Below are 134646 nucleotides of genomic sequence, written 5' to 3'. Positions count from 1 at the left end.
TGCCCATACTGTGGCGGCCAAGCCAGTGATTCATCCGCTGTCCAAAAAAAGGGAGCAGTGTCTGAGCACTAGACAGGCCAGTACCATCACTTGTAAGGAGCACAAAGCAAAAGGATGAAGCGCACGCGGAGCAGCCACACGTCCCCCACAGACCAGGCTGAGGAAGATACCAGGGCAGTGATGTCACCTGCAGGGACCTCCAAGCCAGCCCTGAAGTATAAAAAACAGACCATCAGGAGAGAAGGGCACTCAAAGCATCTTTTGACTGACTGACTGAATCAATCAATCAATCAATAAATACATCCAATACCTTCCAAGTTCAACTTCAGTTATATATTCAATTTTTGATTGGTGTTGTTCAGCAGCCCCTTTAGAACACCAGGACTTAGCATCCCTAAATAATAGAGGTCAGACCTGCCAGGACAGACAGAGATTCGGCTCATTATTCACAGGATCGCGGGTGATATGTGAGCAGGACTTAAGTGTTTCCAGACCAGACGCTTACTCCAGATTCATTGTACAATGTGGTTACCTAGGGAAGCAGGGCCGTCATTTTAAAATGACATTGGAATTAATGACACTTCAAAGCATTTCATTCAAGGTACTGCTATGAACCAAGTACGTCCTCTATCTTCAACTAAAATAAATACCTCTTGACTCATCCTTGCTGGAATAAAGAAGGAAGCTGCCAATTATCAAGTTGTGAGACTTGATTTTTGTGCTAAGCACTGACAGTGACCCCACGGCTCAAAGCACCAGTAGCAGACGGGAAAGGACTGCCACAGCCTGACAGAAAGTGGCCGTGTATTACCCATTTTCTTGCATGAGAAAGTGTTGCATGAAATCAATTATTTAGCAGTCGTGGCTTTCATAAGGATTTGGCAAAGGGCCAATCACTCCATTACTTATAGTATTACTCAGAGACTCAGATATCAGTGACGGAAAGATCAAATCAATTAAAGCGAGGATAAAAACAAAACACGAAAAGATAGACATATGTTTAAAGCCTCTCATAATAACCTGGAGATGGGGCTATATGACATAATAAGACAAAGCAATGAAACACAAATTAAGCTGCTGCCTGGGATGGCTCAATTTCCTGGTATACTGTCAACTTCACAACTTAATTCCATAGGATTTCCTGAATTTAATACAAGGAATTGTTTTTAGTACCAAGACCAGGGTGACACGAGCTCCTTTTTGATGGCATTGTCTCAGTAATGTGAGGGTCAAGATGTGTAGTGCACATTATACAATGGCCAATAAAATCCTGACTTCTTTGGATTTGAGAAACTCATACACTTAAAATAACACGTATGTTCCCCACTAGGGGGGGATGTAATGTAGTTTCTGCAAAAATTGAGCTACATTTAAAACCTGACCACTTCGTGATCTAGTCTAGGAATTGAAGAGAACATTATTTTTTTTCAAATATGAAAGATTAACCATGCACCATGAATATTTGAACAACAAAAACTCTTCACAAGACTTCAATCATATGGCAGCTGCGGTGATTGAAAGTCAGATATGAATCTAATGATGATGATAATAACAGTAATATCATGTATTGTACTTATTTTAGCTGTTAGACGGTGCATTTGGCCAGAATATAAAACGTATTTTATATTTGTAAAACATATAAAGTACATTTTTGATCACTGCAGTGTGTGATTTGCATTAAAGAGATTATGCCTTATGTTTGCGCAGTCAGAGGCAAAGTGTTAAAATGTTTTAAAAAGAAAATAACCCGTTTTATGGGGCCACTGAGATCAAACGCATGGCGTAATCCAACCCAAATAGAAACTCTGTAATATATTAATGGCAAATGCTGCTCAAAGGGTCAAGAGGTCACTAGCAACTGGCAAAGAAATGGAGGGTGTTTTTTTTCTAGTCTATTGTGAGCGGAGTAATCCAGATGTAATTATTTGTTAGTAAATTCATTTTCTACAGTACCTTTACGTCTAGACATTGTGCTTGCAGCAGTAACTGTGCTTCGGTATCGGCCCCTTTGACGTTTTATATGTCTTTTTTTGCCGTCAAGTTTTCTCAAACTGTAGCACGACTGCCAGTCTATTTGCATGAATCACGCAAAGCACGCACAGTTGACAGGATTACACGCTGGAGTCACATAAGGACACGCACGACCGAGACAGCGAGAGGAATCCAGCTCCGGTGTCATGCGCACAAGACTCGCTAGGGGGCAGCCTTGCTCACCAGTTCTGCCCGGGGAAGCTCATGCTCCACTTCGTGCAGCCCTCCGTGCTTTTGCCAGAGCTTTTCTTTTTTCCTTTCTCAGGCAAGAACAGCCCGTCCGCAGACAGTCATCATTTATTTAGTTGCGTTATTTATGTGTACGATGGAGCTCAGAAGGCTAAACTTGAGTCACTTTTACTCAGACTTTGTTAAAGTGAAAGGGTAAGCTATAAATTACACATAGCAGTATGATCTTGGATTTGGAAGATACACATTTTGTCCATATTTAAAACAGGCAAGCCTTTCCATTCTTTAGCAATACAGAGAACATATTTTTGGATTCGCCTAACACTCACTAGCCACCATGTTTGCAGTTTTGTTGTTACAGTAAAGTTCACTGGTTTCCAAACAAGTGGCATTTTGTGTGATACATAATTATCCTATTGTGTTTGGTTGCGTAAAGTATGCACTCTGCAATGCATTGTAGTATGCAAACACATCTTAATTTGTTACAAGTGTTCCTGGATTAGTGTAAGAGTGCTACCTCTTGTAGTAATAAATGCTCTACTGTGTTTCAGAATGATTGTTGCCAGGCTTTATAAGCTGCAAACCCCACCATCATGAGCACTGCACGCCTCATTAACATCGAAAGAAAGTTTAACTGTGTCACCCTACTGGAGAAATGAATAAATAAAAACCTCCCCATCCCTAACTCCTGTACACACGTCATATTTAGAAAATTACAACACAGACTTTTCCACAATCAGTGAAACAGAACAAAGGCGTAATTGTGATCTATTTTTTCAGCTGCTGCTCTCTGGTATCAATCCAGCAATTCACAGGTGGTTCTATCACAAGGCCACATGAAAAGATGGAATGACATACATCTGGTGCAAATTATTAACACATTTCACAGCAACGGTGAGATCCCTGGTGACTACATGCATTTGAGTACCATCCCATCAGCATCCCAGAATTACCCCTAAAAATAGGCAATTGAAAGAAACGCGCAGGATTCCCAGGGACTCTGATGACTCCAAGGGTCCGGTGCTGGCAGAGCCGCAGTGCAGGGGGGGATCAGATCACTCTCCGGGCCGCTAAACACATGCTTCGGCATCTGTCTTCATCTCAACTGCCCACCTGGCCAGTCCGGCTCTGTATCTGTTGTTTACAGCCTGAAAAGCATGCCATCCTTAGAGGAGCGCCCAGGAATGGAATCCAAATAACATGAAACAAACCCAGTGCAATTCCTGTCCTCAGACTTTGTCCTGCCCTATATATTTACAAACACACATAAGATATAGCTACACTTGCCCTAACAGTTGGCGCTGTGTGATTTTGTTAGTCTATCTTCATTATAATTCTATAGTTTGGGACCCTAAGTCCAGGTTTAGGGATGCTAAGTCCTGGTGTTTTTTCAATACCGTGTAATATAGCATAACGACAGTGAAGACATCCTGAGTTCCAAGTGAATGAGCGTTCCCATCCACTCCATCCCAGGTTCTGGCCCAGTCTGGCATCTTGTTTAACCGATTATGAATACCCATCCATAACCAGGGTGCTGGGAGTGTCAGAGATCTGTTTTGGATGCCTGCGGTGAGGAATCTCAGCTCTGCAGACATGGCAGAATGTGATTTCTTACACGCGCTTCTGGATTTGTTTTTGTGTTCTGTTTTGTTGCTGCTAAACTGGCAAATCCTGTTTTGCAGGGCCAATACAGCAGCTCTGTGATAGAGAAGTGGTTGAAACCTTTGGGTACATTCCCAGGAAATACTAATACATGTCCAGACTGCTCAAGCAGCAGGAGTTCGTTATGTACCTCTCAGTTAAGCCAAATAAACACTCCGTCGTGCCAGGCAGGGAGGAGCCACCTGCAGCCGGTAAATCCACTCTACGCTGATAGTAGTTCAGCTCTCCTCAGCCAGAGAGAGAGAGAGAGAGAGAAAGTCCTGCCGCTGCCATTTGAAGATGTCTCCCACTGATCCCCAGACACACTGCCGTCATCATTCTTTTTTGAAAGCCAAGTGGAATCCGTCAGTGTTCCAGGAGAACCAGTCCCAGAGTATACTGTGACACAACATCATCTGTAACAATTCCCCATGTTGGGTCACACTGCTCCCTCTTCCTCCATGCCTCCATAGTAACAGGCTTGTGTGTCACTTTACTGGAAGGTCTTAACACAAAGAAGTCTTGCTCGTGCACTGTGTTGCACTCATACAGTGACAATATTTCGTCCAAGGGAACCACACCCTTTTGGAGTGCCTTTAAAAAACAACTAAAAATTCAACTAAAAAGTATCCCCAGAAAATAAATGGACAGGACATGTAAAGATGCCCCTACTTCATCCTTCATTTCACACATTGACATTTTATAGATCACTTTATTTATTTATTATCATTTGTATTTTTTTGGCTTCCATTCTTAACTTGCAAATGCTGCTGCAGTTAAACAGCTGTGGTCAGTGGGAAGGTGCATTTCCTCCCATTCAGAATACCCATTGACAGAGACATAACTGATCTGCGGTTCTAAGAAAGTCAATAGACCTTTGCAGATGAATCTACTAAATGCCCCATTGAGCATAGATTAAACAATTAAGTGTCTTCAGGCTGTCAAAGGCACTGACATGCATTAGGTTCTGGTTGGCTCGTACACCTAGACTGGTGTGGTGGGGATTGGAGGTGGTGGCAGGATCGGCTTGAAAAAACACATGTACAGTATTAAAGGTATGTGGCATGATTGTGCTCGAAACAAATGTCATTCAATTACCCCTTCTGCCCACTTCCTTGGCAAGAACATAATTGGTTTCATTAATATTTGAACTGAACAAGTATATGAGATTGCCATTAGCATTCATCAAGTGTGGTCACTGGAACTGTTCAGGAAAGAAGGTCAAGTGTGTCACATAAAGGAGACAGACTTGATCTTGCAAGCAAACCTCAATTTAATTATAGCTCCCCTAAGCACCGTTTCCTTAAGCACTCAAATCTCCTTGTGTGAATTGTTTTTGCAAAAGTAGCCTAAACAATCTTGCCTATGTTGTGGCCAGAGAAAACGTACAGAGCTTTAACTGTCATAGTCGTCAGGGGGAAAAAACTATTATGCTTTTACCAAATTGGGCTTAGCTTCACATTTCGTTCTTGGTTATATGGTTGGGGTTCTAGCTATCATTAGGACTTATATTTGGGTGGGTATCTCAAGCCTCATCTAATTCAAGCCTCAGACCACAGAAAAATTGTATAAAATATTTACACTTCACCAACTTTCTAATGTTATAATTAAGCCTATATCGAATCCTTTTCATACTGTAGCACTAGCAGATTGTTAGGCCTAAGAAAGCACAAATAGTCTAAACCCCAGCCCAAAGCATCGTTTGACACTGAGCCCAAGCTGCAATGAAAGCTGTGTTAAATAAGACCATCATGTAAATATGCTTTGTAATTGTCATGTTCTCCTCACATGACTGTAGTCTCCTTCATAAACTCACTGCCTGAGGTCTGTCTGCTCATCAGTGACACACTGATTTTCCCATTCCTACAGCAAGGTTTATTTAAGTGAGTGTATGCGAGTCCTTGCTTGTGTTGTAAACTGGCCCCAGCACTATGTTTTAAATTCATATAGCCTGCAGGAGCTTTTTCTGAGGGCATTGCTTTCTAGTGTGCAGAATAAATCATGATCAAAACATTCGGTCAACAAGGAAACACAAACAGGTGTCTGGTATGCACTGTATACTTCGCAAAGGAGGGAAGAATGAAATCAGTGTGAGAAGAATGCCTCACGGCCTTCAGTCACAGAGACAGAGAAGGAGCAAGAACAGTTTAAACATTATCAGGTAACATGTTTATTCCAAGGTTAAAAGCAAGACTTTGGGGACAGTGCTTGATAGCGATAGTGCTATATAGTCTATCTTATAGATCCCCTAACAGCAGAACTTGTTTCTCTGCAGCAGAAAAATAATAAACACTTTGTTCTCTTTGTTTTACAAATAAATACACAACTTTCCCTTTTTCTTTTGGTCTTTCCAGAAACTTTTCCTCCACATTTCTCAATTTTTTCAGTTTGAGCATTTGAAATCATAGATGCATTGTACGGTATGGTCTAAATATTTAAAATATTTGAATTTGAATCCATTTAATATTTTATCATGTCATATTTATCATGCTGTATAGTTATTCCCTGTTTGATCATTTCCCCCTAGTTACCTACAACTTCTAACAACAGATTAGTAACAGCTTCAGAGAAGGACTTTAAAAAAAAAAAAAAAAAAAAAAAAAAACTGCTGTTCTTCAGAGGAGAGAGCAGGAGCAGCCACCAGGGGTTGTGCATCTGTTATTTGTTCCCACAAGAAATACATTTTTTATACATATCTGCACTGAAAAATCTTCGGCATAAATCCTGTGTTCTGGAGAATTTTTAGAAGTTTGTTTCTGTAGCTGACAAGTGATGTTTCATGCTTGGGAAAGTAAGTCACCGGAAGTAACCATCAAAGCCCAATAATAAAGATGCATCTTACTGTGTCAGACTGTTAATCAGAAAGGAAACTAAAATGCTGGTTATAAATACTTTCCTCATTTGAAATATGCTTTGAAATACATGAATGGATTTATTACCAGTTTCATACCAACTTACAGCAATGAAGTTCTCTCTTTAATAAACATTTTATTATTTAGTTATTTTCAAACTTTGGTCCTTCAGAAAGTTTGGCTTTGGCTGCTCACTGCTGTGAAAGGAAGCTTTTGATGCGTTCTTAAAAGTCTGCCAATCATAAGGTTAAAACACTAATATATGACACAGATATTCTGACTGCACTTAGCACTGTTAAATTATACATTTTCACAAACACAAGAAAATAATACCACCATGGATATAACATCTATGATGTGAAAACAGTGCTCACGCCCTTCCATTTTGAATCCATTAACTCTCATCAATTGTGACCTGGGTCTCTATGATCTCTAAAATTTCACAAGAAATGTGGAGGAAAATAACTTTATCTGCATCCAGTGTTATTCCAGAAATTGCTAACTTTTTCTGTAATGAGAGTTTCTATTCTCTAACTTTCTCGTCCTGTTCGGTGCTGTAACACCGCTGGGATTTTTCCATTTATTTGAAGGTAACACTGAAAATGCTCAGTGTGGCAGAAAACCCTTCAGGGCTTTTTGTATAAATGACCCTATAAACGCTTTCCTAATGCATTGTCGAACAGAACTGCTTCACAGACCTATTGCAATACAGATATCAGAGCATTTTAACAGAACAGATAGAGACAGAAAACCTTTCCTGCAACTTAAGATCAAACCTCATGTAGTGAGTGTGTTTATACAAACAAACAGAACCTGTTTTTCTTACTTTCTTTCTCCTTTCTTTTAAAACTTACACCATTTCCAGTCTTAACTATCGGACTCCACTGTGTTAGGAGATTGGGAGATTTGTCATAAAAGACTTGGCGTTATGACTTAAGCTTTAGGGGCATACAGAGAGATAATTCATCTTACCTGCTACTAGAACCGTTGAGTGTGCTGTCATCTATAGAGGAAAAGACAGTTGGATTGTGGGTATTTATCCTGAAGAGGTTGCTTGCCAAGTTCTCCCCACAACAATAAGGATTTAAACCTCTGTAATAAAGAGTAGTCATTACTTTTAATACATATACAAACTTATACAATTCAATCTGATGTTAAAAAAAAAAAAAAATTAATAACCTGAGGTAATGTTTCAGATTAAAGTTGAATAATATGCCATGAGCGCAATCTGACCTATTATCTCTCTGGAGCTGAATAGCTATTGAGAGGGGTGTGAAAATGCATATTGTTTGCAGTTTATGAAGCCTTAATGTATAAAAATAAAGCAGCAGAAGTCCTAGGAATGGCCAAGATTGTTTACAACAACATTTTTTTATGAACCTGTTGAAAGCAGTTCATTTCCAGCCCCAGTCCTGCTCCTCCTCTCTGCGTTAGACCACCTGCTGCCCTGTTCCCGAGTTCCCCCATAACAGCAGCAAAACCGACAATAATATGACTGCAGGACCTACCTGAGGGCCAGAGACTTGGCCTCCTGGAAATCGGGCATTTTTACTGCCTGCACTAACTCAAATTTTCAGCTCTCCCACCTGACCGTCACAAATAAACTCAGTCTTTGGCTTCCACCATCTATGCAATGGCAGCTGTACAGGGTTTGAACTTTGCCAATGGTCCGATTCTTTTTCTGTTTAATGAATGCAGATCATAATGAAAAAACATGCTCAAATACAGAGATACATCTTAAGTTTGTGTTTTAGCGGACATTCATAGTTTCTAACAACCTTATTATTTAGTCCACAGAGGGGTCTTGCATTTGGGCCTATTCGTATAGTGGCTCTCAAAAGTATTCACCCCCTTTGGACTTTTCCACACTTCATTGTGTTACAACATCAAATCAGAATGGATTTAATCAGGAGTTTTTGCCACTGATCAACACAGTACATGTCCATAATGTCAAAGTAAACAATATAATCTGCAAATTGTTCTAAATTAATTACAAATACAAAACAGAAAATAATTGAATGCATAAGTAATCACCCCCTTTGCTAGGACACCTGATTAAGCTGTGGTGAAACCAATTGTGTTTTGAAGTCACACAATTAATTGAATGGAGTCCACCTCTGTGCAATTTAGGTGTGTCACATGATTTCAGGTTAAATACACCCGTCTCTGGGAGGTCCCACAGTTGGTTAGTAAAATTACATAATGAAGATGAAGGAACATTTAATGCAAATCTGGAATAAGGTTCTTCAAAAGTACAAATCAGGGGTAGGATATAAGAACATTTCCAAGGCATTGAAGATCTCTTGGAGCACAGTAAAGTCCATTATTAAGAAATGGAGAGAATATGGCACAATTGTGAATCTGCCTAGATCAGGCTGTCCTCAAACTTAGTATCCAGGCGAGAAGGGCACTAGTCAGGGAGGCCCGGGTGCTTCACTACAGTGGCAAAATGAAAGCCATTGTTGGAAAAACAACAAAAAAAACACAACAACAACAACTCACTTCAAATCTCGGCTAGAGTTTGCCAGAAGGCATGCAGAAAAACACCCCCAAAGCATAATGTTTCCACCTCCATGTTTGATGGTGGGGATGGTGTTCTTGGGGTCATTCCTCCTCCTCCAAACACGGCGAGTTGAGTTGATGCCAAAGAGCTCGATTGTGGTCTCATCTGACCACAACACTTTCACCCAGTTCTCCTCTGAATCATTCAGATGTTCATTGGCAAACTTCAGACGGGTCTGTACATGTGCTTTCTTGAGCAGGGGGACCTTGCGGGCGCTGCAGGATTTCAGTCCTTCACGGCGTAGTGCGTTACCAATTGTTTTCTTGGTGACTATGGTCCCAGCTGCCTTGAGATCATTAACAAGATCCTCCTGTGTAGTTCTGGGCTGATTCCTCACCGTTCTCATGATCATTGAAACTCCACGAGGTGAGATCTTGCATGGAGCCCCAGACCGAAGGAGACTGACTGTTATTTTGGGTTTCTTCCATTTGCAAATAATTGCACCAACTGTTGTCACCTTCTCACCAAACTGCTTGGCGATGGTCTTGTAGCCCATTCCAGCCTTGTGTAGGTCTACAGTCTTGTCCCTGACATCCTTGGACAGCTCTTTGGTCTTGGCCATGGTGGAGAGTTTGGAATCTGATTGATTGATTGCTTCTGTGGACAGGTGTCTTTTATACAGGTAACGAGCTGAGATTAGGAGCACTCCCTTTAAGAGATGCTCCTAATCTCAGCTCGTTACCTGTATAAAAGACACCTGGGAGCCAGAAATCTTTCTGATTGATAGGGGATCAAATACTTATTTCCCTCATTAACATGCAAATCATTTTATAACTTTTTTGAAATGCATTTTTCTGGATTTGTTTGTTGTTATTCTATCTCTCACTGTTAAAATACACCTACCATTAAAATTATAGACTGATCATTTCTTTGTCAGTGGGCAAACGTACAAAATCAGCAGGGGATCAAATACTTTTTTCCCTCACTGTATGTTTAAGCAGCTTCAGTGTTATTGTGATGTCAAGCACAGTGCTGAAAAATGTGTTTACTGATTCTTTATAAACCACGGGAGCCTAGGTACAACACAAGTTCTGGAAACTTGAAACCCTACCCAAACTCAGCAACTGGCAGGCTTTAGCAGCAAAGCACACAAACACTAGAGACTGTCAGAATTAGTCTTTATCTATCCAATGAACACATACAGTACCTAGAATCTAAGAAGATTACGTGGTTGACATCACGGGTAAATTCTTAGAGTAAACAGAGAACAAGGAGGAAATACATCAATGTGATGCCCTCATCAAATGACTTAAAGTTAAAGCTATTAGTATCTACAAGCACATAAATAATAAAGGAAATACCAGTCAGACCAAACCATGCTTATGATCTTTTCCAGAAAGTGTATTGATAACACGTATCGCTCGATAAAACAGTACCAATTGTGGATCTTGCATAATTTCATTTAAAGTAGACAGACCAGTTTGGCTGGGTTGATAGATGATATTGACAGAAAAACAGCTCCTTTGGGATCTGTTTCCTTTCCCGTCCTTCTCCACTGCCAATAAGCTGCTTAAAGAGTAGGATTGTGAGAGGCTCTATTCCTGCCTATAGACGCTTCAAACTTGTATTTATTCATACCAGATTATTGTAATTGTTATGCTATTTAGCCGAACACACAATCTACTCTTTGAATGATTATAAACCCCGAAGCCCTGGCTTTTGGGTATAGAATAGGCCAGTGACAAACAGCCTCACAGGTTTTTATAAAACTTTTAGTTGCTGAGCTCCAGCTGATTAGAAGGAAGACGCCAAGCCAAGTACACAATTACAGAAAGAGGAAAATAGGACAGCTTGGTTGGCTGTTCCAGGCTTTAAAGCAGACACATCACTTTCAAAGAAACAGGCGTGGCAGCATTGAGAGCATAACTCCAGAGCTGTGGGCTGTGAATCTGTAGGTGTGTAGATTATCCTGAAACATCTACACCGTACAAGCCCTGGACATGGACTGCTCTTAGAAATGTAAAGAATAATGCATGGAATGAAATGCTATAGTTGTGCACTTACGTGTGATTAATGAGCCCAAGAATATGAGTATTATGTACTGATTCGGCCTTGCATTGGTTTTAACAAAGGGGGGGACAAGAGTGATTACTCAACATCCTGTTTATAAAGAAAAGAGAAAATGAAAGACATTGCATTCCAACAGGCAGGCATTTTCAACAATAAATAAATACAGACATAAATAAATAAAAGCGTGCAGACGGTATCAGGAGCTATGAAAGAAAAGATTCTACATTTAAACCTTCAAAGCAACACTGTGCAATAATGCTGCACTAGTTTGGAACTTAAGTGACTAAAAATGAAGTCATCACTAGCTCTTCAATCCACAACAAAACATCATAAACTTTCCCAGGAAATTTAATAAGTTCTGCCATATGAAAACAGCATGTAATAATCTTCCGTGAACTTTTGAGGATGAGCAAAATTCGACAAGACTCTGATCCCAGACAGTATTGCCTATTTACATGTGTACATCTCAGATCCACAGCGAACATCTAATTTGATTGGAATACTACAAGATTACAATGTGGAGCTTTGTACATTTTGCAAGTACACGACTCCTTTACAAACAAATAAAGTGAAGTATTATTTGTATAACTTGTAGGGATGTAGAATGAGAACAAGGTTATGACAGCAGGGTGCAGCGGAGTCAAGTGTTTATACTGTGCTGTTGGCCAACAAAGATGTGACACAAAAGAAGAAAAATCAAGCTAAGGGCATGTGATCCAGCTGCTTGATTTCTGACAGGTGGCAACATGTTCCTATTCTGCACAGGCAGTCCTTGGAGGGAAGCGTCACGACACTAAATTCTGCTTCTCCGGCAACTTTTCGAAACTTCCCTTCAGTTCTCGTCATAAAATATGTAGTAAGTGAACACAGTTGGTCAAGAATACATTGACGCTCTTGTTTTTCAGCGCTTTAAACTGCTTACAGGTCTGCCCGCAGTGTTGTGCACTGTTGCAATGTGATATTCTTGCTGAGTACAGCAGCTCTGAGCCTCCCTCCCTGTCTATCGTCATCCCGCTAGGTCTTCCACTAGCTCCAGTCCCTGCTTTGTGTTGGGTTGAACACCCCACGGCCTGGCAGCTGGTCGGCTCCCACAGTTGGTGCTGTGTGTCCTGAGGGCTGCTCCCCTGTGCAGCTCTGCTCTCACTCTTCGTACAAAAGGTCACATCGATTTTAAAATGCTAGTATCGACCTCAAAATGTCTATGACCTAACTTACAGTACGTGCTTGGAAAAAGATCCGAGACCTCCAGGTATTTTTGTAGCCTGTACTTTGTTTTTCTTTTATATGTTTTGATTATGGACTATGAGTTTCAATTTTAATATGAATTACACTAATGGTGATTGGTAAATGATACCCTTCCTGTGACAGGATCATGTGTATTAGAAGCAGTCGTATCTGGAAGAACTCCCCTGGAGACTGCAAGGGCTCTGACCGTCACCATGGGAACAGGAGAGTGATGGCAGGAGCCTGTTGGTATCAGCAGGCCAGAGTAGCACGGTCTGGATGAACTACAACATTGATGTTGTTTGACATTCAACAGACATTCCAAGTTTCTACACAGGGATACCTGCTGACCACCAGGAAACGATCTCAAACATCCCAGGAGCATCCCATGGAGATAAAAAATCAGACCATGACTTGCAAGTACGTTTACAGAAATGACAGACTTGTTTTGGGTACATAATGTGATCTGTATAAATCATATTTCAATAACAGTATTTGTAATAGTATCTCCACCCCCTCAACCCATCCCACTGTATACATGTTGCTACTCTTTACATTTGCTGTGGAGATTTTGTGATTTGCCCGATGAAACGAGATTAAACTGGCTTTAGCTCTGATGCTAAGCACAGAGTTCAATCCTCTAAATTACAGTAATGATTCCTGAGAGTCAGAGAATGTAAAAATTGCGACAGCCTGCTAGCTCTGGGGAGAAAAATTAAAATAAATAAATGAATGAATAAGCAGATGGGACCTTCTGACCGGGGTCTCTCTGTACAAATTACCCAGTTCTGAGAGCTAGAGAACTGAAACAGAAACATAACTCTGAATCTCTGAAGTGCTTGACAGAAGCACAAGTTGCTGAATGGCACACAACCGATTCAGAAGTTACTATTTGAGAACATGAATTTTGCCCTCACTGTGGAAACATTCAGGGAGTCAACAGTTATGCCAAATAACATAAGTGAAGTGGCTCTTCACAATGCCTCTTGTGTTACTCTTTACTGTACTTGTCCTGGACCACTACAGAGCATCCCACCCCCCCAAGTGATATATATAGGATACAATAGACACAACCCCGGATGTTAAATTGGATCTCTAAAAACAGTGCATCTGTAAAACACGAGCCCTGTGACACAGCATGTTTCTTCAGTGCATCCAGTTGCATGATCTTCTGTATGGTGGTAAACTTTCCCTCAGAGCTCAGGTGGTCAGCCGTGCTCTCTGCAGAGTTTGATACATACTCTCTCAGCACAACAACTTAAGATCGCAATTCAGCCCTTCTTTGCATGCTTGGCTACAAGGAACCCACTGGTGCATAAAGAAACAAAAGTTTCAGGACCATTCTTGGTGGATTGTGTTGAATCAGCATACAGTAGCAGCTGGCAGTTCATTCTTTATGCCTAAGATTCTTTGGTTGTTTTTGTTTGAAACTGAGCCTCATATTGTCAATCTTGAGCCATTGTTTTTTCATTCCTATTTGCATTCTCTGGTCCTGGCTTAACTTTCCCCATTCAAACAATGTGGGGAAGCAATAAAAAAAAGGCAAACAGAGTGTTAGGGTATATTGTCAAAAGTGTAGAATTTAAAACAAGGGCAGTGATGTTCAGACTGTACAATGCGCTAGTTAGAGCTCATCTGGATACTGTGGACAGTTCTGGGCACCACACTTCAAGAAAGATATCGCTGCTCTAGAGGCAGTTCAGAGGAGAGCATCCAGACTTATTCCAGGTCTGAAGGGAATGTCCTACTGAGAGACTGAGGGACCTGAACCTTTTCATCCTGGAACAGAGGAGACTACGTGGGGACTTGATTCAAGTCTTCAAAATCATGAAGGGCATCGACCACATCAAACCAGAGGAGCTTTTCCAGATCAGCAGGGACACACGCACCCGGGGACACAAATGGAAATTGGGCTTCAAGACATTCAAGACAGAAAACAGGAGACAATTCTTCTCACAGAGAGGCATCACAATCTGGAACAAACTCCCCAGTGATGTGGCTGAAGAGACAATTTGGGAACATTTAAAAATACACTGGATGGGATCCTCGGATCACTTAGATATTAATGGACACCAAACCAGCACGATGGGTCGAATGGCCTCTTCTCGTTTGTAAACTTTCTTATGTTTTTAAGTCTGGTAATTCTCATCGTCTGCAACCAACAACAGTTTTTGGGAGTTTTTCTTAGCAAACACCCTTATTCAGAGTGACTTACAATTGTTACAATATATCACATTATTTGTACATACAAATTACCAATTTATACAGCTGGGTTTGCAATCTAGGGAGACATGGCTTACCTGTGTTAGTGACACTGGGGTCAAGGGACCCGTTGTCTGAAGGAACCCTTCAACACTCTCAGAAAAGTTTGTCACTTCTCTCTGTTTTTTAAATGTCTTCAGAGGCCCCTATACAATTATGTATTCAGTTTCATGACTTGTAAACATGTTTTATATTCATCAAGCCAATTATCCAAAGGACACTGCAGCACAGCACAAGGTGTGATTAATCACACAAGAAGGAACAGATCGAGCGGGCTTGTTATGTGTAACTCAATAACACAAATACATAAATTACACACAAACATAGGATCTTTACACTTTTGGAAAAGCAGACTGTGCATAATGAAATGTTACATATCATTGATTAAGTCAAAAAGAAATGAGATGGTTGTTTTTAAAAGTGTTGCTTTCATCAATTAAACACAAGACCTCTTTCTTCAACGAAGTCTAAACAAAGCCTCTCAGGAAAACGAATGAATTTGGAAAATCATTAACTATTCTTTTTTCCCCAGTCTTTAATTCGATTGTGGCATTTAATTTATTTCTTCAATTAAAATCAAATATAAGCTTATGATTTTTTAAGCAACCAAGAGAAGAGAATATTTAAAAATGTACTTTTGAGACAGATCTTCTCTCCTATTATTTAGGACTGTAACATCAAATAACTAAACAGGCAACCAAATGTATTTCAAGTTCTGTTCTTATTAAAGCCTGACCCTGTATTTACATAACTATTGGCTCTGTGTCATCCAGCTGTCATGGTATAGAAACATCTCCTTCACCCAGATTCCATCTAAAACTTCCCCTACTCCTTTAAACACTCAGCCATTAAAGTGAATAAAACATGAGCAACTAAACTCAAACCAATATTTCCACTTGAAGTTTTTCAGTCTCAGAATTTGTAGAGGAGGAATAAAGAAAAAAGAAAAGCAACAAAAAATAAGTCTGATCAGGTTCAGAAAAACAACATTGCAATGTGGAATCTGGATTTCCTAAGGCATGTTAATCAGACAATTTTATTCAGAATTGTTGTCTGAATGCATTGTGTTTTGTATGGAGTTACACAGAACATTTAGGATTAACTTGAAAGAACGGTTGGAAAAATGGGAGTTCATACATACTCTGGCTGGCCAGCATCACAGACATAAGGAGCCGTACAATAAATGCATACAGAGGAGAGAAACATTTACTGCACAACAAATCTTAAAATACACTAGAATTGGAAAAACGTTCTTATTTTGAGATTGCACCACCCGCAAGAATTCCAGTGCATACAGAAGAGGTCTAATTAAATATGGTAGTTGCATTTATCCCAAGGTACAGGTTTTTGACAACCACTGTTCAAAGTCAAACCAATCAAAAATCACCTTACAAGACAAGTACAAGAATGCATTTTATTAAGAAATATAGAAGCAATATTTGGCAGAGGGGACCCAAAAACCCAGACAACAGATATTAGACAGTTGCTTTTTAACAAAGAAAATAATAACAAAGACTAACAAATTCTAGTCAGTCTTTTACAACATGCAACGGATCACATTTTTAAAATGATTTTGTTCACAAACTTTAAACAGTAACTGATTAAAGACATTATCAACAAAGCAGAAACAGACTTTCAGAAGATTCTAAGATCTCACCAGATAAACACCTTTCAAAAACAAACACGATTTTGAGGCAGGCATTAAACTGGATACTTAAAGATAAATACATACATTCACACACACATATATATGTTTATATTATTTTTGGACCATGACTTAAAAACTAAAGAAGGTATATAAAAATACATATTCAACGCTGATTATTTCCATGTTCAGTACATTCGTTAGAGTTTGTTAGTTGTGACAAAGCAAATGATGAGATTTTCAAATGACCATAATCATCCTTGGACAATGGGCATCAAGTGCCGAGTTAGTGTCAGATTATAATACTAAATACTGTAAAACAGCTGTACACTTTGTCAAGTGCCAAGTCTCCATCACAATATTGAACTATAAAAAAATGAATCCTAATTCAATATTTAGCTTTGGTATTCAGCCTGGGTAACATGATATAGGTGTCTAGATAGTTCCTAAGATGTGCAGGATGCAAAGTTATACAATCTCTGTTCTTTGAAGGCACACTGGCACCATAGCATCTGTATTTCCAATTTATATAAATGAGGCAACGGGTATTCAATGCAGACCTTGGAGACCAATATTCCAGCTTAGTTTTTTAAAATATATACATTATGTAGTTTTACAGCAGTCAAATTCTGCGTAATCAGGGGTATGAGATGCAAACATTATCCAATGCTTCAGCTCATTCCCCTTTCTAAACAAGTGGAGTCGAGTTAGCTTGCACAATTCCTCCTTGACATTCCTCGTCTTTTTAAAATAACCACTAATGATTTAATAGGAAAAATACATTTTAATTAGTCTTCAAAGCAGCATTAAAAAATAACTATAGTGTACTCCCATAGATCGTTAATTAACTGACACAGCAGAGGCAGGAAGAATTATAAAAATAAATAAAAAGGTGGGGCAGGAATTCCTGTAAGAGACATTCATCGGGTCTAATGTCACAAATTGAGTCCGTTCTATTCTTCAGTACTCTGTTTTGGTATGATGATGAAAAAAAGAAAGAAAAGGTTGAATAGTCCTTTTTTAATGCTTTCTTATGCTTCATCTTCTTCTAGGACTCAAGTTGAGTGTAGTAAAACATTACTCCTACGACCACAAAAAACTGCAGAGGAAGAAAAAACAAATTATTTTTGGGGTATGGGGTGCTTGCAGGCTACATTCAGAGTTTCAAAGCTGTCTTCAGTATCTCTCCTTTTACCACATGAAGAACTTCTAAGAATTGTGGACCAGTTTCCCATTTCTCCAAGAATACAGCAGTGAAAACATACAGTTTGCACATTGCTTAGATCCACCGTTAAATAAGTGAACAGAACATCACTTATTTGGTTAATTGAGAACAGGTCAAAAAACCTAAAAAGTTGAGTAGGAATAAACAATTCCGCCTCACCCTACAAACTATACTACACATTACTTACCTAAATGCCGCAACAGTTTTAATAACATACCTGTACCTTTTCAGCATATCATTGTGAATGTTTTAAAAAATGACAAAAAAAACGAATAAATCAGCTTTTTAATGTCAGTTGAAAACTTACTGTCCAACACAAGATGGCAAATCCAAACCAGGAGACGGCCAAACCTTGTCTTATCAGTGGACCAGCAATGTAATCATAGCAACCCTAAGACAAAGAAAAAGTGTGTTGAAAAAATTATGAAATCATAAAGAATGCAACTGAAGTGGATTCTCAGAGTATGAAGATCTATTCCCATCTCTTGCTTTTAGGCCACAAACACACTGAAATCTGAGCTACAATTCATAGGACTGAGCTTTCCGAGAACTGCTCAAGGTGCATTCATCTATTCAACCAATCAAAAGACTGTTATTTGCATAATTGAGAGCATATAAAGCGTTGAAGAGCTCATAGTATAGGCATAATGGAATGGAACAGAAATAAAAATGATACACTTCCAGTAAATAAGATGTGACATAATTTCTCACTTATAGGTTAAAACACAAAAATCCCCAACTAAAAAACAAAACAATACATTAAGAAACAGCATGGCAGGTTCCTTCGTAATCATTGCAAATGAGAACCATTTCCGCCAGCAGGGGTTCCCCAGGTCGAGCAGACAGATGATGAGCACTTACACGAGTGAACACGTAGGGCTCGACGCCAATCTTGCAGGCATTGATGTGCACAATGTCCCCCACTTCATCTTGCTGGCAGCACTGCCTGGGCCAGGGATACTCAGAATCGGAGTTCTGCTGCCTGAATTGTGAGTTGTACTTCACCCAGTCTTGGGGCCCGTAGACTCCACAGCACTGTTTCTAAAAGGGACCCGGTGAAACAAATGTTAACAAAGACGTGGATTTGATATGCATAGGCTGAACATCTTCTTACCCATTTAGGTTTCATACTGGAGGCAGGAGGAAGTGACCGGTGTTTAGCTGTAGCTACAATATTAGTGAACATATCCAACTTGGGCTCAATTTAAACACAATGCATCCATCTGTTACAGACACACCATTCAACCAGTATCTTTGGAAACTACAAAGAGTAACCCGACTGTGCAATTAACCAGCCACACCCACATTCCTACATCAATACAACCTGCCTAGGGCGTCTACCTGGGTCATGACGCGGTTCCATGCATCTGTAACGCCCGTAGTCCTGTAGATCTCATCCTGAGTACTTGGCAGGTCTTCAGGCAGTGGCTTGTTGTAGTTCTCCAACATTTGCTTCAGGAAGAGGTTGGGGACAAACTAGTGAAAGAAGTGGAGAGGGTTTACTATGTATCTGTCCCACAGTGATACTGCTCAATCATTTGTATGTTCTACTGTGCAGCACTCTCTTCATAATGCCAGTTCTGACTTTATATCCTCTCTAAACCTCCAAAGGTGTCCCGCAAAACTTTATTTCCAAAAGACATGTATATACATACCCAGTCTTTGTGTGTTGCAGCTGTGATGGCAGATGCCACTTCGAAGGCAAAGATGATGATCATCAAAATAATATACTAAGAGAGATAAAATGTAATAAATGTAATAAATACATAATTGTAATAGCTCCAGTTATAGAACTGCCATTAATTATTTCCAAAACAGTTTAAATACTGTCAAAACACTCAGGTACTCACAGTTCCCTTAGTAGGAGAAGAGATTACCGAGTTAAGCATTTATAATGTCCCTTATTAGCCTTTGGGGATATGCCATTAGTAAGTAAGAGCAAATCAGCAAATATAGATACAGTCTGATGGACAGAAATGTTGGTTCAGTACCATCAATAGGACAGGCTGCTGGTAAGAAGCTATAATATCCCCATTTTAAAGCTATTCAACTCTCTTTTAAACTTATGCTGCAAACTTACTGCAAGAATAAGTTTCCTTTTTGCCTTCAGAATAGCGTACATCCCCATCACAGAGGTACAGAAGAGAGCGAATCCCGTGAACAGCCCGATCCAGGCTGCTCTCCAGATGCTGTCGTTGCCGGTGGCGTAGACCAGGACGTACAAGCGATCCCGATCCACGATGAAGAAGATGCACATTGCCATCAGGGCTAGGCCACAACACTGGGGGGGAGGGGATAACAAGAGTACATCATTGGTGGGGTACAGAGGTCAGCCCATGCCCTGGGTCTCTGTCAGCAAACAGGTGTTGCCAGCATTCAAACCACCTGGCCTGGCATCACATGACTCAGAACATCAACTGAAACCAGGAGGACAGCACTGGAAGAAGTGTGGTGTCTGGATCACTGCAGAGGACCTTCCCTCACTTTACAAACTACACTCCCTACAAGGCTTAATGCTTCCAGGAGTGTATAGTTCAACACCCAGTGAAGAACAAACCATAGGAACAAGCTCTAACCACACTTTTGTCTTCTGGATCACAGAGCAGGTTTTTTTGTGTTTATTTTCTGAGGCGGTTGGTTAATCAGATGGGAGCGACGCTGGTTACACCCATCTTTGAGGCAAGCTCTCTGTGTCCTCGGCTGGGGAAAGAAACACATTAATAATATAGCTCCAACCTCACTGCGTGTCCAGTTTGATCCATCACTCACGCTAGACATTTTTATCAGGCAATAGAGGAAAGAAACTGCTCTGGAGAAACAGTGCCAGTCCCTGCTCCATTTATATAACCAACACGGGCCTTAAATAATGCAGGTAGCAAAGTTTTGCTCTACATCTAATTTTATACTCAGGAAAATGTACTGTGAGAATTTCTGGCAGGAATTAATTATGTTCCTTCAGTGAGATTACAGCAGCTAATTTCCCTTATAATTTATGCCGTTTCACTTATTTGATCTCCTTGACACTGTATATCAAAACAGTGGGATTTTGAAAGAAACATGTGCTTGAATTAAAAAATATACATATATATATATTTCTTTTTTTTCTCTCACCCAATTCTCCCCTACCCAACCACAATCTGTGAAGTCTAATTTTGGAACGAAAAGCCAGATATGGACATCTGAAGTGAATTTCCAGGGAGTCCTTTTTTTGCTTCTGTGTAAATAGTAAAAGTAAATGAACAATAACAGTATCAGGACTAAGCCGTCACTTATCTATTGTCCAACAAGCTCCTTTTTCAAAAGATTGCATTTTTCTTATCTCCTCATAAGAGCAGGGAACGTGATAAGAGCGGACCTCTCCTCAGCCCGTCACTCATACAGTACTAGACGGAGCAACCTACACCTATACTGCTCACAGCGCCGCCCTGGCTGCAAGTGCTGGCATATCAGGCTGTGCTGTTAACTGGAAATATTTCCTTGATTCCTATCTGAAATAATCCTGCATTACCGGGGACACAGTGTTCAACCCTCTGGGTTCAAGCTTGCCCTTCACTGTCCTTGTAACAGTGCCCAGTACCCCTCATTCCTCCTGCCTCTCCACCATTTGCTTCTCAGGTTTTACAAGTCTAAAGAAAGCAATTTAAATGTATAGACACACTGTTTTCATATTTTATTAATTGAATTAGTCTATAGTTGTGCATGAGCTATTTTGTACTGTGTCACACACTCCCTGTCTTCTGCAAATAAAATATCCGATTGTAGAAGGCTTTTAGCCAGTCCTGTACTATTTATCCTTGGGCACGGTCATTTTCCAGTCACAGTTCATGGTCTGTTGTGAATAGCAGGTGTATCCCGCTATATTTAGCACACATATGTGCCACTGTCAGAGTTTGTGGTACATGACCACTTAGACATTTAATAAGCCTATTGTGCAAATTAACTTAATATTGTAATTAACACTCATCTGTACTGTAAAACCACCAGATCAGAGAAATCTAGCTTTTTAAATGCATAAAGCAAGTTTTTAAATCACACATACTGTTGCATTAAGCAGATGGAAGTTTATTTTGTATTTCATTAACACTTTTTTCCTACCAAACTTTGCACCTAACACAGAATATCCACCATGGAGTAGGAGTTTGATGGTACGATTCCCAGCAACAAGAGGGTTTTCAAATCTGCTCGATGTGACACAGAGTCGGACAGCTCAGCCACATGAGCAAAATTCTTCAACACTTCATAAAGTTTCAGCACATAGATAGAACAAACATTTCCGTTTGCTACACAGCACTCGTGTTGTGAGGGCTCACATGAATTTGAACATGCATTTGTGAGATGTAAAAAAGCCTGCAGATCACTCCATCAGCATAACAAGAAAATGCTCAGAAAGGCCCATTAATAATGGGTAAAAAGAAGACTCAGTAGGAGGAGATTCAGATGTGATGGGCATTGGCTGGGGATTAGGCTGCTTTTGAAGAAACTTTCTTTGAAGAACTGTTGGCTTAGAAATAGACAGAGGAAGACAGATGGGGGTGGAGGTATTTCCCAAACACTTATTTAGTTAAGATAACAAAGTGAGATACATCATCATCTCATCACCTATGAACAGCCACAGGACTATTTCCTGAAGTTACTTGCTTTGGCACAGTTTCTGGAAATCACAGAACTGGACGGCCTTTGGCAACATTGGTGTACAATGAAAACGTGAAATAGCTGAGAGGATCGTCGAAGAGGTTTCAGAATTCACAGGTTGTTTTGGGTCACCAGATCATCGTCTCAAGTGAAGTTTTCCAAAAACTCTTTCCATAGTCAGTGAAACTAGAACGTCCCTGCCCCAAGAAGCAGTCAGACAGATTAAAAGGAACTGATTAACTTTATTCACAGTAAGATGGTGAAGGAAGAAACTATTTCTGGCAGCCAGAATGAACACAAGCGTGCTCCAACCCATTAAGGAAATTCTACAACTTTGCACATCACTGTACATCACTAACAACTGTGTCACATATTCAGACAGCTTAGAACAGGTTCAAAGCCAGCACCTCACAAATTTAAATAATGGGCAGAGCAGCTGATTGTGCAATGCACATAGCAAAATCTTAACCATGCAATCCATTACATATCATACATTATATTTTCTTCATCCTAACTTCCATGTCAACTTACCGCAATAACAAAATTGCCCCAGGTCAAAAATGCCTGAAAACAGCGAAATCCTTTGTCAGATTTGAAAGCCATTCTTCGACCTCAGACCACCTGGGGGAAAAGAGAAAAGAGAAATAATGTGGGCTCAAAATAGTTTACAAATCCTGGCACTTTTTGACTGAGATATATTCTTCATGACATTTGTGGCTGCACTGCTATAGTTTTAAACACTTTCCATGTTAAACACCATGAATGAGATTAATAGATTACATAGTAGGGCTGAGAGGAACAGACATTATTAATTTCAGCTAGAACAAAACAGATACTTAAGTCTTCCATACTTTAAAGAAAGGCTCTCCATGTATTAATGCGAACGCCCTGGATTACAGCCGCAGGTGGATTGGTGGGGGGGGGGGGGATGCACATTCAAATTGTGACCACATATGTTGTGAATGTTAACTGCACACATCTCCTGGCTGTGTTTAGATCTTGTTCTTTGCTAACAATGGTACTGAGAAATGAGGGTTGCAGATCTTAAAATGACATCTCCAACAGCGCTGTAACAAGGACCACAAAGGGAAGGCTTTCTTGTAGTTCTAAAGTCCGGATATGTAGTGCCTCGTCAGTTTCGTCCCACCTCAGCCATCAGTTACTTAATTGAATCATTACATTGTTTTGTAGGTTGTTAGTAGGTGGGAAGATCCTTGCCCTCATTTTCTTAGATTTTAGGCGTTTAAGTTCAACCTGTGCACACCCGGATGACAAACCTGACATTTCCGGTGTCCTGAACAACACTGCGTTCCCAGGGAGCTCCCAGAAACCGGCCCAGCAACTTCTGTCTGTTCACTTACATCAGCAAACTGGACAATACGCGCAAAACTAGACTAACAAACAAACTGGAAAACTGTTACATCCAAATGGCATGCACTACAGGATTATCCCCCACCATTGCCATGCATTGTTCATTATGTACCTCTTATGAAAGCAACGCCGCACCTGTGCGTAATTACGCACTGCTAAAATAATATCACAGGGCTGATCTGTGCGCACAGTAAGTAGACCCACTGATATAATTTACCATGATGACACACACAGTTCACGTTACAAATACCTTACAGCGTCATTTACAGCATAAATCAAGCTCAATTGATACACAAATGCACAACTTTTATTTTTAACATTCAGCAGCTACCCTCCGAATAACCAAGTCTTTATATGACCAAATAATATCCTTATTTTAGCTACCTTTATACAAACTGCAATAAAGTACAGAGGACATCCAGACTCACCTTCGTTTCTCAAAAGTAATAATAACAAACAAATGTATAGTTGTTTTTATCCCTAAATTGAAGTCCAGCGGTCGTTTAGCGATCCTCTGCCCTCAGAGCGGAGAGTAGTTACTCAAGGTGCGAGTGAAGCGCGCAGTCCTGGCTCAGGTGCGGACGCGCGGGGTTGGCTGGCGCGGACCACGTGGTGCCTGTGAAACCAGTGTGGGAGGCAGCAGGTGAGTCGCGCTTCACCTGCGCACATCGCAGTCATACATGGCCACAGAAAGTGCACTTTAGAGGAGCAGCCAGCCTCTTAGATCTTCCTTTCCACAGTCTTTTGTTGTCATCCAGTTTCTACAGTTCAAGCCCTAATTGTTTTAATTGAAAACCACATACAGTTTATTGTATTTATGTAATCTGCTTATTTTTATACATTAGCACAACACTAACATACATACATACATACATACATATACATACATATACATACATACATACATCCCTGCCATTGGGTGTGGTAAAGTGCTGGCTGTCCTCCATACAACTCCCTGATACAGTAGGTGCTGTTTAATTTTACATATATGTCTCCCCGGTGTTCCATACCGGGGGCAGGCTGGCCCTGGTCCTGGAGTGGCACAATCCTGCAGGCCTTTTAGGTGTCTCATAATCATCAATTGCTAAATACTTGCAACAAATGGTAATGCCGAGCAAGTAAGCCAATCACTCAATTAGTTAACTTATTAAGGAGCTCTACGAAAACAAGTGTCTGCGGCTCTTCAGTACCAGGGTCTCCCGGGTTGTCCATTGTCCTGGCAGGGTGATTAAAGTTGTATGGTGTTTAGAAAAAAAAATCCATGAATCCGACAACAAACAGAAGTATGTGACATCGTTGAAAGAGTGAAAATGTTATAATGGCAGTGGGCTGGACACATTGTGAGAAGAACAGACCCAAGATGGACAAAAGAAGCTCTAGAATGGATCCCAAGAGATGTACACTCACCTAAAGGATTATTAGGAACACCTGTTCAATTTCTCATTAATGCAATTATCTAACCAACCAATCACATGGCAGTTGCTTCAATGCATTTAGGGGTGTGGTCCTGGTCAAGACAATCTCCTGAACTCCAAACTGAATGTCTGAATGGGAAAGAAAGGTGATTTAAGCAATTTTGAGCGTGGCATGGTTGTTGGTGCCAGACGGGCCGGTCTGAGTATTTCACAATCTGCTCAGTTACTGGGATTTTCACGCAGAACCATTTCTAGGGTTTACAAAGAATGGTGTGAAAAGGGAAAAACATCCAGTATGCGGCAGTCCTGTGGGCGAAAATGCCTTGTTGATGCTAGAGGTCAGAGGAGAATGGGCCGACTGATTCAAGCCGATAGAAGAGCAACTTTGACTGAAATAACCACTCGTTACAACCGAGGTATGCAGCAAAGCATTTGTGAAGCCACAACACGTACAACCTTGAGGCGGATGGGCTACAACAGCAGAAGACCCCACCGGGTACCACTCATCTCCACTACAAATAGGAAAAAGAGGCTACAATTTGCACAAGCTCACCAAAATTGGACAGTTGAAGACTGGAAAAATGTTGCCTGGTCTGATGAGTCTCGATTTCTGTTGAGACATTCAGATGGTAGAGTCAGAATTTGGCGTAAACAGAATGAGAACATGGATCCATCAAGCCTTGTTACCACTGTGCAGGCTGGTGGTGGTGGTGTAATGGTGTGGGGGATGTTTTCTTGGCACACTTAAGGCCCCTTAGTGCCAATTGGGCATCGTTTAAATGCCACGGCCTACCTGAGCATTGTTTCTGACCATGTCCATCCCTTTATGACCACCATGTACCCATCCTCTGATGGCTACTTCCAGCAGGATAATGCACCATGTCACAAAGGTCGAATCATTTCAAATTGATTTCTTGAATATGACAATGAGTTCACTGTACTAAACTGGCCCCCACAGTCACCAGATCTCAACCCAATAGAACATCTTTGGGATGTGGTGGAACGGGAGCTTCGTGCCCTGGATGTGCATCCCACAAATCTCCATCAACTGCAAGATGCTATCCTATCAATATGGGCCAACATTTCTAAAGAATGCTTTCAGCACCTTGTTGAATCAATGCCATGTAGAATTAAGGCAGTTCTGAAGGCGAAAGGGGGTCAAACACAGTATTAGTATGGTGTTCCTAATAATCCTTTAGGTGAGTGTATGAGGACCACATAAAAGATGGGAAGATGAAAAAAGTAGACATGCTGGTGTGACATGGAAAAGAGACGCTGCCCATTGAAACAAGTGGAACATGCATCAGTGTATTGATAAAGGCTAAGGCTGATATGCATATATATATATATATATATATATATATATATATATATACACACACACACTATACAACTGGAATATTCATTGATAAAAAATAAAATAAAACACAGGACACAAACATTTTTCCCACACATACTCTGGTGCAACTTTAGTAGAACAGACACACTCCAAAACATTTAGAGTAAATACATTTAGAATGTAATTTGTTTTGAGTGCTCTATACATATTCTGTCCATATAGGTTAGAGTCATGTGACAAACAAATTGGAACTGCAAGCATTACTGTGACACAGAAAATTAAGATTTACAGCTTAGTTTTTTGCCTCCTTGTTTTCTTTCTTTCAAATATAAATACTTTGCTGTGAGCCAAAGGTTGAAAATGTGCAAACACCAAGAAAGTGCTGTCACTTTATACTCGGTGAATTGTTATTCCCTCTTTCAGCACTAAGCACCCGTTTTGAGCTCAAACTGTTGTATCAGCGTTCTTCCTGTCACTACTTGTGAAGATGTATGATGCGGAAAATTATAATCACAGCAAAATGTTATACCTTATAAAGTAAACGAGATCTGTATAGACATTCCATGAGTATGTGTCCAGCCCTGGAAATGTAATTGTCAGGTGTAATAAATAAGACACTACTAAAAAGCATATTTTATTTACAGAGTAGGTGATACATGAGCAGCAAGCGTAATGGAGGGGGAGCTGCACTAATCTGTCCGAAGATTCAATAACTTAGTAATTAAAACACAGAAATGTAAAGTGAAATGCTTTCTTCACCTTTCATCGGCAAGGAAAACAAATGTTGAACAAGGCTGGCAGGGAAGGGGCTGTGTGCGTGTGAGACTGAATACCCTGGCAGGCTTGAAAAGTGTGAAACTTTCTCCTTATAATTTAGATTGAAATAACCCCGTGGCATCTACAGTGCCTTGTGAAAGTATTCACCCCCCTTGGCATTTTTCCTATTTTGTTGCATTAAACTTGTAATTTAAATGGATTTTTATTTGGATTTCATGTAATGGGCATACACAAAATAGTCCAAATTGGTGAAGTGAAATGAAAAAAATAACTTGTTTTAAAAAATTCTAAAAAATAAAAAACGGAAAAGTGGTGCGTGCATATGTATTCACCCCCTTTGCTATGAAGCCCCTAAATAAGATCTGGTGCAACCAATTATCTTCAGAAGTCACATAATTAGTTGAATAAAGTCCACCTGTGTGCACAAGTGTCACATGATCTGTCACATGATCTCAGTATATATACACCTGTTCTGAAAGGCCCCAGAGTCTGCAACACCAAGCAAGCGGCACCATGAAGACCAAGGAGCTCTCCAAACAGGTCAGGGACAAAGTTGTGCAGAAGTACAGATCAGGATAGGGTTATAAAAAAATATCCAAAAGTCTGAACATCCCACGGAGCACCATTACATTCTATATTAAAACATGGAAAGAATATGGCACCACAACAAACCTGCCAAGTGAGGGCCGCCCATCAAAACTCACGGAGCAGGCAAGGAGGGCATTAATCAGAGAGGCAACAAAGAGACCAAACATAACTCTGAAGGAGCTGCAAAGATCCACAGTGGAGATTGGAGTATCTGTCCGTAGGACCACTTTAAGCCATACACTCCACAGAGCTGGGCTTTACGGAAGAGTGGCCAGAAAAAAATAAGCAAACACGTTTGCTGTTCACCAAAAGGCATGTAGGAGACTTCCCAAACATATGGATGAAGGTACTCTGGTCAGATGAGACTAAAATTGACCTTTTTGGCCATCAAGGAAAGCGCTATGTCTGGCGCTAACCCAACACCTCTCATCACCCTGAGAACACCATCCCCTCAGTGAAGCATGGTGGTGGCAGCATCGTGCTGTGGGGATGTTTTTCATCGGCAGGGACTGGGAAACTGGTCAAAATTGAAGGAATGATGGATGGTGCCAAATACAGGGAAATGCTTGAGGGAAACCTGTTTCAGTCTTCCAGAGATTTGAGACTGAGATGGAGGTTCACCTTCCAGCAGGACAATAACCCTAAGCATACTGCTAAAGAAACACTCGAGTGGTTTAAGGGGAAACATTTAAATGTCTTGGAATGGCCTAGTCAAAGCCCACACCTCAATCCAATTGAAAATCTGTGGTATGACTTTGCTGTACACCAGCAGAACCCATCCAACTTGAAGGAGCTGGAGCAGTTTTGCCTTGAAGAATGGGCAAAAATCCCAGTGGTTAGATGTGCCAAGCTTATAGAGACATACCCCAAGAGACCTGCAGCTGTAATTGCTGCAAAAGGTGACTCTACAAAGTATTGACTTTGGGGGGGTGAATAGTTATGCACGCTCAAGTTTCCTGCTTTTTGTCTTATTTGTTGTTTGTTTCACAATAAAAAATATTTTGCATCTTCAAAGTGGTAGGCATGTTTTTTAAATCAAATGATACAAACCCCCAAAAAAATCAATTTTAATTCCAGGTTGTAAGGCAACAAAATAGGACAAATGCCAAGGGGGGTGAATACTTTCACAAGGCACTGTAATCGCCCGCCACTCCTCGCCTCCCAAACTTAACTTCCCCAAGCCTGAATGTTGCGATACAGTACTTTGAATGGAAGAACTTCATATACCATATACAGTGAGGGAAAAAAGTATTTGATCCCCTGCTGATTTTGTACGTTTGCCCACTGACAAAGAAATGATCAGTCTATAATTTTAATGGTAGTTGTATTTTAACAGTGAGAGACAGAATAACAACAAAAAAATCCAGAAAAACGCATTTCAAAAAAGTTAAAAATTGATTTGCATGTTAATGAGGGAAATAAGTATTTGACCCCTTCGACTTAGTACTTGGTGGCAAAACCCTTGCTGGCAATCACAGAGGTCAGACGTTTCTTGTAGTTGGCCACCAGGTTTGCACACATCTCAGGAGGGATTTTGTCCCACTCCTCTTTGCAGATCCTCTCCAAGTCATTAAGGTTTCCAGGCTGACGTTTGGCAACTCGAACCTTCAGCTCCCTCCACAGATTTTCTATGGGATTAAGGTCTGGAGACTGGCTAGGCCACTCCAGGACCTTAATATGCTTCTTCTTGAGCCACTCCTTTGTTGCCTTGGCTGTGTGTTTTGGCTCATTGTCATGCTGGAATAGCCATCCACGACCCATTTTCAATGCCCTGGCTGAGGGAAGGAGGTTCTCACCCAAGATTTGACGGTACATGGCCCCGTCCATCGTCCCTTTGATGCGGTGCAGTTGTCCTGTCCCCTTAGCAGAAAAACACCCCAAAAGCATAATGTTTCCACCTCCATGTTTGACGGTGGGGATGGTGTTCTTGGGGTCATTCCTCCTCCTCCAAACACGGCGAGTTGAGTTGATGCCAAAGAGCTCGATTTTGGTCTCATCTGACCACAACACTTTCACCCAGTTCTCCTCTGAATCATTCAGATGTTCATTGGCAAACTTCAGACGGGCCTGTACATGTGCTTTCTTGAGCAGGGGGACCTTGCGGGCGCTGCAGGTATTCAGTCCTTCACAGCGTAGTGTGTTACCAATTGTTTTCTTGGTGACTATGGTCCCAGCTGCCTTGAGATCATTAACAAGATCCTCCCGTGTAGTTCTGGGCTGATTCCTCACCGTTCTCATGATCATTGAAACTCCACGAGGTGAGATCTTGCATGGAGCCCCAGACCAAGGGAGACTGACAGTTATTTCGTGTTTCTTCCATTTGCGAATAATCGCACCAACTGTTGTCACCTTCTCACCAAGCTGCTAGGTGATGGTCTTGTAGCTCATTCCAACCTTGTGTAGGTCTACAATCTTGTCCCTGACATCCTTGGACAGCTCTTTGGTCTTGGCCATGGTGGAGAGTTTGGAATCTGATTGATTGATTGCTTCTGTGGACAGGTGTCTTTTATACAGGTAACGAGCTGAGATTAGGAGCACTCCCTTTAAGAGAGTGCTCCTAATCTCAGCTCGTTACCTGTATAAAAGACACCTGGGAGCCAGAAATCTTGCTGATTGATAGGGGATCAAATACTTATTTCCCTCATTAACATGCAAATCAATTTATAACTTTTTTGAAATGCGTTCTTCTGGATTTTGTTGTTGTTATTCTGTCTCTCACTGTTAAAATACACCTACCATTAAAATTATAGACTGATCATTTCTTTGTCAGTGGGCAAATGTACAAAAAAAGCAGGGGATCAAATACTTTTTTCCCACACTGTAAATAAATTAAATACATGTCGAATTGCCCACAACTAGGGATTCTAATGTACAGGAAAGTTATTCTACATGCTTTTAATGTCCCATGTATTAAGTATCAAACCAAAATCAGGCCAACACATCTTATAGTGCAGTGCTTTAGCTTTCTAAAGTGAAACCATGGTCGTAATGAGGGACGTGTGACCTTTTCTAAACAAGTCTGATTCGGGCACTGCTTTATCACTGTCAGATCACATAGGGCCCCATATAGGCTTCTCAGACAACTGCCAGGCGATGTTGTGACCTACATATTTCAGAAAAAAAGATATCGACTGATAAAATTTTAATTATAAGGCTGCTGTTTTGTATCTATGTATAAAACAATACTTATTTTTAAAGGCACAGAAGTGGTGTTTTCAGCAGCTCTGTCACATGCTGTATATTTCCATCAGCGCTCTGTCGTTTAAGGGTCTAGAAGTGGGAGGATCGAGATTTAATACATCTCTCAACAACAATACAATCATTCTTCATGACCAGTCAACTGATGTAGCATTATCTTTGGGCTGGTAGGAACTAAGAGAACGTAATGGTGATTTAAAAATCAAATCATATAAACTACAATAAAAAGTGAAGGACATATGAAACTTAAAATAGGACTTTTTTTTAGCGTGTCTCTCTCTATCTTCATTTAGAGTACAGTACAGACTGGGTTCACACTGCTCCTTATGTTATCTTGTCATCCTACCCTGAAAAGTACCACCTTAGGAACCACTACATCTGCCTTCATATTTTTATTACAGACGTATGCAGAAACACCAGGATAGCTCCAACTGGCACATTAAGCTTACTTCTGAAGTAATTGGACTGTATCAGGTGTCTCAGGTGGGAGTCACCTGTTATATTCTCCTGTGACAATAATGTTTCAGTGGGGATCTGCGAAACGTATTAACACAAAAATCTGTTTCTTCTGTTGTCCACAACCTATTTTGCTCCGCATTAATTTGCAGTGGATTTGTTTATGGCTTTTCGCAAGCAGCTATACTGCTGGAAATAATTAATATGTGATAGTAAGGATGCTACAATCTAATTAAGCAATTTCACTGTCATAGACAATAAAGCACTCAAATCCTAGGACTTAAATCATTTCCTACTTTGCTATAATGTTTTTTTGTATACTGCATCAGAAAAATAATGTTGATAAATATATAGAGAAAAAATGAGAGTTTTTCTAAATAGACAACCATTTACTCCTGGATAATAATACTTTAGTACATGTTTAAGGACTACTTTTTCTTATCTTTTTAACATTTACTACCTTGCGTTAAATTGAAGATACAGCCAATGATCCTCGGCACACCATGCAACACTGTTTGTCTTTCGGCTGTGCATTATGTAGCATGTATCTCAAATAACTCATTGTGGACCTACAGAAGTGGGTCCTTACTTTATTAAAAAAATTGTTGTATCACGATAGATACGGTATTAAATGTGTCTCATGCTGCTCCGGACATGAAATAATAAAGAAAATCACAAGTGAAACACAAAATCAGGTTCAGGATACTGGGTTTAATACATGGCCATGATCACACATTATTTTCTGCATTTTGTTCGGATTCCTGCTTCTTCTTTATCTTCATTTGCACCTAAAATGAAGAACAAAGATGACAGTTGGTAATTACCACATACAGTATGTGGCACATTCATCTTTTCTCTTTCTCTTTATTTTCTAATTATAAAAATGTAAAGAAAGTCCCTGGATTTAATATGACAGAATTTTGGAAAAAGTGGAGGATTCACAAAAAAGAGAGGGAGTATTAAAGGAAAAGCATAGTTATACAACAAATAAACACAAAAACGCCTCTCCTTTCAAGGTGACACCTTATTCAGCCATGGAAGCATTCATTATTTATTTGCATCTGGGCTTGGAGACCATCCAAACTAGTTTACAAAGAACTAACACTCATGTTAGCAGACAAAAGCTGATACCGACTACTGCTCTATTTCTCTCACAACTGGATTGTAGACTTAATGGCACAGCAGTGTTTCACATTCACAACATGTCCATATATATATTTGCGCTGTATATACACTCAGAAAGACAGAAACACATTTTTGAACAAAGCTGGTCTCACATGAAACCTCTGTCTGGTAAAGGATAATTTACTTGAATTAAAAGACCTGAGGAAACAGACATCACAATCTGGGGCATCGATATCTAAGCCGTGGCATTGTTCTGGCCTTTGGAAAGCTACTTAATGTTATCTTTCAAGTCAACAATACCACCCAACGGGGGATGGGACATTGCTCATGAGCGATTTTTCTAACAAAGCTGTCTATAGGCCACTGTGCTCTGTCACTCAGCAGACCTGCCCTCTGCCTGCTCTACCTAGTGCAGCACACAGCAGCTTAGCCTCTTTGTGCCGTTCACCCGACTTCATATTATTATTGATATTAATTCAGTACAATAAGATCACCTGCAATTAGCTGGCAAATCACTGTACTATTGATTAAATACCTCGTGCACTATTAATTAAGTTCCTCAAAGACTCCGTCACTCCAGGGTTCCCTGTTGTGCAGCTCGATTTTCTATTATTATGATTATTTTATAATTAATGGTGAGTAATGTTATAAATGTATACACACATACTGCAGTAGAACAAGAAGATTCAATAACTTCACTTCTCTTATGTTTTCATTTTTATCTCCTTAAACCCACAATATATTCCAACTGAAAAACTGTGACTTAAAATATGGAGATATAATATAAACCAAAACTAGATGTACTTCATGAGAAACAAAAATCAAGAATAATAGTAACAGAAATAACAACCATTATCATCTGAAATGGCCCTTGAGGTGAGGCAGTTGAAATCTGCGTCATAATAACTACAACTGACAAAGAATTACATGAAAGGAGGTAGAGGGAAGCCTCGAAAAACAATACCCTCACACCACACCTACATCTTTAGCTGTCAAGTAATGGACAGTAAGTAGGTTAGCTTTTGAGGAGGCAACACCACTTCCTGATGACAAAAACAATACAAAAATTCATATTAGATGATAACTATGAAATAAAACAATAAAAAAATGTTATGACAATAAGCCACATACAATTCAAAGTAGACAGAGGACCAGTTCTCCTAAACATAATGATGCCCTGACCTTAACAAATTATTACGAGCAACCAGCCAATCACAGAGCAGCATTTGCAAACATTCCTATATCTCTTATCTTCTGTATAAATGTCACCCTGTCCATATAGTTATCAGTATTTAAAAAAACCAACATGTCCGTTACCGACAACCCTATACTAAACCAATTTTAGGTGCGAAGAAAAAAGTTTCAAAATGATAAATAAAATGAAGTTGTTTTATCAGTGCTCCTAAGCACATTTGAGTCGCTTCATTTTCCTCTTACACAGTCAATTACACAGAATTTGTTTCTCAAGACAGAATGCAATGTAGACATCCACATAATCCAGATACCTTATAATTTCACAGCTGCGTTCACTGAGAAAAAAGTTCAGTGTGAAAGCTTGCCATTCAGGCTGAAAGAGGCTGTATTTTCAGTTTAATCTTTTGAAGCTGCCTTAAAAGTAATTCTTAGGCACAGCTTGTTAAAAAAGCTCTTTTACTCTTCGCTGATTTGCTAACCTAGTGCTGTTTGAGCATTAGCCTGTTAAGGAAGCAGTCTCCTTGAATTGCCAATGTAAAAGCCTCCGCCAGCTCCCAGTGAAAGATCAATCCAACAGTTGTCATATCAGGAAGGGGCTGTTTCTTGTGGAAGGGTGCAATACAGTGCCAATGGCTGCTTTGTCTGTATATCCTTCTTTTACTATTTTGCAGTCTCCATTGGGAGGGATGCAACCAGACCTGATGACACATTTGTCACAGGCAGCAGAATGCATCAAAAAGAACCTGGTTGTAAAAGACAGAATTAAATGTCATACTCTTAAGTAATGCACAATGGTTGCTTCCTCGCCTGTCAAATGCTACTGTACAGCAATTCATAACATTTGACCAACTCAGAGAAATGTCTCTGACACAATGTTGTCTTCAGGGGACCCTAGCATCCCTCTGCTGCACATGTGAATGCAATTGCTCCCAGTCAGATAGTGCATTACTGGTGCTGTTTTCACTTCTTGAAGTAGCCTATATTTAAAATTTTATTGAACAAATACATTCAGCATTTGCTTTTAACCTCCCAGAAAAAGCTAATGAAATATGTCATCATTGCATTAAGGCTGTCTTCAGTATACCACTGCCACTTGCTATTTAAAGAAAACCAGCCTTTGTCTCCCAGTTAATTAAATAAACAGAGGTGGCTGTGTTATACTGTTTTTGAATGAACAAATATTCAGCTTGCAAGCAGAATACTTACCTCAGATCCAACAACATTGAAACTAAACAATGGCCACAAAGATGTCTTACAAATCAAGGAGGCTTCAAGTTGTCTCCTGATTTCCCTAAATTCAAGGGGTTTGAACAGTTGTTTACGATGTAAAATCAAATATGGACTGTTCAGCGTTGCTAATAGTTATTAGAGAGCAGGTCCTCCAAGGATTGATTCACAGAAACAATGAAGAGAAAGTGAATACAGGCAGGATGAGTAAGCTGGTGAAAGGCAGTGAGTGGAGTGTGAAAGATGTCACCCAGCCTGCAGACAGAAGTACGGCACACTGCAAGTGACGGATAGTGACGATACATAAAGGACAATCAGCAGAACTCCTTGATGATATAATTAAGAACACTCCCACATTCAATAACAGACAGACTTCCGTGGAATTTCAATTTCACAGTGTAAAAAAAAAAATCAATCGGCGTAATCAAGCAAATAAAACACATTTCCATTTTATTTTTATTTTTTTAAGCTAAATCCTAAATATCTTCACAGACCCTTTGCAGATGCCACTTTGCAATTCCAGCTAAATCTCACATTGTATGGCCCATCCTATCCGCTGCACAAGTGTACGGAAGATTGAAAGTGTAAATTAATACCACATGGCTTCAAAGCGTGTGAGAGTGTGAGCCGATAAATAAACTGAAAATTGCTAATGTGTCAAAAGAAAGCCTGAAAAAAATGAAAGTAAAATAAATAAATAAATAAATAAATAAATAAATAAATCAAGCTCACCATAATGAGAAGCACGAACAACAGAGCTTTCAATCACAACAAACTTTACAGGAGCAAGTTTTTTAAAGATTTGTTCTATATTTTTTCCTTCATAGAACTTTCCCAGGTTGTTTTCCTGTTTAGTAATTAGTCATTTTCAAGTCAAAAGCCTTGTGGGCAATGAATTTTACTCTGTACTCATACTCATTACAGAGATGTCCTTGAACGTCAAACAGTTTGATTATGATGAGGTGCTTGGTATAATTATATGCTCTTAATAGGGTTTAATGTAATTAGGAACCAACATATAGTAGCCTTATATCAGAGGTAAGGTTAGAACAGGAAGGCTTTTAATGAGTTCGAAGTGTGTCTCCAATTGATGTGATGAAAAGAAAGTCTGTTTGAAGTACAGGTTCTTTTTTAATTTTAGATGGTAATTAGTAATTAGTAACGGTCGCACTTCAAAATAAGCTTTACAGCATGGAGAAAAGTAAACTCGGCATCCTGATTTTTTTTTTTTCCCTCTCCAATGTAAATTGAGGTACAGTAATTCAGTCATGATGCTGGACATGAGCGCTTAACAAGCTGTTGTTGCATCTAAGCAACCATATATGCTCATTAAGCCCCACGGAGAGAGAGCAGAACCCATTGAGTGGAAAAGAAAAGTAAATGAATAATCAAACTCAACCTGTTCTAACAGAAACTGAAGAGGATCCCCAGGCCTCTCATAAACCAAGTTTTCCGTCAGCTCCTGTTGAAAGCAAAAACAAAAAAATATAGAAATAAAAGACCACTACTATACAAATACACTCTACTGTGACTCGGTAATGGCCTTTACTTAAATAACGTTTGAATGCTGATGAACTAATCTCTTCATATTTGCCAGATACAGAATCCACTTCATGCTAATGCCACGGGTACACAAGGACCTATTGATGCATATGGGTTAATTAACGAACATAGATGAATATACAATGCCATATCTTTTTGTAAATGGAGGAATAATAGGATGGTCTTCAGCAGGGTTTCATGTGATACCTGGAGAAGTGGGAGTTTCAGTGCAAGCGCTGTGCTTTCTTGACCAGCGCTAATCTGTGTCTGCAAACAAGAGAAGCCACAAAAAATCTGAGGTGGGTGTCTGTGATGTCATGTTTCACCCTGTAATGTGCTCCAGCAGCAGGATCAAAGCACAGGGCGTGCCTGCCTTCACCACTTACACAGAGAATAATGCCTCACTGTGGGTGTATAGTGAAAAGATGGGCCCAGCATTCCTGAGTGCCTTCGACAACCCGAGAAAGTGTTACTGTAGGGTAATAAGCACACCCTGGAAAGAACTGCATCCTGTATTATAAACCATAAGCTGTTTCTCCCCAGCGGGAAGTCATTTAAAACAAAACTTTGTGTTCAACTTGATACATAACATGTTGTGTGTGCTTTTAAAAATCATTTTAACTTTTGACCATATATGATAAATGATTATTGATATGGCATTTATTTATTGGGCTTCAGGATTTAAAATTAATGTAATTACTGTAGAAAGAGTACTCTGTATCAGCTCAGTTTTGCAGTATTGTAGTTATGTGCATTCTGTTGTATTGTCACTGCTTCTCACATACTTATACTTAATACTAACTACTAACAAGCTGCTTACCTTCTTATTGTTACATACTATCACTTATGCACAATACTCCTAACCTAAATTAGAATTAGACTAATCTACAAACTATACTGATACTAACCTGCATACTGCCATACATAATAATACATATTCAGTGATAATTTATGCAAAAAGTATCTTCAAATTATTTCAATTCATATTATTAATGCCTTTATCCAAGGCAACCTAACATGGTTTAATAAACATTAACAGAGAATGTCCTACATCTACACAACATTACCACTAAATGAATACAGATAAGGAGATGTACCAACTGAGGATTTGAAGTGAAACCCAGAAGAAGATCTAATGCTGAATGATGCTGTCAGGATGCATTGTCCCTGTGTGTCCGGGACAGAGACGCTGTGCGTGACCAGTGCCTAACGCATCCCCAGCCCACATCTCTGGTGTGCAGACAGATGCGTCTGGACAGCCCAACCGATGTGCACTTCACTGGGACGTGTTCTTATGAAACTGGGTGTATGTGCTGTCCTCACCCGGAAGATGTGCAGGATGTTGTGCTGCTCCATGTACTGCACAGAGCGCTGGTAGGGGTCTATGCAGGTGGGGCTGGATTGCGCGCCAGGCTCGGGGGCTTCTGTGATGAGGACTTTAGTGGTGGGCTCTGCTCCTGCCATCCTAGATACCCAACCGGGGGGAGCAATGGGAGGAGAGAAAGATCAATAACAATACCATCATCTGCTGGTTTATAGGTTTATTATAACATCTAATGCTGTTATGTATTCAGCAGGAACACAACAGGCACATTACAACATACTTTCAGATGAGCCATCCATTTCAAGATATGAAGCAACGAATCAAAACACGAGGACTGCGTTATTATTACTATGATGAGTGCAGGCCCGTGTCAGTATGTAGCTATAACTAGATAAGTAACATAATGGAACAATCCAACTCAATCCTCTGAAATAAGTCAACTAAACATAACTGGCAAAACGGCATGCAACGCAAAAGCAAAGACGATAGATATTTGCACTTCAGTCTCAATACGTTACAACCATATTGGAGTGATTTATTGCAACCAAAAACGCACCTTCAGTTCCACTACTACCGCCGGCGGCGACTTTCTGTTTGTATTATGTATCAAAATCCAGGGTTTAAATAGAAATGCGGCGTGCAGGTGCGTTACTGTGTCTGCTGCACGAGCCCGTCCCGAGAGAGGCGCACCCGGCGCGGGTCGCCCTGGCAACTGTACACATCCGCCTTTGAACATAGCGCCCGTCACGTGACTGTGCGGTTTAAACGCGACAGCAATGTGTGCAGTTTCCATTGTGCTAAAAGCCACCAGTGATATATGCTAGTATATAATCATTCTTTAACATTATTATTATTATTATTATTATTATTATTATTATTCAAATTATTATAGGCCTAATCATAATTTTAATAATACTATAAAGTTTGCTTTGTAAAAAGTGAGCATAAAGTAATTAAAATGTATTTATGTATGAACTGCTCCGCCAAACGTTTTTCCTGGGGGGATGTACGTCCTTACATAGTCAGTTCCAGTCCACTGTAAATCCATATTGCATATGTTTAAATGATGAATATGCTGCTCTCTAAATGACGTGACCCAATTATCTATTCAGGAATGTCATAAAAAGCCAGAAAGAAAAAAAAGAAGAAAAAAAGCACCCCTGGAGTCAGATTCTCTCTGTGTAAACGCACTGCTAGGTATACTAGTATAGAGGAAACACATCCAGGGTATTGTGTTTAACATACACATTTCTACACAGAATGATAGAATTTGTGTAATGTTTTGTGAAATTAAACTGATGTTATTGACAAGGTTTGAAATGTTCTTAATTATAATAACAAAAGAAAGGAACACCTAATGATCTTATCTATCTATCTATCTATCTATCTATCTATCTATCTATCTATCTATCTATCTATCTATCTATCTACCACTGTCTCTCTATATGCACAGGTGTTTGTCTGTGTGTTTATCTGCCACTGAATCTATTTATTCAGTGAAATGAATTGTAAATTATATTATGTATGGTTTGACACAATGAAAGTATAACAGGGTAATCAAGATAGCTTAATGCAGGAAATGGTAGTGACATCTTTACATTTATTTTGTCTAGTTAATTGCACTGGGAAAACCACAGTCAAAAGCAGCTGGTGATTTGATTAGAGAGTCTGTAGACTTCAAACACTTTCGCGTCAGCTGGACCATATGTCTGCAATCCATTCACCAACATTACTTTGTATCTCACTTTTTTTTTTTTTAATCCTGTTTTCAACATGTCCAAAAAACAAAATCAACCAAAAACAACAACAAAAAAACACAATTCCGTAGTGGTTTCATATTGGAACAGAATAGTCAATTATGCACATGGCAAGGGGAGAAAAGCAGTTGCCATGTGTACTGATGCGTGAAAAAAGTCACGGTTTATTTATTTTTAGAATGACTTAAAAGACTGTGTCTGCCCTCCTTCCATTCCCAAAGGTCTGCCCACATGGAGCGGCCCATGTGTCAGAGCAGGATCCTAATATATAGTAAAATGTATGTTGTCACATTCAGAGTAAGCTGTGAAGGCACACTGAGCTGTTTTTATCCTCCTGTGCTCAGATGAAATTAAACGATGCTGGTACAGGTCTTCTGATTGTTCCATAAAGAAAGTTATACCAGAAAGTAACAAAATCTGAAATTCCTGTTTTTATGCCCCAAACTCAGAGAAGAGTGCAGATGGGGTCCCAGTTTCCTGTACATTTCCTGCAATGCCACGTAATTCAAGTCTCTGCTTAATCTCTCAATCTTGATTAGAGAACCACATCTCTCCTCCAAGGTCCCCGGGACAGCTTTGTTTGAAACATTATGAAGTCCATACCTGCTAGGTACAGCGTATGCCTCCTTCCAAAATCTTTTCTGATGCTTTTCAATTGCCATGTACTGCCTTTGTTCTCTCCCTCTGCGCTGAACATTTATTTAATTAGTCAAATATTCCATCCCTCACTGCCTCCAGTGCTCAATTATTGGGATAAATCAAAAATCAGAATCTCTCAACACTTTAATGATGTGGCTGCAGGAGAGTAATTGGCAATAATTGGGTAATGTGCTATTCAATCAGTCATTGTGAATACTTTAACACTACTATTGCATTTTACTATTTTATTTCTTTTAAGAATCCTACAAAGTCATCTAGCACACTGTAAGTGGCCTACTTTTACCAGCAGGAGAGGTGGTTGAGTTTCTGTGGATTGGTTCATGCGAAGAGGGGGAAAAGTAAGAATATTCGATCATACACAAATCTTTACTGTGTATGTGGCTTAGAGATACATATAATTTGGATTTGTTTTATTTTATTTTAGCATCAAACTGTGCATTTAAAAAAATGGATGATTTGAATGAGACTATTTGAAGTTGTCAAGTAAATTATACTGATACACTTTGCTTGGAAAAAGACAAAAACACACATAAACATACAAACTTCAAAGCCCCATCACAGGGACTCATAGTATTTCTGACATGTTATCTATTTGCATTTTTATTTAATCAGACAAATGTCCTGAATTCCATTATTTAGGCAGTATGGAATATCAACAAACAAAATGTATGGAGGTGTCATGGAAGAAAAATATGTAAAGAGCGTTGGAATATAAAGCAACTAATGGCAATTCACACATACGGTTCCTAGTCTGCCGTGTACAGTGCATTTTGCTAATGTTTTGAATTGAGTGTAAGTCATACGCAGGGTTACAGATCTTGATGTTGCTGTGGGGGCAGCATTTTATGTGAAAGAGCAGTTAATGTGGGACGATGTGTTAATTCAATTCACCCAGGTCATATGTGTCTTTAAATCCACGCCAACATTTTATGAGGGAAAAGCTTTGCTTGAAACAAATCTTGGCAGATCTCCTTTCTTCCTTCTGGTAGCACTTTTGAACTTCCTGTTATTGCTTTGAATTAGAATTCTGTACTCTGAGACAGCCTTCATTCACAGACGAAATCAGAGCACACTAATTAAGCCAACAAAGAAAAAAGAAAGGATTTTCCATGTATCGTAACTGATACATTTGATCAGACAAGTTGATATTTGTATCAGTATTATTGTGTTTCTATGTTACTTATTAAAATAACACAATTACTATGATCTCACCGGACTTGAAATGAAATACGCAATCCTGAAACAGAAACAGAGAGGACTAGTGTTAACTAGTATGTGACATCTGCTAAAAAGTAAATCTGTTTCAGACTTTAAAGAAACGTCTTTAAATGAATACAGTTCACTTTGAATCTGATCATTGCTGGTAAAACAAGGTATAAGACAGACAGATAGGTATAGATAGATAATGATATAATACATTGAAAAAATTAAGAAACCTCTTTCATTTTAAGGTGACCTTCTCGGCCGTGCTGTTCAGGCTCCAGCATGCGAGCCCCAGTCCCTTCCTCACTGACACATTCTCTCTTGCTCAGTGGATGCATTTTTACGCTTGAACACTTGGTACATTCAGACACTGTAAAAAGGTAAACCCTCATAAAATATTTTGCACTTGGCTGCCCTTATGCAACCACCATGTTAGTTAAAGTTAATATCATACAACAGCAATCTCTACTTAGCAGCCACCCACTCAGACAACATCGAACCCCCACATCAATCACCCGGTAATGTTCCACTGATCTGACACCACAGGGATCCAATTGACTGCTGCAGACAAAAAAGAGAAACAAAAAATATATATTTTGTTATGAATCAATCCGTGCCCCCTCAGAATAACCTGTGGTCCCCAGAGCCCTCTCACAGTGTTATTCTTTACAATGGTCAGATCAGAGGCACATTCTCGTCTCGTCTGCTTATGAATCCTGGCTCATTCATTTATGTATTCATAATTTAATACCTGGTGTTTTCAAAGGCCTTGGATGCTCTTTGCTAATTTTGCAAACTTTCACAGTTTGAATGCTTAACCATACTGGATCTGACCAAAGAGGAACAGAGGGTTGGACTTTTTGATGGACAATGGGATTGGTGTAAACCTTGGTGCTCATGGATGAGTCTTTGCTTTGAAAAGCACCACCCAGGAGAGGGAACCTACAGGAACTGCTGGATTACCCTGAAATCGTGTGAATAACTACAGTTATGCACAGTTGAAGCCACTTAACTTGGTGTGAGATATTGAAGGCAATTGTTTACACCTGAGCTAATTTAGGATTGCTATTACAAAGGGGGTGGACATTCATCCAGCCAAGCTATTACAGTTTTTATGTTTAATTAGTTTTACATATGTCAGTACTATTTTTGGTCCATATGGATGCTATTTTGTTACTTCAGTTTTCCTCTAGTGGCTGAATCTAAATCCTGTAAGCAACCTGGAGATAAATCAACATTTTAAGTCTATTCATGGATATTATTAGGAGTGCTGCTTGGTTTTTCTTATTTTCTGTGGATCAGCTGTATTTGTTCAGTCTTAGCATCACATAAACATTGATGGAAAATGTAAAAAGAAAGGTAAGCGTTTCTTACACTACTTGTCCTTGACAAGCATCAGGTGCTTCAACTTTGCAAACTCTTAGCCACTTTTGACATGTTAGAGCAGAGGTTCCCAAACTGGGGTCCGCGGCAAAATACACCCCCACAAAAATGTTTTTTTTTTTTTTAAATGCGGTCTGGCACTGCGGCAAAAATACCGTCCGTCTCCCCCCATAACAACGCCCCCCACTCTCTCACGTTTTTACCGTCAGCCCCCCCCCACTCTCGGAAGTTTTTGCCGTCAACACCCTGCCCCTGCTCTCGTATGTTTGGTAGGTGGGGGTCCTCAGTCAAAATCTGGGTGGCAAAGGGGTCTCTAGGTTAAAAAAAGTCTGGGAACCCCTGTGTTACGTCATGGGTATCGAGAAAGGGGAGAACACATTTCCAAAACTGACCTAAATAGCAGAGAATACACTTCAGATTAATAAAAGCATGTTCGTTATAGATAGGAAAGATTTTAATTACGCATTTGTATTTTGATCTTAGGGCCGGATTAAATAAAAAAACGTTGACCCACCCGCTAATAGGAAACTACAAACCTGTACAACATAGCAGTTACATTTATGATTAGAAGAAAGTGGCATCTCTCTAAAAATGAAGCCGCAACTGAGTACAGTTCTGTAGTTTCCTATTAGCGGGTGGGTCAGAGTTTTGATTTAATCCCAGCCTTAGTATAGCCAGTGTATCAGGAAAACATTTACATTTAAAACATTTTTACATTCTTGCTTTAACAGATATTTTACATTTCAAAACAGTTACAGTGTGATATAAAAGAAGTCAGGAAAGTAAAGATCGATCACTGAAGAAAGGATGCTTTATATTTAGTTAGTTTGGTGTTATTGCTGGGAATGCTACTGTAGTTGCAATAATAAAGAAAACAAATTGCTAACGATAACATACAAATTAAGGGGGAAAATATAGTTTGTTTCCATAATGTTGCCCTTGAGAGAGAGACAAACTCTTCCTGTCAAATGAATATTTTAATGTAAGCCATTCCTAGAAAATGACAAAGCAGACAAAAACAGAGAAAATCAATCTTCAACGAGGCATTGATGTTCTTTCTACTCTCCACAATAAATAAATACTATAACAAAAATTAATGAACAAATTAATTGAAAACTGTACCCTGGCGGAGCTGTGTAGATTTGGGACAACTATATTACTGAATTTTGTTAGCACTTCATTTAATAGATTTTAGAAAAAGGGAAAATCAGGATAAAATATTTCTATGGAGCAAAATGCCTTAATCCCAACGCTGTGCTCTAAACACACTTGCCCTTACTCTAGTGGTGTGCAGGTGGCAAGCAGTCACTGTCCACTCTCTTTTCTACTGTTGTCTGTAAGGGGATTTATCTAGGAAAAAGGATCAGACGGTAAATTGCATTTCGATTTTATTTGATACACACAAACCCTTATTCCAAATTCTTTCTTCTCCTGGCAGTAAGGTTTTCCACAAGACGTTGTGCGTTTGTTTCGGGTACAAGATTATACAAGGCATAAGTTACACACACACATTATATATATATATATATGTGTGTGTGTGTGTGTGTGTGTGTGTGTGTGTGTATTTGGGGAGTGGGATAGGAGAGGAAAGTTTATATTATGGCTAACAATATACCAATGAAACCCGAAGCCCATAAGACCTAAATATAGGAAATCCTTTGCAAATACTGTGAATAATTAATAACACTGGCAAGCACCACAATGATTTCACAACGTATCAGTTTAGGATCCAAAGCTACAGTAAAATCAACCTAACCTCTTCTTCTAGGTTTCCACTGCCAGGAATACTAATGAAAAATGAATATCTTTTATGAAGTAAGACTGATACTGAGAGGGGAGACCACTCGGGTTTCATGGTTGTTTAACTTCAGCTCAGCCAATCATCTTTCCTTGCTCCGATGGGACTGCATGTAACTCAGAGCGAAGTCTTCAGTGACATCACTCATTTAATTCAATTTTATTTATGAAAGTCCCCCTCTCTAACTGCACTGCACCTCTTAGCTTGTGCTCTTACCTTGACAGACAGGTCAGGCAGGCTCTCAAGGCTTTCTTAAATCCTCTAATAAAAATACACTGAGGTCAATCTTATTAAGGCTATACAAATGAAAGCTAAGGTATGGGAGTATAGTGCAAATATTATCTAAAAAATAAGAACCTCACAATATAACAGTTTTACAAAGACCATGTGAAACAGAAGGAAATGAAAAACAATCTAGATATACACCGATCAGCCATAACATTATGACCACTGACAGGTGAAGTGATTAACACTGATAATCTCGTTATCATGGCACCTGTCAGTGGGTGGGATATATTAGGCAGCAAGTGAACATTTTGTCCTCAAAGTTGATGTGTTAGAAGCAGGAAAAATGGGCAAGTGTAAGGATCTGAGCGACTTTGACAAGGGCCAAATTGTGATGCCTAGACGACTGGGTCAGAGCATCTCCAAAACTGCAGCTCTTGTGCGGTGTTTCCGCTCTGCAGTGGTCAGTACCTATCAAAAGTGGTCCAAGGAAGGAAAAGTGGTGAACTGGCGACAGGGTCATGGGCAGCCAAGGCTCATTGATGCACGTGGGGAGTGAAGGCTGGCCCGTGTGGTCCGATCCAACAGACGAGCTACTGTAGCTCAAATTGCTGAAAAAGTTCATGCTGGTTCTGATAGAAAGGTGTCAGAACACACAGTGCATCGCAGTTTGTTGCGTATGGGGCTGCGTAGCCGACGACCAGTCAGGGTGCCCATGCTGACCCCTGTCCACTGCCGAAAGCACCTACAATGGGCACGTGAGCATCAGAACTGGACCACGGAGCAATGGAAGAAGGTGGCCTGGTCTGATGAATCACAAGTTCAAGGTGTTGACTTTGCCTCCAAATTCCCCAGATCTCAATCCAATCGAGCATCTGTGGGATGTGCTGGACAAACAAGTCCGATCCATGGAGGCCCCACCTCGCAACTTACAGGACTTAAAGGATCTGCTGCTAAGGTCTTGGTGCCAAATACCACAGCACACCTTCAGAGGTCTAGTGGAGTCCATGCCTCGATGGGTCAGGGCTGTTTTGATGGCAAAAGGGGGACCTACACAATATTAGGCAGGTGGTCATAATGGTATGGCTGATGGGTGTACATTACTTTTCTATGTAATACCTACTGGGTGTTGGCAAGAACATTAACTGGAAAAATGTAACTTTTAAATCTTTTTTTAACCAATTTGACATTTTTTTTTTTATACAAAAGGAAACCAAAACCCTCTGGATTCTCCTTCATTAACCAGAAGATGATTAAATGATGAGTGTAGGTCAGTTTGGGAGCAGTAGTCTAATATTTGTAAAAGACTCACCTGTCAAAAAGAAATTCTCCTGTCAGGAAAGTTATTTCATTTTCAATCTGCAAATCATTTTCTGCATTTCCTGTTGCACAACCAGTCAAGTGAACGGCAACTGGAATTCTCTTGTGTGGGAGTTAAACTCAAGTGTCAGTCGCATCAGAGCGCCCAAATCTGCCAGCAAACCTGATAGAGAAGATAATGGATCAAACTAGAGCAGTGCAGTTACTTACCTGCCCCAGACCAGCCTAACTCTGTCCCCGGCAGAAACATGCACCTGTGAAACCGCAGAGAGTTAGGAAATATAAGATTTGAAAGAGTTACGTTCACCCCTGTTGTGGGGTTTCAGTCAGTCAGTTCAGGAGATGTAGACACTCTTTATTCGATGTGCATAAAGGGAGCCTCACCTCAGCTCAGTAGTTGCCAGGCAAAACTCAGAGGTGCATTTTGAATTTGATACTTCTACACATGAAGATCGCAGGTGTTGCAGCTCCATTCGCACACCTACAGGATTAACTCCTTGATTTATTTCCTTTCATAGCAGTAAATGCTTACATTCGGCACATATATCATTACATTTTCCTGCTTTCCAAAACCTGATCAGTAACAGACAAGTTAACTCTGCAACTTCTTTCCTGTTCTGTCCAAAAGATAAAAACAAGGTCCTTTTCAGTATACCACATCCTGGCACTATATAGCAATACACTTTATTAAAGAAATATGCACAGAAAGAACTTTCCCCTCATCACCCCCTGCACACTTTGCTGTTGCGGTTCAGAGCGCGTCAGTTAAACATTTTTCTTATGCTCCCTCTCAGGAGAACTAACTGCAACTTTCCGCTTCTGACTTAAACTTGTAACAAGATTATACATTTTTTATGCAATAAAAAATCCCCATAAATAAGTCAGATTCTTATTCATAATTTATGTCATAAGTCAAGGAGCCTGCAATTTTTTTTTATATATTTTTTTACTGATGTGGCGAAAACATAAATGCAACGTAGTAAACAGAAAACAAAAACAACTGTCCAGTTATGAATAAGACAGATGTTTCTAGAGCAGCTCTGGGGAAAAAAATGCATGAATATAGACTAAACAGATGTTGCATGTGCTCAGCAGTGCCTCCTTTCGGGACTTTAAATCTCTCTTGACCCAGGGGTAGTCTGAATACTATACCATGAAATGCTACTGTATGAGAAGTTACAATTTACTAAACTTCCCTACATTTAAAATTCAAAAGAATATGAACAAATAAATAACATACAGGACCTGCCCCCCAGTCCAATACAGAATTCGAATGTCTAAGCGTCTTCTTGATTGACATTCAGTGTAAGTGAAAGTTACGAGTCTGTTGTTCTCTCTGATGTTCCTCCGAGAGCGGGGGCTGAATCTGCAGCTTTTAGGAGGATTTCCTTTTAATAAGATGTGGGTGTTGAGCTTGTACGCTCGTGAAACAAACTTATGAAGCAAGGTGGAAGCAACTGGCCGGCCGAATTGGACCTGGGCTGTACTGTACCCTTAGAAGATACACTGGTGTCTGATATTGCTGCATTTCTTGTATATTATTTCTCTACTTTACAGCTGTCAGCACTGTAGCTAATTCCATAACTTCACCACATCATGCTAGAAATTGATCTAGGATCAAAGGAAGTGTTAACAGGCCTTCTCAAGGGGATTAATTATATTAATGATCACACAATCAATATTAAGTTATTACTGATTAGAAGCAGAAGTTGCCCTTTTAAAAGATGGGGATATGATCAAATGTAAAAATTGTACACTGTACACAATGTACACTGTAAAGTATTTTGCAACTGAAATACTTTTATGTTTACTATGCATTGCTGTGTATGATCTACTTGACTTGTTTTTATGCTTTTACTAGAGTTTACCTCAAGATTTCCTGGGCCCAATTATGAAACTGATTGTTTCTAAGGGCCGGGTCCTGGGCTGACTCAAAACTTTGTCCCAAAATCACAAATCTCAATTCCAATACCTTTTGTTTGATGGAGGATTCTTCCTTAGAAACAATGTGTTCAAATACAGAAATTAAATGAAAACACAAAACCATCGCAATTCAGTAAAGTACAGGAAAGTACTAGAGTTTTTATTCCTTCATATTCAAACTTCACAAACAGCGTGAACTTGTACAATACCTCAGAAAGTGAAACTTACAAAAAAAAGTGCTGGTAACATTTACAAAAGAATCTTCATCCTTACTTAGCAACAATCAGTTTATTCTTCCACACAAAGTTTTTTTTTTATTTTTATTTTTTTTTAGTCTTTTGTATTAAGGCTTAATACTTCTGTATAAAGTATATGCAAGATAAGTCTTCACAGTATTTCGAAAAAAGTCACAATAATATGTAACATAATGAAGCATTTTACGGCTATTTTCTTTATAATAACAAATACACATCACAGGTAAATATATGTGAAAATACAGGGCTAACTTTAAATGGCAAGTTAGGATACTGTCGACTAAAATAAAACTGGTATTTTTTATTTTTATTTTTTTTCATTTTTAAAGCACTTGAAAGAAAGGTGTACATTATATATCATAGAAATGACATACCATTGTTATAACTAAAAGCAGAGGGAAAATGAAACAAAACTGAAACAAAAAAAACAACGTGGAGATCGCCTCAAAAACTTTGGCACATCCCTTTAAATATTTTTATAAAATAGATAAAGGTTTCTTCTTAAATTATATGCAAGGCAGTTTAGCAACACAGGCATAATGCTGGACAGGAACTGAAACACAGTAGACTTAAAACATACTGTATAGTAAGGTGCTAAATGAGAGATTAGAGTGCCAATCCTCCATTCAGATCAGCACGGATAAGGTGCATTTAAAGTCTCATGTAGCTTTTATGCTTTTTTCTAGTTTATTTCTTTTTTTTTTCTCTGAAGAAAAATTAACAAACAAAGAAACAAACTAACAAAAAAACAGAAAAAGTGGCCAATAGTCTCAAGGCGACCTCTTACATCTTCCATAGATAGTTTGTGTTGGAAACAAAAAGAAAATGAAACATGCTCATTCTTTTTCCGTGTCTTTTACCACAACCGCTCCATCATGGCAAGTGGAATCATTAAATATATAAGATTTCCTTTTGTCTTCATTCTAATAATTTTATGTTGTCGTTGTTTTTATTTTGGATTTTTGGAGAAAGGAAAAAAAAAAAATCACTGCAAACCTGTGGATTGTGAGGGAGATAGGAAGATCTCGTACCCAAAAGCAGCACGGAATACAGGGGAGATATTTCAGAGGATTTCATGAGGGATCAACAGATCGGTTTCCAGAGATTCCCTGATCTCGATCTTCCCGATTGACCTCAAATAGTTCCACATCTCTAGAATGTTATCCGTAAAAAGCTTGGCTTCTTCGATAACAAATACTGCTAAAACATTTACTGGAAACACCATTGCCTGGAATGGCTTAAGCTTTTCAACTGTTTGTGTTTGTGTTTGTTTAACAAGCTTAGCAAGAAATTATCAGAAGGCACATACCTATGCTTCCTCTATTGTGTGATACGTTTAGACACACAGCACCATATTTTTTTCAATGAATACCCCAAAGCGGTTAAATAATAATAATAATTTTCTATATTATTACTATTTCCTCATTGCTCTTCTCTCTCTCTACATATATAGCTTTATATATATCATGTTTGTGTCTGGTGCTATACACGATTTGTTTGGATGCTTCGACGTTTATGTCTGTGTGTGTGTATCTGTGTGTGGGTGTGGAATCATGCAATTCACATTCCTTTTCGTTCAAATTTGTCAGTGTTCATCGCTCTTTATATACGTAGTGTGCAATGAGGCTTTGATTTCCCATCCATGTGCTAAAAATATCACCAGAGGAAACACAGAAAAAAGGAGATCAAAAAAAAATTTGAGCACATGTGCCCAGGCGGGATGATTTCATCTTCCGACTCAGACACATTTGTTGGTTTACTTGAAAGTTACCAAGAAATCAGGACTGTGACAGCTTAGTACACATCGACTAAGAAGATGAAATCCATCTAAAATATCCCCTTTTACACTTCATTACCTGCGTACACAGACAGTTTTCTTTCTTTCTTGTTTTGTCTTTTATTTTGTTTTGAGAATGTCTACTTTCTGATGTTGTGTATTGCTATTGATCCATGAAACCAAGTTGACTTTAGTGCAAATCTCTTTTCTGTTTTGAGAAGTGAAAACCAGCTCTGCACTGATCACAACCTTATTTTACAAATACAAATGGAGGTTACGTCAGAGCTTGATTATAATGTTCTCCTGAAAAAACAATGGATATTGACATAGTGGTAATGCAAAATTTCAAGTCTTTTATAAATATATATATTTCTTACATTTTATGTTCCTCAATTGTTTGATTGTAATTGAGTGGTTTCCCTTTTTAGTACAGAACACCAAGATAGAAATAGAAAAATTTGTTTTCTTTGGGACAGTGATCATTTTTTTTTTTTTTTTTTTTTTACATAAACCTTCAGAACAGGGGCTCAGTATCCAAATGATAATTCCTGCAACCCTCTGGACATACTAAATTTCTTCTCGTAAATCAGCTCAGCATCTGTTTGCTAAAAAGGGTGAGCCTGGTCTTCATATGTATTTTTGAAAAGACAAGAAAAGACAATTACATTTCAGCTAATTTTTTTCAGAGGGTGGAAATCGGGTGACAGCCATTCAGAGGATCTTATGAATCACATTCACTTTACCTCTCAGGAAACCATAACTGTCCCGTTGTGAGTAAATAAGTGTAAGAGACTGAATTTCGTGCTGCTTGTTTTCTCCTATAATTGTCCTTAAACTCTACATATCAGTAACACACTCACAGTCCAGTGTCTTTGACAATGAGAGTATAAAACGCCCTTGTATAAAAAATCCCCTTATTACCTATCTCAAAACAGCAGTCATTACATTACAAACTTTGTTTTTCATTTGTAACAATAATAATAAAAAAAGACAATAAAACCAATTTAGAACACACATGAAGAATTAGAGTTGAAAAAACATTACTGCAGCATATCCATAAGGGCAAACTTGTTTTTTTTTAATCTTAAATTCCTTTCACCTAAACAGCTCAAATTCCATCGTTTTTTTTTCCTGTTTTTTTGTTGTTAACATTTTACATTAACTTATAAAATAGTATGCCAATTAAAATCAGACAACAAACCAACTCGGAAATAAAATGTTCAAAACAGTATAAAACGTTGAATCATTTTGATAAAAAGGGCATCGTTTGCATAAAATATGGAAGATGTGGAAATAAATATTAAAATGTTCCTTTCTTGAAGAAAAGATGAAAAAAAAAAAGCAATGACAAAACAACTTTCAATACTACTGGATTGTATTCAGGGTACCCTGGAATATGTGGTTTGTCACTGTAGGAATTGATTCTGCAATGTGTTAAAGAAGCAGACACTGATCATCGAACCTCTCTCAGTTCCATGTGCGGTACATGTATACAAATTGAATGTCAGGAAGCAGTTTTGGAACAACTAAACAAATTGTCAGAAAAGTATATTGATGCTTAAATATTCGAAATAAATTACCACCTTACCACTAAAAGCCATTTCTTTTCAAACAAATTGACGACAATATGTTCACTGATATATTCTGTGAAGCATACCCCTCAAGAACAGACGCCAACACTAACTGGAAATGAGACCGTGCTTCACCATAAAGCTAAATATTCTTTATTGTACATCGAGATTCTTAAATACTGTTACATTCTGCCTTTGATATGAGGAAAATATCTGGTTTGTCTCTAATAAAAGCCCCTAGACTTAAAAAAATACACTACCTACAGAAAACACTTGTGCTATCTAGAAATAGGGATTTTGGTCCTTAGAGGTACAATGCTGACACAAAACGATGCCACCAAAATATATACATATATTATTTTTGATGTCAAGCTGTCATTAGCGTGAAACACTGTAACAATGCTAGATTACATTTTACGCGGGCCTCAGAAACAAAATGTACATTTATAACAAGGGCATGGTTTTAAAAGAATATAAATTCACGTTCAGCAGTAATAGGTTAATATATAATGGCTATAGTGCGGCCGGAATCTTGGCTCAATTTATGTCTCCGTTGTGGATCTGAACTTGGATTAATAATGTCTTGGGTCATTATAACATTATTTGTTTTCTTTTCCTAGCTACTAGAACTAAACGAAACAGTAACACATTGCCTTAACCAATTAGTATGTCTGTGCAAACAACAAAGTTCAATCCTTTTCAAAGTTCAAGTTCAAAGTGTGAATCCTTTTAATTGAACTGCCCAGGGAACACTTTTGTATGGAGAGAATTTAGTCATGGGAGTATCGGTAGCTAGAGGAAACAGGACAACATTCAGCACAGAAGAAAAACAATTGCACATCGCGGGTTTGCTTGGGAGATGTTTCACCAATCCAGTGTGTTCCATTGATACAAAACTAGAAACACCTCGAGAAAACTACCACAACCTTCAAATGAAACAGAGCGCGACAATAAAATAAAATAAAAAGGCAGACCAAACAAAAATATTGGTCTATTACAAAACAACAGCAACTGCAAGGGGAAAGAGTGCAAAGCATGTTTAGAAACATACGAAGAAGAACAAAAAGCTATTCAAATAGTCACTAATCTGAAATAAACTGTAGGCAAAGTAACCAATAATTATGCTACATTTACAATCATCTAAAAGTCATAACATGCTATTGTCTTCATATTACTGGTAATACATATGCTTAAAAAAAAAAAAAAAAAGATTTGTTTGTTTAAAAAAAAAATTGTAATTTGGTCTACAGTAGTTAAATAAACACAAGTATTAAACTACAGTGTTCTAATAGTGTTTATGTTTAGCGTTGAACAATATGAATACATTTCTGGAGAACTTGAATCTGGCTTCTCTGTAAAGTGAACGGACACAGTCCACTTTTGTTTCCTTCCCGAAAGATCGAACTGCAACTACGGACACTAGCTACACAACCAACAAAAGAAAGAAATATTAACCATAAAATGCATTGTGGTCAAGTGTCTCCCGATGAACACAGTTTCAATAAGATTTAATTATTAGATTCATAGGTTTTCAAAGGGGGAACTGCAAGCTTTCACACTCTGTCAACAATTCAATTTACAGTGTGGTTCAAAGCTGTGTGGCCACAGAGTGCTGATACAATAGAAACCTATTCCCAACAGACAACAGAATCCCACAGATGGCTGGGAGAGCTGAGCAGAAGGATCTCTTCATCTGTGGGTCACAAAAATAGCTTTCAAGCAGTGTTGTTATTGTAATCGAAAATAATTATGACCTTACGTAGCCTGAGGGGGAAAAAATATATAAAAAGGGCAGTGTTTCATCCAAGACACCCATCCATTCACCTCTGAATGGAAGGCTTTTGCGAATTCCCATAGTTGCAGCACAAAGATCCCACATTGCAAATTTCTATCCCTCTCACTTCAGTGCTATTCCTACTCAATACAAAAGGGTTTTGGAAAACAGGAAGCTGACTTTTGGAAAGACAGGAAGTTGTCCCCAACCACCCCCACCCCCCAACTCCACACACATTGACCCCCACCCTAAACAGACTATCTGTGCAGTAAAGAAGTGTATGCAAGTGGGTTAAATGTCTTGTTATTGCTAGGAATCCTCCCTTCGCGATTCAACACAAGAAGAAAACAAAAAAGAACAAAGATTAGCATAAAAGCTCAGACTCATCAAAAGAACAGATTGTTTCTTTTTTTTCTGGCAGCTTGAATAACCTTTGCACCATTTCATACTAAAATAAAACACACTGATTCTCCTCATTTGTCTATTTAGTTAGATATTATATTGTTTCTTTCAAATGCTTACCCTCTATCTTTTGAAATACAAATGTGATCCTGCAGCATTTAGTGGAAGTTTCAAGGAACACAGCTCTGGAAAAGGGGGGATATTAATAGTTCCAGTTCTGAACAAGGCATGTCTCCATATTATTCACGTCTTTGCAAGTGGCAGTTTATGAATATTCAGAGTACAGTAGTTTATACATATTTGCAAATTCACCATCTTATTCAGAAGATCTGTGATCTGAAGAGCAGTTGATTAGGCCCCTTGCTAAAAGCTGATGGATATGACCCGGTATGCATTTCAGCTGAACTTGCTGAGCTTAAAGATATTTAACAGCTAACAGGTCCCTCCAGCTCTCTCTCTCTCCCTCTCTCTCTTTTGGCATTAAACACATTGTGATCGCACCATCATGCTGCTATGGAAAGAGAATAAATAAATGTAAAAAAGGGAAAAGTGACCTGATATTCAACAATAAGTCACTGACTCGATCAGGAAACAAAAATGACCGTTAATCATATGTTACAGACTAGTATCTTGACTGTGCTTGATTTGTTTGTCCTACTATATATATATAAGAAATAGGAAAGAAAAAACTGCTGAATGTAGGGGAAAAGCAAACAAAACATTCTGGCTCATTCCATGGCTCGGGTGCATTAAATATACTTTGACAATCTGAAATCCACAGATTCTAGGAGGGGAACAGGACTTTGATGTGCCAAAGAGACATTACTTTAAATAGGCTGCTTTCCGTTTGGACTCCTCTAGAACAATGGCAGGGTTCCAGGTCCGAGGGAGTCCGGCTCAGGCACCAGTCAAGGTTCCCCGACTTCCTGTTATATTTTTAAATCTCTCTGAAACCACTGAGCAAAGAGATGAACAGTTTTACCTTTCATAAGACAAATGAATAACACTTTTTTCATTTTTGTTATGTACTGGACTGGACTTTAAAGGGAAAGTGGCAGTTTAAATGTCTTAAAACGAAATATATTATAGCCTGCATTTTAATGTATCTGTAAGTACTATATTGTTGAATTTTATATATATTTTATATATATATATATATCCTCTGTGTGTAAGATAGTTGGCTTTTGAAAATGTATTTTGAAGTAAATTCCTTTGTAATTAATATCCTGATTGTCCCCAAATTAAGATCAGTGCTCACAGCACTTACCTGTTGGGTAAGTAAAAAGAAGTCTAAACTAAACCAAAAAACACAATATTGGAGCGGCAATGAACAAGTCATACAAGTCGTATTAATTTCCTTCTGTTGGCTTCCCATCCCTCACACGTTTATTTTGGCCAATATCAATCTCCCAAAATCCAGGTTACAATAATTAAATTTATAGTGCAGTTGAAAGAGAGGCTGAATAGTTTAACAGAACAGCAAATGCCATCTTTCAAGAAAAGCTCAGATGTCCCTTTTATGTGCTTTTAGCTGGACGTTTTATTAGTTTTCATTTTGGGGGGCTCATTTAAGGACTGTCTGATGGAAGGTTAATACTATAAAAATGAACTGCAATGCAAAGGAGACACACAATTGACTGCACTGGACAGTAGGTGGAACAGCGAGATCAGGCATCGGTTTGGAAGATCTTCGCAGTGGAATCTTACATGCAGGAGGGAAAAAAAGTCTAAAACAAAGAGACATCTATGTGATTTTGTCTTGATGTGTGTGTACTTCATATTTTAAAAGCTCTGTGTTTATTAAATAAAAGCACAAAGTTTGTCCAGGGAAATCATTCTATGGTTATTTTTGGTTGATAAAAAAAAAAAAAAAAAGGTTGTTAGTCACTAAGTTATTTGAGTTGCGATGATTTACACTCAGAGTTATATGCGGGCAAATGGAGTGGAAGTTTTACAGATACTGTGCATCACAGTAAGATGGATATTTCACTAATTAAAGCTTAATTAAGTTGTATGACTATGAAGGGGAACAGCTGTGATGATTACTGTGTAACTGCAGATTCGCAAAAAGTGATAAACCTATGCAAATGAAATCATAGTGAAGAGACTGGGCTGACCAATTTTTTTTTTTTTTTTTTTTTTTAAGCCTATAAAATAATCAATTTCAGAATTTCCAAGAAAGTTTACAAATATTTCAGATGGCACCTTTGGCACAAATATAAAAAGAAAATAAAGGGATAAGCGATGCTCCTGGGTCCATGCAAGACAGGTACGAGTGATCTGCAGAATTATTATGATTTTGTCTGCACATGTATTTATGACCATCTCATCCTCTAGTTTACACTTTTCACGCAGACTCTGCTGGGTGTCCCCAAACTCAAATTCCCTCTTAATTGTCGGGTGAAATGGGGAGAGCTCAGCACTGGGCTGGAGAAACGCCCCGTTCAAGGGATAAGGGAACCTTTTTAACTGGTGGTGGGAATCTAACGCTAGGGAGACAGTTGGGTTTTGACAAGCGCATATTCACCACTAATGAATTCCCGGACCACGTTCACCCTTTCAAATGTCTTACTGTAATGTGAAGAGCACAGTTACTCCGGCCTGGCCAGAACACGGGGCCATTACAGGACAGCACGTCTTGGTCTGTAACAGCAGTTATTGCTCAATTCTCTCTTGGGGTTTCCACAGTTTGAATAAAATAGTGTCTGAAGGTACCTGCTTATTAACTTACCTACAGAAATAGATTATAAGGAGACATACGGAAAGTGTACAGCCTATTAAAGGTAATTTGGAAAACTTTCAATAAATAGATTTAACTTTCTTTGGATTATTTTGTTTATCACAGCTAGGACCCGCAAATAAGAAAACTGCTCCTGGTAAAAGGATAACGATCATGTTCTGGAAGCTTCTGACTGGCTAATACAAGTTGGCATTAAACACTGACAATCTCTCTCATGCCTTGGCTCAAAGCTTATTCGAATATCAATTAAAAACTATTTCCAAGTCCCAATCCTCATAGCTTTAGATATTACAATTTAAAAGAATATCCATCAGCTTATTATATCTATAATTACTCTCAATGCTTATTCTTGCTGTCCCTACCTTGCTTTAAAGTTGCAATTAATATTGGTATTCTATGTCCGTTTCTCAATTAAATCATGGAGATCTGATGACAAATCACACATTTCATAACACGTTTCAAAGACCTGTTGAGAGGAAATCTTGCCGTGTTGTATTAAAAAAAATGGGGGGGGGGGGGGGGCATCTAAACTGAAGAGACTTGCTCTGAAAAGGTCTTTTTTTTTTTTTTTCTCGAAGATTACACAATGTCCACAATGACCAACTAGTTAATTACTCTAATTGAGAAAAGGACATCAATTAACAATGCTAATTACAGCTTTAAAAGAAGGTAGGGAAAGCAAGAAAATAAATACATGCTGAAGGCAAGCAAGTTTGTGCATTGTACAAACACAGCAATAAAGGTGAAGAAATTACTCTGAGCCAATAAAGTCTTATCACATGTTCCACCAGAACTTCAGCTGAAACTATTGCACATTCCTGGGGAATGACATTTCAAATAGCGATTAGCCTTTATTTGCGTACATATTCATATAAAACCCCTATCTGATTAAGAATAGTTCATGTGGTCATAAAAAAAACATTTTAAAGTTAATTATATGAATAAGAATCTTTGGGAAGAACATCAAAAACATCTGTATTATTTGATTTTTAAATTATAAGGGACATGTATGGCATTTCTGCTTCAAGGAATAAACAATGGTACATTTATTCTTCTGAAAAGTCCAACTGAAGATAATCTAGGGCCTAGATTATAACTATTATATTATAACTGTATGCAATTTAAAGAAACAACAACAACAACAACAACCAATACACCCAGTAATATGTCACTATACCCCTTACGTTAATAATACAGGACAAGCAGACTAAACTCCTAGTTAATAGTTTTAATATTTAAAAATATTATATATTTTTGGTGCTACTTCCTTGTTGTGCATGAAATTCTTCCAGGCCGCACAACTAACAGCAGTCCCAGATCGCAGAGAAACTCAACATAAGTCCGTGATTTATTGCCCACTTTTGCAGGGACATTCCGTTAAGCTCTCTTAATAGGCACACACTTAATAGTCACATTGGGGACAACTTCAATACTTAACAATTTAGATCAAATTAAAGCCTCAGATTAAAGCATGGCATATGAAAGGTTTAGTCTCTTGGTTTATACCTTTCTTATGGACTCAACAACCATGGTTTCTTCGCATGTTTGTGTGTGCAGAGAACCACGCCTAATTTAGTCAGTTTATCAGCAGCAATACGTATATGTCTAAGGGGTGCCTGTGCTTTATTAGGATTATTAAGGTTATAAATATATGAGCAAGCAGTGCCGCAGGAGTCCACAGATTAAATATTTAATGTTATTATGTAAATACATTAGGTAGAGAGGAGAGGGAAGAAAATGTACTTTTAAAAGGCAGATTGAAGATCTCATATTTTAAACATGTAGAGATCTGTCCTCCAGCGGTGTATTTAAATCTGGCCTAATGACATGAGGGGCAGAGATCCATAAATTATTCGTTCAAATTCTGTATTTCAGTTATACTGTAATCCCAGTCAATGAAAAAACACTCCTATTGTCTTTTCTGTTAATCCCTATGATCCATTAGGAGCTTTAGAGCTGAACTCATGGAGGGGGAGACCTTAAACTCCTACAGGTGACCATTGCATCAAATATGCCCATCTCCTGACACAGTGAGGACTTAAATCCTGTATTTGTGTCTTTCTTGTGAATATACTGTCTTTTTACTTTTTAAAATTAATTACGGTGTCTAAGCGAAAGATGACTGCTTGGTAATGATGTATACCATTTCTTGGTTTTGAAACAGATATAAAATGTTGATCTAATACTTTTTCATTGTACGGAAAGCTTGGCTAGATTTCCAAGGAACCAAATATAAAACAAATAAAAAAATTATATATATTAATTGAGTGCCACTGAAATAGTTAATTGGGAAATAGAAGACACAGGCCTCACACACAGGTGAATAAAGTCAGAGTTGTATAATGCTATTAATGCACAATGTCTGCAAAAACCAGACCAGACCCAAGAGTAGAACTCTCCATGCTGGGTAGTACAAAATGTCCAAAAATGTTTGTCTCTATAAAACAAAAACAAAAAACTACTGTGGAAATATTGGATTTAAGAATGTCTATTTTGGGGAAAACGACAATGACACAAATAAACAAAAATGTAAAACTAAAAAAAACTGTTTGCTCGCAAGAAAATGTACCTAATTTGAACATGCAAAACAGACCTATACATCAGGATCACAAACGAACACCGCAGAAGAAGGGCAGGTATTGAAATATACAGGGAATGCTGCTTCTCATGTCTGAAAACGATTTGATTACTGAATAAAACAACTGGGAAGAGCTTAAAACCAACCATGTCTCAAACAAATTCTAGCTGCTGACAGTAAAAGATTTGAAGAAAGAGTTGCTGTATTTGTTTCCTGTTTAATGGTTTTAATGAGTGAGTTTATAACTGCTGTTCTTATTTTACCTGTGAATGTGTACTGAAAATACTATTATGACTGTACTAGTTTTGTATTTGTGTGATAGATCTTAAGCAACCTAATTCTACCAAAGCAAAAAGAGAAAACAATGAAAAGTTGCCAACACTTTTTAAAGTTATACTGTACATAATATCACACCTTTCATTTGCATGTTAAATGATGTCTTTAAAATATATGTTCACTGTGGCAAACTATCAAATATTTATGTGAAGCTGCTGTTCTATACAAATAGGCACTTGATAGGCATGTTGCCTATATCCTCTAACACTGCTTTAACAATGCTTTAAAGATGTATTTGAAGACCTTTCAACCACCGTTTCTTTACAACAGAGACAACAGAAACATATTTTCAGTTTGAAATACAAATCCATATATTTTGCATGTTTGTTGACTCCACAGATGTTTGTTTAAGAATTACAAAATGAAGATTGTCTTGAGGTTTTTTTCCACATCTGTTCTCTGTATAAAAGGTGGCTGAAAGAGCTCTAGTACCATTGCCTGTAAAAACTACTCGCGTCAAAACCTCCTCTATAAGTATATATATATTTATATATATAAACGGTTTATTAGATAATTGTGAGTGTTACTTTGATAATGAAGCAAAGAAGAGTGAAACGCAGCAGTGGAAAAACAAAGAGAAACTAAAACAACCTTTGCTGAATTGTATACTGAAGATGCAATATTCATCAGTCTGATTAACTGCACAAGAACAACACAACATTTAAAATCAAAAACAAAAAGAATGGAATATGGCCCCAAGACCGGACAATATAATTACATGACACAAATGGTTTAAATATGAAAACGTCACAAAATATGTCTCAAAAGGAACAGAATGCAAGGCAGAAAGGCCGGCCGATGTAGGATTTGTCTCTCACCGATGCCTTGAAAAACGAACAGCAGAATGATCGAATGCGATTCAGCCTGCGATTCCAAAAGGTCTGTGCTACAGAAAGGGTTCAGGGCAATGGTGTTGTTCTTTCTCGTGTGGTGTTTATTTCTTTAACATAATAATTTGTTAAAAACCTAGCGATTTTTGGAGTGCAAGAATTTTACGAGATATTGCAAAGTAACATATCCATAAAATCTTCCTCCTGTAGGTTTATGAACGCTGCTCATTTTTTACTTCTGTACAGTCTGGGTTTATTTCGAGAACTTACGTTAACAAAATTTGGCAGCATGCAAACACGGCTTCTCACAGTATGTCCCTGACCTTCTCTTGGCTGGACTGCACTGCCGGACCAGTGGGCCGTGTGTTTAGAAATCTAGCTGTACTGTATTAGCACTCTAAGATGGATCAGCAATGCATTGCATATTGCGCAAAGTGTTTCAGGAGCATTCATTTCCAGTTCTTATACAAAACTATTGTAATGGTGCACTGACAATTCATGTACACTCAAACTTCTCTTGACACTGAAGTTTAGACCAGAAGTTTATCATATCAAGAAGCTGTAGAGACACAGAAAATGGCTATTTCCCTCAGACACTGCATTCTGTAAAATTAAAAAGAGTTGCTGAGATCGCCTATGAGAAAAACAATTACAAATAGTTTAAATGCACAGCAGAAAACGCGTATAAATGAATGAATGAAATCCTGTAATCTGTACATCATCTGTATTGCGTATGTGAATAAAAACATGCATGAAAAGTTAATCATTTTAGTTAAAATGCCAGAAACAGGCTGACAGGTTTTGCAAGCAAACTCTACAAAATGTTACTGTAAAAAGATGAAAAGTAAAAAATAAATCTCAATGAGAATCCTTTATAAAACGGAGTAAACTGCAGAATCTGTATTTCTACCTATTGTACGCTCGTGTCAGTTCCAAATGTTTTTGGAAACGGATGGAGATTGCCAAGGCCCTGAATAGATCTCCCTGTCCTGCCCCAGAGGACTCTATCCCCTGAGACAGGCAGGGCGTCGATCTGGTCACATTCTTCACTTGTTACAGTTGACACACAGAGCAATATGTTTTATGATCCAATATGTATGATGAAAGGAAGATTTGCATTTCTTGTGGTAGAATTACTGTAAGGATCATACCTCCCAACAAAGTTCTAGTTTGGGGAAGTCTGATCTTTTTGTCCAGCCTGTAGTCTGATCTGGTATATACTCCCCTCTAAAGAAAGAAACATGCCTTAAATGCAAGGTACTTGAATCCTGGAAGCGAGTTTAGCGTGAGTTATGCATCGCTTGAGCATTTTTTTTTATTTAGTTTTTTGCAATTCCCACACATTTTTAAGGCAGCTGTTTTTGTCATGAGTAATTATGCACAAAACATATCCGATAAAAACCTCATAAACACTGATGTAAAATTAGTTTTGTTTAGCTGAAGAAAAAAAAAAGAATGCTAAGTAGTTTTAGAGAAAAAAATTATCACGTCATATTGAAAAAGAGCACTTACAAATTTTAAGAACTCTACTACAAACAATCGCTGTTGACCAATGCATCTTCCTTTGAAATTAATATGAAAAACATCAAACTGAACTAAACACACAAGACAGGGTTGGATTTTACTCAATTTCACAACTTGCTTGTGCCTACTCTCAGTAAGCCAAGATTCATATAACACATATAAGGGACATTCATGGATATTACATGAGTTCTGTCAATATGTTGTTAAACTATATTGCTGCAGTCAGAGAATAAACTTGCTTATATAATCACCTTCCACAGAACAATGTTTTAGAGATTGTCTTCGTCAAACGAGAAAGCGAAGACAGATCTGACAAGAGTACCACACACACACACACACACACGCGCGCGCACAACGCACAAAAACTCCATAACAACAGCATCACGAGTTGGTGAAATTCATGTCTCGTATCTCCTCGAGGTCAACTGACACCACCATAAATACATGCATGGATGACTAATAAAATTAATAATAATAATTACATGTTATGAAAAGACTTTTTGTGTTTTTGCTTTGGACATGTAAGAGTTTCAAAATCCGCCAAAATAAAATCATGTTAACTTATTCAGGAGCTCCTCAACACCTCTGTTGCCCAGCTGTACAACATGCCTGCCGAGCCCCTGTATCCAGTTACTGCTCAACCCCTTCACATGTCACATAATTAAATCAATACATCCATGTCTCTATTTTGGATGTTATCAGTTCTACCCTGATTAGGAGTTGAGCAGTTCTCATGTGTAGTAATTCCATTCGTGTTATTTATTTACTTAATTGATTTTCTGATTTAATGATCATATTGCATGTCATATCATGTATTGATTTTTCAGTGGTGTATTAATTCATCGTACATTGCCTGCTTCTCTCCTTATCAACCACCACATGCACCTTCTGCTCGCCTCACAGCTGGGTACTGAATCGATTGTGGCTGCTCCACTTTGGATCTGGATTTTAAGATTGAGGATAAGAATTACTGAGAAGCACACAGTGTCGGTGAAGAAAAAAAAAAGAAGAAAAAAAAAAGAAGAAGCTATTATGGAGCCCAGAGTGATTTGGGGTAATTAAAAATAAAGCATTAATTGTGCTCTATGGGATTTAGGACTAATTGGTTTTTCAGAAGGCAGCTACACAAGCACAGTGATGCCCTATGAAAATCAGAGTGTATGAAAAAGACAGGAAAAATCTGCCAGGCTTAAAGAGATAGGTATAGCTTACTTCAGCTGCCAGTGTGAGCTCTAAATGGCTTTCACATTAAGTGTGAAAACTCCCCCATCAATTGTTTCTAAAACCAGGCAGAGCTGCACCTAATGGACAACGCTGTGGAAAAAAGGGCTGATCTTACAATAAATCTTAATGTAGTTTCACTCGCGTCCAATTCCCTTCACACGTCACCAGCACAGGATGTCGTCAATGAGAAAAGGTTTCACACAGCTTCTCATTTTAAACAATCAGAATATGGGAGAATTATACAAGGGGGAAATCAGTTAGAAGAACCTATATTTTGTGTCACTTTTTCCCTGCCTTGCGTTTAATTGTCTTCCAGCCATGGCTAAAAGATGTCTCATGGGGAGGCTGACACCCAGTTGGAATTTGGCCTTTGTCATTTAATCATCACTGATTAATTTACAGGATTAATTATTTTTCTTAAAAAGGGACTAGATGACTTTAACTCCATCTTTTGCCAGTTATAGTTTTTCGACAGTTTTTCCTTTCAGAATGGGGAAAAAAAACAAAAACAATGCCCATTAATTCTGAAATAATTGGCAACACTTCGAACTGACATTTTGGCTGTTGCTGAGGGAGACGGTGATAATGTTGCAACAATAGTCACACAGACATGAATCTCCTCATTGCTCCAACCAAGAAGCCTCGAGATGCAATTGTATTTAATTTAATTGGTTCGAGGGAAAAAAAAAAAAGTGAAAAGGAAAACAATGTGCTGCTAACACTACCAGCATTTTTTTCCTTCAAGGATTTGTTTTGCCTGTTGAAATAACTTGTTATTGTTTGTTTGTTTCTTTTCATAAAGGTATACTGGCTTTATATAAACTGTTCTTTTTCTTTATCACGTCATAAGGATGATATTGCATTTAATGAACACAGGACGATACTGCATTTGATTTTAAGACTATAAGGAAATGGGATATATTAATTTCTCCCACCTTCTGTCATTGACCTCGATTCTAATAGATGACATTGAATTCACTTTCTACTCACTCGTCTGTGCCAATTCATAGAAATCTGCATGACGTAATCTTTGAGGTTTAAACCATTTCCAAACTTTTACTAATGTGTGCTACGGTTTTCTGTTGCTTTTGCTGTCAGTCATTATTCCTTGTCACTTTACATATTGGTTTCATCTTATTCTGCCAAGTAATACTATACCACAGTAGACTAGCGATTAGGGTACACCAGAATCTGACAATGTGGGTTATCACCATGGAGAGATGAAAGACGATACTGATTTTAGAAAAACACCCAACACATCCTCACATCCTGCCTCGTGTTGGTTTGAGACACTCGCGCAAAATCAATATCTTTCTAATAGGGTAAATCACTCTTCCAGACACCGAAAAGCTGCAGTGTTGCACGTCATTCAAATCAGCTTGATCTTTTACCTCCAGTAGCAGAGAACAGCAGCCAAAAACCTAACAGACAAAAAAGGATGGAATTTAAGATCTCTCCTCCTTACTGTCCTGTCCCTATCTTTCATTCTTAGCACCCTATTGTTAATTAATATTGTATGAGAACTGCTTTCAGCTCTTCACTGAACCTGAAATGGAAGGCTGGAGCAACGCAGGCACCGTTTATTAAATGCTAAGAGGTAAAAGGTAAATACATTACAGTCAGGGTTGCATAAAAGATTACTTTCTTTCAGGTCTCCACATAACCTACAGCACAAAGGGTCTTTGTTTCAACAGGAGCACTAACTGGTACTGCAGCAGCAGTCTTCTTGCTGACATGAAGGTCCAGTGTTGTGAGACGAGTCACCTGGATATCCATGTGACACAGCCTGGCTCCAGAGCCCAGGACTGTTATTACAGAAGGCAGTCGCTGTGCACAGAGACCACCAGGGCTTTCCCTACGAAATTGAGGATCTGTTTGAAGCGGGACAGGTCTTCAAAAAAACTTGTATTCTTCCTAATCCGTGTCCCACCCGGCTCAGAGAAGGAGGTCACAGTGGAACTCGTGTTACACTTGTTCTGCATTTGATTTTATCTGCTTTGATTGTTACTCGTGTACAAATGTAAAGTCTGGGAGAGGAAAAGCTCTGAAACTGTAAAGTGATGCTACTCATACAAAAAAGCAAACACACACACACTCACAGACACACACATTGGTTAAAGCCACAAAGCCTCAAAATAGTAATTCACTCTGAAGTGTAATGCAATGGTCAATTTTTCCTTTTTCCAAACTTAGATTTCCACTCTAAGCAGCCGGTTTTCTCAAGACTTCAGTGTTGTCTACGTTCAACACAGGTGAATGTACCACTCTGTAAGTCTCTGAATCTGTAAGCAGTCTGAACCACAGAAAGTTAAAATGCAGCTCAAGTTCAACTGCACGTCAGTAAGCAAGACGAGAATTCAAAAATGGAAACACCCATGATACGACTGAATTTGGGGCAAATACAGTTATAAAATATAGCATAATTATCTTGTACGGTGGGCCTCAACATGGCAGAAGACAGTGGGGTGTGAAATATCTGCTTTTGGTAGTGCATACCTGTGCTGCATTTTACAAAGGAAGCCTAACAGTACAGGCGAGTTGTCCTAAACTTCAAATGGGGGATCGCTTGATCTAATGGATTACATGATTCACACATTTTCCAGAAACAACTGTAAGCCCAAAGCAACTTGTACTAAAATACACAACCACTTAAAAACACACTTATTAACAGCAGTTAGAACCGCACGTGTATTTTTGGTGCAACTCTTCACAAGATTCTTCTGAGACTAGAGTAGGGTACATACTTTAACATGTACATGAAAATAGTTCTGATTTGTGTGTGGTAATAACTGCTGTAAAGGGGAATTAACTGCCAAAAAGAATAAATGAAAAGATCATTACACAAAAAACCTAACAAAAAAGACGCACACGCACGCACAATGGTACGGATTTAAATTAAAAAGTTGCATGAACAATGCTCATGTAAATACACAGCAATAGAGCTAAGAAAAGCTAAGAAACATGTAACTGCTGGATAAAAAATGAAACAAACAGCTTCTCTAAGAGACCCCTAAACCTCATACAATATTAAAAAATGTTTTTTTTTTTTTTTTTTTTTTTTTCTCTAAAACTACAATAACTCTGGTATCAGTAGTGCACTTATTGGTTGAAGCAGTGCAACATATATGCAAGGAAATAATGCAGTCCACTTCTCAGGCTTTGAGAAAGATATTTAAAGATTCTTTAAAAATAAAATAAAAAATAAAATAAAAAATAAAATTCCATAGAATTTCAGGTTTAAGTAAAACAATTTCAACATTAAGCACAGGCATTTGAAGTAAATGTGCAAATCATCACCTTTAATCTACAATATCACTGTATATAAAATGAGACCAAGTCCGGGAAGGAAAAGGCTCACTGTTTGCCATCTGTATATTTGCTGTACACTACAACAGCTGAACTTACTCAAGGGAAAGAGCAAACTCTTCAGATTGCAGGTGCAGGCAGCTGTGCGTGACGAGGCCTGACACAGACAACACCAGCCACCAATATCAGAGCAAAACTACTAGTGACACTGAAATATGACCATTTAACCTGCTCCCTATCCAATTCTCTCACCCTAATTGTGGATACTGTGGGCTGGGAATGTACTGTTTATTTTTAAATCCATCTGTGGGTGTGGTATATTACTGAGCTGACCTGGAAGATGATATATATATTTTTTGTGGCGTTTATTTTACCTTCTGTCTTGTGTAACATCTATATTTCCTGTCAGAAAAATATGAAGACTTCCTGTTTGAGCCACCAGGTGGTGCTAATATATCAGAAGTAGTGCATTTTAGCTTAAACCACCTGTTGCAGCCAACAGAAGTGTCATCATTTTACTGACTGGAAACACAAGAGGTTTTCAAGGTACATGGCCATGGTGGGTTATTTGGGAAAATGTACTACTTATCCCTAGTCTAATCCAATCTACAGCTGTGATCTTAATCCTTGGTAAATCATTCAAAAATCATGAGAAAAAAACAACAATGTGGATTGGAAACAGCAGCTGATAACAGTCTGAAGCAAAGTTAGTTAAAGTAAAAATGGAGCAGCAATCAAAACTGACAGCTTGCTAGGCAGCTTACACAAGTCTAATGCTGTCACAACCACAAACTTACAAATTGCGAAATTAAAAAATGAAAATAAATGAAAAAGAAAAACTTCCTCTCTTTTTAAACTCACATTGTCTAACAGGAAGAGGTCAAACAGCCTTAACAGTCGTCTACGGTATTAGTGGCAGTGTATGCAAATTAAACAACACATCCTTAACAATCTTCCATGTTTGCTCAAATACTGTTGTATAAAACAAACCTCTAGTTCGTAAACTTTACCTGAACCATCAAAATGCATGGAGAAAAAAAAAAAAAAAAAAAAAAACCCTATCGCTCCTTTACCAACTCTTAAGAAGTAACATTTTAGCACAATTAAGAAATAATTGTCTTGTACCTAATGACAGCTGCATTTGAATCCCTCCATACCATTACAATAAATAATAACCCAGTGTCATAATAACTCCTTTTCATATCCTATATATAAAAGGCAAACTTGTGACCATCATTACATTAGAATGATTACAAAGTACAAACCAGGTACTTTTCAAAAGAGGCCTGTATACCACAGTTAGCATGGACTATTATAGTGTCCAAAACGGTCTGAATGGGAACATATCTACTTTTGTTAATTTTCACTGTATATATGTGTTTGCTTTTTAGAGATAGTAGGCCTTGTTGTAGTGTTCAACACATAAACCAGTATTAGAAGAAAGCATACATTTAGAGGCCTGTAGTAAGGATCCAGCCAGTGGATCGTTAGCAAACTACATAGCCTTAAGGCCACCATCTTATTTTTTTTTCTTTTTTTTTTTTTCTTTAAGAATACCAAAAAAAAGGATCTTGTCTCTGGGAAACGTAATGTGCCAGTGTCTATACTCATAACTCTTCATGCCCCAAAATAAGAAAAAAAAAATCTAGTGCCATTTTCTTTTTTTTTTTTTTCTAAAGAAGTTTTAAGTTTCTTTTTTTTTTTTCTTTTTTTTTTTTTTTTACTTATCCATCCGAGACATGCATGCGCATGTGATCGTTGAAATGCTCGATTTGGTCAAACTTGGCAGGGCAGACCGAGCACACGTAGGTGGTCCCCTCTTGACAGCCGGCTTCAGCCGTGACTCCAACTCCGACACCGGCCCCCGCTCCGGCCCCCGCTCCGGCCCCTCCAGACACAGGCATGGCCCCGGCCACGGCTCCGGCCCCGGGTTCGGGAACGGGGATAGGCACGGGGATCGACACGGGGCCCCCACCGGCACCTCCGCCCACCCCACTCACCCCCGTCACCCCGGTCACCCCCGTCACCCCAGGAACCCCGGTTACCCTGGCTCCCCCGCCTCCCGCGCTGTGCAGGGCCATGTGCCGCTCCAGCAGGGTCTTGTGAGAAAACTTCTTCTTGCAGACGTAACACTCATAGGACTTCTCCCCCCGGTGCAGCCGCATGTGGACGTTCAGGGAGCTCTTCTGGGTGAAGCGCTTGTTGCAGATGCTGCACTGGTAGGCCCGGACCCCCGTGTGCGTCACCATGTGTTTTATTAGGTAATCCTTCAAGGAAAAAGAACGCCAGCAGATGCTGCACTGGTGTGGTTTCTCACCTAGACGTACACAGAATTCACATTTATTACAATTAATCACACAAATAACAACAACAATAGCATGTCCTCCCCTTACTCCTGGAAGTCCTAGAAGATGCTACCAGAATGCAGAGATTTTCCTAAACAGAAAATGTTGCTCTCTAACTCGCTGGGACCTGAACCAGGTTTTAAAGCACAGCGAGTAGCCAGTCCTCTTGTGATGAGGCAATTGTGAATCTCAAGTTGTTCCACTCTGTGCTGTGGAAGTGCAATGCTTTAGGAAGCCTGTTCCACAGATTTGTAGTGACCTGAAGGCACACACTGAGCTTGTCTTGACCTTTGGTAAACCCCAGACTAGCGTTATCAATATAGTCAAATGCACTGGATATTGCCTGAAAAAGAACATTGTATCCCAGGGAAAATCCCAGGCACACAGTGTGGCTTCCATGCTTTATTAAAAGCTAAATAATGAAATACAAATATGCAGTCCTTCTTTTTGGGGAGGGGTACACCCTTCATGTATATCAATGGAGCATTTCATATCTGCAGTTTTTGTTGTTAATGTTTTCTTACAATTTGCATATCCTATTATATGTGTTCCGTGTTAGTTTCTGTTGATGTTTTGGCTTAGATTGATATCTTCCATCTTGAATAAATATTTAATCAAAAACAGCATCTGATAGGATTTCTCTCAGCTGATTGCGAGGAAGTGTACAGGGAGAGCTGATTAGATTGGTGGCACAGTGAAAGCTCGGCGCAGTACAGGGACTGGTGCAATGCTCCCTGCCAGCCCAGTGAAGGTCTTTCGAGCTGCAGGGTCTCACACACTCAAAGAGCAGGTGCTTGATATTTCATGCTTGTTACCTTATTTTGCGTAAATTTGCATTGACAGACGTGGCATTTAACCAGTATTAAAATGTAAACCTGTAGTTGCTTTTCTGCATGTTTGTCACAGTCTGTATAAGAGTGCGTCAGAGCTGAAGTAGATCAAACCCGTGTGTTTATTGTCCACCCTAGCAGTTGGGGTAGCGCATTGTCATCCGGATTTTCCACCCAAGCCAGGCTTTTCCCCATCGTCTTTGTATTACAAATAAAATAATAGCTGTGACTGGATGACAATAGTCACTGGGACACTAGGAGACGAGACAAGATTTTAGAAATTTCTATAAAAGGAAAGACTTTAACGCGCAAATGAAGCATTAGACCTTGCTGAGATGAATACTGGTGCTTAATGACTACTCTGTGGGACCTCACTCCCCAGAAATATTCACTCTTGAGAGATTGAAATATAATAATATTATTATTATTATTGTTATTATTATTATTATTAATAATAATAATAATAATAGTTGTTGTTTAAATGTATGTACCATCAAACAGCACATTTTTCTCTTCATTTGCACTTCATTGTTGTGGTGGTATTGTTATCTTTCAAGTCGGAAGCACTGCCCAAGGGGGAGGGGTTTCTGCACACTTCCGCGGGAACCCGATCGAAACGTCACTCCATCAAAGCTGCCATTGGTCCCTGCGCTCGTCACTCAGAACAGGTCCCTTCCACTTCCTGTTCTATAAAACATGACGTCTGCGCAGGTTCATCCTCTTTTGCCTCTTCGCTGGACTCAGGAACATAAGCTCTCTGTGTCTGTGTTTGTAATAAACATTCAAACTGTGTATGCTGGCTGGCTCACTTCATAGTGTTGTTCACCACCGTTTTCGCTACACATCGTCTCTGTCTTGTGTGTGTTTAGTTATTATTGATAGCTAATCCCGAATCTGTCCCGTGCGCGCACCGGAGGTCTGGCTGCGCTTTCGGTTTCAGTTTCGTTCACAAGAAGAGCCTTTTAAAAATAATAGTCGTGTTTATATAGTGCTATATATATTCCGACTGCTTGCTGTGTTGGTTTTTGTCCACAGGGCTTTTTCCTCCACAGCAGGAGTGCTAGCAGCGGCAGTAAAATCCGGTGTGTCGTAAGAGATCTTGCCCGCGTGAGGTGCTCCTCCGCTGGCTTGCGCCCGCACTACAGCCCGCGGCTGCGGCTGTAGGAGATCTCGCTCTCTTGGTTCGCCGAGAACGAGCACTGCTAGCCCTCCCGGTCCGTGCGTGCGTGCCTCGGTTTTAGATCCCGCTACGGCTGGTGGTCTACTACCCTCAGCCCCCGGACTCCGCGTCACCCGGTGTATATAAACGTTGCCGGGTGGAGACACACTTACAGCGGCGGGGCCACTAGGCGCTCCACTTGTTGCAGAGGCGTTCCAGTTGTTGTGTGCCCCCAGTGCAAACACTGATCGGCGCCTCTGCTGCACGTTTCCCTGTGCATGTGCGTGTGCGCTCGGCGATGAGCTCCTCTCGCCCCCGCCACTGTGCCGCTTGCGGCCACCGCACCTTGCCCGCCTGGAGTTGGGAAGCCCCGTCTGTCTGGGCACGGACAGCGGGCGCGATTTGGCCACGACTTCTGGGTCCGCTGCGGCGCACCTGGAGGTCTGCCATCTTACCAGGCGCCGCCGCACTTGCTGCCGCGCCTGGTGATTCCCCACTCCGGCGAGTGACGGGGGGGCCTGGGGGGCGCTGGATCTCCGCCTCTCCCCGAGCCCCTCCGTCCCGCATCTGCCATGGCAGCTGCCCCCCCCGCGACAGCCGCACCGCCCCTGCCTGACGTGCCCGCAGTGCGCGCCGCATCGGCCGGCCTCTGATCCTGCCTCCAAATTCGAGAGGGGTCAGCACGCGCAGCGGCCCACACAGGCCCTCCCGCTGCTGCCTGACCTCCTCGAAGAGCTGACAGCTACCTGGGACCATCCGGCAACAGCCCCTGCCCTAGCCAGGAGAGGGGAGGCTTATGCCAGGACCCGGGGCGCGGCAGAAGCGGGCTTGGTGGATTTTCCCCGCAAAAATTCCACCATAGCCGCGCTCGTCTCCATACCTCCGCTGTCCGCGGAGCCACGCGACCTGGCCTGCCCCAACAGGCAGTGTCGCGTCACGGAGACGCTGCTCCGGAGGGCGTATGAGGCTGGAGCCCAAGCGGCTCGCCTCTGAGATACGGAAAGCCTGCTGGCCTTGTACTTGGCTCAGCTGTTGGAGCCCTCGGAGCAACATGGCACATCACCCACCCCGGCCCCTATCTCGGAGATAGCGGCGGTGGCGGATCAGCTGGTCACGGTGATGCGCCAGGGGGCAAGGGCGTCAGGGCAATCCTTGGCAGCCATTGTGGCGGCGAGCCGCCAGCTTTGGCTGTCCCAGGCACGGTGGGTCCCTGAGACGGACAGGACTCGCCTCATGGACGCCCCTATCTCGCCGGGCTTTACTTTTGGCCCCTCTGTGGAGGAGATGCTCTTGCGCACCCTCCAGGAGAGGGAGCAGTCCCTGCAGCTGGCCCGAGTGTACCCGGTGAGGCCCCCCGACCGCGGCTCCCAGGCCACAGCCCAGGCCACAGCCCAGGCCACAGGCCGGACCACAGCAGCACGAGGGATTTTATTCCCCATACTTTCTTGTGCCCAAGAAAGATGGCGGTTTCCGCCCCATCTTGGATCTGAGGCGCCTGAACTGCCACCTCAAGGTGCTACGCTTCAAGATGCTCACCCTGCGCACCATGTCCCAGGCCATCAAGCCCGGCGACTGGTTCACCACGAGGCAGGTGGACGGAGCCCGCACGGGCCCTCCATATCAACATCCTGGAGTTACAAGCAGTACTCCTTGGACTGTCTCACTTCCTGCCAGTCCTGCGGGACAGACATGTGCTGGTCCGGACGGACAACACAGCGGTGGTTGCCTATATCAACAGGCAAGGAGGTCTCTGGTTGCGCAGACTGTACTGTCTAGCGCACTGTCTGCTTCTGTGGGCGCAGCCACGGTTCCGCTCCATCAAAGCAGTTCACCTCCCAGGCCTGTCCAACACGGCGGCGGACCTCCTCTCTCGGGGAGGCCCCCCGGTCTCGGAATGGCTCCTCCACCCGCTTGTGGTACAACAACTGTGGAGCCGGTTCGGCAGGGCGGACGTGGATCTCTTTGCCTCGGCAGAGTCCACACACTGCCCACTATGGTTCTCCGTCCAAGACCCCTCAGGAACCCTAGGGATCGACGTGAAGGTGAAGGTCTCCTTTACGTGTTCCCACCGTTCCCCCTTCTCCCGGTGGTCCTGGAGAAGGTCAGGAGAGAACGAGCAACAGTTCTGCTGATAGCCCCACTGTGGCCTCGCAGATTCTGGTTCGCGGAGCTGATCGCCCTCCTCCACGGAGAGCCTTGGCAGCTCCCAGTGAGAGCGGACTTGTTGTCCCAGGTGCAGGGCACGCTTTGGCACCCCAATCCGGGCCTCCTCCAGCTCTGGGCCTGGCTCCTGAGTGGGAGCGATTGATTGCCTGGGGTCTGTCGAACGTGGTACTTGCCACTATTCAGTCGGCGAGAGCTCCCTCTATGAGGTCGCAGTATTCCTACCGCTGGCGGACGTTTAGCACCTGGTGCCAAGACGGCAGTCAAGACCCAATTAATTGCCCCATTGGGGTCATATTGCAATTTCTACAAGAGCTGTTGGACCAGGGCAAGGCCCTGTCCACGCTCAAAGTGTATCTGGCGGCCATCTCCACATCATGTTTGGATTGATGGCGAGCCTCCTGGGTCTCATTTTCTGGCTGTGCAGTTTCTAAAGGGAGCTTGACGGCTAAGGCCTCCTCACACCCCTTCACTGCCCGCATGGCGCCTTGATGTAGTGCTGGACGCACTTTCCCAAGCTCCATTCATGGTGCCCCCTTGGCAGACATTTGTGTGGCTGCAGCTTGGGCCTCACCGCTTACATTTGCCCGGTTCTACAGGTTTGATGTGACGGCACTGGTCCCTTCCATTGGGAACCCAGTGTTGGCTGCAGTCGAGCCCCAGTAGCCTGCAGTCCTCTCCCAGTCTGCCCCTGTAAGTGCATCCTGAGGGAGCTGGTGAACCGTGTCTTTCCCTTCCACCGGACTATGCCTTCCAGTTGAGCACCCACGCGAGCTGCTCCTGGATGTACAGACAGCCCTGTCGATGTGTTCCCGGGGCTTGTCTTGCGGCCTACAGGCATGTTGCCTTACGAGGTTGCCCTGTATATAGTTCCTTCATTGTAATTGTGTTGCGGTGGTGCATGCGTTGGCCTGTACCCCGCTCTGTGTATTGGTCAGCAGATCTGTGGCTCGCTCTGGCTGTATTACGCCATAGAGAAGGGGACCGCTGCTGTTGTCCTCCAGTGGAGGGCACTTGAGTTCTCCAGTGCCCCGCTGTGTACATAGTTCATTTATTCGCACGCTAGAGCTGTAGTTGTCCTGTGTTAGCTGTGCTATTCGACAGTTGTCAACTGCTCCTGTGTTCCACGTGTGGTGCATGAGCCAGCTCCTGCACCCCGTGATATATATATGTGTATATATGTATTATGTGTTAAACAGCAGGACTGTGGCTCCATTCTAAAATTGTAGAATGAAGTTCACTGCCGCTGTTCCCAGCTGACGGCGCTTGAGTTTCGCTGCCTTGCTGTGTATATAGTTCCTTTCTTAACAGTAGAGCTAATGTTGCCCTGCGTTAGCCGGTCTAACCAGCAGGCGTCAACTGCTCCTGTGTTCCATGGGCGGCGCACGACTTCGTTCCTGCGCCCCGTGGTGTTCGTTTGTACAAAATCTAAATTGTCAGCACAATGGAGCTCTTCCACTCTGTACTGTTTAGTCGAGTTGGAAGGTCTTGCTGTCACGCGATATGTATGTATTGTATATTGTTCAGCTCGGCTACTCTGTTGACTAGCCAGCTATGTATTATACTGTATTTTTCTCATTGGGTCTGTGGCCCCGCTCCTATTGGATCAGGGGTGCACTGCCCTGATATTGCACGGAGGCCGCACAAGTTGCTTGATTGCCTGCGCCAGATATTGTGCAAGTAGATTACGGCCTTGCTCCTAGCTGCACTAGTAGAGCAGCCGGCCTTGCTCTTGTAAGCGGAGGGCGTGAGAGTTAACCTCTGTAGCCCCGCTTTGTATATGCTGATTGCAGACAGTTCCCGGTAGAGCGTGACTACGGTCCTCGCTCCTGGACGGATCAGGTGTGGCCCTATGGGGCCACTGAGGTTACTGTCTGGAGTTGTGTTGCCGAGGCCCCTAGCGGTGCACCTCGGGGCAGGCTCCCTTATCAGCTTGCTGCCTCCTCCCTTGCGACAGTTTTGTTATACAGTAACCCCTCCCCCTTGGGCAGTGCTTCCGACTTGAAAGATAACGATAGGTTGCGTATGCAACCCCGGTTATCTGAAAAAGGAAGCACTGCCCAAGGGTTGCAAGGTCGCGCGGGAGTCCAGGCTCCCGGCAAAAGAGGACGAACCTGCGCTGAAGTCACGTTTTATAGAACAGGAAGTGGGAAGGGACCTGTTTTGAGTGACGAGCGCAGGGGCCAATAGCAGCTTTGATAGAGTGACGTTTCGATCGGGTTCCCACAGAAGTGCGCAGAAACCCCTCCCCCTTGGGCAGTGCTTCCTTTTTCAGATAACCGGGGTTGCATACGCAACCTATCGTTATCTTACATTATGTTAAAATAATTTCCAGCTAGAAACAACTTTAAAGTGACTTTACCAACTTTGGGGCTTTTAGTTAGGATGGGGGAAAATCTGATCATAGCAGGAACACCAGAAATCTCAGACAGCACTTTTAAAAGCATATGAATAAGTAAGAAAATAATACACTAGCCTTTTGAGGTCATATTTGTGGAAAATAAACACATGGTCCTCCATCAGCAAAACCTGAGCAAATACTATTGCTTTGTGTGCCTGTATTCTGAGTTTCTGAGAATAAATAAAATAAAACACTTGAATAACAATCTTGAAAGAATGAGGAGAAAAAAAAAGACTTGATACTGAAAACTAGGCTTTTTGAGGTCTCATCTGTAGATCTAAATAAAAGCTTTCCTTTTCAATCTATTTCTTTTCTCTCTCTCTCTTTTTGTCTCGAGAAAATCTGTGCTTGGCACTTGCTCTTCCCGATGTCTCATGACTGTCCCAGAGTAAAAGACTCTTATTAATAATGTGTAGAAGTGACGGGTCTGAATCAAACATGAAGGGTGCATTTGCACACATATTATTAATGAATGGAAAGGGACTGTGAATGTATAAAGTTCCTTTCATCATTGAAAAATAATAATACCTTATTTACTGTGAATCTGAGCCTGCCTGAAAACAGTGCAGTTTAGCCTCCTCTAGGGGAAATGGCCTTGGAATCTCCATTTTAATGTAACTATTGATCCTTAAAAAACAAAGCAGAATAGCCTGTTCACTTTGTAATTCATTCAGCAGTGATATGGCTGTTGAAATGCATTTGTTTGATCAATATTACAATATATACATGCATTCATCCATGCACTGAATATATATGCATGCATCTATACACACACACGTATGGCATTTTCAGAAACCAAATCTAAAATATGTGGTGAAACCATTACAGTCTTCTGAGGCCATTTTGGTAATGTTAAAGATTTCTTCCATTTTGATATACACATAGTGCGTGGGGTGAATTTGTGAACGTGTCAATGTAATGCAGTAATGCAAATCAAAGGATCACCGCTTCTAATTAATAATCAGTGTAATTAGAATGATGTATGGTATCACACCAAAGGATGCATCTCCTCTCTGTTCACACGCACCTCGTGCTGTGCTCAGTATTACACGCTGAACTGTAATCTTCTGAGGCACCCATAGATTCCTATCCAATTACTATTCCATTGTTTGAAATTTACATCTCCCTGAGCTAAAACAACAGCAAATAAATTGCTGGTTCAGGGATAAGGCATATTAATGTAGCCTGGGGCATGTCTGTGGACAAATGGATGATGGGGTATGCATATTCTGATGAATAAATATTTATCAGTTACAGAAAAATAAAAAAATGAAAAAACGAACAACAAGATAAAAATTATCTTAAAAATTATCAAAAGATGAAGAAAGTAAGCAGATTACAATCAGGTAATATAATTGATTTGAACAGCAAATCTTGTAACAGATGTATGTCCCAAACAAACTGCTAGGAGCAAGAAACATTTTTGTTTTCTTCAGCAATGCCAGTAACAGAAAGAGAATAAATAGATTAAAACAGTCCTAGTTTATTTGTTTTGGTATAAGCCGTGATAGTTGTGGTCAGTACTGCATTGTTTTACCCTCAGGAATAAATTGAGTTCTTTTCAAAGCTGTGTAAATGTATATGTTACCTGGGTGGTTTCCTGTTTATATTGCTGAATTTAATTGACAACTGCTCAAAACCTTTGCTTTGACAAGAAAAAGCGAGGAAATGTGTGTGATTAGCAGAAAAAATGAAAATAAAAGTGGTTAAGTAAAGCAGATGTGCCCTTTTCCTAGTTATAAAGAAGTTTGTTTTTTTTTATCTTTTTTTATCTCTGGGAGACAGATTGTAGAATTCTAATTGTAAGCTATTATATAACAATTTGAAAACGGTAATAGTATAAACATCCAACAAAACAACGGCAAGCAGTCGTGTTGAATGTTTCAATGAGATGGCCTGTGAAAAAGTTCTCAGTGGGCTTCTCTATGGTGTGTGCATCTTTTCAAGACAAATCATTAGCCGGAGGAGGAGGAGGGCCCGGGAGCCGACTCACCTGTGTGCACGAACATGTGTTTGACGTAGTTCTGTTTGGCAGTAAAGGTCTTGCTGCAGAGCGTACACTCGTAGGGCTTCTTCTCGCCCTGCCCGCCTCCCGTCGCACTCTGCCCCCCCTGCTGCTGAACCGAGGGCTGCTGGGCCGACAGTGGGGTGGAGAAGGGAGTCAGGCTGGGTGGCGGCACGGCCACGAACTGAGGCTGCTGGCCGCCCAGTGTCTGTGGCAGGCTGAACAGGAAGGGCTTGGCGCTACCCGCTGACTGCGTGGCAAACAGTGTTGGCAGGTACGTGTTCCCGGCCGTGCCGATGACCTGGGTGTTGCTGGTCAGGGTGAGGGGCATCCTCAGGTTGCTGGTGAGGGTGTCGGGCTGCCGCAGATAGAGCTGTGTGCTGGAAATGGGCTGCGATATAATGGGGTTCAACGAAGGCTGCAGCACCATCTTCTCGCTCAGCATGGTGATGTCCCCCCCAGTCTGGGAGCCCCCCATGTCACCGTCCATATCATTCATCTGCTCTGGGGAGGAGTCGTTGACCTCGATCTGCTGCGACTGCTCTCCCATGAGCTCGGTCTGCTCGGTCTGCATACCATCTGGGTTGCCCTCGCGCCCGAAGCCGGCCAGGTACTGCTGTTCCACGGAGTCGGGCTCGGTGCCGATCGAGGAGCTCACCCCGGAGTCGAAGCTCTCCCCTTTGGGCTCGCTTTCTGCGCCCTCGGCCTGATCCGTGTCCTCGGTGCACTCCTCAGACTCATTGCGCTCCAGGCCCTGCATCCGGTCCTGGCCGTAGCAGCCGTAGTCGTCCTCCGCCTCCTGCTTAATGTGAACACTGCCGGTCTGGATGCGCACGGGACGGGGCTGCTTGCGGCAGTGAGTGGTCTCGGGGGTGGACAGGAACCTCTCCATCTGCTGCGTTTTGTCGTGGATGCGGGCGATCCAGGCGGGGTCTTGCACGCGCTGGTCTTTCTGGAGTGACAGAGCAGTGTCGTAATTGCCCACGATGGCTCCTCCGTAGTAGGCACGCTCCCCTGTGCCGTTCTGCATGGAGATCCCAGAGCAGGTGTACAGGGAGGCGTAGATGCGCTCCAGGCTTTGCTGGGAGTGTGGCTGCGTGTAGCCTGACTCCGCATCACTGCTGGGCCCCGAGGTGCCGGATTCCGGGGTTCCCCTGGGCGTCTCCTGGCCAGAGTCGCCAGGCACGAGAGGGAAGCCCCTGGCCCCGCCGGAGCCCACGTTGTGAGAGACGATGCGGGTGCACTCGTCTATGACAGTCTTGATCTGCAGGATGCTGGCGGCCGTGAGGATCTGCAGGGCCTCTGACTGAGACACGCGCAGCACCCCGCTGTACATGAAGTCGATCAGCTTCTGGATGGACTGCACGGAGACCACAGAGGGGATCTCGATGTCGCTGTAGCCCAGGAGGAGCTTGTCCTGGAAGAAGGGGCTCCCTGCAGCCAGCACACAGCGGTGGGCACGCAGCATGCTTCCATGGATCCGAACTGTCACGTCACAGAAGTGGCCGCGGTTGCGCTGCTCATTGAGTGTCTCGAGTACAGAGTTGCTGAAGTTGTGGAGGTTGATGCTGTGAATGCGCTCGGTCATCCCCTTGCAACTGATGTCACCTGTGGAGATGCACAAACCCAAAAACAGAAAAATGAAAAACAAAATACAAAGCCAAAACAAAACTCTCAGCCTTTTTCAAGTAGAACTCAAGTAAAATAAAGGATTTTTTAATACTATTATAGTTTTTTTCCCCTGAATCCCAGGACAGGATATACAGAGCAACAAGGAACATACATATGCTAAAATAAATACATGCGCACATACATTAAAATAAAGAAAAACTGTAATCCCTATGGTACGCGTTTCCTTTATTTCAGGAGTTTTTACAGCAGCGTTAATAGATGTTTTTAACAGGCGTGCTTCGAACATCACAGCCTTAATCCCATGAACATCCCATTATGCTCTTCTAGCTCTGCTATGTTAAATTAGATTGATCTGGATTCAGTCTCTGAGTAATTGTAGTGACTTGAGTTGATTACTTGTGAAGTGCAAATAGACGCAGGACTAAACAACATGGTATGAAAAAGAGAAGAAGAAAAAAAAATGACCTAGGATAATAAGGAGAACACATCAAAGCAGAATACTAACAAACTGGGACAGCAAAGGTTTACATTGATGTTTTAAAAAAAGGACTACTAAGATTTCCTTTACTTTTTACTTTGGAAGCTGGAAAGTAGGCTGACAAACTCTTTTCACATCAATCTACTCATGTAGGGGTCTGACTCATTTTACAAATTAAGTTGGACTTTTTTAAACAAAAGTGTAATCAATGCTCAATTTAAATTCAGTTTTCAGTATTTCTTTCAAACTTGAAAAAGAGAGAAGTTTGTATGTGCTTACAATTCAGCTCTGTGGATATGTGTATAACTTACTTATCATCAATCGACTTCATTTTAATCCCAGGAATCGCAAGCACTCACACTGCTGTATAAAACCCCTTCCGTGAGCTTCATACAATTATAACACATGCAAAATTAGTGCTGGGAAAAAAATACAATAATAACGATGATGTGTGTAATTAGTCGTCAATTTATGCCTTTGTTGCTTTATGCCTTAATGAGAAAGGCAATCATATGCCAAGTTATAAGAAAGGGAATACAAAAATTGTGATCATAGAATATAATCCCTATATGGAATCTGAAATAGCTCAAATATTCAACAAAAAATGAATAAAAAAAGGACAATAACAGCAATTACACATACGTCTTTTAAAATACAAATGTATATTTAAAGAGCATTCCACTCCGTTATTAAGATCTGATATCTCTATTACAGTCAACTTGAAATAACAGTGCTTCAGCACTTCTGGAGTGTCAGGGTTTCCCTGTCTTTGTGTCATGGCAGCTTTGCTCATTAAAATTTAAGTTTTTGAAAGAAGAGAGTTCTGTCCAGCAGACTCGGCTGCTGCCCGATTCCACTTACTCTTTTATCTGCATAAAAAAACTGGAATCTGACTTGCACTGTGCTGCAAACAGTCAATAGGATCAATGCTGCTAAACCTAATAATAAGAAGATGACGACGAAGAAGAAAAAAACCTTAAAAACAGTGAGAACATTTTAGGTTAGAAACCCACTAATCATCTCTCTAAGATGTATCCTTTCTTTGTCTTAGCCTGTATAAAAACTTGATGCTACTTGTCCTGAAGTACACGAACCTGCCTCTTATAATCCATTTAATCTGAGCACATCAATCACTGGCCGACTTCACAGGCTTCAGAATAAAGTAATAAAAAGTGATAATGAAGTGAGGAAGGCCTATTATTTCCTTCAAGATATGTGCTTAAGCACCATTGGTTGGCTGTTTAATTAGAGATTCATTTTAATAACTACAGTGCCTTGCATGTAAAAGACTAGCATCTGGCCTTGCTGGGAGAACATTTTAAAAATAAATGCCTTGGGGGTTCATATCATTTGCCCTGTGATCAATAACACCCGGGCTTACTGCGGCAGCACAACCTGCTGCCTAAATGCTATAAGTGCGGTTTCAGAAGGCAAAGCCATTTAAAAACTTTCAGTGTGTCCTTCGAAATCCCCAAACAGAAAACATTTGTGGTATTGATTCCAAGAACTCTCTGTGCACAACAAAGACCGCCCATCTATCAGATGCTTTTGTAGGATTCACTTTGCTTCTCCTTCTGTTTGGATGGAAAAAGGACTTCATACAGATAAACAATACAATAAGAATATTTTATTTTAGGAGGCACAGTTTAGCTTGTTATGGTATCTTCCTTTTTTACCCATGTAATTGGGAGGTTTTGTTTCTGTTTAGAAATTTGAAGTTCAAGATCCACAGCAGAACAAACGCGTTGAGCCTTTTATCAAAAGCATTTTAAAATCAAGGGGCCAAAGGTGACTCATTTGTATTGTAGATTGTGCCACATATGAAGACTTAATTTAATTTAATTGAACGACAATCTGAACACACTTATACACTTCAGGTATGAGCAATCATTCAGTACTTAGCAATGCACACAAGGGAAAAAGGGAGTTTGCAAGAGGATTAAAAATAAATTAATAGTACAGAACTGGCAAGTAGCAAATTACTAAGAAGTTGGAGTTGTGAATGTATTATTCTTTAATAAAGTTACTGCGTCACTTATTTTATTAAGGCTGTTCAGTGCGTAGATTATGTGTAACTGAGCTAAGACTGGGGATGTGTAAATGCTGGACTGGCACTCCACAGAAATTAATGGGTTCAAAGTTCACACCTTAGCTGAAATCTTCAGTTTTCTGTAGGCAGAGACTAAGTACATATAGTATAATTAACAATATTTATTAAATTAAACGAATCCCTGAATAATGTTTCAAATGAGGGAGAGACTACTTTCAACCAAGAGTGTTTGTATGTGAAGTCTGTGTGCCTGTGGAGTTACAATAGTGTTCTGACACCTCAAGGAAACTGCAGCACACCCTAACGCGATTCTACTGTTCACTTAATTGGACAGAAATAGACCTCTCTGATTAAGGCGAAAAAAGGGGAAATTTATCCCACACTGCAGAGGAGCGGAGTGCACTTGAAACATGCCTGGGCATTCATCAACCATTTGTGAGGATCAAAGAGTAATCTGGAACTGATACCATAACATCCCAACAACATAACTAATCTTCCTCTGAACAAATAAACACACTGGTCACATGCTCAGATAGAAACTCGTCCCAATATGGAGTTAAAGAGCAATCCCAATGGCGCTGTTAATTAGAATGAGAGAATTACACAACCATGCCCTTACACTCCAATTCCACCGAGGAGACAGTCATCTTCATGACACTTTACCTCACCGTGCCCCGGGGTGCCGGGCAAGAAGAGCACTATACTTATACAAGAGGGACATGAATGGAAAAATACCCCATAAATGACTGGTTAGAAATCTGTATAAATGCCTGTGTTGAAGAGTTTTGGACGAGAAAGTGTGAGAGGTACTTTAAGCTAATACATGAATATGCTTGTTAGTTTTTTAAATTGTTCCCCCCTCACCATGAATGCACTCTATAAAGAAGGATTCACTGATGGGGTGATAGATTGACAGACTGGTTTCATGGACAGGGAAATGTTTGACCTAGTTCCCTGTTCCCTGTTCCTGATTAGGAAAAGTCTTGCTATAGCTGGCGATTGGAGACACTGATTGCTAGATTGGTCCTGTACTGTGTGGTTGTCCAGTGACGAGCCAGGGCTGACCTGTCTTTTTAAACGGTCACGTCACCTCCGCCCTGTGCTCTGTGGTACCTGCTAGGGCCCCACTGTGACTTAGTGTCATTCCAGCGTGGAATAAGCAGGGAGTATTCAAGAGCCACGACATCAAATGTAAAATCTCTCACAGTGAGTGCTAGCAAACGGGAAACCAGTCCCTTTGTTCAGCCATAACCTACATGACATTTCCCAAACTTTCATCAAAATCGCTTTCCATACATTCATTTAGTCAAGATCAGCCCTAAAAGCTGTTTGACATGTGAAATGGCTGGTAATGCATTTTCAAGCTGAAAGGGGTGCACCACTCTAATCTCACCAATTAGTACCATTATATCCTTTCTGGTTTACTTAGGAGGCTGACATATTCGACAAAAAGGCATTTCATTTTTTTTTTTGGGAAAGATTTAAAAAAAAACCCAAAAAACAGCTCAAATGGTACATCACCTTCTCTCCTTCTTTTTTATTTCTTCAAAAAGTGGGATTAGTCCATTTCCTTCTTCAAGTGATGCCGTTTAAGAAATATATTTACTATGCCATATGCTTCGTATAAACTTTTGAAAGCCATGTGCTCTGGGTGCTAAGCAGCTCGGCAGGGGAAGGAAAGTACAGCGTGTACAGCATGCATAGCTGAGCTGACTCTGAGCATGGAAAAAATGACAAGGGGTTCAGGACATTTACAACAGCACGCTTATATATGGGTAAACATGGCGATTCACTGCACGTAGGACGCCGTCTTCTCAAACGGCGGAGCACAGCACTTAGGGATTCAAACAACCTAAACACAGCCCTTCAGGTGGCAGTTGTCCCTTTTTATCTGGTGAGGAATATACTTACAGTCAGATGACGAGGTGTTGGGTATGTGATTGTGAAGCTGGTGAGGACGCACTGGACGAGCTACAGGTTCCTGCCAGAGGAGGGCCAGCGCGGTACAGATTCTGCCCAAGTGAGTAATCTCATTCTTCTCCGCAGATACCAAATGTCTTTCAGCTGCTGCGTGGTTTCTCCTGGAACACAGAAAAGTGGGACTCATTAAAACAGAGCTTTTATTCTCTATTTCATGGGTCTTTCCAGAAAAAAGAAAAGAGAACGCAAGAAAAGAAAGCAGCCACCCCTCCGACAGACTACAGCTGCTTCGACCAAAAGCAGGCTGAATCCCATACCTAACCTGAATGCGCTTCGTTCCCAGAGAAACTCTGCCCATACTGCCACCTGATTACCATTAGCAACATCCGCAGCTCACAGCATATAGAACTGGCTTTGCCTTATTTAATTTTTTGGGGGGAAACGGAAGAGAAATGGAAATCATTAACAACCTAATAAGACTGGAATGCATACTAAATGTGCATTAGGGTATATGGATCATTTAAGGACAAGCTGTCTGGCTTCCAAATCAGAATTGTGTTTAATAATTTACAGCATTTTAGTGGATTGCTACAACTCCAAAAAAACAAAAACATAAGAATACTACTACAAAATAAATAAAAAGGGTACATGTTGTGTACCTTGATACAGGCAAAACATTTGCAGACTTGACCAGGGGAACTCGGTGAGAACTCATAAAGCATGTTCCACTTTGCTAACTTCGCTGAACAACTTTGAGAGGGGAAATAAACATAGTTGTAAATGTTACAGATCCAGAAATGTTTAAACTGCCTTTTCTGGGCTATTTAACTAACACTGTAGAAGATTTATGTGCTTACATTCTTCGTCTTTTTATCTCCTTTTTTATTAGGGAAAACAAGAAAAAGAAAATCATCAACAAAAAAACCCAGGTGTTTGAATCATGACCTGTGACCAGCTCCTATTTTCATTCAGTTTGGGGTTGTATGACCGCTAGTTAGGAGCTGTTTGGCTGAAGAACTCACAACCGAGTCCAGGCAAAGCTCTGCTACTTATAATTAAAAATCAACAAACATACAACAGGAAAACAGCCTGTCCCGACGGAAGTCTTCCAAACCACTGGCCTGAGGACCACACCCAATTTGGTAACATCTGTCTCAACTTCCTGTCTGCTTTATAGTGACACAAAGCCACGTGTTAGGAAAGGATCATCGCGAGAGCATTTCAGAAACCGAGCACAGAACATACCTCGGTATATGAGCAGGCTACATGACTATTTTTATTTGCCCTGGCCCACCACTAGAGAGATTCATTAGCCCTGACTCAACCGTTTGTTCTCGGTTTTGAAGGAGACACTGGATGCATGGTGAGACACCAGGACTAACAGAAAATGTTTAAAATCACACCATGCTGTTTATTTTTAAATTGGAATGATATCCATGTGTCTGTCTATCCATACAATGCAGATGTGTGATGAGAAAGTGCTAGCAAGCTGCGCACAGTAGTATTTTAAACAGCAGATGAGTGTAGGTGATAGCAGTTCTCCTTCACTCAAGGAGAAAGTGATGAGGGACACTGAGAAAGGAGACAGAATTCATCTTCATTAATTTAAGTGAAACTTTTAGCTGTAATACTTTAATTTGAAAAAGCCCAGTGACTACATTTACATTTACATTTGATGGAAGAATCTCCCTAAGATACCAGACAAACGAAAGCAGACAGCTCCTTGATTAATTAGAAATAAATCTATAAATATTAATGATACACATTTTCAAATAGGTACAAGCAGAGAATGCAAGACACAAAAAAAAAAGCTCAAAAACAAATGACAGGAGCAAAGTGCTTTCTATAATTGATGTAAAGAGTCTCTACTAATACAATTCTTCGATGTATTACACCTTTTTGCTTTTTTCTTCCTTTTAAGAGTTTTGTGTGATTCCACATCTAGATGAGGTTCAAAATTATTTACTGCACAACAGGATTTTAAATTATCTTCTCTTCCCCCCACATCTTCACAGTAAACCACTGTTCATAATTTATGTTCGACAAAGTGAATGTCATTCGTTAAATATTCATTCACCTTAATTAGTGTATTTCTTTTCAGTTGCATAGATTATGATTGCCGGAAGATTTTTTTTTATTTTTTGTACCCCCCCCCCACCCCCCACCTGCACATGCATTTAGAATCCAGTTGGGCAACTTTTTTTGATTATACATTTACCAATCTTTTTTAAGTAAAGGAAGAATTCTATAGACATGTTTCGCTTCATTCTCTAGTGCCGTACTGATAAGCCGGGAGGCAGGGGATCAGGGGTACATCATAGCTCTCAATTTTCCCTCTCCTGCTGCTGCTAATGGGTTAATTAGCAGAGACTCATGCCATGCTGACAAGAAAGGCCCTTACACGGTGTGTCAGTGTTTGCTGGCGGTCTGTAGCTCACTCTTCAGGCAAGTCAGTCCATGTGTGGGGTCTGCAGCAGATCTTCATTGGGGCAGGGTATTCACAAGTAAGACACCAAACCTGAGAATTAAAAATGCATTGACATCAACAGACAAGTAAAAGAAACATCATCCTTATAGTTGCCTTGCTTCTCGGTCTACGGTGTCGCGCAGGGAACTAGCAAACACACAGGAAATGGTGGCCAATACAAATATGACTCTACTTAAAATTACTAATAAGCCAAGTTTTCAAAGGATTTGTGGCTTATTTTATTTTACTGTTACCCATAAAAAAAGGACATTACTATTATGTGTAACCCATGCGGCTCAGATGGATTGGTTATGAGTGAACAGACAATATTCCTGGTACAGTGATTTAGCTTCAAATAGAAAAATCTGAAGATCATTGAAATTACATTAACAAGAAAACAAAACCCGATCCTTCCTTCATGCCATTTTTATTTCATTAAACATGATGAATGATTTATAACTCTTTCTTCAGTGAAAACATCCTGCTGAGCTATAGCTTCCATTGGACGTGTCATTTTTGGGATACAAAAACAATATACAGCATGGTAAGTGGCAACATGTTGTTTTTAATTAATGTTACATATATATTAAGCACAGCATGTCTCTGCATTTTTGCTGTCATCTCAACATAGAGGGTACCAGCAATGCCAGTTCCCTAGTCTGTCTCTAATACATCTTGGAGGCTGATTCGGTTCGACTAAAATATAATGCGTTCTCTTATACAGCAGGAATAAACTGAAGTCAGTTATGGGGGTGCCAGTTCTATCTGGCACCGCCATACGCCTGTATACTGAATATCAAATTTTCCTTGAGTGTGCCGTAAATTATTGATTTAGAATCATATTTATAATATACAGTATGTGGTTTTCTGAAGTGCAGCAGTGGCAGCTTATTAAATAATACATACAGACACCTCCTGCGGGGATATTTAAATATCTGCCACAGACAGAAGGCCTGGTTGCACCTTCCACCCAAAGTCACGCATTTCAGCACTGCCAACAGATTCTGTGACTTATAGCTGCTTCATAATTACTGTTGAATCAGTGCCATGATTTATGGAACCCTGTTTTCTAGCTAGGAACATTTGCTGGTACACATATATACCCTTAAGAAACAGACCAGTTTCATCAGCACTAGGAACAGAATTGCACACTTTATGTACAGCAGAAATAAATCTTGCGTACAGTACACAACACTGTGTATTGTCATATTTTATTTAATATATACAGTGTGAGCAAATCATGCCTGATGAATAGAACTAGACAGTTCATATACATTTCTTTATACGAACTGAAGATAGATTGTGCATGCCTGATCAGTAAGTGTACACCTGTCATACTCCATCAATATCTCCAACAGGGCTAGGCAGAGACATACAAGCAGCTCTGTACGGTTTCTGTTTATTTCACTCAGGAGAACCCTGGAAGGAATGGAGACAGAGTTATATCGCCGACTGCCTGGATTACCTAGTTAGCGTGGTGGAATTTTCCTGTTATTGTTAAAAGGTAAAATCTACCATGCTTAACCCGGGCCTTTCTGCAGCCTGACAGAAACTATATTCACACAGCAGACCTAATCCTGTTCAGAGAAGAGGTAAATACAGCAGAGGGTGATTTACCCCGGCTGACCTCTTTCACATAAACAGAATTGGGCTTGATTTTAATGAGGTCACCAACCCTCACTTTTAAAATGATGGAGGGAGTGTATCACAACATCTGGTGAATATGTTGGGAGCAGGACTTGTTAATTCTGTAATTTCCCAACTTGACGTCTGCAGGGTTTTCACTGTTTAACAGAATGTATTTCTGGCCCAGGCATCAAGGAGAGACAATATTCTCTCTACTGGTTCACAGACAGCTCATGAGAGCACATTGACTCCGACACTAGAGATCACCTGTAGCCAGTGGACACCAGTGATACTGATGTCTTTAACTTTCTGCGACCATCCTTTTTCAATGTGTATTTTTTAATGAGCCCCTAAAACCAAGGCTTTCCAACACTGCTGCCACAAGTTTTCCTTCCAACTATCAACTGCTTAAGTGAACATTTTAGCTTATTTATTATTCATTATTATATTTCTTAGTGGACAACTTACAAGTGTTACAATATATCACATTATATTTTTACATACAATTATCCATTTATACAGCAGTTTTTTCTTTCTGCAGAAATCTAGCTACTGCACCTTGCTCAAGGGCACAACAGCACTGTTCCCCACCTGGAAGTCAGGAGTCCAGAGACCAGGCTGCTACTCCACACTGCTGCCTTGGTGCTTATTTAGTCAAGAATGACATGATCTTGTATCCCTGACTGAAGACACTTATAAAACTAGGTCTCTCCAGAAGCAAGGCTGGAGACCTAATCACTAAACTAATGAGCCTTTCCCGGTTTACCAGCATAGCAATTGCCCGGCCACACACCGCTTTGGATTGCTGAGGAGCAATCTTCCCAACAAAGCAGTAAACACACGCCTCTCTCATGGACTGCAGTGCGAGTGAGTCACTTCCATACTCTCCTGCTATGGCAGTGAAATTTAAAGCCCATCTACTGTACTCCTGGGACCCGATTGTACACATTCTAGTTCAAACTACTTTCTCACCATGACACTGTAACAGAAAGAGTGGAGCAAACATGCTAATCATACCATTCACTTTTCACTAACCGAAACCATTCCTGGTTGTATAAACGATGCCACATGATCCCACTGTGTGGACAAGGAAGCCTGATGTCTTGTTATAACCCTTGACTGTGAAAGATGATTAATGATGAACAAACAAACATTGTAGTTTGCAGAATGGGGACAACCAAAAACTTTGGTTGAATGTTGTAATAATCAATAATCCCTCCTTGAACACCCATTAGTATGTATGTAAATCTGTACATGTGAACTGAAATGTCTGCACATTTCCTAGTGACACTTTATAATAGCTGTGAAGTGTGAGGATAAGTTGAATGCTGACTACAATATAGACTCTGTGATGCAGAAAGCCAGAAAGGGTCAACTGTGAGGACCCAGAGCACCCGAGGGAGGGACAGTGGACTATTTTCTAACTGAAGCGAAATCGAGGCCGCTTTGTATCCTTACATGAACCGTGAGACATATGCCTGATGCACTGGCTGAGCATACAGAGCCATTTAGTAACTGAACTTGTGACGTCCTGTTCTACCATTGATGCAAAGAGATGTTTGGGGATTTTGTTTCTGGATTTAATAACTGCAGTTTGACTAGCAAAATGTACCACCCCCACCCCTCCCCGCCCCACACACTTTAAAAAAAAAACATAAACTTCATATTGTTTTCATGATATTATGGTTAGTTAGTTTTATTGTTTATAAAATGTGCTGATCTAGTAGTGTCACCAATTCACAAGATGTTCTCAATAAATGCCAGTAGCTCACTGACAGCAATGACAGCCTAGTTGATATACTTTTAATCCCAGTTCTACCTTTTTCGGCACAAGTACATTTAGTTAGCAATTGTATTGATTCAAAATTTTTATAGGACATTCCCGAAACTATCTGATCACATTGTCCTGTTTCTGAGGACCAAAAACTCATGCTAGTGCTGATAGGCCTATTCATTGTTTTCTGTTTCCCTGTGGTGCACCTGTGAGAGCCAAAAAAACAAAGTGAATATGTATCGGTGGTGGTGTCACCCAGAAGACTGCATGTTACAATCAGACATCATCTGCCTGAAACCCTGATTTGCCTGTAAAGAGCAAAAAAATAAAAAATGAGGAGCTTAAAATCAGGCGCAGGGTGTAATTCCCAGCTGCAGAGGTGTAACAGAGAGAACACGGTGTAAGCAAGGACTCCGGTTCTGAATGGGGCCTTTTCAACTGTTTTGGATGTGACACTGAAACGCTCTGAATAATACAGTGCAGTCATTGTATTATATAATGTATGTTTACTGTAATCCCAATGCTTTTTTGGCTAATAATAGCTTCCTATTTCCAGGTAGAAGAGATCTGGCACAACACCAGCCCGTCCTGATTAAAGGCCTGTATTCATTGCTGCTGGTAACATTCTGATGAATCATTTCCCTGAAAGTCACAGCGAGTTCTAAGACTCCAGCGCTTTGACACAGACAGGAGAAAAATCCCTCCCTTTCCTATAGCAAGTGCAAAGATAAAACGCACAAAGGGAACAAGAATGCACGTAAATCCCTATCTGATAAAACTTTCAGTTTGCATTCAAGCATCAATGTTTTTTTTAAATATGTTCGTATGGACCTGGTGGAAGGTCTCCTCATTAAAAATGGAAGGAATGCTTTCCTTTCTTGTCCTTTTCCATTGACGTTTTGTTAATTTAATCATATTTAAAATGCTGCCTGTCTGACCTCTTTATTCCTCACTGAAAAGTTACACTTTTATGAGGTTACTTTTTTCCTAAGTTCTTTTTCCTTTTCTGTGTTTCAATGCAGCACGGCGTTGGGAAGACTACTGCCAAGCACAGAATTGACAGATGACAAAAAGAGTCTTCAGACATGAAACAGCCTGAAATACCTTGAAGAAAAGCACAACGCTGCAATTTAAGCCAGCATTTTTAAATCTGCACTTCTTTAGAAGCTGGGGTATAAATATAGAGGCAGGAATTTGAAATTGGAGATAAAAAGCTGCTGTTTCAGAACCTTTAAGGGAATAGGTTCAATAAATCCCAATCATTTTCTTGATTTTCAAATCTGTAGAAGAATGGAAAGGGAAGTTGGATGAAAAGAAAAACAAAAAAAAACAAAAAAAACTTTAGGCCCTAAAACTTTTTTGCATTTGTGTTCAGCAGCCTCGGTACATTCTGCGATTAAAAAAATATTAAGATGTGTTTTAAAAAGCAATCTCACCGAGACTATGATCATGTGCTCTTAATTTGTGAGTCACTGGACTTTACACCAGCAGCAGTACAGTACGCATGCTGTAATGTCGCAAAGAGACGTCACTCGCAGCACTTTTTTCAGAACCACTGCCAGAGAACAGCATTGTGATCAAACTTCAAAAGGCACGGTGGGAAAAAAACTGAAAAACACAAAGAGAAACTCTCCCCTCTCTCCACTCCACGTACACACACACTCCTCTGTAATATGCAACCATTAGCAACCTTCAGTAGTATACGGCTGTATGGTTTTTAATAAGAACATAAATTTAAACATTTTAATCATCTTTTAAGGAGATAGAAATTAGCAGTACTCAGACAGCCAGTGTCAAGATTAAGAACTACCCCCACTTTAGATATTTTGTTCTGGTGCCAAGAATTGGAGTAAAAAGCAAACAACCAAAAAGCCCTTACTGAAGCTATTCTGAAATGATCACACTTATCATCACAGTGTTAATATGGTAGAAGTCTCATTTGTGCTGGCACTGTGCTCATTAACTAGTTACCTCCTGGAGCATTTCCAAAGCTATGGCATACACTTGTAGCTGTAGTTTAAAGTATCGACACCTTCCATTTGAAACAATGGTATTAGGTTATTTGTTTAGTTTAATTAATAAATAAAAGGTTTTTAACACTTATGGTAATAAACTATAGACAGATCCCAAGAACGCCCCCACAACTTCCAGTGCATAGTAGTAGTAGTAGTAGTAGTAGTATTTTCAGTGTCACATTTCCCAACAGAAAAGGTTTCTACAGACATGAGCTATTTAAACCTTAGTGTATGTTAATTAGTAAAACAAAATGGATCTGGCTCTTGGTTGGTCTCTAAGTAACAGCTGATGTTTAAGCAAAACAAACAAAAAATAACAATGAGCAATTCACTGGAAGGATGAATTAACTTTTCTCTGCAATTGTATATATTTTCTGTAAGTGTATTTTAAATATTCTAGAGTAGACTGACGTCTTTCATTTATTTCTGATAGTGGAATTAGAGAATGACATGGTCTGTCCTGTTTGAAATGTAATCATGACAGAAAGCTCTGGCATACCTTCGCAGATGTTTACTCCAGTGTTGTGGAACTGAACAAACTGGCTCAGGGAATCATGTCAGCTGCAAGTCCTAGGAAACAAAAAGAGACTAAATTAGTAAAGCAGCAAACTAAACAGGCAAACTGGGAAATAAAACATTCAGACAATACTATATGTACTATACTAAGTTCCACTCACGATCTACATTAGCTAATAAAACATATAGGCCCACAATATTCCACGTTTGACCTTGATGTACTCTAAACACACACGCTGAAATGTCTGATTAGGAGTGTTAACTTTGGCAAGAACACAGACAGGGATTAAACCATTTACAATACATGCCCTTGCAGGTGAATCCACACCGCAAATAAATAAACACCTTATCGTTTATGGGCATTAATGTATGGAAATTCATGTTTTTTTTTGAAGAATTGATTGGTGATATCAGTGGGAAAATATTTTGATAATTTTTACAGCAATACAGTGAAGAGCATATTTTTGTCACCCCGTTATGACTCTGGGCTCCAGAAAAATCTGGTTATAAATCTATATACAGCTATGAAACACATAGCTGCAAGTCTATAAGTACATCTTGAGCTATAAAAATACAGTTATAATTCAATGCTTTGACGTCAAAATGTCATAATCCTCTAGAGATTATACTTGACCTTTGAACTTATGTAAACAAACAAACCAACTACTCTCCCTCTCACACACCACTCCAACTCAGAGACAACCTGTTGTTTACCACTACCAGACAACACCAACACTAGAGAAATGTTAATTTACGAACAAAACACGAATACATTGGAAAGAGCGCTGTATAAATAAGACTGGAGAGTGTTTAAACTAACGAGAACTCCAGTATCTGTTGGGTGTTGTTAAAATAAGCTCTCAGTCTGTGAGTGTTTACAGCTGCTGTCATTTTGTTTCATAATAATAATAATATATTTTTTAAATGAAACGCAGGATGACAGCAAATATGAACCTGGCTCAATCCGTGACATTTTTAGGGTCAGCAATATCTGTTACAAAAAATAAAATGCATACAAAATGACAAACACAATTGCATCTCAAGGGCCTGTGACAGTGCATACATCACTCAAGATTTGTTACAGTTGTGGTTTATGATGATGTCACAGAAACCCCAAATAGACAATTATTGCGAAAGTCACAGAAACCCATACTGATATGTATTAATATTCAATATACAGTCTTATATAATTTTAATTTATATTTTATATACAAGAAAGATGAAAGGAGAGCACAAAAACAGGAGGGGAGATATCAGTAAAACTAATAACTAAAAATAAAATAAAACATTTGAACCTCAGTTTTGCATAATGGAAATGCTGTTCTCTTAAAGGTCATTTTCATTATGTAATATATTTTTTTCGACAGCAGTCTTTAACTCTTTTCAAATTACTATGTTTAATAAACTGAAATGTAAACTGAAAAGGATGCTTTTGGAGGAAAACAAAAAGCAACGGTAATGAATCTGTGCTTTCTGAGGTCTTGAACTTGTAAAATAGCTTATTTAAAAAACCTATTCCAGAAGTCAGAACCTTATCCTATGTATTAAAATGGAAAAGAACACAATGTAACCTTTGCTCATTAATTTCTTGCTTAACTTATTTTTTTCCCTGCTTTCCTTTGCCAGCACATCTGGCTTTCTGCACTACATTCGAAAGATGCCACAGAAACTTGTATTCCAACTGGCCATTCACTTCCCGTTCAGATTAATTTAAACGCATTCGTTTGGTGCAAGTGAAGCAATTTTTAATTTTCTCTAACATTTTCAAGAGTTTAGGTTATTTATGGAAGTTGAATATATTTTATTCACGGAAATAAGACCTGAGGAACAATTTGGAACATCTGGGAAATGTTCTTATCTCTTTAAAAAAAAGTATAGTATGTGTTTTGTTTTTGGAAAACAAGCTGCATGACTTAATTGAAGTGAAGATCCCATTTTGTTTCTGTTATCATATCCAAACCCTTACTTAATAGCTAGAAGTGGATGTTAACCAACAAAAAAACAATACAAAAAAAGTATTTCACGATTAGAACATTAGAAAAATAAATACATCCAAAGCTTTTAAGCCTGAAGCCCTTGAATGGCTTTAAATTCTACATTTAATTTCGAAGGACACAATCAGCATATTTTTACGTCACTATTTCCACGTGATTATTGATGAAAAGCAGGAATACAGGCTCTGGTGTAATCCATATGGTTGGAGACCTGACCTGTGACAGATGCAGGCAATCTCCCACTTCCCTTGGCCGCAGGTTATGATCTCCTCCCTGGTTAAAATCTTTCTGGGCTTTGGTCTTTGATTTCCCCCCCCCTCACATTTTATTAGTGCTCCAACAATCCACACCTCTTGTTGCGAACTCTGGGATGATCCCTGGGGATACCCATTTATCAAAAACCATGGCACTGACAACCCTCCTGGCTGGCTGCCCGATCCTTCTAAACTGGAAGCAATCTGCCCCGCCCACCTTTACACATTGGATAAGGGATGTAACACTTCTTTCACTTAAAACAAATCTCTATTGGGAACCACAGGCAAATTCTACTCAGCCTGGAAGCCTCTCAAATTATTTTGACCAACTTAAGCTACCATCTATCTCTTAAAATACTCTTTGTCTCCCCTAAGGGATTCACCAATGACAGTGGCTTCCATACAGTTTCTTGTTTTACATGTAAAGAGTTCTGTGTGAGGGTGACTGTATCTCAGTCCTGCTGAAACTAACCAAAAGAAAAATACATAATTAAATTAACTAATAATATACATTCTTTCTTTTTAGTTTCTTCAATTGTATAAACCTTGAAGCACTGCACTATTGATAGTGCAGGCAAAATCACTGGATGGGTTTTATCTAAGATAAAGATTAAAATTCTATAACTGATAGTAGTAGTAGTAGAAATTATAATAATAATATATATTTAGTATTAGAGAGAGCGAGAGAGAGAGCAAATTTAAAAGGTAAGAGATATAAAGATATATATGTTAAAAGCCCAGTCTACCTATCTGGCCATCAATTTGGGAAGGTGAGAGGACAATAAATCAGAAAGTGCTTTGACAGACACCTCCTTCAATGTTTCTTGACAATGTAACCCCACTGTCATTTCCTTAGTCAGAACTATCACACACATTGCGGCAGACACGTACAGTATCATCAAAATAATTTATGTATCTTCAACATGTGCCCTTTTTCCTTATGCGCCTTTTTTTTTCCGTCTTCTGCAACACGCTGTGGAAGATAATTCTAGCTATGAAATTCAGCACCGTTACGTTCCAGTTCATAATATTTCAAATGCAGCTCTTGGGTGTAAATAAGTAGATTTATTAACACTGGAGAAAATGAATATCCTTTTATCACAAAGAGCTTGACATCAAAACTTAAAAAAAATAATTTTCAGCACAACTCCAGGATAAATTGCATCTTTGTCTTTGTCGAAAAATCTTCCCAGCTGTCACCGATGCATTTTTTAACCTCTTCAATAGAAAGCACATCACGGACTGCTGTTATACAAAAACATAAACCAAAAAACTGTCATGTGCCTGGAATTAATAAATAAAATACACGCAAAAACAAAACAAAAAAAATAAAATATATTTGCTTAATTTGTAAGGCAAAGCTAATATGCTATCAGCAGAAGAGGTTGTTATTTTGTGAGAACAGCGGCACATTTACCACTACAAACTTTTGTCTTTTTTTTTTTGTATATATATATTTTATACTGAACAACCTTGACAGCCTGACCAGATACAGCTCATGAAGAGCTAATTTGAATGAGCACCACAGCATTCTGATAAAACCATTGTAATAACACAATACACTTGTTTTTTAGGCTAATGAGATCATATATACATGATGTATTCATGGATAAATATACCTTTGCTTTCCATTCTCATTGTACATATTCCTTGTACTGAAATACACGACAGTCGGAAAATGTTGGTTAAGCGTCATACATTTCTTAAATACAAGACTATACAGTGAATAGGTGAATATAGCCATCAATCTACTTATAACAGCATGGATATTTTTTCTCCTTTGAAATTAGCTCCTACTGAGCACTAGAATATACAAGCATTAACTAAAATGGATTTTACTTTGTGTTTTCCAGCTGTCTGACTACTAACAAACCATTTTTTAAGACACACTAAAAATCCTTGGTTATGGTAATAATAATAATAATAATAATAATAATAATAATAATAATAATAATAATAAATAATAATTCTGAAACAGAATACATGAAAAAACTAACAGTGCAGGGTGGTTATAAGAACTATTTTATCACACTCATTGAAAGCTTTACTGAAGAGTAATCATACTCTTAAGTTGACATACAACTTCAATATAATTTATTTTCTTCTCCACTCAAAATACAATAAAAGAGATGCCGCACCTCAGATCCACACACATAGGGCAGAAACAGAACCACCCAGAAGCTGCTATTATTATCTTATAGTGAACTATAACTGAACAAGAATCTGGGGTGTCTTAACGAAGAGGCCACAAGACTGTGTTGGACAAACACACAAGAAGAGGACAAAGTAAACTACTTCAGCATATTATGAAACATTCGGTAAACACCGTGTTTCATAATAAAAGTGGCACAGGGATGAAAGACATGCCTTCAGGGCACTGACGGCTATATCTATTGCCTTTTGGACCAATTAGTGCTAGATTTGGAGCCTCCTAATCCAAAAAGGAAGCACATATAAACACTTCTCTTAGAACTCCATCACTGCTACGTCTTTTTGTGTGTTTGTTTTAAATACAGATCAATTTTAGGATTTTGAAAAATTAGATACTAAATGTATACTAATGCATATATTCTTTGCAATTAAGGAAATGTAAACATGTATGTAAAATTATTTTAATTTAATTAAGATTTTTTTCTAAAGCATTTGCATCTCCAAATACCAATTTCACAGGGGTTCAGCCCAGCTCTATTGTCTGTGTGTACGTGCGTTTCCAGTCAGGCCTGACAACTCCTGCTCACGCACTGAGCATTATTGATATTTTGGAGTAGCCCCAATAAGGTGCACTGAGCTTCTGGTAACCATGGAGATAACTGGTTTGCATTTGTCTCAGGAGCCCAGGAGAAGGAAGAGGAATGAGAGAGTCAGACGACTAGAATTTCAACAGTCCCCTAAAAAATTGCTCGAAATAGCCAAATTGGTGTTTTTGTTTGTTTGTTATTTAAACAACTGATATCTGCAATACAAATGTAACATTATGAAATGCTTAATGCTGTATATGTGTTCTGTGTTTTATTGTGAAATACAAGATATCTTATGTTATTACAAAATCTTAAATTGAGAATTGTGGCTCAAAAGTCTGTATATATATATATATATATATATATATATTTTTTTTTTAACTTGACATTACTTTGCTTTGTGATTTTTTGGTTTAGACTTATGGCTACCTACCTAAATATTCCCACCTCAGCCTTTTCTTAGTCATAGTGTGCTTAGTGAGCTTGAACAGTACCTGTGACAGGGTCAGATTGGCAGGATGGAAGGTTTTGGCAGTAACCCACAAACTTTGCGGGAAATGTTTGTTATTTTTACCAGAAATGTGCGGATTTATTTGCTACTTGCAAAACAGTCTACAAGTCTTTTTAAAATATGTGTATTTAATTATTGTTTTTAACCTTTTTTTAAGCCATACCATACCACTAAATTCACATTACGTAACTAAAAACACACAAAGATATCCAGCAAGATTCTCCATTACAGAATTCCTACAATGTTAATGTTTAAAAAATAAATGGTGTACGCAGTTCATATAAATACAAGCCGCAACATAACAAGCCCAACCTTCAGTAAGGAGAAATAAGATATATTTTAAGAAAATATGGAAAATGACTAAATAACTCTGCATATATTACAGAATTGTACATAATGCACTTTGGGATTTTTAAACATACACACACACACACATACACATGCATATGCACATCTTAGAGGATAGTCAAGGACAGAAGGAAGAGAGGGCCCCGTCTACTTTTCTGATGGCTACAGAAGACAAATGCTGTCTGTTCGGCCCAACAGTCTCAGAACTGCCTGTCTGCTTCAAAACATAGAATCTGTGCCTGTGAATGGAAGAGCACAGACACTCGAGGAAGAAAGGAACTGTATAACAGTCTTGGTTGGAGTCAAAAGTTTGACACAATTGGAGATGAAATGACGACGAGCACCTGACTGTCAGTGAAAGGCGAGCTCTTCACACAAAACCTTCTCTCGGTTATGTACACAGACACACAGGCTGCCTTTCATACACACAGTTTATTTGCACCTTTAAGTAACACACACATTTAAATGTAATCAGTTAAGACACACTTTAGCTGTAGGATGTTTGAATTCCGTGTCAGAAACTACTAGAAAGCGAGCTCTATTGTAGCTTAACGCAGAGAATGAAATGTCACCATCTATTTGTGTCTTTTTGATGCTGTGTGGCAGCAGAATTAAAAACAAACAAACAAAATGACACAAACAAGCAGACCAAAAAAGCACCTATTTATGACAGACAGAAAGCAACCATGCTTACATTGTGTGTAAATAGGGTTATAGCTGCAGAGAGGTCAAAATTGTAATGTTGAAATTCAATCCTAAAGCAGAATCACTATGACAATTAGGACAGTTTCAGATTAAGCTGCAACATATACTCACAAATACCTATCTATATCTATCTATCTATATATAAGTATATTTTAATAAACAATTTATATTAATCACCAGATAAAAATGGTTTTAAATGAAGGCTGTGTATCCTTTCAACTACCACTGTATGTATGGTTCATATTCATACTCTGCACAAAATCCCTATAAAGTTCTGTTGTAGTGGTGTAAGACTTAGACATGGTTTTAGCTTCAGGCACACCCTCCTATTATCAATCACAGCTTTAGGTGTATTGATTTACTTTTAGATTACACTCAGATAAATCCTTTGGCCTTGGACTAATGTAACCTAATAAGATGGTATTTAGCCTCTCCCGTCCAACAGCATATTCACGTCTACGTAGACAACCTCTGAATAAACAGGAAAATACTTAATATTTTTACAGAGTAACAAAGAAGAGTTTGTCAGTGTTCCTTAATTAAGTCTACAGCAACACAGGTGACATGGTAGATGACAGATGACATGCCAGTTCAACAAAATATAATTTTAAATATGTTCAAGAACAACAAACAATTCAATTGCTAGAGGATTTAACTGGACAAACACGTCTTAATATACAATACAAAACAAATTACTCTCTGTAACTTGGTTTTTGTGTTTTAGTTTTTGTTGCCTTATCACCACTGAATCAGCATGATCACAATAACCTGAGCTTTATATTTAAAAACACAGCCTTCAAAGTAAATGAGAACAACACCACATTAAAAAAAAAATTCACAGTACATTCTAAGAAGAAAAACAATTGCAAATATTAATTTAAAAAATACAAATACTGCTGGCCTTTTATTAGAAAAATGTATTAGGTCTCTCAAAAACTGTAAATACATACAAAACATAAAATATAAAGGATTAGAGTCTGTGCATCCTATACTGAACGCAGAGCAAATCTTTCCATGTGTAATACCATTCAGTCCAGGCATTTTGATAGTCTCATTCCCCCCTGCAATTCTGGAGCTTAAATGCTGTAAGAAAGTAAGGGGATGCTCCCTGGCTGCTCTAAATGTACTGACATTGACATGGAAAGCCATTTTTTGAAAGTCAGACATCGGTGTGCCTTTATCAGATTGTACAGATTACATTTCTATTTTTTTTATGTGGATGTTTATTTCAAATAATGTTAATAAGAAACTAGTGGTAAAGTGTGCGGCTGATCTAATAAATGGGCGCCAAGGAATTCTGTACGACTGTGAGATAAAACACAGTTGCAGTGCATTGGTGCTTTAACACTGAGCAGGGCCTTGACGTAATGCAAGGGCTGCGCGTGTGTGTGTGCGTGCGTGTGTGATCTCAGGGCGTCTGAGGACAGAGATAGTCTGAAGATCTCTTTCAGTTTGCTTGTGTTTGAACAGTCTGTGCCTGAGGAATATAAAAGGAGGCAAGTGAGGCAGCTTTCGAGAGTGAAAATGCCAGCGTATAAAACGCAAAGAGAGGAGTGGATGGACTGCGACACCTCTTCATCACCAGAGTCTCAGTGAGAGTGGATGGCACAGTGTATCAATGCCCTGATTATATGTACGCCTATATAATTATTATGCTCGTAAAAACACAGCTTTAAATACCTTAGAGATTTGTGTGTGTGTATAAATATACCTACATACAGGCACGCACAGTATGCATCTACACACGCACACCCAGCAGCCTCCAAATATTTTCAAACTGTCAAGAAAGTTATAGTTAATTTTGCTATTAAAATGTTGACAATATCTGGATGCATATACATCATAAAGTAAAGACTACCTCTATTACACTAATTATTTTAACATCTGCCATAAACAGCTTCATATATAGTTAAAATGTACATGATGTTCAGATTTATTAAGACCTGTAGCATTTTAATACATTCATCAACTTCACAGGAGGGAAATTCAACCACTGTTTCCTGCTGAACCTCCCATGCACCATCGACTGTGGCATTTTTCAGTTCACCCCACACCTTTTCTATTTGGTCTGAAGATTGTGAAGGCCAATCAGGAATGTTGATTTTGTGCTCATTAACAATATACACGCAGACTTGGATGTGTGCTGAATATCAATGATCATTGTGCTAAAAAGTCAATTTGCAATGAAGTGTGCGCATTTGGACAGGGCCACCAGGTTTAGTGGTGAAAATATCCTGGAATAATTTGGAATTCACCGGTCCCTCAATTCTAACAGGGGTACCTGGACCGGAGGGTGCAGAACGGCCCCAAAGCAAAAAGGTCATCACCACTGTGAAGCACGGCAGCAGATCTGTTCTGCTTTGGGGGCGCTGCTCACTCTCTGGTCTCGGTTCCCTTGTTAGAGTTGATTAACCCATTAAAAGTGGATTAATAAAATACTGACTCCTGGGGTCTGAATAAATATGAACATTGTGTATTTAGAAATGTATGTGACTGTTTCGGACAGATGTGCATAAAAAAATGATAGTGAAGTCTTTATTTGATTTGTACAGATAAATATTGACTATACACAATATAATTTCCTTTCTAATAAGATCCTCAACCCTTCATATAACCACCACATTCTTAATTTCTTTCTCTCAGCAGATATTAATCATTGTTGTTCACTGGATACGTTATGTTTGAAATATTATAAGCAAGCCCACGGGAAAATAATGTGTTAGTAATTTAATGATATGAACAGTTCCACTCTCATGTTTAATACTGGGAGTTAACGACAAGTGTCTGTTAAACACAAAGTGCTTAACAAAATGAAAACAGAAGCCCTTTTCTTATTGCGATCCTCAAAGTCGGAAAAACAAAGGCAGAAAACAAACGTCTACGGAAAATAATGAGAAGAATAAAACAAAATAAACAGGAGCAAGGGAACTCAAAGAAAAAAAAAAGAAACCTATAGAAAGCTTTGTTTCCCAAAGCACTTCCAAATTAAAAGTCATATGACATCTAATACTGCTGCATACATAGCCAAAAGCTAACCAGCCTGCTAGGAGGAGAAGAAAGAGCCAATGTACTTTTGGTCAAAGAGCTTTTTTTCTTATTGTTTTTCCCTTTGCTGCAACTATGTAACAGAGATCAAACCCCAGAAAGAATTCAACAACACCAGCCATAGGCTTAGGGCACTTTTACGTAGCACTGGTGGGCATGGAGATGGGCTTTAACATCACAGACAGGCATCCCTGGTGCAAGTGTTAAAATACTTGGTGCCTTTCTAACTTGGAAGAACGCCAAAAACACGTCGGACATCCTTCCTGGGGAACAATAGCATGTCTTATATACATTTCCCCCCTTCCCCAGACTCCCAGACATACACACACACACACTCACACGCACACAGACACACAGCGTCTCCCCTCTACTTCCCAGTAAAACTTGTGTTAAATCCTTATCTAACTCCGAAGCGAATCCACCTGCTACGGGGTGAACTGAGGTGAAGCTAAGCAACAAAGAGACGGCACAGACTAACAATCGGCTGCTACAGCCCGACCGACACTCATAACAGCAATTCCATTTTAGCTGCGACACAGTGGCTGAGCAGCAGCCGGCTCCTACCTGCCGTGAATGCTAATAAGCCAGGAGTCTCTCACTGCTCTCTCCTCCGCCAAAGGAGTCCTCTCCTTCAAAATATATTAGATCCTTTCGGCGGCAGCCTTTTTTTTTGTAGTTTTCGCTCTCTCGCTTTTTCTTTTTCTTTCTTTCGTCTTTCTTTCTCTTTTTATTTTTTAAAGATTGCTGTATGGCTGTTCCTGCCTCTTTGCCCAAGAAGTAATGATACTACTCTTTTTTTTTTTTTCTTTTTTTGGTTGAAATCCAGAGGAAAAAGAAAAAAAAAAAAAAAAAGCCCAACAACAACAGAGAAACTGCTTTGGAGAGAGAGAGAGCTTCTCAGACCCTGTTATTGATCCCCTCTATTATCTCTCTCTCTCTCTCTCTCTCTCTCTCTCTCTCTCTCTCTCTCTCCTCTTGCGCGCGCTCTCACTCTCGTTCTCTGTTCCTGCTCTCTCCTTCTGTGTAGCTCTCTCTCTGGAGCGTTCTGTCAATACGTCCCCAGAGGTAGAGGGTCAGTCCGCCTGCTTGAAACCAGACACAATGCACTAGTCTCCGAGTGCCATGCTCAGCCATCAGAACACAGACCACGTATATAAAAAAAAAAAATGAAGAAAAGAAGGAGAAGGAGAAGGAGAAGGGGGGACTGATTTGTAAGAGAGAGCGACACCGTCAGTAGTCAGGTTAATCAGACCTCCATTAATTAGCTGGCTGCTGCGTTAAGAATTCTCAGATGAAGAATTTTGTTTTATCTGGTTGCCTTATGAAGGAAAGGAATTGTTTTTTTTGGGGGGTGGGGGTGTAGGTCATGTGTGTGTGTGTGTGTGTGTGTGTGTGTGTGTGTGTGTGTGTGTGTGTTGGGGGGGTTAGATAATGGACTATGTCAGCTATGTCAGCTCCAGAGTAATAGATGATTTGAATATTATAATGTGACTAACCAGGTTGTCATATTAGAGATTACTGTTTGGAGCTGCAGAGATGAGAAAATTAATATTTAATTCCATATCCATCCTGTTTTTCTGGAAGAGACAACAAGAAATAATTGGCTCCAGAAAAAAAAGAAAAGGACAAATAACAAAATATATACATATTAAATAAAATTAAAAAACAACAACAACACTATTCAATCTGAAGGGGATTCTCCCCAACACCCCCCAATGCCATTTTTTATTTGACACACAAGAGTTGCGAAAGGCGCTTAACAATGTCAGCAGTTTTTTGGTATTGTTTTTTGTGTGTGTGTGTGTATTTCTCTGCTATCACATCGGATCATAAAAGGAACTTAATATCTGCACATCAAAAAATTAAAATAAAATGATGGGGAAATGGTGCTGGGTCACTGTGAGGTTATTGCAAACAATGCATCATAGTAATGGACTGGAGGTGCATGCTGGGCCAGCGTCTGAAATAAGTGGTTTGTAAAATACGTCTCACTTATCCTTTTGAGTAAAGGTTTACGTGAACCAGTGAAAGCATGACATGACTACTGACACACACAAAACATACTAAATAAAAGCAAATCTGTGCCTGTTATTGGGAGATATTACACATATAGATGTATATTCTCTGTTATTCCCTTCTTCACAGACAGGGAATGGCTAGGGTTAACTCTAAGACATTTTTTCTCCCTGGGGAAATTATCCTTTAAACTTCTTGGGCATCTGCCATGGATGTCAGTAGCATGCTTCAGTACTGTTTTTTCAAAGACTGGTTAAAACACAGCAGTGTACACCGTGAACAAAATAATAATAAAAAAAATAAAATAAAAATAAGGTGCTTGGACTACATGACCCCAAGTCGTCAGAACAAAACACCTCCTCCCTCTCAGCTAATCGGAGACATTACCGCAATTTTAAAACAATGGTTCATTTTCGTTGTGTCTGAACTTTGAATGAGATAGTTTCCTCATGTCAAACATTTGGGAAAGTTGTGCCGTCCTGTTTATTTTCCATTGGTCCCTTGAACCAAAAAAAAATGTTTTTGCATTTCTTTTTCTGCTTTTCAATCGACAATTTCAATCGTATATTTTTCCATCCGAGCTGTAATGGATGTGTGCACAAACATGTTACATAAAGCACGTTTTGTCATTAAAGGAAAATAGGAAAAGGGACGAGGACGGGGACAGCTGCCTTTCTTGCATCTACAACTCCAGCTTCTGACAGGGCAGCTTTACCTCCTGGTGCCACAAGCATAATACAACATCTACCCTGTTAGACAATAAAACTGCATGACGGATGGACCTGGCTTTGGCAGTGTGACTTTAATGGCACACTTAGAAGAAGCTGCAGCTTGCTAACCTTCCCTTCTCCCTCAGGGTGCGATAAAGGAATTTATTTTGTTAACTTTTAGCTCTCGGTAATAACCCAGGGCCGGATTGTGCTGGGCATCTCTCAACGTCAAGTGTCTACCTTTGGTGTTCCCAGATCCCCACTAATATGTGCAAGGAAGATGTTTTCTGGCTCTATGTGATAAAGTGATGTAATACAATCCAGGAGGGCCTTTAAGTGGAAGGTGAGGACTTGTAAAAGCATCCCTTCAGGCTTTTTGCCCAGGTGACAGCTTCCACTCTGTCAATCACCTGCAGGATTAAAATCATTCCCAGTGGCTTGTCCGCGAGAAGGATTCCTTCTCCGTGTGGCATCTGGGCCTGCTTTAACTATCAGCACCTCTGCCATAAGCAAGGGGTTTGTCTTTTGTCTAGTTAAACATATTAGATTATATGGCTGGGGATTACATGCTGTGAAATATTTATAACGTAAACACCTGGTGACTTTAACTGTTATTATTTTTTATTAAAATCAGTTACTGGAGTTTGAGAGTTCTGGTTTCAGGAAGGTCATGTGCCTTTACAATTTTATAACAATGATTATAATATAAACTATGAATAAAACTACGACAATTCATTTGTATTCAGGCAATAAGCACAGCTATTTTCCTTTACAGTACATTTAGTATTGTTTTTGATTTCCTCAGGCTTAATTGTTCCTCATTATAAAGCATAATTTGTGCCAAACAGTTCTCAGCTATCTTGTGTGTTTTTATTGTATTCTTTATTTTGTTCTGAGGTTTATTCAGGCATTTAAGTAGTAGTTGTATGCGTCTCCACCCCCCCCTCCTCACAGTTGTGTTTAATTTTCTTGTATTCAAATAGTTTCTGAATCACAGCTGAGTCTGGTGTCATGCTCATGTGATACAGTGGAGTGTGTGTACTAAATCTTGATGTAGACGTCAGTAAATACCACAGTGGGAATTTCTAGACTTGTAAAGACAGCTCGGAGACGATTTATTTATATTTTTCTACTTTTCACTTTCATAGTCTCTTTGAGTTTTGTATAAAAACAGGAAAACTTGTTATTCTTTTTTTTTTCAGTTTAGGTAAGATGTAAACAATGTGAAAAATACCATTCTCATATTCGTGCGGTGGCATAAGTACATTTAAAGGAGAACAACATGTGTGAAGCAGAGTGCACTGTACATGAGAAAATCACCAGGCTCTCCCACAGGACAATGGAAAAGTGAGAGTGATGCCAGGCTGAGAAGAGTGAACACTGGCAAGGGGGAGGTTTACTACCACAGCCCGCAGATAGTTGCATCCTTACTGTCAACAGGCTTGGTAGCTACAGCCATCCTAACTTTCACAGCATTGTCCTGCCTGACTGAAACGCACCGAAATCAAACAGCGAAGGAACTAAACATTTTACAAGAACTGTACGTGCTCAGAGATGGTTTTCACCACCCCCATATTTATTGTCAGTGATGTCCAGAGTTAACTATTTGACCAACTGATTCATTGTTCATTTATTAACCGGCCTGTTAATGAGGCAAGAAACACAGCAGGTATCTCACAATCCAGGTCTTTAACACAGCTCCCAAAAACACACTGCAGTCATGTCAATCAACCACCAGATGGCTTAAAGGATTAAGGTACAAAAACCAGATACAGCACGATAACAATGATGACTTAAAAGGGGATGTGATGGACATGACACATCTGTTCCGGTCTGTTTTTAACAACATTTGGACTCCAATGAGAAAGTATACAAAGTAAAATGGTGGATTCAACTGTACATTCTTGTATGTAGTTTTCTTAAAAAAAGAAAAAACTTTAAACTGCACAAAAGATTGAGAACATTCTCCACTTTTTGGAAAAATACTACTATTCATATATGTATAGTAAATAATGTAAATCTTTTCCATGTTTTATGTACTCAATAGAGAAAGTTATTTCACTGAACAGCGAAGTCACACAGTACAGTCCATAAATAGAGTGAATTATTTATGGACTGTCCTATTCAGTTTTTCATCATGGATCATTCATACAGAATACATAGTTTTACAGATTTAAATATAAAAGGTATGAATTATATATATGAAACTATTTCATTATTCTGTATGAAATGAATACTGAGTGGGTTGCAGTATACATGAAGTGTCAATTTTTCATTTAATGTTTCAGAACTTATTTACTGTAAAAACTTTTTGCAGAACTATGTTATTTGAGAATCTCATTATTACCAAACAAATCAAATTAGAATTAGGCCTAGGAATAATTACCAGATGCACACAAAATAAAAAAACAAACATACAAAAATAATTACAGCAGATCGTTCGCTTTGTCAATTTCCAGTAAGTTGGCAGAACATGAATAAAGTGAAAAATAAAAGGACTGAAAGAAACAACTGTAACATGAGAAACATTTCCGACATTTCAGTCCCAGATCTAACCACATTTGGTGGGAGAAAAAGAAGAAAACATCAGTAGTCTTCACCTCTTTGAAGCCTGCCACCTCTTAGCCGGTTAAATCAAACACAACCGCGAAACACAGAGCAGCATCACAGCAGAGACTGCCATAAACTCTTCGCTATCTCCAAAAAGTGGCTCTGTTGTGGGAAGGGGGGAAAGTTGTGCAGGACGCAAGTAGGCCAGGTTTGATCAGATAATGCGGTCTATTATATTTCAATCCAAGTGGAAACACAGCACTGGCATTGTCAGATCATTCTTTTGGCACGGCCTGTGAACAGATACCGCCATAAAGCACTGCCACCGTTATATCTCCCCATGTGTTTTGACCTTCGCTAGCAGAACTTAATTTAAGCTGTGTCTCTCTTTTTACATTTAAAGGTCCCCTACAGGTATTAATCTTGCAGCACCTTGAATGAGATGCACTCTTATGCCTTAATTCTTTCACCTTGGCTGAATCCTTCACTTCCTCACTCAATTGGGTGCCAATGCCCTGTGAGATTCACCTACTCACTGATGCAGACAAGACCGCCCTCATGTCATCTGAGGCCAGGAGAGCCTTTTCTGTCTTCACAAGTACCATAACAATAAGCGTTCATTCATCTGAAGAGACACCAGACTGTACAGCACATTCGTTTCAAATGCCTTTCTGTGATTCACCAGGGAGAAGAGTTATTTTATTTATCTATGCTGCGGATGATCATGGAGACATACAGCACTGTAGGCTATTGAAGTTACACACATTTGTCTTATTAAACAGCACTGAACCTCAGTGAGTGCTGTCTGGTTAAGTGGATATAGATATTTGTCAGTAAGAATCTTTGGCACTGTAATAAGTACCTGTGATGTATCAATAGACATTCTCCCTCCCCCCCCCCTCGTTTCAACTTGAAAAGGATATGTATATTAATGCATTTATTTTTACATCAATAGTGTAATGTACATGGATAAGACACTATAGCTACACAAACACATATAAAGCATATGCACACCAGACCATGTCTGTATTGTAATTCTAGACTCTATAGATACTAACTATATTGCTTTATTTGACATATCACTGTGAAATTCAGATACCAAACTTGAAATACTGTATGTATGTCTACTGGTGTGATGCTGTCTATATAGAGACGTAATGAGATGCTAGCGTCTGCCAAGGTGTTTCCTTTTCACCTTTTGGTCAGAGTGGCCCACCGGATCTGCCTTTGCATGCGGTCTGCATGGCCTGTACCATCACGCTGTCCTGAGGAACACCAGGCAACTGCCTCTGACCCTGAAAAAGGCAGTCAGACTAGAAATGGACCTTGATTTTCAATTACACCGCCCACCGAGCTTTGGTCCTGCTCACACTTGCTTAGTATGTCTGCGGAAAAACCTGGCCCGCGAAACAGACATTTGAATTTCCAGGAGCATGGGTTGTGGCTCAGTTCTTAGCATGCAGGTGTCCGTGTGTATGTAACAGCCTGCATAGGCACCCGTGGCAGAGTTATTTTAAAAAGTTGTTGCGTAACCATGCTGAAATTTAGTTTGATTTGTAATTTCCTGCAGGGGAAAAATCTATAGGATTACAGGCATGGTAATGGATGATAAATCAAAGCAAGTTGCTAATCCCAACTCTGACCAGGGCTGCTACTGGAGGCAGTGTACACACACAGGGGAGGAAGCACACAACAAGGCAGACAGGGCACGGTTTGTCTCTGACAGCCCTGCTAACATGTCCACCTTTACATAAACCTAAGAGCGAGCATTCTGGCAAAGATGCTTCAAAAGAGCTTTTAAAGGGTTGCAGGATTGGTGTCCTGCCTTCCTACACAACCTGTTGAGAAAAGAAGAAAACCGTATTGTGTAAAGTTGTCTGTTTAGTCATTGTGCTTTGAAATCCAAGCTTGAACAGGTACCCAAGTGTAAGATTGCACACCTGCTCAGGCAGCTTCTCCTGCTAGCACAGCTCACTCACACTCCTGCTCTCACACTGCACACACCTGGTCTCTGCTCGAGATGGCACAGCCTCGACAGTCATTCAGGTTCTCCCTTTCATTACATGGATAGGTTTAAGTTTGCAAAATACTCAGCTTTAAATCGAAGGTACAATACCGTCCAGCTTAGTGCAGTGTTCTATGAAACACTTTTTTTTTTTTTTTTTTAAACACATAAATTGCAAAAACCAAGGACACAAGCACATTTTTTAATTGAATTTGCATGAATCTAACAGCTAAGGGTAAGAATAGTACAGACATAAGTAGTGCCCAGATCAGAAAAGATAAAATTCTTATATATAAAAAATAATATAGCATAAAATCTTATATGTATGCCAATTAATGCAAATGTCAAATAAAACAGTCATTTATTTTCTATATGAATAAATGTATTCATTGAATAATTTCAAAATTAAAATATTTGAATATTTTAGAAAAGGAGAAGCACACCAAAACTAAACTCAAACAGTCAGCCATAAAGTAGCCCATTCCATTTCAAACCAGAAGATTTCTACAACATGCTTAAAGAACGGATATAATTCTAAAGACACTGAAATTAATTTATTAGATATGGCAAATGGTGTCATAGCTCACCCATTCTTATAGAACTCTTATAGTGGACTTAATTGTGTTTTTCATTATATTATTTCAGTTAATAAAGCTAATTAGCAGTAATCTTTTTATTTTTTTAAGTTACAAAGTTGCTGCAAATTACAATTAAAACATGCATTTCCTTGTACCATTAAATAACCTAATGTTTCTGTATAAAAGAAATCCAATCTCTGCTTCCCAAATTAAATTCATTAAAATATTATTAAAATCTAAAAATCTGAAAAACAATATTAATGCAAGCTTTAATTATCCTACATATGCATATTGGAGTGCTTTTTTAAATTATTGTTAATGATAGTGTATAATCATAAAAGCACCGAGAAGTACAATAAAGGAAGGCAGACATTTTACAATGAACAAACAAACAAATACATTTAAAATTGTATTTATTTATTAATTATTGGAAACAAAAACAACCATTCTGAACAATTCTAAGAATGACTTATGGCTAATAACAACAACAACCACCACCACCACAATGACCATAGCAACTGCATTCATTTAGGAGATGAAAATTAAGACATGCCCCTAATTTACTGAAGGAAAATGATGAAGGTCTTTGCAACTGGCCTTTGAACTATTACACAAAAATAAAGAGAAAATGAAAAGAAAACTAAACAAGCAAACAAACAAATAAACATCTGAGCTGGAGACTAAGACCTTAAAAGCTACAGGACTCCTGATTTAGCTGACGAGGGCGTTCTGAGACACCTTTGCAATCACCCTCGCTTCCTCATTGTCTGCCACTAAGAAGAGCATACATATTTTTTCATTCAGCATCTTGAGTTAGGGCTCAGCTGTTCCAGACGCAACAGCAGCGTCTCAATTTTATTAGAAATAACAGGAACAAGATTTATGTCAGCTGGCTGTGTCTTTGTCTGGGTCCCTCTCCTCAGCCGAATCTTTTCACAAGACACCTCGTGGTGCTGCTCTGTGCAGCCCTGCGGAGCTCAAGGATGGAGAGCCCTGGAATGCGGATGATTCCGACATTCCTTTGGAACATTATGCTATAGGATTTAGTTTCCCTGGCATTGTATGGACTGCTGGTCAGTTTGATCCCTGTATGGCACCTTTCACTCATTCAAATGTTTGGTTTTAAATGCTTTCAAAATGGAGAATACTTGGAGAAATGGCAAAAAAAAAAAATGCTGTGCTGATATGTATGAATAAAAAATATATTTAAACATCCTATTATAACTATATGTGTACTGTTGTGTGCAGACCTAATCTATTTGTTTCACTTTTATAAAACCAAAAGGTAATGCCTTTTTGTTGTTTTTTCCCCAATGCTAATACTGCATCAGTATTAAGGATTATATCAAAATCAAGGAAGCTTTTGGGCTGTTACCTTACCAGCTTAGAAGCTGAAAGGTCAGTGTTTGCATAAGGCTTGTGGATTGTGCATGGTTATATTGACTTTCCAATGAAAGAACAGTGTAAATGATTCATATTTATCTTTAAATGCCTTTAGGAACAGAATGATATTTAGGTTTTTTTTTATGAAAAAAAATAATAATCGTACGAACAAAGTGGAATAATGTAGCCTAATTTTCACATAGTTTACAATGTCCAGGGGTGGCATTTATTATTCCGAAGCACCAACGAGGACAGGGTCTGTCACACACCAAGGACTGCTACTTGATTTGGTGTGTGGGAGGCAGGGTGCGCACTCTTGAGAAACCACACACTACTATACTGCCACCATTTCATGTTGTTTAAAGTACATGGCACCCTTGTCTTGAACCCAGTCCTGATTTTTACTTTATTTATTTACTTGTATTGAATATTTTACAGTATTGATATCATCGGTCTTAGTGAAGCTGGCAGTGAAATGGGAGATTCAAGATCGCAAACTGAGGAGTTTTGGAAGGCAAGTCTACTCTCAAGCAGAGTAATTCGGCCACCTTCAATAGCATAACGCCTTGAGTTGCCCAGTACTCCAGTCCCTTCTTATTTGGAGAGGAAATGGACTGTGGGTGCATTTCTAATCCCCAGTGGCATTAATAAATCTACACTCATTGATGGCTGCTATAACAAAAGCTGCCAATGAATCCCCATGAAGCAGGTAATGATTTTCCTTAGCATCAGGATGATTCATGGGGAACATTTTTTTTTTAATCAAGTGGTGGTCGTGGGCACTGTGGTCAGTTTTTTTTTTTGGGGGGGTGGTGGTGGGGGGGGGTTGGGTTTGTTTTCAAAATCTGATTAGTAATTTCTAAAAGGATAAATAATTTTCAGTATATATGAAACCAACTGAACCATCTAATCTGAAAAGGAAAATGTGGAAATATGGAAAATTCCTGTTAAGAGCTTGGTTTCACTCATGTATAAACAGAATAAACAATCAGGGAAAAAGACAAACAAAAACAAAACATCTTGATATCAAAATACATTTTTGCTGGTTAATTATAGTTCACCCATATTAAAAACTGCTCTTTCCCTATGACGCAAAAAACGAAAACAAAAAAAACTCAACACAGATCAATGTTGAAAAAATATACTTCCTCTTGCTTTATACACTTTTTGGTAATGATCAAACACACAGGTATCTCAAATTAATTTAGTGCACCCAGATAATTGGGAGAGAGAAAGCAGCTACCTTGGTTCAGATCAATGGCACAAGCTCCAAGAATCCCATTATAGATGCTGTCCACACCGACCTGTTCACTTAAACCCCTATTATAATTATGTACAGGAGATCTGAGCTCTACACACAAATGATCTCTAATGAGCTGCCCAGAAATGAAGAATTTTATTTAAATAAACCAACACAAACTTTACGGTTTTAACAAGAGGGAAATCAGGTAGGACCCTAAGATGCCTTGTACTGCTCATTATTAATTATTAATTATTGTTATTATGATGATGATGATGGTGATGATGGAGTGGCAGATTTCATTTGTCCACGCTTTGAAGTGAGAAATTAACACAAATGCCTGCAACCTGGTGATCAGATAACAACCAAGACACCAGTTAATAATAATAATAATAATAATAATAATAATAATAATAATATTTACTGTTGTTGATTTTAGCAAGAAAGCAGAGGAGCTAAGCAGTCCCAACACATCACTTAGACAGACTGGAAACAAAGGCTTGAAACCCATCCTTGACACAGTGTTTTTATAATTACTCTTTTCCACAGTCAGACCCAAATCTTTACAGCACATTCACTTATTAAACAACTGCAGCACAAATTAAACACGACCAGCTGAATATTATACTGTGTACATTGGACCGTGAAATTATACTATGTAAATAACTTGTGCATTCCCCCCAATAATATAATTATGTACTGATAAATAAAATAAAAACGATCCTAGCAGTTTATTTTTCCTTGTGGCGTGAAGTCAGAGACATTCTTAATTATGCACTGGAGAGAGAGAGATATTAGGGGAAGAGACAATTATCAATCATCACCATCACCAAATGCAGTACCATAGTGATCCCAACATGCACTGAAGGCTAAGGCCAACTTGCCTTCTCTCTTTCACTCACTGAATCACCAGACAGTCACGTTGCACTGAACGGGGAGGTGGGGTGGGGGTGCGGACATGAACAGGCACAATGACATTTACCATATGTGCAATTTATGACAGCGTACAATATATATCATAAGATGAAATGTGCATGCCCTGTCTAGTCCTATATACCCCTCGATGAAAATAAAATAGCTTGATCTGCTTTCATAGTAAATCAGAGACGCAGGCATTGTATTTTTCACAGATTTTAAACAAAGCAGCCTGAGCCCTTCATCATACACTTAGGAGCAATTCACTCTAGCATTTTGCGAAGATATTCGATTTCTCAGACGTTTCAGGCACCCCTGCATGACTGTAGGTCTGCGCTGGCACCAGACCGGGCACCAGCGAGAATGAACGGCAGTGCTGCAGTGTGTGACTGGGGACAGTAGGGTGTTTTCAGAGGGAGAGAACTAATCAATTTGCCCAAAGTCACTGTATGGATTATCTATACTGAAACACTTTTTTTTTTTTTTTTTTGACACAACTGTACTTTGTGACTAGGCTTTTTAATGTGGGCTTTTTGCTTTTTTAGATCATGTAAATTATCTGTTGAACAAAAAGACAGGAACAAACTGCCTTATAGCTCAGCAGTAAAAAAAAACTAAAAACTAAAAAAACTAAACAAACAAAAACCAAACAAAGAAACTACTACTTGTTGTGAAGAAAATGGCAAAACGCAGTCAAGACATTGAACTATACAACAAGTCAACTTGAGCCTCCATTTAGGTATTAAAATGTAATTCAAATGTTGTTAGCATTACACTTAGCAGAGAGAAAGCCCAGCAAGGTCTTTAAACAAATAATTACAGCACATTCCTGGAATCTGCAAAATGCTGCCTGGAAGACAATTTATAATTGCAACAAAGTTAATTATGCTGGTAATCTGTACAGAACCTGCATCAAATTCGGTTCAAAAACCTAACAGAGGCTCGTGAAATTCAGAAAAGCTATTTACATAGATTTGTTCAGCTACAACAAGTGAACACTTAACAAAGGATAACATTTTCCTTTCTATGAACCTGCACTTTTGTGAGTGTTTGTCTCCAAAGAGCACACAAACTACTGTAAAGCTTTCCAGTACACTGATATAAAATCCACTTTATATGTACAAGTTATAATATTTATTATACACACACACACACACACACACACACACACACACACACTCGTATATACAACATGCACGCACGCACCTGCAACATACCGGTTACTGCAATTCTCTCAGATTGTTCTGATTTAACAACATCTGATACACGCTGAATAAATAGAACTTGCGGCACAGAAGAGATACAGGGAAAGCTTCTTACTCTGAGATTTTAACTAAAACACATCCTAATGCTAAAAAGAACGATTATAGGATTTAAAGCAGTTAAGAGTTTTACATTTTAAGATCCTTGGCTGTTTAACTCTAGCAGATTCGGTTGGTACTTTCATATGTTCCCAAAAAAATACTTTCTGAATATCACTTTTTCCAGGTTTCACTGATGCCACATTGCTGTACAGTTCTAGGTTTAATGAACAACGGCTCATTAATTTGGTGTCTGAGTGTGGTACACAACACCTCCCTGTTTTGTACAAATTACAGCACAATTGGACAGGATTTATTTTGCAGTAAACAAAAAATTAAACATTCACTTGTGAAAAGATTGAACCACTATAAGTAGTTCTATCAGTCTTGGCATTCCTCTATTACACTCCTGAACAGTTTAAACATGTCCCTAAGGTACAGGAACATCCAAAGCTCATCTCAACCTCCAAGAAATGTACTTAACCCCCATCCAAAAAAACAACAACAAACATGGCAAGCAATGGGCACTGCTATACAAAACGTACCTCTGTTAGATACCTCTCAATGTAGGACTGCACGCAGGTCAAGGACTGGATGCGAGTTAATCAGTGCTTCCGAAACAAATCACGGTGTGCAATATCCAACCCCTGATTTTCAAGCTAAGGTAATAGAATGCAGTTATTCGAAATAATCAGTTCAGTGGTGAATCAACTGTATTACTCTGAACCTGAGTGGGCTGCGCTGAATGGGAACTAAAATGAGTTACTTTCTCCAGCTCAGATTCAGAGTCAGACCAAATATTTTCCGTTTACCAAATTTATCCAAAGGTCCCATCATTAACGCAACCCACTGCTACATCTATAGGATGTCTATCATATATCACTGGACTTATCTAATCATGCTTCCCTGTTACAACACACCACAGAACTTTCCAAGGATGCAATCGTGTTTATTTTGTGAGTGTTCGCCGTGGAGTGGAACCAACCTCAAAAATTCTAACTATTTATGGAATTAACAAATTATATATTTTTTTGAACAAACAAGCCCCAATGGTTACTGCTGTCTCAGCGCTTGATCTTACTCATAACGGGCTTCATTGTGGGCCCTGTGGGATTTAGGTCAGGTCAAAAAAAGGGGAGGGAAAAAGTCCAGGATAAAAAAAAAACAAGAAACAAGTGATGAGTAATCATTTGAAGCACTACCAAAGTAAGGCACATTTAAACATGCTTAACCATGCTTTGAAGTGGTCATATGGTGTAAAGTCCCTATATGTGGCTGTGCAGGTGTTTCTACACGCAGAACTGGTTTCTGACATAGGCACTGAACTTAGTTACGGATAAATATACAATCAAACAAAAAAAAAAAAACGTATAGGCACGTGCATTTTGGAAAACCCAAATCTAAGCTCTGATCGCCAAAGTCATTCCAAGGTAATTGTTTTGGATATCTTTACTATAATTAGTCCTATGATGTTGGTACTGTATACAGTATTTACCCATTGCGGGGTTATCAGCAGTATTGACTGAACCAACTGAAAAGCTTGCTTCCCATAACCAAACCAAGGCTGCCGTGAAAACTGATAGACAACCAAGACTGAAGCTGAATTTCTCGATTGCTATCTGGTAACTCCGAAATAATCCTTCAACTGTAAGAAGTGCTACAGCTCACCCAACGCACTCTCTCAGCACGGCCAAGCTGCGAAAGCCTGCGGAGAATGTCAAGAAGTTTGTGCGTTTGTGTTGTCTGCTCTGCCTATTCCACGTATCAACAGAACAGTTCTTTCAATCAGTTAACTTTCATGGGGGAGGAGGAGAAGGAGAAGAGAAAAACGACAAGATACAGTTACTGCCACAGAAATTAATAAGAAAATTAATTTGATAGAATTCCCTTTATCGTGGCATGAAGCATTAAAATATCCTCACAGACTCAAGCCACTGCTAAAGGACTTCATGCCCTGTAATTTGTGCGATTATGAACAATAATAAGTCCTAATTGTGCAACTCGCGATGCTGAAAGGCTTAGGTTCCATTGCAAAATGTAAAGTGACCATCTCTACATTTGATTCCTTTAAATAACCGCCTTAAGACAGAAAGTAATTATAACTATACAGCATTTCTGAACCACGGACAAGGTCTATTAGTATTAAAATGGGTCTCCATAAGCCAGATCAGGCAACAGCTTGAAAACCCTTGGCATGAATGAATAATCAGTCCATCCGCTTTCTTCTGTGTGCTTGCATGCCTATTGCCGTGGCAATGAACTTCGAAGATCCATCCTGCAGTCCCTGACTGGATTGATGTCGGTTTTTAAAAGCCTTTGTTCACAGCACAAATGCAATGGGATGTTCTCTGTCGTCTCTCAAGGGGCGTGCTGAAACTTTGCAGGGTTTTGCTCATTTCGGATACCAGAAAACTCTCACTTTAAGGTCAGCATCCCTCCCTTAGAAGTCCTTACTAGGGACAGCAAACAAGCCTGGTACAAGACAAGAGAGCATAACATACATGTCCCTTTATCAGAAAGACGCTTTCGCAAATACAACAAGAATATTATTTACAGTCTCTGGAGGATCACATACATTTCTTTGGATAAATCTATTTTACTCTGCTAATTAAACCCATGTTGTTAATCTCAGATGGGTTACTCAGGTCCGTAAAGAATCTGCATTTCAATATTAAAGAATAAAGAACGAGGGATTTTTTTTTCTAGTTAAATGGCTTGAGATGTTTCTTCTACGATAATAATGGCCCTAGGAGAAAAAATGATCTCGCTGGTTTAATTATTCCCAAGGGGAACGTCTTCTCAAACTTTATGAGTTTTACACTACCTGCAACCACTCCAGGGCCTCTTTCATCAATGCTGAAACACAGATCTTTCACAAACTTAATCGGCATCTTTGTCATGAATCAACTGTGACAAAAACACCCGTTCCAGAGGTGTAGTGTGTACAGCAAAATACCAGGTGGATGTTATCACCGTGTTCTGATAACTATTTATTATATTCGATCTCTTTCATTCACTGCATTGCTAGGATTCGGGACTGGCTTGGCTCTTGGCAGCCATACATATACATTGAATGAACAGCCTTAGCACAAGTTTTCAATCAAGATACATGCATCTCAATGGGAACAAGATAAATGCAGGGGGTCTTAACTTAAGCCGCTACAAGGCAATGCGTGTTTTAAAAGCACACTAGTCATACTGGCTACTGGGATTTCTTTCATATTTTAGAAGCCTGATCAGGAGACATCTGAGTGCAGTTACGAGTACAACACACCCTTCCTCTTGTGAATCAGAATGCAGAGAATTCCTCTCCTTTTCAATTTCAGAGGCATCTACGTCACTAATCAGAATGAAATGAAAGTTTGAAAGCATTGTTTGCAAGACTAGAGATGGCAGAACAGTCACCCCGAGTCTAGCCAGGACGAGCAAGGGCTCCAGCTGTGGTCCACTGAGGTTCCCCATGAGTAGGAGGCACTTGCAATGGCTTTTGGAGCATAGCACAGCATCGGAGTCCAATAGGCCTCTATGTATGGAGCGTTAGTTTAAGGTTTGCCTATTATGAATGTGTGCAGAAAAGAGATGTCAGTTAATTTACACAGTAAGATTAAAAGGGTCCAGAACTCACAATGGAATAAAATAAATAAATAAATAAATAAATCGGACAAATAGCACTATTAAGGGTTATAGATTAATGTAGGAATGGTCTAATGGTATGGCAATGGTAACAAGTAGGTTGATTGTAGCATACTATTTCGAGTAATTTAGTCAAATCTTGCATAGCCAAACAGATAAGCAATAAAAATAGGGTTAGAGTCTCAGTAAACCCAGGTTTTTGTCAAGGACAGGACTGCATTGCTGCTAGGTAAACTGAATCAGTTCTAGATCTATATGGGCCAACACTGACATTTTGCTGCTGGCTAGGGTTTAAAAAGGGGCAGATTTGTTAAATAGGCACGGGGTTAATTAATTTTTTTCCCTGCACGAAGTGAAGATTTGAAGTGATGTTTAAGGTAGCTAGGTAACCTATTGATACAATTAGGCACATGCACTTAACATATTTTGTGGCACACTAATCTTTGTTTTATGATGTCAGGAACGTATTTCATTTGAATGAATGAAAGGCTAATATTTATATTTATCAAACCCGAAGGCATGTCAATATACCATTGCACACTGTTGGATAACCCTGGCCCATATGTCACATGCAATGCCTAACAGAAGTACTTTACTAATCAAATGCGCAGATTTTAATGCCAAACTTTGAAAAAACCTTGCTCATTATATTTGCACTTTCAGACACCAAATCAGGAGCATTATTTAGAATATCGCTCAGATTTTTCTAAATACTTCAGTCCTCTGAAAAAGCAGTAAGTAATTAACAGACAGTAGATAAAACCATATTTGCTGAAATTATTCAAAGATCTTTATCAATGTGTCACTACAAGGCTATCCCTTGTAAACTGCACAAGCCATGCTGATCGTTCATAACATCAATCACTACAGAAAAAAAAAAAAAAAAAAAAATCTTTTTTCAGGTTTTGGGTTGCGTCCTTGTGTAGATCAGCATCTTTTGGTAAATACTCTGGTCTCGTTACCTCGTTGTTTTCCTTCTTTCTGTGGTACGTTTTTGTCAAATTGCTGCTAGTAATTAATTCAGACAACCATCCATTTCTCTGAATATTATCGACCAGAGTGCCTTTCTTGGTCTTTGCCTCTGTGACACACATCACAAATTCACAAAAACATATAATTGTAGCTACAGGTATCAAGCGCACACAGCTTAATACCACGGCTGGGAAGTGGAACGCATTCTCATTTGTCAGGGTTGGCATTTGAATATGCCGAAGCAAGATGAAATCCTCAGAGAAAACCATTATTTAAATTATAATTGCACAAAGAGATGTCGCTTGCTTTGGACACATTAGAATAACTATTGAGCACTGGTTGGGGTGTACAGCACCCACCCCACAATATTTTGTTGGCTAATTAAATTAATGAGCAATATAATATAAAGGATCTCTTATTACAATTGAGTGCTTTAATTTCAGCCCTTTGGGCAATTATGTATAAACAGAAATTACCTGCTAATATGCTTAATCCTGCAAAAATTTATCCTTTGGTGGAAATGCTGGAAAACAGCCGTACGATTTCAGGTTTAATTAATTTACCTTTGCTCTCTGCATATGAGCATGATTGGCAGTAAATCCATCATGTTGCATTAGTAAACAGCATCGCCTGCCTACACAACTGCTCCAAACTGCACTGCTTTCACTTTATTGTAATATAAACAGATTGCCAAAAAAAAAAAAAAAACTTCACACACGATTCATGCTCATTTCAGTGTTCGTACAGGAATATGATCAGACTCCTCAAGACAATAGTCTCCAGCCACACAAGGCTGCAGTAGTATTTTCCAACACTGAATGATTTGAGGAGGTCGCCCCCCTTCCAGTGCCACACTAACTGCCCTGTAGGGTGACTTTCAGAGGACACGAGAGTTGGACTTCCACAATCCCCTCATGCTTTGCTTTTATGGTCAGACCGGTCAGAGTAGCATTGACCATAGGGATAAACACACAATGAAGATAACCTGCAAACAGAAGCCGACTGGACCGTTAAGTCCAAAGATATCTGTCGTAGGCTGTCAGGTCCACTGCTGCCACACTAAAACTACCTACACAAATTTATATGTTTAAAACTCCAATATCTAGTTTAATTCAATATTGTATCAATGTTTTAAATAGTGCGTGTTTGCCTTAAGAGATCTCTATATGGAGCTTATTGTGAGTGTGTACTCTGTTCAGAAATACAAGTTTTTTTTTCTAATGAAGTGACAGGTTTTAGAGAAATGCTATAATCTGGACCTTCTAAGGCAGAGTTTGATATATTGACAGATATACGTGATGCCTGGAAGTTTTTTTCCGTTTTATTTTTTTTCAGCTTTATCCCTGAGGAATTCATGTTTTCATGCAAAAATATTTGGTTTCTTGTTCTTGGGATTCAAAATTCTATGGTCTGCCTCTTGCTTTTAAAAAATAATATATATATATATATATATATATATATATATATATATATATATATATATATATATATATATTTCTGTTCATAAAGAATTCATTTTTAATAAGTAACCTTCATTTACCTTTTTGTCTGACCCATTTTCTTGTATTCATATCCCATTCTGTCTTTCATGTCTCCTCCTAGCATTTCAATTTAAAATAGGTTTGGAATGATGAGTCACCGAAATAGACTATCACTGAACAACTGATTCAGAGACGAGAAGAAAAAGAAAAAGTAATAAAAACTGCCGGCTTTAAAAAATATGCACAAACTGAAGGTAATACATAAAATACATCATCAGACAGAGTTGGTGAATTTCAACAGTGAGTCAAACTGAAAAATGAAATACCTCTCCTCTTATTTCTTGGGAAAAAAATAAGCAATCTGGCAGACATAAAATGTAAAGAAGTCAGATATTCTCTGCAGACAGCAAAAGTGACAACACGTATTTCATTTCCACTCTGTAAAGTATGACTGGACGGTATAAAGTGACTAAATATTAGCATGTAAGAATCTGACAGCCGCAGTGTATGACTGAAGGGTTGAGTGTAATAAATGCTGTCGACAAGTTGGAAAACAAAATTACAGACTGACAGTTTTTATACTTTATTTTTAACAGAAGAGCTAGGCTAGGCTGAAGACATGGTGGCAACTGAAAGAAGTTTCTCCCAGAACCGAAAGACATTTCTTTTTGACTCTTTCATTGTGTGCTGCTGGAATATTTATAACAGTTGTGCTAAAACTAAGAGTGTACTGAGGAAAGACAGCTGCACTTACAATCGCGCTGAAGCACTGGTGCCAATTACAGTGGTTTAACAGCCGACAAGGACAGGAGAGCTGAAATCATAATTTAACATGCATCAAAATATTTCAGTTTCAAGACTATGTTTTGGTATAAATTACTGGCTGGAATATAGATGATTTTCAGCAAGAATAATTAGGAGATTATTGTTGATGATAGAGACTTCTTATTTTATTTGTATTATTAATACAAGTTATGTGGAAAGTATGACGAAAAGGAATGTTTAAGGTTCGTGCATCCATCAAGATCAAGCACTTTAACTTTCCAATGCATTAGTCAAGCTGACAAAAGATAAGAAGAAAAATAAAATTATACTTTTTTCTTGGCTCATAAGAAAAACATACATTCTGTCATTTTACTCTCAAATAGTTTGGGAAAATGCCAAAAAGATAAATATTCTTTTGGCTCTAAAATTAGACTGAGCTGGGTCATCTTCCTCTGGACTTCAATCTTTGGATCATTTATGTAATATACGGATTTAAAAATAATCTGATACATAATATTCTAGGCCAGGACCAAACCAAACCTTTGAGCCACACACCAGTTGTGAATTATAAATCCACTAATTGATGCCAACTTTGAAGACTGACCAAGGATTCTTCTTCCTACCTTAAAGCAAACCGGCCAAGTGGAGGGAGGGTTCAAACCTTTGATTTGGTCTGGGACTTATTATTCCAATTACAGCAAACATTCAATTAAAGCAAAGCAAATAGATGAAGAAATAACCCAAGACAATGAGACAAACATTAACAGTCCATACTATAATTTTCCGCACACAAAGCATGAAGTTTGTTTGTCAGAGAACTATTTATAGAACACACACGAGAACACAACTCACAGTTCCAAAAAAATATACGTTACAGCAGCCAAGAAATGAAGTAATGCTCAGATATAAACTTCATTAAAAAGAGAGTAAGCCTTACTGATCAATTTCTACTGCATTTGTGGAGTGTAAAAAAAAAAAAAAAACCTAAAAACAACAAACATTAAAAGAAAATTCCCAGTCACAGAAACAGAACTGGAAATGCTCATAATTAATACATTATGTTTGATCCATTGGATTTATATAGAAATGTTGAAAAGGATGAAAAAAACAAGAGCATTTCACAACTGGAAGGTTTCCTCAGGGCTCGGGTTGGTTTTGCCTGTAGCTGGGGAAGTTGCTTTGGAAGACAACGTACCAATACCCTATATGGTGGGCGCTCAGATAAAACCACATTGCTTTGAAACACATTCATATTTCCCTCTCCTGTCAAGTCACGACACAGATACTACATCAGGCCTGCTCAGAAGTGCCCCCAGTAAACATCCCATTATGCCTATGAAGGCCTTACACAAGTGTAATGCTCAAACTTACAGAAATACGACTTGGCTGAACGTTTCGATCCAAAATATCACAGTGGCTTCAGTCACCAGCGTTTACAGTACTTCCTCTGAACAGTGTTGCTCAGACCCAGACAGATCTTCCCTGGTACTGTCCCAGCCAGGCAGAGGTACTGGTTTACCATGGGAAGAAGTCTCATGAAAGGCAACAAAAGGTTATGAGCAGACCTCACCATGTGATCTCAAAGCCAAATTAATAAAACAAAAGACACATTTAAAGCAGGGTGAATGCAGAGTCTCAATTAAATATAATAATAATAATAATAATAATAATAAGATGAAGAATAAAAGGGATCCTCTTGTGTTATCTGTCTTTTTAATAACACAGGGGATGCGACAAGCAGTGTTTTTTGATTTCCTGACCTGCAATGAGCAGTCACTAGCTTTTCCATTCCTCTCCCCTGATTCTATCGGTGCATCTGGTGGCGGTGTGGCTGTGTAGAGACACAAAAATCTCCTCTGTATCACAGCACTGGTTTCTTCAGCTTCCCCGAGGCGGGGTGATCAATATCGCTCTAATAACTGTAATTTGTAGGCTTCTGAGCGGCTATACATATCAAATTTAGACGGCTACAGATCAGGTACATTTTAATATAAGACACTATACCCACCTCCTGCGACTTATAATTTATTAGAGATGCAGGGCGTATTTTCTTATCAAAATGTCTCTGTTGTTGCTGTGTTTTTTTTAACGGTTGAGAATCACGCTGTGTAATTCAAGTATAAATGCACCCCTATGAGCTTTATTTTAATAGAGATGTAAATAATAATTGATGTATTCTTCGTTCAGAAGAAAATAATGTTGTAAAAAGGAGTTTACACATCATGCCATGTCCAGTGTATTTAAAAAGTAGGCTGCTAGGCTCTTAAACTAAGGTGGTTCTGGAAAGTGGAGCACAATGGGACACAATTCGTATCCACTAGACATACCAGGAATACACTGTGCAGCTATAGAGCAATGGAATATCATATAGGGCAATACTATAGATTGGCTTTGCAGATAAGTTAGTCCTACCAGAGAGTATACAGATACCCACAGATAAGTGCAGAGCCGATTGAGACGCCCACAAGATAAGCTGTACAGACAAATGACATAAAAGTGATTATCCTGGAATGCCTATTTCTGCTCAAACCCGTCACGGTGAAATTAAATTAATATTTTATATAACAAATAAAAAGTTTGACTTGAATAAGAAGCAGCTACACGCATGCATCCATATGCATTATATCTTGGTGTGAAATGTCAAGTTTCAGACTGCAACTACAATTGTCACTTAATGTCACTGACAAAGGCCCTGAGCTTTTGTGTTAGCAACAGATGGAAAACAAGATTTTTGAAGAACTCGTCAATGCAGCAAATACCAATCTCTGTTTTTTCCCATAAATTCCTAAACCATATGTCAGTCCCAGTATGAATAGGTTATTGTTTACTCAGACTTAATATATAATTTTTTGTACTAACATTTTAAACAATGAATATGCCGGACTTTTCCCCCATGATGCTGTGGTTATTTTTTTCACACAGAACTCGTCGGTCATGCGTCTTAATTCCGTGCGGACTCTGATTTTGAACCACTATGAGACATTGCCACTTTAAAACTAAAATCTAAAATCCAGGCCTTCCAAGCATACAGTACACAGCTGAAGCATCATAAACTTGAAAAATGGCAGAGTTCTGCAAAATAATAAAAGTTATACCAGAAGACCACCATGACTTTATGGTGTAAAGAATGTATAAATAACACAATGTGGATTAATGTGCTGCACACCTTGGATCTCACCCCACATGCAATTTACTAATTCATGCATGTTTACTTGTTTGTTATGCCGCTGAATCCCATTGGTCAAACAACATCTGGGTAGCATTAGCCAGCAAATGTTCTCTTTTCGATGTCAATTCTAATACAAATTTTGCAAGTAAGGAATTTTTTTTAATACAGAACCACAGTAAGATAAAGTCAGATAAAGTTCCTTGAAACAAATTACTGAGAAAGTTATGTAAGGTAACTGCAGGTCAGATCTGAAGCTATTGGTAGGAACAGACAAGAATCTACCCTGCCTCCTTCTTTGAACTCAAATTGAACTTGTGTAGGGATCTTCTGACAATACAAACATGTAATTAAAATCATCTCTGAGATTGTAAGTGGAAATTAAGCCATTTACTAGGCACATACTATCATCCTGGCAATATTGAAACATTCCCGTCAGAATTCTGCAGAGAATGTCATTTATAAAATATTATTCTCATTTTGCCTTCCCCATGGTTTCCATTTTCAAAGCTTTTCGAGTAATTTAAGAAGCATACATAAATTTGTGTAACCTTTCGCCAAACACGGATACAGTAAAATACTCTATTACAAAGGCATTTACATGTATTTATTAATTATTTGTTTTATTATTATTGTGCATCAGAACAGAACACCATATTTAACCATTCATCTAATTAAACAAGTTAGCCAACCACTGTTTATTAACAGGAGACATAACAAAGCCGTCCAATTAATGAGTACCAAAGGACAGAAGCAGTATCATTTCAAATACTTTTGACTGTATATTATTTCCTTAACTTCCTAATAAAATGTATTTTATACACTCACCTAAAGGATTATTAGGAACACCTGTTCAATTTCTCATTAATGCAATTATCTAACCAACCAATCACATGGCAGTTGCTTCAATGCATTTAGGGGTGTGGTCCTGGTCAAGACAGTCTCCTGAACTCCAAACTGAATGTCTGAATGGGAAAGAAAGGTGATTTAAGCAATTTTGAGCGTGGCATGGTTGTTGGTGCCAGACGGGCCGGTCTGAGTATTTCACAATCTGCTCAGTTACTGGGATTTTCACGCACAACCATTTCTAGGGTTTACAAAGAATGGTGTGAAAAGGGAAAAACATCCAGTATGCGGCAGTCCTGTGGGCGAAAATGCCTTGTTGATGCTAGAGGTCAGAGGAGAATGGGCCGACTGATTCAAGCTGATAGAAGAGCAACTTTGACTGAAATAACCACTCGTTACAACCGAGGTATGCAGCAAAGCATTTGTGAAGCCACAACACGTACAACCTTGAGGCGGATGGGCTACAACAGCAGAAGACCCCACCGGGTACCACTCATCTCCACTACAAATAGGAAAAAGAGGCTACAATTTGCACAAGCTCACCAAAATTGGACAGTTGAAGACTGGAAAAATGTTGCCTGGTCTGATGAGTCTCGATTTCTGTTGAGACATTCAGATGGTAGAGTCAGAATTTGGCGTAAACAGAATGAGAACATGGATCCATCATGCCTTGTTACCACTGTGCAGGCTGGTGGTGGTGGTGTAATGGTGTGGGGGATGTTTTCTTGGCACACTTTAGGCCCCTTAGTGCCAATTGGGCATCGTTTAAATGCCACGGCCTACCTGAGCATTGTTTCTGACCATGTCCATCCCTTTATGACCACCATGTACCCATCCTCTGATGGCTACTTCCAGCAGGATAATGCACCATGTCACAAAGGTCGAATCATTTCAAATTGGTTTCTTGAACATGACAATGAGTTCACTGTACTAAACTGGCCCCCACAGTCACCAGATCTCAACCCAATAGAGCATCTTTGGGATGTGGTGGAACGGGAGCTTCGTGCCCTGGATGTGCATCCCACAAATCTCCATCAACTGCAAGATGCTATCCTATCAATATGGGCCAACATTTCTAAAGAATGCTTTCAGCACCTTGTTGAATCAATGCCACGTAGAATTAAGGCAGTTCTGAAGGCGAAAGGGGGTCAAACACAGTATTAGTATGGTGTTCCTAATAATCCTTTAGGTGAGTGTATCTGAGCAGTAAAATATGAAATACAAGTCAGCATATTTTTCTTGGGATTAAATTACACAGACCCGCCTGCCAGTTGTCTTCCCATTAGCTATACAAATACAATGCATTTAATTTAAGAACTTTAGCTGTATATCTGTAATTGCTTTAAGAAGATCAAAAGGTGGTTAATTATTCCTAAACTGGAGATCAAAAACAAAGTTGTAATACATTTATTTAGTGCATACCTAAAGCAGCACAGCCTCCGCACCTGCACTAGACTGGCATAATGATGTGCGTCTGTAATAAAGGCCTCGGCTACGTTTTCCCAGGCTTTAACTAATTTCTTCTCATTCGAAGGTAAGCACTGAGTTTGTACATCGACTGAGACGTGTTGTACGGGTTCTGGAGAAGTACGGTGAGGTAGAACCATGACAGAACCCCCCATCAGCATTTGAAAATAAATGCCCCCCTTTTTCCTCTACGCACCTTCCCCCATCTTAAGTCCACCTACTCAAAAAGTGTGCTAGTACACTGAAGACAGAAAGGAAGAGCGAGGGAGAGACAGACAGAGAGAGAGGGAGCATGACAGTAATGAATCAGTACTGATGCATTACCCTTCATGACTATAAAGAAATCTATGGACCAGAGGCCAGTTGCAAAAAACTGAAGCTTCCCCTTAATATTCCCCTTGGGAGTGAAGATGCTGCACACAGATCCTCCACACACTGAAATCAATACACTACACAGCTGAATTCACCCTTATGGAACAAACATGAATTTTAATATATGGTACCTGTGTGATCCTAATATTTTTATGCATCCAAATTGGACCCCTTTTGTACATTTAATATAAAGGGAACATATTTAAAATATATGTTGGTCTGTAATCCATAAACATAATTTATATCTTGAAAATATATGGAGGAAATAATCCTTGCTGTGTATTTTTCAAGGTCAAAATCTGTAAAAACAATTCTGAAAGTCATGTTTTTTCTTTGCATTTGTTTATGCAGAGTGATTGTCCATTATATTTTCTATTATTCACTATGTAAACTTATTTGTATCTATTTATTTAGTTTTAAATAAACATTGATACTACATTATTATACAATTATTCCTCAACACCAAAGTCCTATTAAAATACTACTAATAATCATCAAGATGGCAGAAACACAAAGCGGTTGCCAACATGACATTATTATATATAATATTATATATAATATCTACTTCTAAAGCACACTCCAATATATACCAGAGAGTGTGAGCTTTCTATCAGACACTATTTTCCATATTACACCTTTTATTTATATTTTTACATTCAAATGTGTAGCCTTCATAACTTATAACCACGTGAGGACTAGAATAACATGGGTTTGATGACATGGATCACTCAAGACATATTTGTTTAGGCTGCTGTATTACAGGTACAGTCTAATCTCCTGGGCTGTTATGTACTTATTAAATTCCGCTCCCTCATGCTCCCGACTGCTTATGCGTTGTTAGCACTTCTATCGTTTTACCATAACTTATCCTATGCCTGCCCCACCCCTCAGCACATACCTGGGACTTTACTGTATTATGTCTGCACTTGAGAGCTGGTTCGTACTAGAAAGTATGCTTATTGTGTCTTTTACGGAGAGTATTTTCTGCAATTTGTAACTCTTTACAATATTTTCGCCTGGGTAAGAACATCTGCTAAAAAATTAATATTAAGACTAAACGTAATGGTACACAGTATCTGGGTTCAATTCCCTTGGTAAAGAAGAGATTTCAGTACCTTACTGAGGAAAGATGTGACTCAAAAGGAAGTGGTCTTAAAAATGATCTGGCAACAACTTTCAAACTCCCACTAATTCAAAACGGTTTGATCTTTATTCTTTTATGCAGCCATGGCAGCACAAGTGGTTTTTCTTTTGATAACTTTAGACATTTAGTCACCACGGAGGATGGCTGGCTGACTTGTGGAAAGATCTGGCTTGAGAGAATGCACCAGGCTGGCTCTAGGTTTGCCATCTGTGACTGTGGAGTTGACGATGGGCTTCAGCACCAGTTTATCCAAGGCAGTGCATACCAATGTATGAATAAGGCTGAAATCACAGCTCCAGCTATGCCATACATTCCTAAGGACCCAGTCACCTTCTCTGTGGTGGTTACCATCAGGGACTGATCTTTCACTCAAGCGTATCTTTGCAAAGACTCCTAAAATAGCCCGTGCAGCTGTGGTAGAACTTGCAAGTATTGAAAAGCATACAAAAGCAAATTTGCAGAGAGAGGGAAAAAAAAAAAATGAACACAAACATCAAACATAGAAGTTTAGGTAGAATATATATGTATGACAATTACACACACTCTGCTGTAGAGTAGGTGTGGGACATTAATGGTGAGATTAGTTTAGCATTAAAAGGTTTTGTGTGACAATCTGCTGATTAATATCTGAACAAAATGCATTATGCAGCCACATCTCCATTTCTCTTCATTATTACTCGTAGCCTACAGAGATTTCTGCTGGTTATTGTATTGTGGTCTCCCGTTTATTTAATCCATTTAAAACTCCAGCTAATCTCACCCTTGCTCTCAGACTACTGAACCAGTGACTCAATACCTACTTTTCTCTCACCACTATGAGAATATGCTAACCAAAGTAAGTTTGTACCCTCAAATTGGCAGAGAATGAAATAAAGACATTTGTTAAGTACAATATTTACATTAATTTGATAACGATTTAAATAAGGTGTAAAAGTTCACAGCAGTAGATTTTCATGTTTCGCATTTAATATAAGTTGACGCCAGACTTACCAGTATTTTTTATTCATTCTATATACTTTTTGCCTTTCCCTGCCTTTTTATTTTTCAATTTAACTTTTTAATTACGAACTGCCATCATCTGCATTTTTCAGTCGAAGTACTGCACCATTGTTTTTTGTTCGCTGTTTTTTTAAACTTAATTTCAATTAAATATTCATGTTTTCTTTCAACTCTTCTAGAAATAAATGTATTCCAGTCCAAGCAAAGGATGGCCATTGTAGTGCCCATATAAAAGTAAACAAATTGCTCTGGTTAGTACAGAAGTACCCAATCCATCAAGACTGGGCCTGTAAAGGTGAAAAGCTTATAGTATTTGTGTGCCGCACTACAGTACTTATTAATTAAATTGGATCCGCAATAAATCACATTATATTGTATCAGTTCAACTAAAAATAAGTCTAATTATTATGACAATAATTTCAAGCATAATTTATGCAAATAATTACCCTTCAGCACAATCTAATTAATTTCATCATTGAAAACATTACAGAAAATTGCATTATCAGGATGCAAACATCAATTTTTTTTAAAACAACTTTTCAACTTGTTTTCATTTGTTAATATAACTTGTATGTGGAAGGCAGCAGTCATACGAAAAAATTAAATCCAATACTGCAGTGTCGTGGTACACAGATCTGATCAGAGAAGAGTGGCACTCTCTCATTTGGACAGGGAGGCACCGTGTTTGTCTTTCCGTTGAATGACTCAAATATAAACAGGAAAATCGACAATGTTTGGAAAATGAATGCACAGAAGCCAAGTTTAACCACACAATTTCACTAAATGGCATACCTCATTATATGGATAAGAAAAGTGCCATGATGTATGAGAAAATTGCCCCTCCTGTTTTAGATAGACCAGTGGTTTTGCACTTTGGATTAAATGTCAGATTTTAGTGCCCCAGACCTGCCCCCGTCCCTTCCCTGTTTAGGGAAGAGATCCGGTGACGGCCTGACCCAGGGCTACTGGTCTTTAGTTGGCAAGCTGGGGGATGCTCTGCCAAATCACTGCTTTACAGTATACATGGGGATAGGGTTTAAGTCTTTTACTACCCAAAAAAAGATTACTTACTTTTCCAACTTGATCTCTTCAAAACCCCTTTCAAGACAAGACAATCAAAAAGTTGAGATTTTACTCCATTTTCACTGTATCATTAGAGCTTCACACTGGAGCCATTATTACATTCAACTTAGAATTGTGTCTGTGAAAAACAAGTTATTTGCATTTGAACATCAAAGGTCATGTATAAAAAAAATCGGCACCGTTTAATAACAGCAACTGGAAGAAGATTGGGTGCACTACATTTGTTCAGCAGGATTATTTTTTCATTTTGTTTTGGTTGTAGATGACCACACCTTTCTGCTATCTGCAAGTTCCCTTTGAATTCATGGGCCCTCACCCTTCCTAAATTGTGCTTGCCCTGGCAGTTGCTTTGTCTACAGCTGCAGGCACCGTCTAATACTCCATCCCCACACCCTCATTGCTCCTCAGAAACAGAGCCCAGACCGTGTCATGCGCTTAACTGCCTGCCTGCTCACAACACTAGATTTTCTTCCTCTAGCATGACTTTGGTAAAGCAATGCTGTCCGTTATCTCAAAGATCTTCACTTGCTAGCTTGTGTGCAAACGCTCAGAGCACCAGGACACAAAGCTCTTGGCATGGTCTTGTGGAATCCTTTTTGTACGGTTTATTACTTCTTCCTGATGGACCGTTTTTTTTTTGTTTGTTTTTTTGGGGGGGGGGGTAGGCGGAGTAGGGGGGGTGGGGGTGGGGGGGTTGGAGTAAGCAAGAGTAAGCCTCACCTCCCACCGAGCCTCAAAGGGATGTGGTCTTAGTGAAAAACTTATGAAACTGACTGTTGCTAAAGATAGGATTTCCATGTTTAACAGAGTTCATTTTAAGAGCTTTAACACAGGCACTGCTTGTGGCACTGTGTAAACTGTAGGTGCCAGAGCAAACCACACATCAGCAGCCATACCTTTTCTTAGTACAAGTGAAAAGGTCTGCTGCATTCACGCTTCAGTAACATACACGTTGGAAACAAGGGATTATTTGTGTGAAGCTCTATTACGGGGCGAGGGGGCGGGGGGGTGGGGGGAGGCAATTCTGCCATCTCTGCTAATGATTATTTCTCTCTCTGGAGTCTTGTGAGATTTCTCGTGTAGAATGTTTATTTATTCCGATATGTCTCTTTGTTCATAAAAAGGTGCTATTTATTCCCCATACGGTTATAATTTCTAATATGATTACTAACCAGTTTATTATTATATATCCACAAATATATGCATACATTCATAAAATCTGCAAAAAGAGGTTGATAATGGATTAAATAGTGTAGTAAATAGTGTAATCCCTTGGGAGAGTTTATGGAGCAGAGTAAAATAATCTTGTCAATACAAAATATATAATTTCCACTGGATAAAAGTAAAGAATGTTTATCTGTGTGAAATGTATAATTATTATAACACTAGTAAATACCATGGACGAGGTCAGGTACAGTGGCCATGAGCCCGTGCCCAGGGATAGAGTGAACTGCTGGTTGAGAAAGCCTTGTTGAAGCGGAGCAGGACTGAGACTCTCTGCTCCATCCTATGGGATCTCTGTGAGCTGTGAGTCCAGACAGGACAGGTAATGTAACAGCATCACAACCCTTAGCAGCAGAACATTAAATCCATTTAGACAATCCAAAAATAAACAAACAAATAAAACTAGATGAAGTGCATATTGTTGGAAAAAATAAAACGCACACACAGACAAAGACAAGTTAACACGCATATATTCATTTAGTTAAAAATGAGACCCATATGGGCACACATTATTCAGTATGTGGGCTTCAGGAATATGACTGAATTTGCTAATGATTTCCGGTCAGGATTAAAACAAACAGCTTGTTGCAAATCTCATATCCCCGCCATATCAGTGGTGCTGGAAGCAGCCACATTCGACCTTCCCTGAGAATGGCATTACAACAGCGCACATACAATCAGAGGGTGCTTGGAGAGTCGCTAAAGATGACTGGAAAATGTAGGTATCAGAAAAGGATAACGTTATATATACAGACGCACGGACACACAAGAGAAAACAATGATTAGCAAGAACAAAAGACTTCTGGTATTCCTTGACGGTCACGGTGTTATCGGTGCTGTGGCTGAATCATCGGTATAACAGCTGCAACTGCGATTGCTGATGCCATCCGATACTGCCTTGCCAGAGTCCAGCACCCCTCCACATCCCACTATTAACAGTCACGTTTAAACATTACTAAAATTGTATAATCAGTAACTATATGCCGTATTTTATTTTGTAGATTTCAAATTGGTTTTATAGTCCCTAACAATGTGACGCATGCAACCCATGTGTGCTTAAATCTCCACTAAAATAACATGCCATTGAATTACAGTCATGCTCACGGTACTTTCCACAAAGTACACAAAGTACTTCTCCACAGCCATTTATTTCATGAATAAAAAACTTTCGCTCTTGTAAGTCAATTTTGTGACCTACTTAAAACACAGTTTCTTTAGTTAACTCTCGTTTAATCATAAATCCATAAGCTCCTGAAACTTTAATGTTTTTGTCGTGTCTTTTTAAAACTCTTCACTCCCATCTCTCATTGTTGATTGGTCCTCATTAGACCTGTTAAAATCATTTTCTGTACCTCAAAAGTCAAACGCAAATTCAAAGCTAAGGGGGAAAAAAAGAAAGATAAAAGAAAAGAAAAGAAAAGTCAACCCCAACCCAGAACATGATTCTTTGCTCATACCAGCCCCCTATGGAGGGCTCAGTATTGCCTGCAAGGGACATTACTGAGAAACAGAGATAAATTCTTCACGTTTTTTTATTATAGTATGTTGAATGTGCTCCGTTATTTAAATTATGTTGTAGAGTTCAAGGAACAACATGAAAATAAATGTCACGAATCCCATTAGAAATGAAGTAAAAATATGAAACAGCTACATACAAGGAAAGCAAAAAGATTTTGATACAGCTGCCACAAGTTAAATGTTATGCCGTGTGCAAAGCATGCATTAAACTTACATTTGTGTACATTTATCTTTTTAATTTGAAAAAGGAGGAAGTAAGCACGTTTTTGGTTGTTTTCTTCTGTTTTTAAAACATTAACATCAATGTCTGTTTTGCGTTAGAAGATGAAAGGAAGAGGATGACCCAAAATGACACAGAATGGAAATGTGTTGGATTAACAATGGTATTTAGACAACTGAGGTGGATTAAAAAAAACAACAACAATTCTTCTCTTTCTTCCCATAACCCCTGCAGAGACTTATATTTCGAACAGACTTGCGAGGTCCAAACCGTCTCACCAATGGTAACCCCCCCCCCGTCCCAAAAAAGTAGATAATGTCAAATCTCAGCTATTTCAAAAACACACATTGTAAGTCATGTGTGCTATGCCCTTGATATGTGAAGTGCTATAGTAGTGTATTATCAAATTTTTTCCATTTTGTAGTTTATGAATGGTAGCACGGACTATCAAGTGATATTTTTTATCAAGTGATTTTTATAATGTAGCATTTCATGGTATTTTGTGCCGGATATTCCGTTTGCAAGTAACACATCTTTTATATAAGTTCTTGTATAATCAGGATTTTCAGTTAGTCTTTTACATATAATGTCTGCAAATTAACTACTTTATAATAACCTACCCTGTTCTGTTCAGTAGCTTTTGTGCAGTAAAGACTGCATCTCCTCCACTATCTGCTCACACTTCTAAGGTTTAAGTTGAGTTGTTCATGCTCCCAAGGAGAATCTAGACATTGTTTCTTCTTCGTTATACTTCGCCATTACACAACACTTTTTAAGAGCAGTTGTTGAATGTGAACAGTTTATTATTGTCTTCAGCTTTCCTCTCTCTCACAGCGCTCAATCTGAACAGTAGGAACTCTGGACTGGAGTGGCTGTTGCACCACTTCCTCCAAAAACCAAACATTCAAAACAGGTAATTAAACAAAAACATACCAATGTGCTGGCTTCCCTTGGCAACAAGACACAACTTCAATTTCACATGCAAAAAATAAGTTAAAGGACCTTTTCAAATTAATTAAAGGAGGTGTCTTTTAGGAAAAAACAAACATGATAAAAGAAAGGAAAGACAGTACAGCTCCTAAGAATATTGTTTACAGAATCTGCTTATATTTTGACTGATTACTGAAGTTGTGTTTGACTGTAAGGTGTTCCTTTCCGGTACAGAATGTTACTCAGAATGCTGAACTCAATGTTATGTGTTACTACAAAAACACTCAAAAGACGAGATTTGCAGTGGTGTGGCCAGCATCCCAGACCGCTAGCTCAACTCCCAGATGTAATAAGTTTATACATAGATTAAATTAAATTCTAAGACATGGTTAAATAAGGAGAAGAGGGAGTAGAAAAACTAATGTATAAATAAATAAAATACCCGATTACCTAGCCACAAACACAGATGCAGCCCCTTAACGAGGTGATTATTACAGCTCAAATGATCTAGACAGACAAGAACATCAGTAAAGCACCTTGGAGCTGCAGAAACCACTTGATTTTGATTGGTCAGTTTAAGCAAATTGGCATCGAGCCGGAGGAAGCAGACACAGCCTAAAAATATTCCTTCCAAAATGAAAAAGGTTTGTAATCACAAAAAAAACTGGGATTCTGGAAGTACATTTTTAAGATGGATGATTGTTGTATTTTTCTGTCCACATCTATGGACTCATGGC

General features: G+C 39.3%; 3 protein-coding genes across 4 annotated transcripts; all 3 read right to left on the bottom strand.

Moving 5' to 3' along the window:
• Positions 1–16172: 16172 nt before the first annotated feature.
• LOC136746558 (uroplakin-1b) lies at positions 16173–24216 on the bottom strand. 2 transcript variants are annotated; one of them, XM_066699136.1, is made up of 9 exons: positions 24074–24214; positions 23552–23668; positions 22806–22895; positions 19723–19923; positions 19298–19372; positions 18984–19118; positions 18504–18683; positions 17950–18033; positions 16173–17516 (listed from the first exon to the last, which is right to left on the bottom strand). In XM_066699136.1, the coding sequence occupies exons 3-9, from the start codon at positions 22875–22877 to the stop codon at positions 17466–17468; spliced, it is 798 nt and encodes a 265-aa protein (XP_066555233.1). In that variant the 5' UTR covers positions 22878–22895; positions 23552–23668; positions 24074–24214; the 3' UTR covers positions 16173–17465. The 2 variants fall into 2 exon arrangements, with proteins under 2 accessions (XP_066555233.1, XP_066555231.1); XM_066699134.1 differs by lacking the exon at positions 23552–23668 and having other exon boundaries at positions 24074–24216.
• Positions 24217–32109: 7893 nt separating this feature from the next.
• On the bottom strand, positions 32110–38537 carry tex55 (testis expressed 55). Its single transcript, XM_066699133.1, has 4 exons — positions 38387–38537; positions 37830–37971; positions 36364–36426; positions 32110–32206 (listed from the first exon to the last, which is right to left on the bottom strand). The coding sequence occupies exons 2-4, from the start codon at positions 37968–37970 to the stop codon at positions 32147–32149; spliced, it is 264 nt and encodes an 87-aa protein (XP_066555230.1). The 5' UTR covers position 37971; positions 38387–38537; the 3' UTR covers positions 32110–32146.
• A 25871-nt stretch (positions 38538–64408) lies between these two features.
• Positions 64409–130037, bottom strand: zbtb20 (zinc finger and BTB domain containing 20). Its single transcript, XM_066699132.1, has 6 exons — positions 130006–130037; positions 91780–91850; positions 85800–85916; positions 83390–83559; positions 77307–78926; positions 64409–68732 (listed from the first exon to the last, which is right to left on the bottom strand). Exons 5-6 carry the CDS (start codon positions 78904–78906, stop codon positions 68140–68142), a joined length of 2193 nt encoding a protein of 730 aa, XP_066555229.1. The 5' UTR covers positions 78907–78926; positions 83390–83559; positions 85800–85916; positions 91780–91850; positions 130006–130037; the 3' UTR covers positions 64409–68139.
• Positions 130038–134646: the final 4609 nt, after the last annotated feature.

The sequence above is a fragment of the Amia ocellicauda genome, chromosome 3, assembly GCF_036373705.1.
Source record: "Amia ocellicauda isolate fAmiCal2 chromosome 3, fAmiCal2.hap1, whole genome shotgun sequence".
In the NCBI taxonomy this organism is placed as follows: domain Eukaryota; kingdom Metazoa; phylum Chordata; class Actinopteri; order Amiiformes; family Amiidae; genus Amia; species Amia ocellicauda.
This window is presented reverse-complemented; position numbering and strand designations above follow the sequence as displayed.

What these genes read in the sequence shown, in the direction of transcription:
- LOC136746558 (XM_066699134.1), bottom strand. Translation starts at nt 22,877, where the DNA reads ATGGCTTTCAAATCTGACAAAGGATTTCGCTGTTTTCAGGCATTTTTG. An exon ending in CTGCAACACACAAAGACTGG is followed by an intron (nt 19,119 to 19,297) that starts GTATGTATATAC and finishes TTCTTTCACTAG; the next exon opens with TTTGTCCCCAACCTCTTCCT. An exon ending in AGCCCTACGTGTTCACTCGT is followed by an intron (nt 18,034 to 18,503) that starts GTAAGTGCTCAT and finishes TCTTTGTCTTAG; the next exon opens with GGTTGCTATGATTACATTGC.
- tex55 (XM_066699133.1), bottom strand. Translation starts at nt 37,970, where the DNA reads ATGGCAGGAGCAGAGCCCACCACTAAAGTCCTCATCACAGAAGCCCCC. An exon ending in ACATCCTGCACATCTTCCGG is followed by an intron (nt 36,427 to 37,829) that starts GTGAGGACAGCA and finishes TGCTTTCAACAG; the next exon opens with GAGCTGACGGAAAACTTGGT. An exon ending in TTCAGTTTCTGTTAGAACAG is followed by an intron (nt 32,207 to 36,363) that starts GTTGAGTTTGAT and finishes TCTTCATTTTAG; the next exon opens with GTGCAAATGAAGATAAAGAA.
- zbtb20 (XM_066699132.1), bottom strand. Translation starts at nt 78,906, where the DNA reads ATGACCGAGCGCATTCACAGCATCAACCTCCACAACTTCAGCAACTCT. An exon ending in ACACATGTTCGTGCACACAG is followed by an intron (nt 68,733 to 77,306) that starts GTGAGTCGGCTC and finishes GTGTACGTCTAG; the next exon opens with GTGAGAAACCACACCAGTGC.